Here is a 144,179-nt window from a genome sequence, read left to right as displayed (position 1 = left end):
AAGAAAAGAAATACCGGCATAAGATGAAAGTCCTGTGGCTTCTCCACTCCCCTCTGAGGACGAGGCTATTCTCCTACCCCAAATCCAAATGATATGGGATTTAAGAAATTAGCAGTGGCTACAAAAGGGCACCTGACATCCATCCCCAGGTGGACTCTACCTATAGTGGACTCCTTGATCTGCCTCTGTGCCCTTTTGAGCAGAGAATACAAGGAATTAGTTGTGGGAAGAGGCTGGCTGAGGAAAGGGGCAGCCTTGTAGTGGTCTGCCTTCCCACCTATAGGTGTACCTGCTCTGGGCCAAATGGACACCATGGAAGTTAGCCAGGCTTAAGCTGTGAGGCCAGAGGGCTGCCCACTGGGCAATAAACGCATTGTCATTTGATGCCAGCCATACAGAGGACATGGCCAGCCAAGGAGGAAACACAGCCCTCTCATACAGAAGACGTGTGCCCCTTCCTCCATTCTTCCTCCCAAACCTGGGGAAAAGAGGAGCCCCAGGAGAGGGAAGGAAAGTAGGTACAGGAATCAAGGAGGTGAAGGCACTGCGCAATTCTGGCAGTAGATACAATGCCACCACCACTGGCTGCTGCCACCACTGCAGACGGACACTGATGGGGCTGTGACCACCAACAGATTCTAACCATCCCTTCATTTCTGTCTCCTCTATTGATTCTATCCCGTCGCTCCTAGTAGAACATCTGCGTGGCTCAAGGAAACCAGAATATGCCACCCCAAAATATACCTCTTTGATATAAAAAAAAAATATTTAAAGCTGAAGGCGGTTGAGCAGCAGCAAATGCAAGACAAGCTCGCTCTGTCCTCCCCCTTTTCTGCCTAAAAGCAGGACATAAATTCTGCTTTTACTGGAGAAAAAATCTGTCAGCCCAGAGACCCCACCAGAGGAACCTGCAAACAAACCTTACTCGTTAGTTCCCTCCCAGATATTTACCTTCCCACTGTTTGCAGCCCTTCCCACAGTTTTAGCTCTTGGAAGCCTAAAATCACTTTCCTCTGTTCCTCTGTCTTGTCACTTCTCCGCAAATGTACTGTTCTTTGTTGAAGACTCTATGTAAGCCAGAATTCTAAGCCACCAACTGAGTTACTCTTTATAAAAGATACGCGCTGCACACGTTAGTCAACTGTTTGCCTCTTGTTAATCCATCTCTTTTTAAAGAGCCCCAGCTGAAAACCTAAGAGTCCTGCCCCCCACATATGGCCAAGCCAGGTTATGTGAGCCCTGCCCTGGTTCCAGGGGTGGACAGGGGGAAGACAGGCTGCAGTTACGTTCACTGGGGTTCCCTCTGCTTTGGAAGGATGAATATCTACCACACCGTTGTTTTTGAGAACCTACTCTGCGTCTTTAAAGAGGTTAAATGGCTTACTCTGGCACTGCGAGGTGGAGCAGGAACTCAGACTCATGTCTCAGCCGACTCCAAAGCCTGTGGCCCTAATTACAGTGAGAACTACTTCCCCATGTGAGCAATTACTTGCCTTCTTGCCAGGATGAAATGGGAGGGAGTGAAGGGAGTGACTGTCTCCAAGGTCACTGTCAACCATGGGCTCCTTAAGAAAGTATTTCGTATCAAGTCCCAGGATCCTCACTCTCATTTTAGGTGTTTCTTCCAGCTTTCCTCACCTCCTATTTTCCCTGCAAGCAGCCAGTTCCTAATCAAACCAGGTAGTGGTTTGACCCTCCAGGTCAATGTTTCTCAGAACAGCTGAGCCTCATCTGGGACCTCATCAGAGATGCCAAATCTCAGACCCCACAGCCAGACCTACTTCAACAGCAACTGGGGGTGGGGTAGCAATCTTCGCTTTAACAAGCCCTCCACATGATTCTGATGGAGGCTTAAATTGGAGAACCACTGCTATAGGTCTCACAGCTCTTCTGGATGCGGTACCTTCTCAATGTGGGTCCCCGCATTGGAGCAGCCATTTGTCTTCCTCTCATTAAACCCCACTCCTCTCTCAGACAGCCACTAACCTGCTTCACGAAGCACCCCCAGCCTGCGCACGGGAAACCTCTACCCTAAAAAGGCTGTATGAATTTGTTCTCACCTATAAAGTCTATGTCAAGCCACAAAACCGTCAGAGATTTAAAGCAAACATTCCGCTAAAGAAAATGTGCGCGTGTGTACAATACTGAATTTTGACAATCAAAGGTGGGATAGATGCCATGATATACCTTGAATTATGAGGCCATGGAGAAAAACCATGTGTTTTCTATATAGCACGGAAGACATTAGCAGTGCTTGACAAATATTTTTTAAATGCTCATCTACTTATTAGAATAGTTGAATCCTGACTATATTGTTGGGTAACTGCCTATCATAGGCTTTCCATGGGTACAGATTTCACTCACATTACAATGAAATCCATGGAAAGGTGAGATGATAAAAAACAGAATGAAATTTTTATAGCTTTCTATAAATGCAGATTCATACCCCTAGGCAAAGCTTCACACAGTTCTTTTTTACCAAAGCAAAATGAGACTCCTCAGTTTCCATGGATTTATGATTCTCGTGAGTCTTGAGAAAAACATTCCAGTATTCTTCCCCAATGAAATTTTACTTCATAATACCTCAAAAAATGACTTTTTTCCTACTTCTAAATAGCTTGCACACATCTTTTGGTAGGTTAATTTCTTTATTAATAACATTTAATTGTTCTTATTACTGAAACTATATATATTCACTGTAAGAATGAGAGATTAATTTCCTTAAGTCAGTATTTTGTGTTTTTCTTTTCTTTTTATAATTCAGTTTTACAATTAGTAGAATTTATCAGGTGATGGAACAATTCTAGAGAGATTAATGCGAGAAAGCAATCTTGGATTCTCTTTCTCTAATGCCAGAATGGCAACCTCTATCCTTAATTTTTTAAGATGCTGGTTACCAATATTTAATAAAATGCTCACTGTATTTCAGTGAAAGTTTATGGTCAAATTAAGTAAAATATAGTTATTTAATATGCATTTAATATCTCCCTGCATAATAGAGTCACATTTTTGTCCAAACTTAAGTCAGTGAGAACAAAACCACCTGCCCCTCCACCACTTTTCCAAGGACTGAAGTCTGTTTCATGGATGATCCTCCTGAGACAATCTAAGAGCAAGGAAAGAGAGAGGGTGCAGAAGATTTAGTGTCTAGTCATGAGTGATCCAGTGTAGCTACATGATAACTCCTCCCTGCTGTTCACCACTTATATTACTGCAATCTATCTTTGATACAAAGAGAGCATCACCCCACTCCCTATGTTAGCACTAAATAGACTAGAAATTCAAATTAGATAAGAACAGGGTTAAACTATTAAGTTTCTCATAGGTAATTTTTTACATTTGTGATAAAAAAATGTGTGATGTATTAGGTCCCATAATCTAGATATATCTAAACATTCTTTGCTAGACATAACATGTTATTATTGATTCAAAGGTAATAATTCATTAGATCACAACTGTAACAACAAAACTTCCAAAAAATAAACATAAAATAATTAAGCCTAATACTCACGGAGGGGAATGTATTTTCGAATCTTTATTTTTTAGCAAACGCAGAGCTTCTGCAGCAAAAAGCCTAAAGCAAAACCAACTCCACCAGATAAGGGGGCTGGCAACTGTAGCCCCCCAAAGGGCTACAGAGAGCAGCTCAGGCTGAAGGGTTTCATTGCTTCATTGCTTCATTGCTCTGAGGTCACACCAGGAGCACAGTTGAGTGGCTTTTCAGTAAACTCCATAGCTCTTGGTGGACATTATAGGTGACGAAAAGAGAGTTAGTCTAAAATATAGCTGAGGTGGTAAACAGGAATCAGGACTCTTATGGAAAATAAAGAGTGCTCCATTTCTGCTACCTGATACAGCAGGCAGATCTTAATAATTCCCACTTTCTGATGTTAACGCCTTTGTGAAATCTCTTCCTCTTGAGTGTAAGACCTATGACTTGCTCCTAACCTATTATATATAGCAAAGGTGATGGGCTCTCACTGCCATGATCATGTTATATGTTTCCATCTTAGCAAACAGAGAGATTCTCTTGCTGGCCTCAAAGAAGCAAGCAGCCACGTTGGAAACCAGCTATGAAGAAAGTCACATGGCTGATAACTGCAGGTGGTCTCTAGAACCCAAGAGGGCCTCCAGGCAAGAGCCACTGAGAAGCAGGGGTCTTCAGTCATTCAGCCACACGACATGAATTCTACCAACAACTTGAATGAGTTTGGAGCAGATTCTTCCCAGTCAAGCCTCCAGCTGAGAGTACAGGCTGGCCAACACCCTGACTGCAGCCTTGTGAGGGCCCTGAGCGGAGGGCCCAGCTAACCTGTGCACAGCTTCCTCACCCACAGTAACTGTGAGATAATACATGTGTGTTAGTTTAAGCCACTGAGTTTGTGGTAACTTGTTACACAGTGTAGAAAACTGATACACTGAGTCAACGTGGAATCTTTCTACTTTGAATCAACCAAGTTGAGCTGACCTCCTTCCCTCATTTATTCGTAATGATCCCAACCCTCACTAAAGGGGGCCTGGTACTTAATCTCTGTGAGGTTTGCTTCAGAGAGGTCTCAAGTTTTAAGGGAACAACCACAGATACTTCTTTTTTTTCTTTTTTTTTTGCCACTGAACTGTATACTTAACTCTTTTTTCTATTTTTACATTTTTCACTCAATATTTTTTCAATTTTTTATTAGAGTATAATTGCTTTACAATGTTGTGTTAGTTTCTGCTGTACAGTGAAATGAATCAGCTCTCTGTATACATATATCCCCTCCCTCTTGGACCTCCCTCCCCCCAATCCCACCCATCTAGGTCATCACAGCATCCCAGGGCATCCCTGTGAGTGTGCTCAGTTCCCTGGGGTGTCCCAGCACACAGGTTAAGAACTGTGGTGTTAACACATACCTAAACCTCTTCCTTTCTCTTACATCAAGCTACTTCTAGCCTCTTCAATAGCTTCTCTGGCTTCCTTTCTAGAATTTCTCCTCCCCGATTTCTTTTCTGAGTAGCCCCAGATTGCCTCAATAAGGCATAAATATATATACAACTATGCATCCCATAGTAATACAATCATTCAGAGGCTTTTATTCTGGTGAATAACTCATTTCCTTTGTCCTCTAGGTTCTTTAAAGGATTTAACTCCTTTTGAATATTTTAAACACCAAACTGAACATAACATAATTAACAAATTAAAACACATCTTCTCACAACACCTGTAAACGATGGGAAGTTCAAGGAATAGTCTCTGTTCCCACAAAAATAATTCTGTTTATTGTGGAAGCCAGTAATCCCTTCTGCTAGCATTTTGTTCTTAGTACCTTAAGGCTTAACTGTTCAATTGTTTTTAAAATCGTATTAACAGTCTGAATCATCACAAACTGTTTTTTAAAGGGCAAAGTAACATTTTAGCCCATTATGGGAATTTCCAATGACTATGACAAAAACCAATACTTTTATTCTAATGAAAATTAGTCATTAGCTTTCAGAGAAGGAAAGACTAGAAAGCACATTCTCATTGTGAGAATCAATCGTGCACCTCAATTTCTCCAAATCTCCAGTCACCTTCTGACTGCTCACGTGACACAGAGTCAGCTAGCAGCAGGAGGGATGCTGTCATAGCCCATTACCAACACCACACACACAGTGAAACAGAGCCGGCTGCAGCCTGGCATTCCATCCCTCAAAGTGAGAATCAAATCAAATTGAATTTGCTTTATGCCGAGGTAAAATAATACAGTAAGTCTCTGGCCGCCCCCTCTCCTCCAAAATAAAAAGGTCAGGATTTCTTATCAATGACTTTAACTAAACCTCTGCTTATCTACATTCTTAGCTAATTATAAAATTAGAGATCCCACCCCTGCCACCACCAACCCTGGGGCCCGTCTTCTATGGTGACATAGCGCCATCTAGTGCTAATATCATCTTAGGGGTATTTAAAAGCACACGGATACGGGGCTCCTAAAAAGCAATGGTAAAATAAAAATCAACAAATATTCACTGAGCAGTAACCTACTATGTAGGTATCATGTGCTGGTTTTTTCTTCACGACTCTGCAAAAGCTTTCAGAGGCTTGAGTCGCCCTAAGTTTTGTGGAAATGGTTTCTATTGTGGTAGGAGGGAAAAAAGATGCTCTGCTGGAAGTTTTGCAGAGGATTCAATCAACATTAACTGTAAGCGTGGAGGTGGCCATCAGGCTGCTCAGCTTGAGCAGATCCCTGATTACATTTGTTGCACCTCTTCCCAGAAAAATATGTGGCTACTTAGCATTTATATTGCACTTTCCATCTCCAAACCACTCTACAGAACTTCTCTGATTAATTCCCCCAGCGCCCTGGCAAAGTAGTTATTACTCTATACTATTAGCTTCTTTATGAAAGCTTTTGATGGCCATTTCCACTGCGTGTTAGTGAACTGCATTTGCCAAAGAGAATTTCTCCAAAGACTCATGTCCAGAATCAAAGAACAATTACCTCCTGAAACCTTAATATTTCCCCTTTTTTTTTCAGGGGAAAAAAAACCTTATAATTAAGGAGTGAACATATTGTCCCTTTCCCATTCAAGATAAGACTGTCAGAATAAAGGAAAGCATTATATCATCAATGTGAGACTTCTCCCTAATCTCCCATCACTGCTACCACGCCAGAGACCTTTCCTCTAAAACAATAACATCGTTGTGTCCTAAAATAAAGAAAACCCAGGAGACAACAGGAGGACTTTATAAATTAGTATTCCGTGATAAATTAAAAACCTGACCTTTTTAATCTAAATTCTAAGCATCTGTCACTCTTAATCACATTTCATAAACCAGCTATTCCTTACATTTCAATTAGTGGTATAATATAGTGCCAAAAAAATGGTTAAGAAGTTGTCTTTTAATTAGTAAGTCCACTACCCAGAAGTTCAGGACCTGCAGGCCAAACTTGCCTTGGTTAATGTTCCCTAGCTGGTGACAGGGCCCTACAACTGGGATGGTGACCTTCGGGGTTATAAGCTCAGTGCCAACTCTGACCTCTGACCTGGGCCCCAGAGTGGGTTGGAATGGCAGTGACCCCACAGTTCCGTCCACTGCCCGGCACCCAGTCTGCTTCGTATCCATAGGCAGTTGGAGACCCCCCTGTCTCTGACCTGCTCTGACACTCGCCCGACTGCGCTGCTGCAATGAACTCAACCCGACCCCTGGTGCATTCGTCGAGACCAGGTGCAGTTCCAGCAGTGCAAGGTCATAAAGGTGAGCGTCACCTGCACACTCAGCCCTTATAGACTCCCTGGGGACAGAGGCCAACAGGTGGGTGACTCAGACAATCCTGGGCTGCCGCCAAGATGACATGGACCCTGCAGCACTGACCATGGGCCAGGCCCGTGGGGCCTCGTCCCAGCTCCGTGGAGGGAGGGCTGCTGCCAGAGGTGCCCGTGTCCATATGCAGAGCCCGAGGAGGTCAGAGCTTGTCCACCTGGCACAGAGGAGGTAGAGGGATAGGAGGAGGAAGAGGAGAAGATGCAGGAGGAGGAGGAGGAGGAGGTCAAGACGGTTGGCAGTAGAGGCAGAGGATAGAGGGCTCCAGGAGGAGAGATGGACAGAGGAGGGTGGAGGGAGGATGAGGAGGTCAAGGGGGAAGAGGAGGAGGAGAGGCAGGGGAATAGGAGAGTCAGGAAGAGGAGAAAAGATGAAGGGAGTTGGAGGAGTGGGAGAGGCCAGAGCTGGGAGTAAGATGAGGAGCACATGATGGAGGAAGATGGGGAGATGGAGGAGGATGACCAGGGGATGGAGCAGGCGGGGCAGGTGGATGGAAGAAAGAGGTGGAGGGAGGTGGAGGAGGAGATGGAGATGGGGGGAAGGTTGCGGACCAGGGCATCCAGGCCAGCCCAGAGCAGCCGTATCGGCATCAGGTTGAGGGTCCATGGAAAGGCTGTATCCAAGTGAGCCCCTGGCTTGGCAATCAGACCCAGAGAACCTCTCAGAAGCTGGGTGAGGCCTGCCATGGGGAAATGGCTTCAAACTACCAAGGCTTCGGGCTGGCATAGGAAGCCTCCTGGCACTGCTAACAAGCAGGGGGAGGGGAGGTGGGAAGGCCGGTCAGGGTTTGGGGACCAGCTGGTCCTGAGGGTCCGGTGTCAGGGCCTGGCACCTGCCAGGCTACAACTGCCTCTGGTCACCTTCCCCTGCCTGGTGACAGGACCCTCCCCTTGGGCACCTGACCTTCGGGGTTACGGGCTCAGTGCTGACCCTGACCTCTGACCCAGGCCCCGTTGTGGCTTGGAATGGCAGCGACCCCACAGTTCCCTCCGCTGCTGGGCACCCACTCTGCCTCATATCTGTAAGTGTTTGGAGGCCCTCGTGGGCTCTGACCTGCTTTGATGTTCGCCTGCCCTGTTCCGTCTCTCCTGCCCCATCCCTGGGTGCATTTCCGTCGAAGAGGCTCAGCTCCACCAGCGAGAGGTCGTATAGGTGAGCATCACCTCGTCTCTTTTGGCCACGTTTGGGACAGAGGCCACCAGGTGTTCACTCCATCCTTCCTGGGACACGGGAGAGGTGACACTGAGCTCCCAGTACTGAAGGACAGCCAGGCCCGTGCAGCCCCCTCCTGGCTCCATGGCGGAGAGGGCTGCTGCCAGAGGTGCCCGTGTCCATGTGAGGAGCCCAAGGTCAGAGCTTAGCTACCTGGCGCAGGGGAGCTGGAGGGAAGAGAAAGGATGCAGGAGGAGGGGGAGGAGCGGATGGATGGAAGATGCAGGGAATAGATGGATCCAGGAGGAAAGTGGACGCAGGAGGATGGAGGGAGGAGAAGGAGGTGAGACAGGGAAAGGACGAGGAGCAGGAAAGGTAAATGGCAGAGGAGGAGGTGGAGGACAGCATGAAGGAGGAGTGGGGGGAGAAGGAAGCGTGGTTGAGGTGGAAGGAGTAGGTCTGGGAGCGGGGCAAACGTGGAGAATGGAGGAGTAGGAGGGTGGAGGCGAGGGGCTGGCCGAGGACAGTGTAGCAGCCGAGGGAGGAGGAGGTAGGATGGAGCAGTGATGGAAGATGACAGTAGAGGGGAGGACGCAGGGGATGAGGTGTGTGGATGGAGGAGGGAGAGCAGCAGAACAGAGGAGAGTCGGGGGAGGACGTCAGAGCGTCGGCAACGCCAGAGCCCAGTGCTCACTCCAAGCCCTGTGCTTGTGTCCTGGGTCCTAGAGGTGTCCTGTCCATCCGGCCCCAGATCAGAGAGACTGGCCACATGCAGACGTTTGGCCTGTGGGCTGGGGTGGGGACACAGGGCCTCACTCGGTGCAGCGCTTTGTCCCCAGTACTCTCGATGAGTCACCAGCTCCACGCACACCACCTGTGTTCCCTATGGGTTGGGCCTTCTGTGCCTGTCCAGGAACAAGTGCGTCCCTCTGTGTCAACGGGGGAAATGAGGCCCTTCCCCCTTTGCCTTGTTCAGAACTGTGGACCGAGAGATGGTCTCAGCAGCACAGAGGTTGCCTGACGTCAAATATGTCATCCTTTTCCCAAACCAACGCATTCCTGATCAGCTGGTGTGTTGTCTGAGCTGATTCACCAGCCAGAATCAGCTGCGAGTTAAGTCGAATGGAGTAGGTATGAGCATCTTGTCCTAGAGGCCCCTGGTCCCCAATCCCTGCTCTGCCTCCCGAGTGGGGCCATTCCGGGTGGGTGAGTGGTCCTGGGAAGAGCCTAGTGGGCATGAGCCCGGCGCCACCCTTGGCCGGGAGCACCCCTGGCAGTAGTTTAATCTACGTGCAGTTTCTCAGCTGCCACCTTCAGGGTCTCCTAGGTCTGAGACGGTGGGGAATCTGGCTTAGAGAGCTCTTTTTCTTAAACTCACACATCATCAAATTTAGCTGTTAAAGTATACCATTCAGTGGTTTTTAGAGTATTTACAGAGTTGTGCAACCATCACCACTGTGTCCATATCTCACCACCTCGTAACAAAGTCTCTTATTCATCAGCAGATACCCACCGCCCCTTCCCCAGCCCTGGGGACCAATGATCCAGTTTCTGTCTTGGATCTGGCGATGCTGGACATTTCAGATCAATGGAATCATACAGTATGCGGTCTCTTGTGTCCTATTTCTTTCCCTGAGCATCATTTCCATCTGTGTTGTAGCCCAGATCATTATTTCCTGCCCGCGGTACAGGAGGGTTCCAATCTCTCCGCATCCTCGTGTTATTGGTAATAGCCATTCCATGGGCGAGAAAGTGGTGTGTCCTGTGTTCTTGATCTGCATCTCCCTGATGGCTGGTGAGGTTGGGCAGCTTCTCCTACACCTGTTGGCCTTATTCTCTAAGGCTGGATAGACTTTGGAGAAAGGCCTATTCATGTCCTTTGCCCATTTTCTAATTGGGCTGCTTCTTTTTATTGTTGAGTTAGGAGTTTTTATATATTCTGTATAGTAGGCCCCTTATCAGATAGGTGATTCACAAATATTTTTATTGTGTGGGCTATCTTTTCATTTTCTTGATGGTGTCATTTGAAGCACAGAAGTTTTTCACTTTGATAAAGTCCAGTTTATCAATTTTTTTCTGTTGCTCGTACTTTTTTTTTTTTTGGCCACGCCACAGGACATTTGGAATCTTAGTTTCCCCACCAGGGGTTCGAACCAGTGCCCCCTGCCGTGGAAGCGCAGAGTCCTAACCACCAGAGCGCCAGGGAAGTCCCCTGTTGCTCGTACTTCTGATGCCTGAGCAAAATGTAATTTCCGGAAGCTGCAGGAGCCCCTCCCCAACCAGCAGCTGCCCCCTCCTTTCCTCAACGCCCGAGGCCAGGAGCACGCCCCGCTGCGCTGTGGCTCAGCACTTCACTTGGGCCTCCTGGCCCCCTTCTTGTTCCTTGTCATCTCGTTGTGACAGGATTTCCCAGGCGGCTGGGAGAGGGGAGTGTGGAAGTGGAAGTGTTAGGAAGTGTGGGTGCAAACCATGACCAGCCAACTGGGATGCCACCCGCCTAGGTGGCACAGTTTTCTCCCCCTCTGATCAGACAGACCAGAGAGCTGCCAAAAGGGAGCCAACTTCAACTTGCTGGTTCCCTGAAGCTCTTTAGTGCACTGGGATATATGGACTTTTTTGTCTTGTAGCATCGGACATGGAGAAGCGGGACACCCTGCTGGCCTTGGAACGAGCTCAAATAACATCAAAATACGAGCAGGTGAGTCCCCGGCAGAGATCGGAGACACTGAGAGCAGATGCAGCCCAGGAAAGTGAGGCCCGGCGGGGATCAGAGCCAGGCAGAACAGGTAAGGCCCAAGTGGGTATCGTCACCAGTCAGAGCAGGAACATCCCCCAAGCAGGACTCACAGCAGCCCAGTTGAGGATCGTGGCCCCCAGGAGCAGGTATGTCCCAGGAGGAATCAGAGTCAAGGACGAGCAAGGGAGGTCCAGGCCGGGATCACAGTCATCAGGAGCAGGTGAGGCCCAGGTGGGGAATGACAGCCAGCACAGCCAGCAGGAGCAGGTATGTCCCTGGTGAGGTCATAGCCAAGCAGGAGCAGGTGAGGCCCAGGTGGGTCCCATCGCCAGGTATGTGTAGGTACAGCCCAGTGGGAAGCATAGGCAGCAGGAGCAGTTATGTTCCAGGCGGGGATCACAGCCAAGGCTGAGCAGGCAGAGCCTGGGAGGATGTCCTCACCAGGAGGGCAGGTATGCCCGGGTCGGGGTCACAGCAAGCGGGACCAGGTGACCCAGGCAGGATCCTAGCCAGGTGCCAGCAGGGGAGGCCCAGGCAGCTCCCACTCAGGCAGGCGGGTCTGGTGCTGAGCCCCTGGGACACAGGGCAGGGGAGCCATCCCGCCCCTCCTTTCCCCACATCTCTGGCCCTGGTTGCGCCCTCACCACGGGCCCCCTCTGGGTTTCAGGGACTCCAGGCAAGGGCTCCAGTGGATCCAGGGGAAGACGCTGACCTCTCACTGTACAAAGTCACCGACAGCCTAGGTTAGTCATTGGCATCCCCTTCCTTCCCACCTGGGGGCAGGTTTCCATTTGCAGAAAGACCTCTCTGGAGGTGGAACCCATCACTCCAGCTCAGAGCCTCGACCCCTGGTGGCCACAGCGGGTCAGGGTCTGCACCGGGCTGGAGCTGAGAGGACTCAGGGAGGCGGCAGGGGCAGGGCTGGGCGCCGGTCCAGGCCTGGACCTCAGCCGCGAGGCCTCCATGCCCAGCCCTGGCCTCTGCCTCCCGGGGTCAGAGAGAGGCCTCAGCCTGGTCAGCAGGCTCCGCAGAGCGTGGCCACAGCGTGAGGGGCGCCTGGGCCACAGGTCTCTGAGGATCCGGTGGGCCCAGCCAAGCAGCCATGTGGGGACGGTCCCGGAGGGTAGTGCAAGGTGTGGCCTCAGGCGTTGTAGGGATGGACAGGGGGAGAGGGCAGGCAGGACCCGGCCTCAGAAGCTCACAGGAAGGTGACAGAGGCAGGAGAGTTTGCAGCAGAACACGACCTGACCCCTCAGCCTGGGAGGAGACTCGGGGGAGAAGGCCAGGCCCGGCCACAGTGTGGGGAGAGAGGAGGAGACGCGCTGTACCTGCATGGAGCTGGCCCGGGGCGGGCTGAGGGTGCTGGGCTCCTGGAGGGCGGCGTCCTCTCTGCAGGAGGGCGGCCTCGAACAGGGCGAGGCCCTGGGCAGCAACTCACCCGAGACACCTGAGCCAGGGCCTCCGCTCTCCGGCAGGGCAGGGCCTGGGAGGACACGGAGAAGAGTGGGCGACCAGCATCGGTAGGAGGAGGGGCACCTCCTGGGGGCTGCTGTGGGCACGCAGCCCACCCCTGAGAGCCGGCACCCTCCTGGGGTCAGCCCCCCCACCTCCGGAGTCTCCTGGGCTGAGACCTGGGGGTTGATGGGGGCGGGGGGGGGGGGGGCCTTCCAGGCACCTGGCCCAGTGCAGGTCCTCACACTCTGCTTCTCTTGCCTTCCAGTCAGGAGGCGCTTCCTAGCCTCAGCACCCAGGGCCTCAGCGTCGGCGGCCTCAGCACCCACTCAGCGAGGGTAAGAGCCCATCCGTGCTGTACTGGCAGGAGGAGGTCATGGGCGCAGCTGCGGTTCCACACCCATCAGGGCCACCCTAGGAAGCTGGCAGCAGGGCCAACACCACCATTTCCCATTTCCCAGCAGAAAAAGCCCAGGATGTTGGGCAAGCCGACAAGTGGGTGAAGATGGTGTGGAACTGGAGTAAATACCAGGGCAGTGAGAGGTAGAAGGCTGAGCATCCTGACCCTGAAAAGCGCTGGCCTGGGTGCCCCACAAGGCCTGGGGAGAATCCGATGCCAGGGCCGCAGCCAGCCCAGCCCAGGACCCGCAGGAAGGGAGCAGCTGGGGCCACGGTCCGCTCTTAGTTTGGAGAGACCAGGCCCAGGTCTAGGCAGACCCAGCTCCTCCCGAGCATCTTCCAGATGCTTCTCGCTGCGTCTCCTCCTCGGAGCCCTCCCCACCTGCCTCAGGGCTGGCTTCTCTCCCGTAGATGCAGTGGCGGGTCTACAAAGGAATCCCCCCACAGGTTCGAGGTCAGGTATGGTCTCTCCTGTTGGATGTGGAGAAGGTGAAAGCGGAGACAAAGGGAAATACCACGTACAGCCTGTCCACCTGCTCGGGGGCAGCACTGACAGGCCAGGCCATCAGAAGCTTGGGGGGAGGCCTGCACCTCGGGGACCCCTTGCCCATCCCCAGTGCTTTCCTGGCACCTCCCAGGCTCACAGCCCCCAGGTCTGCCTGGCAGGAAGGCCCTGCACAATCCCCCCTGCTGCCCATCCCGTCTGGCCCAGTGCAGACACTGGATCCAGAGATGGATAGATGCCACCTGGAATCAAAATAAGCCCTCCCAGACAGCTGAGGGGGAGAGGGGCAGAGTCACAGAGCAAGGGATAGAAACCAAGGGGGAAAGAGCAAGGAGACACCCACAGAAACCATGAAAGGAGAAGGCAAAGCCAAACCAGATGAAGGACAGGCCCTAGTTGAGTAGAATGACTGAATCAGGACAAGAAACAGGTCTTTTCCCATCACCCCAGAGAGGTCCCTGCACCCGGCCTGTTCCCCCCGCTCAGCCCCGCCTCTCCACCGAGGGTACCCCCAGGTCACATGGCCCAGGGAGGCTGCTCTGTGTGCCCAGACTGAGTAGGAGCAGCGGGGGAAATGCAGCAGGAGTGGGTGTGACGCTGCTGGTCACGCTTCTACAAGCAGCCCGAAGACACTAACCTAAGAGGCTAAGAATGTGAACACCCACTGATAATTGTGGGACCACACCCAGCATCAAGCTCAGTCCCAAAGCTCTTAAAGGGACCCCGAAAACCAGGCAGATACATACAGAGATCAAGATAATATGCGGAGGTCAAGAATGTCCCTCTGTATGAACAAAAAAAGCTCTGAAACTGGAAACATGCTTGTCTGTTAGGCCTACGGGGAACGCCAAGGATACTTTTCGCCTTCTTAACCACGGGTCCGAGAGGGGGTTGTCAGGGCCCTGGAGCTCTGCACTCCTCCTGGGCTGTTTCAGCGTCAGGGTGATGGGAGCCCGAGCCCCCCGTTCCCCGGGGCCCTGAGTCTGGCTGGTGCCAGATTCACGCTTGGGAAACGAGGAGCGGGTGACTATCAGAGGCGAAGGCAGTGAGCCCTCGCCCCGCCTCGCCTGTTCCCGCCTGTTCGCCGTGCCACTCCGGCCGGTGTCAGGGAACAGAGGCCCAGCCGCCCTCCCCTTCCCGCCCCCCCCCCCGCACCTGGGAGCAGCCTGGGGGGAAGCTCAGGGCCGTCGGGCCCTGTCATCCTGGAAGGCCCCATGCTGGGGGCGGAGGAGGGGTCCAGCTGGCCTGGATGATGCCTTCTTAACTGGCAGGGGTCTGGGCCTTGCACGTGGGCGTCACTCGTGACCCGCCCTGGCTTCAGAAAGAAGCAAAATGAACCTTCTACAGAAACATCTCACGTTCTGCGGGCCGCCCAGCGCCCGCTCTCTCGCGGTACTTGTGGCTGTCGGTACGGGTTCTGCCTGACACTGGCCCCGCCCACAGGGAATGAAGGAGGAGGCCCAGCTGTACGCCCCGGCTATAAGACAGACAGAGCTGGAGGTGACCCACGCTTTCTGAAATCACATCATGTTCCGGCAGCGCTACGGCATCAAGTGGGTTCCCAGGGCCCCCCGGGGCGAGGGCAAGGCCGTGGACCTGGGGTGGCGGGATGCCCGACCCCTGGCCTGGCTGAGCTGGCTGAGCTTTGAGGGGGCGCTAGTGGGGACGTGAGGAGCAATGGCAGAGGTGTGGGCACAGGGCAGGGGGCGGGAGGCCAAGGGGAGAGTGGGAGCCGGCCAGACAGGCTCAACGGGCCCCAGAGGGCCCCGTGGGAGTGGAGGGGCGCCAGGCAGCAGAGAGGCTGGACCGGAGCCCAGATGGACTGCATGCGGGTGAGAGGGGTCAAAATGACGCCCCATCTTGATGTTTTTAGTTATATATTTCTGCTCTTTTAGACCATTTCCATCATTTATAAAAATAAAGTGTGACGAACCCCCAAATTCCATCACCCAGGTCCAACACTAAGGACCCTGTCCTGTCCCATCTCCTGCGTTCACCACACACTTGACCAGCACAAATGTTTGGCAGGGAACCCAAGACGTCTGGCCTCACCCCGTCCCTAGGCTCTCAGTATGCATTTTAAAAACAGGGATTCTTGGGACTTCCCTGGTGGTCCAGTGGTTAAGACTCAGCACTGTCACTGCCGAGGGCCCAGGGTTCAATCCCTGGTCGAGGAACTAAGATCCCGCAAGCCATGTGATGTGGCAAAAAAAACAAAAAAACAGGGATTCTTTTCTTACACGTGATCTGGACCCCGTTGCTACACATGAAGCATTTACTGTAATCCCCTAATACACAGCCAGGGAGTGGCTCTCCCAATACCTCACTGCTTTCTGAACAACCTGTTCCAACCCAGGTAACTGGGTGTGGGGTGAAAAGCCTGACTGCCCAGGAGACGGTGTGGGCGGGCAGGAGAACAGGTTCTGCCAACAGATTCGGGGCACCCATGATAAGCCAGCAGGTCAAGCTCACTCTGGACCAAGAGATGCTCATCAGAGCCCCGACCCGAGAGAGAAGAGGGGTCTGGCCACGGCGGTGCTGAGATCAGCAAGGCCGACGTGGACTGTGCTGCCCAAGTGGTCGCCCCGGACCCTTCACTCTCCTCTCACAATGAGATGTCTCTACCAAGGGGGCTCCATGGGCCCCGAAGTGGGGTGGCCCCATGTCTGCCTTGGCCAGGAGAGTATGTCTGTGTCTCTGCTGACCTCCAAGGCCAGGCCCAGGGCGAGTCAAACGCCACTGGCCCTCGGCACATCCATCACCTCACGGCCACCAGTCTGCAGGCCTCACGGAGAGAGCAGCCTAGGGTGTGAGGGATGAGCCTGGTGGGCCCCGACGTGCCCGCCACCCCTGCCCATCTACAGACCTGGGGACAAAATCTGGGAGGTTTCGTGTAATGGACCAGATGGTAAATATTTTAGACTTCAGGCCCAGCCACTGTTGTCCAAGAATGCAGCCTACTGGATACACATATGAGTGGATATGGCCGTGTCCCAACTTGTGACTCTATCTTAAACCTCTGGCTTGTTTGCAGGGTGGGGGGACTTGCTTGTGGCATTAGAAAACCAGACGGTCAGGATGGGGGAAGGGCATGGACACTGGGGAAGAGGCCAGCCAGGTGAGAGAGAGGACACCTATGAGAGAAAGAACTGACAAGTACAACTGAATCTAAATGTAAAACTTTCATTCTGCAAAAGACACTGTTAAGAGAATGAAAAAGAACACTACAGAGTGGGAGAAAAGATTTGCCAATTGTGTATCTACTAAAGGACTCACGTGGAATCAGATGCAAAGCGCTGGCGAGGACGTGGAGCATCAGGAACTCTCGTCCGGCACTGGTGGGGATGCATACGGTGCAGCCACTGTGGGAGACAGCTTGGCGGTTTCTTACAAAACTGCACATACTCGCACCGTGTGCTCAGCAGTCATGCTCCTTCGTATTTACCCAAAGGAGTGGAAAATTTGCATCCACATAAAACCTGCATGCAACCTTCACTGCTTTGTTCATGATCGTTAAAAACTGGAAGCAACCAAGATGATCTTCAGCGAGGGAGTGGATAAACCCGCGGAATTCCATGAATTGGACTACGATTCAGGGACACAAAGGAACAAGCTATTGCTTCACTCAAGAGCATGGATGAGTCTTAGACGCATTTTGCTAAGTGAAAGAATACAGACCCATGTGTGATTCCATTCATAGGACGTTCTGGAAAAGGCACAGCCCCAGGAGGATAAGGACCAGCAGCTGCCGGGGCTGATGGGCTGGGAGCTTGAGCTGGAGCGCAGATGCGGCGGCCCCTGCTGTGGGTGAAAACCCACGGGGCTGTACATCCCAGAGACCGAACTGGTGTGCAAACTGCAAAAATAAAGAAAATAACTCGTCGAACTGTATACCTGGGATATTTGCATTTCGTTGCATGTAGACTTTACTCCTGAAAAATGTTTAACACTGAGGTGCCCTGAAGACTTCACTGCTTTTTTGGCTTATTTCTTAAACACACCTGTTTTGTCGTGAGGGTTTGACAGACAACATGAAACTAAGATCCTCAGCATGAAACAAGCACCGCTGTGTCCCCTTCCCCAGGCAGCAAGCCCTGTTCCACGTGCTGGCGGCCTACTCCATGTACGACACTGTGAGCGTACCCACGCTCAGGCCCTGCCCCTTCCAGGGGGTCTTCACGCTGGTCAGTACGCAGGCGCACAGGGTCACAGAGATGATGCAGGGGGCTCCCCAGTCTCAGACTGAGACGGAAAGCCTGGGGTGCAGACCTCTGCTTTTCAGGACAGAAACGGCCCCTGACTCCTGGGTTGCGCGAGCCCTGCTCTTGGCGGGGCTGCCGGGTGCTGGCCTCAGAAGAAAGTTTTTGTAACAAGTTAGCTCGAGGCCTAATAAGCATCGCTGTGGTCATGAAACTTGAGTTTTGATCCTGAAGATGCCACATTATTAATCGGAAACTTAGCAGGGATGGACGTTCCCAGTAACCCAGATGCCTGTGGGCCCCCACGGAGGTAGCTCCCACCCCACCTGCTCTTTCCAGAACATTCCCTCCAGGAACACCAGCTGAGAGGACCCCATGGGCTGCCCACAGTGGGGTCTTGGGCCAGTCTCCTGGCCTTGTGCCCTCCGAGGCCCGCACGGGCCACAGTCAGACCCCCTGCCTGCTCTCACGGCAGGACCTCCAGACCATGCTGGTCCCCATCGCCCTGCATGCCTCGTCTGAGAAAAGGGACCTGAGGACGGCACCCAGAGCCTCAAGCACGGAGCTCTCCCAGCCCGGAGGGCATCTCAGGTGGCCCCCTCCAGGGCGGTGTGAGCTCGGCCGGGCGGGAGCCCGTCTAGGAGATGAGGTGGGAGTGTGGTGAGGGGGCAGAGGAGGCCTCCATGCGCGTCTGGCTCTTGCAGGAGGTGGGCACTGCCAGGGCATGAAGCAGGTTGTGGCCGTCCTGCTGATGTTCCTGAGCGAGGAGGACACCTTCTGGGCGCTGGTCCAGCTGATGACTGACGAGAAGCACGCCGCACATGGTAGGTGCCTGATGTGGACCGCTGGGCGTGCCTCAGGGCCAGGGGTCTCCCCGCAGAGTTCCCCTGGCAGCAGGGCCGGCGGGGACCCCAGCCCAGTCCATCTCCCCATCAGCGAAGGGCCCTGGCTCCCCACACTGCCCTCTGGGTCCTGGAGCCACGGCCCTCAGTCCCGGCTACCTCTAGACAACTCTCCCTTCCCTGCTGGTCCTTCTGCCTCATGCCTGCCACCCCCCAGCACCCTCCGAGCCCATGGCCAGGCAAAGCCCCGCAGCACCCCCTCCTGTGCCCCCAGCCTGGCTGCCAAGCCCAGGAGACGGCCAGGCACAGCCCAGTCACCCACCCCGTGGGCCGCACGCCCTGCCCCTTACTACCGTGACCCCCATCCCACACTGTGGCCGCTCTGGGGAGGGTGAGTGCCAGGACCGGATGGCCGCCCGGCCCTCAGCCCAGGGCGCCAGCTGAGCTGGGCCTCCAGGAGCGGGGCCTCTGCCCCGGCTGCCCCGGCCTCACAGGCTGTCCTGCCGGGAAGGGCATGTCCAGCCAGGGCTCGGGAGGGCCCCGCACGCTGGGGTCACTGCCGGGGACACCTGCAGTACTCGACCCACCCTGGGCATGGCTCTGACTTGTGGGGGTCCGGAGGCTCCTCAGGCTTCTTCATCCCGGGGTTCCCCAAACTGCTGAGATTCCAGTCCCATCACGAGCACGTTCTAGGCAGTGCCCTCCCCCAGCGGAAGCGACACCTGGTGAGTGGAAGTGTCGTCCCCCACCACAGAGGCGCTGTCCCACGGCCCCTTCGGGGGCCTGGCCCCCCTGCAGGCTTCATTCTCCTCCTGGGGGGCCAGGGGCGAGCTCGGGCTGAGCAGGCCCACGGGCAGCACATCCCCCCGGCCCCTGGGGGCGGCTGCACAGGGCCCTGAAACAGGGAGGAAGCCAGCCGAGCAGGAGCATCTTCGTCCAGGAGCCACGACCCCACCGGGATGAGCCCACCCAGAGGGGGAGCCGTAGGGCTTTGTCTGATGCAGCCTGGGGGGTTTGTAGGGACCAGAGGCAGATGCGGGGTGGGGGGGGTTCTTAGCCTGTGCTGGGACCCCCACTGCGCCCTGCTCAAGCTGCCCCTCCTGTGCCTACTGTCCCCACAGACCCCCTTTTTGCTCACCCTGAAGCTCTGGGACGCCTACCTCCTAGAGGGCGAGCGTGTGCTCACGGCCATGGCGTACACGGTCCTCAAGGTGCACAAAAGTAAGTGGGCCTGAGCGTGGAGCACGCAGGCTGCGGCGGAGGGAGGGCCAGCCGGTACGCAAGCTGGGCAGCCTGCCCTCCGGGGAGCGCCCTTTGCTATGGCCCTGCCCGTGGCTCTCCCGGGCACAGCTGGACCCCCAGGTTTGGCACACAGTGGAACACAGCCGCAGCCCATGGGAGGCGCCCCAGGGTGCGGGGGGCTGAGCCTTCCCAGTGGGGCCCCCGCTGTCCTGACAGAATCCGCAGCCCTAGAACGCTTCCTGAAGCTGCCCCTGGAAGGCCTGCAGGAGTTCCTGCAGGACACGCTGTCCCGGGCCTGGGCCCTGGAGGATGACACAGTGCCCAGGCAGCTGCAGGCCTCAGTGGCTGAGCTATACAGGACGCAGTGTGACCTGCTCCCCCGCAGGTGGGCTCAGCTGCGGTCTCCTCCCGAGTCACCCCCTGGGGCGGTGAGCAGTGGGGTGAGCCCCGGGCCTTCCTCCTCCCCCCATCCATCTGCTCTTCTGCTCTAACACTCGGCCGGCCAGGCCAGGGCTGGGCATCAGGCAGCCACCACACCAGAGGCAGCCATCTGACCTCGGGCAGATGCCAGAGGTCAACGGCCTGGACGGCTGCTCTCAGTGTTGGGCTGGGGCGGCCACGCAGGGCCCCACGGGCCCAGCCTGCGCAGGCTGAACGGCCTGGTGGAGAAGCTGACCCAGTCTGTTCATTTCCAGCGAAACCTGAGGAGTTCCCCACGAGGCCCCTGGGCCTCTCCCTACCCCTCCCCGCATCAGGATGCTCCCTGGAGAGGACGGACTGGCCCTCCCTGGCCCACCTGCCCAGCACAAGTAGCCCGGACCCTCACCCGGCCCGGCCGTCCGGAAGGCCAAGGAGCAGCAGCAGCATGAGGGGACCATGGGCACAGGCCTCCCTCTGGGGGCCTCGGAGGCTCCACGTCTGGCCTGCCCGCCCCCAGCCCAGGACAGCCCTCAGGATCGGCTGCGGCCACGGCGATGGAATTCCCTCCCAAACCTCCCAGTGAACCATGAGGCCACAGGCAAGTGGCCCCCGGACATCAGCTTTGAGCCGGAAGGCTGGGTCCCTTCCCCTGCAGCACCTGGCTGGGCCTCCCCCAGGGCCGCACAACAGGCCTGGCCCTGCAACCCCACTGAGGCCCCTGCCACTGGCTCTGCCCAGCCTGCTGAAGGCAGCGCCGCCGGGCCCAGGACGCCTCTCCTGCCCTGTGGCACCTGCAGCCAGCGCCCCTTCCAGGGCAGTGACCAGCACGGCCACGACGGAGTCAGGGCAGTGCCCCAAGAGCTGCCCCAAGGCCCCGCACGTCCCCACGACCCCCTGACCTCTACATCCACAGGGAAGATGGACGCTCAGGGGCCTCCAGAAGACAAGGTGACTGTGAGCACAGTGACCCCGAGGCCCCGGGAAGCCAGCGACGCGCCCTGCTGCTTCATGCTGGCCTTCCTGGAGGACGGTGCGCCCCTCGCACAGCACAAGTCCCTGACCCGGAAGGGCCTGGCCTGGCCTGAATTTGGGCCCCGGGAGGGCGGGGCGCCGTGAGCCTCCCCCAAGCCAGGATGATGACTAAAGGGGCTGCCCTGGCCAGTCCCGAATTCTGGCCCAAGGCAAGGCGAGCCTTCTCGGAGCTGTATATGGCCAGCTGGGGCCTGCACGTGCCCCACAAGGCCACTGCGGTGACCTGAGGTGGCTCTGGGAGCAACAGGCCACCTCCACCGAGGGGGTGGCAGGGGCAGGTGTGCCAACTGCACCCCCGTACACATAAGGAGGCAGGGCTGGCCAGATGCCGGAGCCCACGCAGCCACCTGGGCCCCGCGAGGCAGAGCGGAGAGCGCTGCTGGGCAGGCTGGACCCAACAGGCTGCATCCCTTCCCCTGCCAAAGTCAGTTACTGCCTTTCAGGGTCCCCAAAACTCAGGAAATACAACCCCACCCGGAGGCCAAATGAGCTCCCCGCCTCCCAGCCATTCCTTACGAAGGCCTCCCTCCCAGGGGAAGGGACAGCCTTTGGTCTCAATTTCCCCCCTTGCTGGTTAAAGGTTAATAAAGTTTCATGTGTTAAGTGCTAGACTGGCGGGTTCTTGCAGCACACAGAAGTCTCCGCAGGACGCCCCCGGGGCCCCCAGAGGCAGAGGGGCCGCCGGCTGGACGAAGCTGAGGTTCCCACATGCCTCCTGGGGGGCCACACACACCGCAGCCTCCCAGCCTCAGACAAACACAGGGGTCAAGACCATCAGATAATTTACTGCGATTCAGCCTATGCCCAGCGGGCCAGGATGGGGCTGGAGGAGAGTGACAGCTGGGGGCCGGTGGCGTCAGTTCACGACAGTCTGTGCAAAGCGTCCCGGAAAGCCCGTGGTCACTGTGTCCACCAACCTGGGCTGGCTGGGCTCCAGTGGCCCTTCCTTCCTTCCCTGCCTCCTTCCCCCGAGTCCGCCTCCTCCCGCTTCACATCCCACATCCGGCACCTCCACGTCCCGCCTCGGTCAGGAGAGCAGGCACCTGCAGCTCAGGCAGCCCAGGCTACCCTCATCCGGCAGGCTCAGCTTGCATGCCTTGTGTTGCGGGATCTTGCGCCCCAGCATGTAGAAGGCATCCGCCACGCCCTAGAGAGAGGGAGCCAGCTCGGGGGGACCACTGCCCCGGCCTCAAGCAGAACCCCAGTCCCTTCCCCACCCCGCCCTGCAAATGGGGATCTGGGCCCTGCTCGTCTCGGGCCCCAGGGCCACTCCGTTGGGAGACCTGTCCTCAGCAGCTCCCCCACGGCCCACTGACACCTGCGAGGTGCTCTGGGGGCACAGAGGCTGCAGCTCCAGGGTCACTGCTCCGGCCTGGCTCAGGGCAGCTCTCTCCTGGGACCTCCACCTCCCCCAGGAGCTGTGTCGGCCCAGACCCAGGCCCTGGCCTCCCTCGCTGCTCTGCCGTCTAGGGAGACTTACAGCACGAGGGGCTGCCAGGTCACGGAGGTCCCAGAGAGTCCCAGATAGTCCCGGAGCTGGAGCCAGAGCGTCTGCCCTGCATCGAGGGAGAGGGGGCAGTGAGCTCTCTGCTCACTCAGCACGGCCAGAGCAGGCAGGGCACCCCCGCTGAGCCCCCTGGGCCAGCCTGCCCTCTGGGCCCAGATATCCAGGTATAGGGGGGGCAGGCAGAATGGTGGCCCAGCCGCTCACCTGTGGCACCTCCAGCCCAGAGGTGGGAGGGGGGTCCTGCCTCCAGCTGCACTTATGACTGCGTGAGAGCAGCAGGGAGCCGGCCCCCCGAAGGCAGGGCTGACAGCTGAGAGCATCTCCCAAGCACTCACCTGAATTAGAAGCAGCTGGGTAGGCGAAAAGGCTGAACTGGAGGTTCCGCGGGCTGGGGTTACCAGCACCCCCATGAGAAAAGGGGGTGCCACAGTGGCAGGCACAGGCCGGTGGCAGCCGACAACCGGGTCCAGGGCCCCCCGCCACTGGGCATGCTGGTGCGCTTGACAAGTATTCACTGAGCACCTATCGCACGCCAGATGCTGCTCCAGGCACAGGGTGACCGGCAGGCAGAAAGAACGCCTGCCCTGGCAGGCTCGGGCTACGCTTCAGGGAGAAAAGCCACATAAAGGGGAAATAAAGAGAAACCCATGGGGCCCCAACACCAGAAGAACTTTGGAGAACGTAAGGCAGGTGAGGAGGTGGGCAGGTGGGGTACCAAGGCTCCAGGAAGCAGAAGCTGATCATGGGAAAAGACCCAAAGGATGTGTGGGAACAAGGGGACAGGCGAGAAGGGAAAAGGGCCTGGGTGGGGTCAAGGGCCCTGGCAGGGGTGGCCCCAATTTGCGATGCTTAAAGAAGGGGTCCCATTGCGGGGACAGTGGGCAGTGACTTCCTAAACCCCAGTGTCACCTAGTGTGTGTGATGGCCCCCAGGGGGCCCGAGCTCTTCGGAGGGGTCCTTGGAGGGTGGGAGATGCCACCTAGCGCCATGGTCACAGGTGGGTCTCCGCTCCGGGGCACACAGCCTACTTGTGGGGCCCTGGAAGACAAGGGCCCGGGACACGGAGCCGGAGGGGCTGACCTGGGCGAGGTAGAGCGGACCAGCCGCTGCCCGCAGCCCCCGCCGCCACGCCCCGCCCCGCCTGCCGCTCCTGAGGACAAACTAGAGGCCAACTCCTGGACTGGCCTGGAAAGCTGAAGGGATTAAAGCTAATTAAGACTAAACCTTAACAACTGGAAAATGTTCCCTTACGGCCAAGTGCCTTTTGGCTCTGAGAGACAAGCACAAGCGCGCCCAGGCTCCAGGCTCTGTGGTCCTCCGTTTACTGAGCACTTCCAGCGGCGGCCCTGCGGGGCTGCAGCTGAGGTTGGGGAGCTGTGGTCCCTTCCAGGGCCGGCAGGCAGGGTGTGGATTCGGATCCGCGGTCCTCCCCACTCAGCCCCACTGCGCACCGTGAGGGCCTACTAGGTGCCAGGTGCTTTCTGGTGCTTTCTGATTTTGCTAACAACCCCGAGCAGATTGTGCTCCTGTTTACAGAGAAGGAATCTGAGGTGTGGAGAAGGCACTTCACCTATTTCAGGTCAGTCCCAGAGCTACTGAGTGTGAAAGCTGAGATTCAAACACTTCTTTATCATTAACTGTAGTCACCATGCTGTACCTTACTTTCCCCTGACTGCTTTTATAACAGGAAGTTTGTACCTTTTGGCCCACTTCACCCATTTTTACCCAACCTCCAACGCCTGGCCCCTGGCCACTAATCTGTTCTCTATACCTATGAGCTAGACTTTTTTCCTTTATTTTTTAAGATTCCACATATAAGTGAGATTGTATGCTATTTGTCTTTCTCTGACTTATTTCCTTAGCATAATACCCCCAAGGTCCACCCATGTTGTCGCAAATGGCAAGATTTCCTATTTTTTAAATGGCTGAATTATATTCCATTATATGTATGTATGTATATATATATATGTATGTGTGTATATATATGTACGTGTGTGTATATATATATATATGGCACATCTTCTTTATCCATTCTTCTATCGATGAGCACTTAGTTTGCTTCCATATCTTGGCTCTCGTAAATAATGCTGCAATGAACATAGGGGTACATGTATCTTTTCAAATTAGTGTTTTCCTTTTCTTCATGTAAATACCCAGAAGTGAACTGGTAGTAGTAATCCACCCAGTAGTTTTAATTAGACCTTTTTGCCAAATTTTCAGTCTTTCAGACTTTGCTCCCTCACTTCCAACTTCCCTGAGATGGCCACTGTCTAGATAAGAGGGACTTACTATGCCCTCCTGGCAGCAGCAAGGAGGGGTCCCCAGACCACCATGGCATCCTCTGAATCCAGTGATCCCTGCTGCTGAGTGGCTGGATTGCCTGACCCCAAAGGCGCAACTGTAACCATCACAGACCAGTTCAAACTGGCCCTATCATATCAATAACAGAACATCAAAGTTATCTTGCAGGGGCACTGAGTCTAAACTGTGAGTCATGTAACTGGAACATGTGCAGAAGAGGATATTTTGACCTGAAATAACACCTGGCACCAAAGTTTTTCCCCACCGTGGAATCAAAGGACTGGGACACGGCCAGAACTTGAAAGCCAGAACTTCTTCACAAGAAGGGTCCATTGTTCAGGAAGATCTGGTGTTAAAGCCCTTTTTCAGACCTTACCATAAATGGTCTTGTTTAAAGTCGTTCCGATCAAAATCTGTCCTGCCAGTGCTTCCTCAGACCTACCCATCCTTCCCTAACTCGTAAAAGTTTGACCAAACCCCAGATCAGGGAGATGGATTTGCTCCTGCCTCCTGTCTCCTTGCTGGTGGACCTCACCATAAAGCTCTTTCTCTTCTCAAAAGCCAGTGCCATGGTATCGGCTTCTATGTGCATCAGGCAGCAAGTCCTTGCTTCCTAACACAACTGGCCATGTCTGGCTGTTTGGAGGTGATGCGAGAACATCCATCTCTAGGCCTGTGGTCCCAACTGTTTGTCCCCAGTCTAGATGGCCCCACAGATGGTAACCTCGATGTTCTTACTCCGGGCCTCCACCAGGTCCCATCACAGATGGCACCTCCATATCTCCTCCTTGGGGCAAAAAGGAATTCCTGCATCACTTGCTCATGACTCCAAGTCCATAGGAAACCAGAAGGGCTACTACAGGCCTGTTCATTTCCACCACTGCTGCTGGGACACCATCTGTACTTTCCATGTTAGTAGTGGCCAGCTGCAAGGTTGCTTTTAAATCTTGCAGTGTCCCATAGCATAACTGAGAAGGTTTATTAGTAGAACTAGTATCTTGGGCTCCCACATACCTGTCTGGATAGTTCTGTAATCCTTGATGCCTGACCTCCTTGGTTTCCCTTCTCCCCTAAGCCTTATAGAGGGGACAGAGGGACCTCAGACTTTCTTCCTCTTTGTCAATACTTCTAGTCCTTTTTCACAACAAACATAAAAGTTCACAATATTTGTTCAGTACACTGGAGTAAACTGGAGGAGATTTGGGGACATCTATATGTGGTCTGCTGAAAAAAAATCATTACATTGTAATTATGATAAATAAAAAGACAAGAATCAAGAAAGTTATTAAATTTTGAATTTGTATAAAATACACAAATATTTTCCAGTCTTTTAAGAGAAACCTGAACGTGACTCTAAATGCATAAATTTTATGTCAGCTTGTATCCCTAAAATAGGCACAAGTAATTTCTGAGCAAGTTTTTCATGATGAGCTCTTCAAATTCAGAAAGTTGACATTGATGAGAAAGTTTAGTCTCACAAAGGTGTGATAAATTTAAAACCATTTTTTGCATCAAATATTTTGCAACCACTCAAAATTTGGGGCTTGTATAAAAGTTCAAAAACTTACAATAGTAGAAATAATGACATTTAAAGAATCGACTAGCTGTTTCTTTCCTTTCATGGATAAATGTAATACTGAAATCTTGGGTGATTATGGAAAAGCACCTCAAGTGCAATCAAACTTTTTCCCACGTCAAGTATTTAAACTAATGGTAAAGTTAATTTGCAGAAGGCACATGCATTGTTAGAGCAGTCACTCCACCTACAGCTTGGGCACCATAAAAGGGTGCATCTGCTGTACCTGGGCAAAAATATGTCATATATGGAAAAACAGCCATAACTGGGTCTACCAGGAGCCTGCACCAGGCCTCCCAACCTCTGAACTCTGACCACAGGCCCTCAGGTGATACCCATGCTCCCCAGCACCTAGAAGATGAGGTCCCCCACACCCCTGCAATCCCCTGCAGCATCAGAGCCCATGTGTCCACAATGGGCAGCAACACATCTGCTCGATCTACTGGCTGATGAAGTCCACGCTCAAGTGCAGGGCATCTCCTAAGACAAGCATAGGGAGAGTGCCTGATTCCATTTTGCTCAAGTCACAGACAAAATTGTTCATGTCTAGAAGCCACGAGCCAGGAGCCACAGCTACTAGCCAAGGGAAATGGCTACCTCAGATCATGCCAAGCTTTCCTGAAAACTAAGAGTCAGGAGATACCTCTAACCCACTGGCAGTACACAGGTTGGGAAGCCCAGTTCTGCCTTATTCTTGATTCCTACTTGGACATCAAGCCTAGATAACAAAAGGGGCAGGGGAATCCTTTAAACACTTTAGCAGAATCCTATCATCTGAAGCCTCTGGGTTCTTTTCTCAGCCTGATAAAGGAATTCAGAAATCAGTCCTACTTTTAAGAAAAAACTTGGCTTCCAAGCTTATTGTCTTGCTGCTAAATCCTATTTTGAATTTCATAGGCTAAATATTAACACTTGCCTTTCATCTGCATTTCAACTTTAAGAATTCTAGTGTCTTTGCTCCCAGGGAAGTTGTATGCTTTGGCTGACGATGGAGAAAATCAAGTACATAGAAGTAAAAAAGAGAAAAGCTCGTTACTATTTTTCCATACACTGACCCTAATACAAGGACATCCGATGCCTCCTAATAAGTAGCCTCAACCTAACTCTCCAGCTTCACCTCTCCCTATTCTGCTCCACGCAGCAATGTCGCAATCTAGACAACACAGAATTTCTTGAACAGATACCATGCATTCCCCTTTGCTCATGCTATTCATTCTGCTTGGAAAGTCTTCCCTTCCTGTCTCCAGCATTAAAAAAATCTATCCTTTTCCTTCAAGATCCATCTTTTGCTGAGTCTCTCACCACATTTGCTCATTGATAAACTTGATGCATCTTTCTCCTCTGAACCCCTACAGCATTCTGCAATCTTTTCTGCACCTCTCCTACTTTACCTTGTGCCAGAGTGAGTTGTACAGGTTTCTGCCCCTCATGCTAACCTACGAGCTCCCTGAGAATAGTGATGATGTCCTGTTACTTTTGTGTCTACTCAGCACTCACAGACTCAGGTTTGAAATGATTAGGGTAGCAGTATTGAATAGAAGTAGGTTTAGCTATGTATAAAGAAAAAATAATAGTAGCTTAAACACAATGGGTGTATTCTCTCACCTAAGAGCTTCCAGGTATAGGACTGTTTGTCTGGGGTTAGGCAATCTAGGGCTGGGATCAGGTTCCTCTTAGTTTCCTGCTCTGCCATCCTCAGAATGTGACTTACATGCTCAAGGACACCTTGTGGCCCCTTCAGGTGTCATACATGAATTATAGGCAGCCAAAGGGAGAAAACAGAAAAAAGAACACAAAGGGCACACTGATGTCTCAAAAAATAAAATCTTTTTAAAAATAAGGAAAACAAGCCTCCCCACCAGTATGACACACACACACACACACACACACACACAAACACACACACACACAGACACACACACACACACACACAATACCTGAAAGAAAGAGAAGTCACAATTTGTGCCCAGTTTTTCAGGGGGTGAAGAGACACAGAGGGACTGCCACAGGCAACCCAGGGGAACAAAGTGTTCAAATCCTTTGGTACTTCTAAGTCAGGATAGGAAACACATAGAAGACCATTTGCAGCACAGTTTTCCACACACAGAGGAGGCTCCCTCAGCTGCCTGAGCAGTCAGAAGGGAGGCAAGAGAGTCAGAGACTAGTGACCATCCCCAATAACTGCCTCTGCCCTCTCTCAGCTGAAAGAACCCACCATAATTTGAGGGATGTGACAATAGATAAAATCTGAACCTTGCTTCCTAAATGAAGTCCTAGAAATTACCAACATGCTGAAGTGGTGGAGCAGAAATAGTGACCAGACAGAGGGCACTTCAGACAACCCCACTGAGTTCTCATGGCCCAGTGTGGCTTGGAAGAGCATCGAAAATTCTCCTTCTACCAGACTCTAGGGAGGTTCAGTGTACCAGAGAAAGCCCAAGGACCTGAAGAAGCTTGGAACTGAGTCAGATTGAGGGAACACAGAATAGAATGAAAAGAAATGAGAACAGTTTAAGGGACCTATGGAACAACATCAAGCATACCAACATTCACATTATAGGGATCCCAGAAGGAGGAGAGAGAGAAAAAGTTTTGAAAATGTATTTGATGGAAGTATGGCTAAAAACTTCCCAAACCTGAAGAAGCAAACAGATATCCAGGTATAGAAAGCACAGAGGGTCTCAAACAAGATGAACCCAGAAAGACCCATGTCAAGATATATTATAATTAAAATGGCAAAATATAAAGATAAGAAGAGATTTCTAAAAGCAGCAAGAGTTTAAAAAAAAGGACTCATATACAAGGGAACCCCCATAAGGCTATCAGCTGATTTTTCTACAAAAACTTTGCAGGGCAGAAAGGAGTAGCATGATATGTTTACAGTGCTGAAAGGAAAAAGCCTGAAACCTAAGACACTCTACCCAGCAAGATTATCATTTAGAATTAAAGGAGAGATACAGAATTGCTCAGGCAAGCAAAATCTAAAAGAGTTCCTCAAAACTAAACTGACCCTAAAAGAAATGTTGAAAGGCCTTCTCTAAGTGGACAAGAAAAGGCTGTAACAAGAAGTAAGAACCGGAGATTAACCAAGATGGCGGAGTAGAAGGACGTGCTCTCACTCCCTCTTGCGAGAGCACCAGAATCACAACTGGCTGCTGGACAATCATCGACAGGAAGACACTGGAACTCACCAAGGAGGATACCCCACGTCCAAGGACAGAGGAGAAGCCACAGTGAGACGGTAGGAGGGGCGCAATCAGAGTACAATCAAATCCCATAACTGCTGGGTGGGTGACTCACAGACTGGCGAACACTTATACCACAGAAGTCCACCCACTGGAGTGAAGCTTCTGAGCCCCACGTCAGGCTTCCCAACCTGGGGGTCCGGCAACGGGAGGAGGAATTCCTAGAGAATCAGACTTTGAAGCCTAGTGGGAATTGATTGCAGGACTTTGACAGGACTGGGGGAAACAGAGAGCCCACTCTTGGAGGGCACACACAAAGTAGTGTGCGCATCGGGACCCAGGGGAAGGAGCAGTGACCCTGGGGGAGACTGAACCAGACCTACCTGCTGGTGTTGGGGGGTCTCCTGCAGAGGCGGGAGGTGGCTCTGTTTCACCGTGGGGACAAGGACACTGGCAGCGGAGGTTCTGGGAAGTGCTCCTTGGCATGAGCCCTCCCAGAGTCTGCCATTAACCCCATCAAAGAGCCCAGGTAGGCTCCAGTGTTGAGTTGCCTCAGGCAAAACAACTAACGGGGGTGGGGGGGAACCCAGCCCCACCCATCAACAGTCAAGTGGATTAAAGTGGATTAGAGCTCTGTCCGCCACAGCAACAGTCAGCTCTACCCACCACCAGAGCCTCCCATCAAGCCTCTTAGATAGCCTCAACCACCAGAGGGCAAACAGCAGAAGCAAGAAAAACTACAATCCTGCACCCTGTGGACCAAAACCCACAGTTACAGAAAGATAGACAAGATGAAAAGGCAGAGGGCTACATATCAGATGAAGGAACAAGAAAAAACCCCAGGAAAACAACTAAATGAAGTGGAGGTAGGCAACCTTCCAGAAAAAGAATTCAGAATAATGATAGTGAAGATGATCCAGGACCTCGGAATAAGAATGGAGGCAAAGATTGAGCAGATGCAAGAAATGATTAACAAAGACCTAGAAGAATTAAAGAACAAACAAACAGAGATGACCAATACAATAACTGAAATGAAAACTACACTAGAAGGAATCAATAGCAGAATAACTGAGGCAGAAGAACGGATAAGTGACCTGGAAGACAGAATGGTGGAATTCACTGCTGCGGAACAGACTAAAGAAAAAAGAATGAAAAGAAATGACGACAGCCTAAGAGACCTCTGGGACAACATTAAACGCAACAACATTCGCATTATAGGGGTCCCAGAAGGAGAAGAGAGAGAGAAAGGGCCAGAGAAAATATTTGAAGAGATTATAGTCGAAAACTTCCCTAACATGGGAAAGGAAATAGCCACCCAAGTCCAGGAAGTGCAGAGAGTCCCATACAGGATAAACCCAAGGAGAAACACGCCGAGACACATAGTAATCAAAATGGCAAAAATTAAAGACAAAGAAAAATTATTGAAAGCAGCAAGGGAAAAATGACAAATAACATACAAGGGAACTCCCATAAGGTTAACAGCTGATTTCTCAGCAGAAACTCTACAAGCCAGAAGGGAGTGGCATGATATACTTAAAGTGATGAAAGGGAAGAACCTACAACCAAGATTACTCTACCCAGCAAGGATCTCATTTAGATTTGATGGAGAAATCAAAAGCTTTACAGACAAGCAAAAGCTAAGAGAATTCAGCACCACCAAACCAGCTCTACAACAAATGCTAAAGGAACTTCTCTAAGTGGGAAACACAAGAGAAGAAAAGGACCTACAAAAACAAACCCAAAACAATTAAGAAAATGGTCATAGGAACATACATATCGATAATTACCTTACACGTGAATGGATTAAATGCTCCAACCAAAAGACACAGGCTTGCTGAATGGATACAAAAACAAGACCCATATATATGCTGTCTACAAGAGACCCGCTTTAGACCTAGGGACACATACAGACTGAAAGTGAGGGGATGGAAAAAGATATTCCATGCAAATGGAAATCAAAAGAAAGCTGGAGTAGCTATACTCATATCAGATAAAATAGACTTTAAAGTAAAGAATGTTACAAGAGACAAAGAAGGACACTACATAATGATCAAGGGATCAATCCAAGAAGAAGATATAACAATTATAAATATATATGCACCCAACATAGGAGCACCTCAATACATAAGGCAACTGCTAACAGCCATAAAAGAGGAAATTGACAGTAACACAATAATAGTGGGGGACTTTAACACCTCACTTACACCAATGGACAGATCATCCAAAATGAAAATAAATAAGGAAACAGAAGCTTTAAATGACACAATAGACCAGATAGATTTAATTGCTATTTATAGGACATTCCATCCAAAAACAGCAGATTACACGGTCTTCTCAAGTGCGCACGGAACATTCTCCAGGATAGATCACATCTTGGGTCACAAATCAAGCCTCAGTAAATTTAAGAAAATTGAAATCATATCAAGCATCTTTTCTGACCACAATGCTATGAGATTAGAAATGAATTACAGGGAAAAAAACGTAAAAAAGACAAACACATGGAGACTAAACAATACGTTACTAAATAACCAAGAGATCACTGAAGAAATCAAAGAAGAAATCAAAAAATACCTAGAGACAAATGACAATGAAAACACGACAACCCAAAACCTATGGGATGCAGCAAAAGCAGTTCTAAGAGGGAAGTTTATAGCTATACAAGCCTACCTAAAGAAACAAGAAAAATCTCAAGTAAACAATCTAAACTTACACCTAAAGAAACTAGAGAAAGAAGAACAAACAAAACCCAAAGTTAGCAGAAGGAAAGAAATCATAAAGATCAGAGCAGAAATAAATGAAATAGAAACAAAGAAAACAATAGCAAAGATCAATAAAACTAAAATCTGGTTCTTTGAGAAGATAAACAAAATCGATAAGCCATTAGCCAGACTCATCAAGAAACAGAGGGAGAGGACTCAAATCAATAAAATCAGAAATGAAAAAGGAGAAGTTACAACAGACACCACAGAAAAACAAAGCATCCTAAGAGACTACTACAAGCAACTTTATGCCAATAAAATGGACAACCTGGAAGAAATGGACAAATTCTTAGAAAGGTATAACCTTCCAAGACTGACCCAGGAAGAAACAGAAAATATGAACAGACCAATCACAAGCAATGAAATTGAAACTGTGATTAAAAATCTTCCAACAAACAAAAGTCCAGGACCAGATGGCTTCACAGGTGAATTCTATCAAACATTTAGAGAAGAGCTAACACCTATCCTTCTCAAACTCTTCCAAAAAATTGCAGAGGAAGGAACACTCCCAAACTCATTCTACGAGGCCACCATCACCCTGATACCAAAACCGGACAAAGACACTACAAAGAAAGAAAATTACAGACCGATATCACTGATGAATATAGATGCAAAAATCCTCAACAAAATACTGGCAAACAGAATCCAACAACACATTAAAAGGATCATACACCACGATCAAGTGGGATTTATCCCAGGGATGCAAGGATTCTTCAATATACGCAAATCAATCAATGTGATACACCATATTAACAAATTGAAGAAGAAAAACCATATGATCATCTCAATAGATGCAGAAAAAGCTTTTGACAAAATTCAACACCCATTTATGATAAAAACTCTCCAGAAAGTGGGCATAGAGGGAACCTACCTCAACATAATAAAGGCCATATATGACAAACCCACAGCAAACATCATTCTCCATGGTGAAAAACTGAAAGCATTTCCTCTAAGATCAGGAACGAGACAAGGATGTCCACTCTCACCACTATTATTCAACATAGTTCTGGAAGTCTTAGCCACGGCAATCAGAGAAGAAAAAGAAATAAAAGGAATACAAATTGGAAAAGAAGAAGTAAAACTGTCACTGTTTGCGGATGACATGATATTATACATAGAGAATCCTAAAACTGCCACCAGAAAACTGCTAGAGCTAATTAATGAATATGGTAAAGTTGCAGGATACAAAATTAATGCACAGAAATCTCCTGCATTCCTATAAACCAATGATGAAAAATCTGAAAGAGAAATTATGGAAACACTCCCATTTACCATTGCAACAAAAAGAATAAAATACCTAGGAATAAACCTACCTAGGGAGACAAAAGACCTGTATGCAGAAAACTATAAGACACTGATGAAAGAAATTAAAGATGATACCAACAGATGGAGAGATATACCATGTTCTTGGATTGGAAGAATCAACATTGTGAAAATGACTATACTACCCAAAGCAATCTACAGATTCAACGCAATCCCTATCAAATTACCAATGGCATTTTTTACGGAGCTAGAACAAATCATCTTAAAATTTGTATGGAGACACAAAAGACCCCGAATAGCCAAAGCAGTCTTGAGGGAAAAAAACGGAGCTGGAGGAATCAGACTCCCTGACTTCAGACTATACTACAAAGCTACAGTAATCAAGACAATATGGTACTGGCACAAAAACAGAAACATAGATCAATGGAACAAGATAGAAAGCCCAGAGATTAACCCACGCACCTATGGTCAACTAATCTATGACAAAGGAGGCAAAGATATACAATGGAGAAAAGACAGTCTCTTCAATAAGTGGTGCTGGGAAAACTGGACAGCTACATGTAAAAGAATGAAATTAGAATACTCCCTAACACCATACACAAAAATAAACTCAAAATGGATTCGAGACCTATATCTAAGACTGGACACTATAAAACTCTTAGAGGAAAACATAGGAAGAACACTCTTTGACATAAATCACAGCAAGATCTTTTTTGATCCACCTCCTAGAGTAATGGAAATAAAAACAAAAATAAACAAATGGGACCTAATGAAACTTCAAAGCTTTTGCACAGCAAAGGAAACCATAAACAAGACGAAAAGGCAACCCTCAGAATGGGAGAAAATATTTGCAAACGAATCAACGGACAAAGGATTAATCTCCAAAATATATAAACAGCTCATTCAGCTCAATATTAAAGAAACAAACACCCCAATCCAAAAATGGGCAGAAGACCTAAATAGACATTTCTCCAAAGAAGACATACAGACGGCCACGAAGCACATGAAAAGATGCTCAACATCACTAATTATTAGAGAAATGCAAATCAAAACTACAATGAGGTATCACCTCACACCAGTTAGAATGGGCATCATCAGAAAATCTACAAACAACAAATGCTGGAGAGGGTGTGGAGAAAAGGGAACCCTCTTGCACTGTTGGTGGGAATGTAAATTGATACAGCCACTATGGAGAACAATATGGAGGTTCCTTAAAAAACTAAACATAGAATTACCATATGACCCAGCAATCCCACTACTGGGCATATACCCAGAGAAAACCGTAATTCAAGAAGACACATGCACCCGAATGTTCATTGCAGCACTATTTACAATAGCCAGGTCATGGAAGCAACCTAAATGCCCATCAACAGACGAATGGATAAAGATGTGGTACATATATACAATGGAATATTACTCAGCCATAAAAAGGAACGAAATTGAGTCATTTGTTGAGACGTGGATGGATCTAGAGACTGTCATACAGAGTGAAGTAAGTCAGAAAGAGAAAAACAAATATCGTATATTAACGCATGTATGTGGAACCTAGAAAAATGGTACAGATGAGCCAGTTTGCAGGGCAGAGGTTGAGACACAGATGTAGGGAACGGACATATGGACACCAAGGGGGGAAAACTGCGGTGGGGTGGGGATGGTGGTGTGCTGAATTGGGCGATTGGGATTGACATGTATACACTGATGTGTATAAAATTGATGCCTAATAAGAACCTGCAGTATAAAAAAACAAACAAACAAAACAACTAATACTAAACTTTCATTGGGTTATTTGTATGGAAATATGTTAATATAAATGTTTCAGACATTACATGAAATTTCTAAAAATCTTATATGTTCTGGTATAATGTTATAAGTCATAATCCTAGTTATTACCTTAAAATGTATATCTCAGAAATAACTAATTTTCTTGTCAACTGCATTATTATGAACTTTCATCAAATTTTTAACTGTGGTCACTTTTAAGTCTTTTGTCATTTACAGACAGTTCTGTGTGTACTCTGATGCTTTTGCAAATATGTTCCTATAAAAGGGTTTCATCTTTAAGAAATTCATGGAAAAGACTCTGACAAGTACAGGTTTCTGGTAACTGACTGTACTGCTGAACTGAATGAATAAGCATTTTCAGAACTCTAATGAAAAACTGATGAACTCATAAAAGTGCTAACAAAAGATCAAGATGAAAAAAAAAAATTTAATTACATGGGACTGAGTGAACTGATGAGGATGAGTATAATTTTTGTGACTTTCTGTCTGAATTAAAAAAAAAAAAAATCCAACAAGGACTCAGAGGCAAAGAATATACAAATCAATTTTCACTGCAAAGTAAAGGAGCTGTTACAGTGGAGGATTACTGGACTGAATGTCAATATTATGACATAGTATGAGTATGTTTCATGTTTGGTAATTGCAATCATTGTTGCTTTTGTTGTGGTCATCCATGTACAATGCTTGGTGTCAGTCTATTTATCTCTTGTAAAAATAAAATACAGTGTGTGTGTGTGAAAAGAAAAAAAAAAAGAACCTGCAGTATAAAAAAACAAACAAAAAAAAACAACTAATACTAAACTTTCTTTGGGTTATTTGTATGGAAATATGTTAATATAAATGTTTTAGACATTACATGAAATTTCTAAAAATCTTATATGCTCTGGTATAATGTTATAAGTCATAATTCTAGTTATTACTTTAAAATGTATATCTCAGAAATAACTAAATTTCCTTGTCAATTGCATTATTATGAACTTTCATCAAAACTTTAACTGTGGTCAGTTTTAAGTCTTTTGTCATTTACAGACAGTTCTGGGTGTACTCTGATGCTTTTGCAAAAATGTTCCTATAAAAGGGTTTCATCTTCAAGGAATTCATGGAAAAGACTCTGGCAAGTACAGGTTTCTGGTAACTGACTATACTGCTGAACTGAATGAATAAGCATTTTCAGAACTCTAATGGAAAACTGATGAATTCATAAAAGTGCTAACAAAAGATCAAGATAAAAAAATTAATTACATGGGACTGAGTGAACTGATGAGGATGAGTATAATTTTTGTGACTTTCTGTTTGAATATAAAAAAAAAATCCCACGAGGACTCAGAGGCAAAAAATATACAAATCAATTTTCACTGCAAAGTAAAGGAGCTGTTACAGTGGAGGATTACTGGACTGAATGTCAATATTATGACACAGTATGAGTGTGTTTCGTGTTTGGTAATTGCAATCATTGTTGCTTTTGTTGTGGTCATCCATTTACAATGCTTGGTGTCAGTTTATCTCTTGTAAAAATAAAATACAGTGTGTGTGTGTGTGTGTGTGTGTGTGTGTGTGTGAAAAAAAAGAAAAAAAGAGCCTAGCACAGTATTCTGTACACATTAAGTACTCAATAAACGTGGAGGTCACGAGCAAAAAAAAAAAAAAAAAAAAAAAAAAAAGAAGTAAGAACCCATAGGAAAGGAAAAATCCCACTAGTAAAGGCAAATATATAGTAAAGGCTGTGGATCAACCACTTAAATCAGTGAGTATGAAGATTAAAAGACAAAAAAGTATAAAATCAACTGTAACTACAATAAATAGTAAAAGGATAGATATGAAGATGTAAAATATGATATCAAAAACACAAAATGTCAGGGAGGGGAATAAATCATGTAGATCTTTTAGAATATATTTGAACTTAAGTGACTATCAGTTTTTTTAAAAGTAGACATAATTATAGGTCAATATATATGAACCCCAAGGTAACCACAAACCAAAAACCTACAACAGATATACAAAAACTAGAGAGAAAGTAACACAAGCACATCACTAAAGAAAATTATCAAACCACAAGGGAAGAAACTAAAAGAGGAAGGAAAGAACAGAGAAGAACTACAAAAACAACCAGAAAACAAGTAGTAAAATGGCAATAAGTACATACCTAGCAATAATTACTTTAAATGCCAATGGACTAAATGCTTCAATCAAAAGATATGGGGTGATTGATTGGATTTAAAAAAAAAAAAAGACCCATCTATATGCTGCTTACAAGAGACTAACTTCAAAGCTAAGGACACAAAAAGACTGAAAGTGAGGAGGTAGAAAAAGATATTTCATGCAAATGGAAATGACAAGAAAGCATGTAGTGACACTCATATCAGGCAAAGTAGACTTTAAAACAAAGTCTATAACAAACAATAAAGAAGGACATTTTATAATGATAAAGGGATCAATACAACAAGAGGATATAACATACATTAACATATATACACCCAATATAGGAGCACCTAAATATATAAAGCAAATATTTACAGACATAAAGGGAGAAATTGACAATAACATAATAATAGTAGGAGATTTTAACACCCCACTTACATCATTGGACCAATCACCCGGTAGAAAATCAATAAGGAAACAGTGGTCTTAAATGATATAATAGACCAGTTGGACTTAATTGATACTTAGAGGACATTCCATCCAACAGAATACACATTCTTTTCAAGTGCACGTGGAATGTTCTCCAGGATAGACCACATGTTAGGCCACAAAACAAGTCTCAACAAATTTAAGAGAACAGAAATTATAGGGGGCTTCCCTGGTGGCTCAATGGTTAAGAATCCGCCTGCTAATGCAGGGGACATGGGTTTGAGCCCTGGTCCAGGAAGATCCCACATGCCATGGAGCAACTAAGCCCGTGCGCCACAACAATTGAAGCCCACACATCTAGAGCCCGGGCTCCGCAACAAGAGAAGCCACCACAAGGAGAAGCCTGTGCACTGCAACAAAGAGTAGCCCCTGCTCGCTGCAACTAGAGAAAGCCCACATGTAGCAACAAAGACCCAATGCAGCCAAAATTAATTAATTAATTAATAATAAATAAATTTATCTTAAAAAAGGAAATTATATCAAGCATTTTTTCAGACCATATCAGTATGAAACCAGAAATCAATTACAGGAAGAAAAATGGGAAAAACACAACACAAACACGTGGAGAGTAAACAACATGCTACTAAAAGACCCGTGGGTCAAAAATAAATCAAAGACGAAATCAGAAAATACTTTGAAACAGATAAAAATGGAAACACAGGGCTTCCCTGGTGGTGCAGTGGTTGAGGGTCTGCCTGCTAATGCAGGGGACACGGGTTCGAGCCCTGGTCTGGGAGGATCCCACATGCCGCGGAGCAACTGGGCCCGTGAGCCACAATTACTGAGCCTGCGCGTCTGGAGCCTGTGCCCCGCAACGGGAGGGGCCGCGATAGTGAGGCTTGCGCACCGCGATGAAGAGTGGCCCCCGCACCACGATGAAGAGTGGCCCCCACTTGCCGCAACTAGAGAAAGCCCTCGCACGAAACGAAGACCCAACACAGCTATAAATAAATAAATAAATAAATAAATAGAGTAGCTATTAATTTAAAAAAAAAAAAAAAAGGAAACACAACTTTCCAAAACCTATGCAGTGCAGCAAAACCAGATTTAAGAGGGAACTTCATAGCAATATAGGCCTACCTGTACACTAGTACACTAGTACACAGCTGGAGGCAATGTAAATTGGTGCAGCCACTATGGCAAATAGTATGGTGGTTCCTCAAAAAACTAAAAATAGAAATACCACATGATCCAGCAGCTCCACTACTGGGTATATATCTGAAGAAAACAAAAAACACTAATTCAAAAAGATACATGCACCCCAATGTTCATAGCAACATTATTTACAACAGCCAAGATATGGAAGTAACCTAAGTGTCCATTAACAGATGAATGGATAAAGAAGAAGTGGTTTGTACACACACACACACACACACACACACACACACACAGTGGAATATTACTTAGCCATAAAAACTGAAATTCTGCCATTTGCAAACATGGATGGGCTTAGAGGATATTATGCTTTGCAAAATAAATCAGACAGAGAAAGACAAATACTCTATGTTTTCACTTATCGGAGGAATCTAAAAAATAAAACGAATGAAAATAATAAAATAGAAAGAGATTCACAAATATAGAAAATAAACTAGTGGTTACCAGTGGGGATAGGGTAGAAGGAAGGGACAAGATTAGGATAGGGAATTAAGAGATATAAACAACTGTGTATGAAATAAACAAGCAACAAGGAGCTATTGTGCAGCACAGGAAATATAGTCATTCTGCAATAATTTTAAATGGAATATAATCTATAAAAATATTATATCACTATATTGTATACCTAAAACATATATTATAATAAATTAATTATACTTCAATCAATCAATCAATCAATAAAAAATGATTTGCAAAAATATTTTAAAATGCTACTCTTCTCACTAAACTGTTTGCTTTGGAAATTTTAGCTATTTTTCATAAATATGTGTTGTTTATATTTAAATGCAATGGGTTTGTTGTTGTTTTAAAAAAATTTCTAACATGGTAAATATCAATTGATATAACCAACATAAACAAAAGCTCTTTGGAAGTTTCAGTAATGTTTAAGGTCATGTAGAGAGTTTTTGAAACCAAAGAGTTTGAGAATCAGTGCCCTGGAGAATTGAACCTGAAAGACTCCAGATTTGGGGACATCTTGAACAGCAGAAGGCAAAGATAAGGCATGAAACAAGGAAAGGATTAAGAGACTACGTACTGATCTATAAAACCTTTCTAACCCTTACTCCCATTGAGCACCCAGGAATCTAGGAACAAGGATTATACCACCTCACCCCAGGCAAAAGATAGGAGAATTCTATTCTGGAGAAACTAACCGGCTAAGGGGAAAGTCTAATAAATGACTCCATACTCCCTGGATCATCCTACAGTGAAGTCACCAAACGACAGGCCCTGGCCATGCACACAGCCAAACCATCTTGTTAATGTCTCATTTAAAGATGAATGGACAGCCCAGGATCACCAACCATTTGGGGGAAGCTTCTAATGTGAAAGATAAGACCAAAACAAGCAAACAAGACAAGAGAAAGGCAATGAAGCAAAAGAAAACTTCAAAAGAAAATTATCATTGCCATCCTAAGTAATTGACATTACTTCAGGAAACAAGGAAGGAATACTTAAAGTAACAGAAGACTTGGAAATTAAAAACAACATAGCCAAAATTAAAAAGATCAGTGGAGGTTTGGAAAACCTAGTTGAGGAAAGGTCCTAGAAAACAGAGCAAAAATATGAAAAGATGGGAACTAGGAGAGAAAAGGCAATTAAAGGACTGGTGAAACCAAGTCCAGTCCATTAACTAGTATTAACTTTTGATTTTAAAGCTTTTGTTTTCTCTTCCTTTTCTTCTTACCCCTCTGACTTCTAGCTCACACTTGCGCAGTAATAATTAACCAGTACCGGATGCCTTAAAAATGTAAGCTGTGATAACATCACTGACGCACAAATCTAAGTTGTTTCCCAGGGCAAGATGACCTTTGCAGATTATGTTAACTCAGACCACCAGGTCACGGACCACAGACCAGAGACACATAAACCGCAGACATCCTGCCTCCTTGTAACTATGATTAAGAAATGTCACAAGATGATTAACCACAAGCTCCCGTTTCTTTCTCCTTTAAAAATCCCTAGCTTGACGACCAAGCTGGAGTGGATCCGAGACTTGTCTCCCACTTCCTTGCTTGGTGCCCTGCAATAAAATCCTTACTTTGTTGCAAACTCTGTCAGTTGGGCTTTCTGCGCTGCAGGCACATGAACCCTTTGCTTGGTTTCACTGGTTTAGAATGTGCAGCATCTGACTTAAAGTAGTTTCACTAAAAAAGGAGAAGAAAACTAAAACACAAGAGAGGAAATTATTAAAGAAATAATTCAAAAAATTTCCCAGAGCTAAATGACATGAATTTCCATATAGAATGGGCTCACCCAAGTATAAGCCTCCAGAGAGGAAAAATGTCATATTCAAAGGATGGGGAATCAAATCTTCGTCATAACTTCACAGGAACACTGGAAGCTCGATGACAAATGACACTTCAAAATATTAAGGAGACTATTATTCAGCCATAAAAAAGAAGGAAATCCTGCCATTTTCAAGAACATGGATGGACTTTGAGGGCATTATGCTAAGGGAAATAAGTCAGACAGAGAAAGGCAAATCTCACTTATATGTGGAATCTTTAAAATCAAACAAAAACAAACAAAACTCATGTCCAAAAACCAGTTTTTAAATACCATTTGATGAAGACCAGCAAGACTGAAATACAAGTATTCTACTTATAAGAATAAATTACAATGAATCAGAACCCCTAATCATTAACAGTTAGCTTTGAGATGGAATCATACATTCAGGAACATCAGCACATATCTATATACAAGTATTCTTCACACTAGCCTAAGCCGATCAGGGATTAGCATCTCACCCGATAACTGCAATGAAGCACCAGGAGAGGTTTGCTGATACTTCTGAGACAGAGGCAGTTGCAGCTGTGAGGACATAAATCTTCAGCTACTCCTATCTGCCCCCAAAGGACTGAGTTTGTCTGAGAATGGAGCCCAAGTGGAAGGGACAGAGCTGGTGGATATAAAGAAATTCTGTCCCATTTTCATTATTTAATCCCCTAAGTAAGCCACTGAGCATTCCACTAGCACCTCTCAGTCAATCATCTATTTACCAGTTTGGAGGAGGCCAGTTGGACTTTCTGTCCCAAATGAAAAATTCCTAAATGATACAAATATAAAAGATATTTGAGGCAGAGGAGGTTTTGCTTTAGCTAACGATGGTCTGCCAAGCTGTAACTCCAGCCCAGCTCCCCACAATGGGGACATTTGAACCTGAATTACAAAGCTGCCCTGTGGCTATGATTCATGTGTAGCAACAAGCTAGCATTCATCAACTGCATCCCTCATTTTAGCATCTGTTCTCCTACTACAGCAGCATTAGGTAATGTATTTGTTTCCTAGAGCTGCCATAACAAATCACCAAAAACTTAGTGTCTTAAAACAATGGAAATTTATCCTCTCATAGTTCTGGAGGCCAGAAATCCAAAATCAAAACGTTGGCAGGCCACACTCCATCCAGAGGCTCTAGGGGAACTTCCTTTCCTTGCCTCTCCCAGCTTCCGGTGACCACTGGCATTCCTGGGATTGTGGGCACATCATTGCAATCTCTGCCTCCATGGTCACATGGCCTTCTCCCCTTCTCTCTATCTAATCTCCCTCTGCCTACCTCTCATAAGGTCACTTGTCGTTGAATTTAGGGACCACCCAGATAATCCAAGATGATCTCCTCACTCAAGATCCTTAATTTAATTTCACTTGAAAAGACCCTTTTTTCCAAATAAGGTAACATAGGACATGGACATATGTTTTGGGGAGCCATCACTGAGCACACTACAGGTCACTAATGTCTTTAAAACCTGTCACAGATCACGAAGCATCTTCTTGAGGAAATACTCTTTGACATGGTGGTTCCCAGACTCTGCTTACACACTAGAATCACATGGGAAACTCCTAATGCCCTGCTGACACCCCATGCCAACTAAATTGCAATATTGGAGAATAAGAACCAGGCATCAGTAGTTTTTAAAGATGCCCCAGGTCATTCCAGTGGGCAACAAAATTTGGGAACCATTACTTTCATAGCAGTTCTTTGTTTCTATATATTTTCAGTAATCTTCAAGTTCAAAACTCTCCAGTTTACTTTTTCTGTTTGTTTATTAAAACTCTTAAACTTTTCCCTTGTGGTATCTGTTATTAAAATGAAGTCATTTTATAAAAATAAGACAAAAGTATATCTTACCGGATATATGGTTATATTTTCCCATTGATTGTGCTCTGAGATCTTAGGACCTGTTCTCACCCTAGAGATCCACAAATTTGCCAGTCTTTGCCTCAGTATACATATCTTTGCCAAAGGCAAAAGCAAATTGCTTTGGATGTAATTCCTTCGAGTAGATCCTTGTACCCACTGGAATTACATATCATTTTCAAAGAATTGCTCTAAAATGAATGATTAAACATTTAGAGCTTTTAGGTCTATGAAGTATTAACCTCAGAAAAGAAATGAAGAGATCGAGTTTTGAAGGAACCTTGATATGGGTATGGAAAAGAGATGTTCATATTTCTTATATTTTAAAGAAATGGTTTGTAATATTTTCAAATGAGATCCATGATCTTAGAATCTTAGGGCATGGCATTGGTCCTGAGACATAGTGCTTTCAGGAAGATGCTAAGTTTATCTTTACAAAGAGAAGTTCAACTTGAGCCACACATGTAGTTAAACTAGCTCTTAGATATTGAAACCATGAGCCATCTTTCCATTTTTCTTATTAACTTTTTATCAAATTTGCCAACATTCCAGTGAAATATTTTATGTAAAAATATTTCCCAGTATATATCTCTCCTCACACTAAATCTTAAAGCTCTCCACAAGGATACAGCCAAAAGTTATTACATAATCCAAAAGCCCAGAACAGATGAGAACATAGCTTATACTTACTAAAAGAAGGAGTTTATACATATTTTATATCCATTTCATATTACTGCAAGTGATTTTTTTCCCATAATATAAGTTTGACCCCTGGAATAAGCTATTTATCAACATGGCTAATTTTAATATGTATTTACTAGATTAATAAGACTCTTTTTACTTTATACACTAATATTTGCTAAAGACTTTAGTAAATCCCAGATACTATACTCTCTGTCTTCCAAGATCTTTTAGCCAGAAGACACAGGAGGATGCAGATTAAAATCTTCCAAGATCTTATAGCCTGAAGACTCAGGAGGACACAGATCAAAATCATCAAGAGCAAATATTTATCAAATGCCTACTTTATGAAATGTGTTTTTCTAAGAATGAGATACCAAGAGGTTTGATGCCATTTCTGGGCTGGAGAGATTTGCTTGGCCTTAGTTGAAGACTAGGACTTGGACAAGGAGAGCTGCTAAGCAAGATAATCAGTTGGAGGAAAGGACCACTGATACGAAAGTACTTGTTGTGGTAGCAGATATCTGGTCATTGTTTACCCAGCATCCTTTTTTCCTTTTCAGGTAATTGCAACCCAACTTTCTTTTGGATATCTATTCTTCTTTCATTCTCAGTCAGCCACAGTTTACAGATCCTGACAGAAGACACAAAACTCCTGGATCAGAGTCAAAACACTTGGTTACTCACAGCAATAGCAGTTGCCAGAGTATTTGCATTTTCTTGTGTCAGTTACCTGAGCCCTGGTTCCCAGAAGGCAATGCAAAGAGAGTGAAGGGACACCCGTACACACAGAGGGGTGTGTTGCAAGAACCCAAGCTTTTACAAGGATGGTAAGCATGCCTCCCATTTGTTCCAGAGGGAGACACCGTCTCTGTTTTCCAAGGCTGTTTGCTATATAAATGTGAACAAAGAAGAACAAAGAGTGTTGCTCACCACCTGGTTTTGCTAGGGTTAAGTTGTAACCCACTGCTGATCCACAGTGCACTCTAACAGGAAACTGAGACAATAACAGGGTGAGGCCCTCTGCTTTGGACAAGCAGTCCCCTTAGATAGTTAGATGTATATCTCAGGCAGAATTTTAATGACCCCAGATTCTTGCATCTTCCCATACACAGAAAAGCACTAAAATCATTCACTTGAGATATCTGTTCTTTGTGATTACCAGTAATCCTTTGCCAAGATGTATGCTTGACTGTATGTATTCCCTAGCCAAAAATCAGATATAAACTGGTTTCTCCCCTACCTTTTCAGAGCAGTTTCCTCAGAGCTGAGTGATTGTCTGTTGGGCTATAGTCTTCAGCAAGACCCTGAATAAAACTTAAACTCACAACTCTTAAACTGTGTGTTTTCCTTTAGGTTGACACAGACATCATTGAAAACAAAACAAAGTCACTCAGTGCCTCTGCTCACAAGACATGCAGAAATGCACGAAACACAAGGAGAATTGTCTGCCAATGGGTACAGTTTTTGTTTTTCAGTTCATTCTTCCCAGGAAGTATACTGAGTATGCAACCACTCAGTTAAAAACTGCTGGTCATCTGGAGTTTGTTCCTTAATTCGCCATCGAAAAGTAAGGACGAGAATATCCACATTGGATGCTGTACTTAACCATGCCTCAGAAATGCATAGAAGCCTTGCTGAGAAATTTTGTCCAAGACAACAATCCCCAAACTTTAACTCTTGGGAGAGGGCTTTGGATGTCACAGTGATAGACAGTACACAGCAATTTTAAGAAATCATCTGTTTTTTACTCGAGTATAAAGAACAGTGTCTTGCTGCATTTTGGTAAATAATCTAGTTCATTTGCCAGGTCACTTTCAAACTATCTCATTTTAAAGATTAGTATGCAACATGAAAGTAAAAATAGCATTTTCCTGATTCCTTTTTTTCTGAAAAACTAACAAAGAAAAACATTTGTGTCTGAGAGTGGTGGTTTTATTACAAATAAAAGGAATTTCTGCACAGTGTGGGCAAAAACTGAAGGAACCCATCTCCTTTAAGAAATTATGCCAGGGGGCTTCCCTGGTGGCGCAGTGGTTGAGAATCTGCCTGCCAATGCAGGGGACACGGGTTCGAGCCCTGGTCTGGGAAGATCCCACATGCCGCGGAGCAACTAGGCCCGTGAGCCACAACTACTGAGCCTGCGCGTCTGGAGCCTGTGCTCCGCAACAAGAGAGGCCACGACAGAGAGAGGCCCGCGCACCGCGATGAAGAGTGGCCCCCGCTCGCCGCAGCTAGAGAAAGCCCTCGCACAGAAACGAAGACCCAACACAACCAAAAATTAATTAATTAATTAATTTTTTTAAAAAAAGAAATTATGCCAGTGAATTTTTTCAAAGATTTAGAAAAGTTCATGAGTAAGAAATGCAAAATAAGTTATAGGGAACACTTAAATATTAAAGGAAATAATACCTAACCATGAAATGACCTCTAATGTGACATTAAAAATATACATACTTAATAAAATAGATAACTAGTGAGAACAGACTGTATACACAGGGTGCTCTACTCAGTGCTCTGTGGTGACCTAAATGGGAAGGAAATCCAAGGAAGAGGGGATATATGTATATGTATAGCTGATTCACTTTGCTGTACAGCAGAAACTAACACAACATTGTAAATCAACTGTACTCTAATAAAAATAAATAAATAAAATATACATACTAAGCTAATTCATAACTGGTTTATTGTCTTATGATCTTATTCTGATTTCTGAAAGTGGCATTTAATGTGATGAAACACAATGGAATTCTTGTTAATGAACTATCCATATCATAGTCTTTTTCTGCTCTTTTCTAACCAGGTGAAATAATGATTCGCCATTTCAACTAAAGAATCTGTAGATTTAGAATAAAGCTGCTGCCAAATATATAGACTCAGGACACTCAAAATGCATCCCTAACAAGACCCCTTTGATTTATTTACTCTCAAGTTTGTTTTCACACAAGGCAATAGATAGTCCACATTTTTAATGAAAGTGAATGTTTATGAGCACTTATTAAATATTACACATATTAACCCATGTGTCTGAAAGCCACTCTCTGAAGACATTTGATTCTTCCCATCTTCAGATGAGGCCACTGATGCAACTTGGCCAAGCTCCAGTGCAGGGAATGGTGGAGCCTGGATTCGAGCCCAGAGCCTGTGCTCTCACCTCTACACCCACTGGCCTTAGGAACAGTAGCTAGTTTTCCCTACTTAGTGGATAGCAGTCAGAATCAGCCCCCAAGGTATATAGCATTTCCTCAGTACATTTCTAGAATTTAAAAATATCAAAAGGGTTTTCTCATCTTAATTTGTTGTGTCTGTCATTTGTCATACTATGTAGTTTGTTTTAAGAGTTTTATTGATTTATTAGAGCTGTAAATTTCTCACCCTTTGCTCAGATGGGCAGAGGAAATGTACATTTTTAAAATCTTGCCTATAACTCTTCTGATAAGTGCTCACAAGCACCCACCACCTAGTAGCAGGAGGAAGACATTTACATTTCAGTCCAATCTAGTAATCTGTCTGTCTGAGAACATACTTTGAAGTAACTCATTGATCCCTCCTGGGATCATACAGGAGATACAGCCAGACTTCCACTGGGAACTCCCAGGCTGGGACCAAGGCCAGGCTTTCAGAAATTCTCCCTTCTACCACCCCTGCCCTCAGATGGGGTGCATGCTCATGGCAGTGGACAAAGGGATCTAATGATCTGAGTGGTAACTTCTTGCTTCTCTGACCTCTATGTCAACCACCCTAGTCAGACTGGTCACTTATCCCTCTGACAGCATTTACAGCACAAATCCGTGCCTGGTGTAATTTGTGGTTTGGTCTCTTTGGCTTGTTCTGGGTCTAGCATTACTCATTGGCTTACTTGGCTTACTTGGAAGTATGTGTGTCTCTTGTATGATCCCGGCCACCGGCTCTGCCTTGCAGCCTTCGGCTACATGGTAACTTCCCCCCACACTCCCCCACTCCAACCTAGAGCAAAGTCCTCATCTAAACCCTTAGCAGGGACTTCCCTGGCCGTCCAGTGGTTAGGACCCTGCGCTTCCACTGCAGGGGGTGCGTGGATTCGATCCCTGGTCAGGGTACTAAGATCCTGCATGCCGTGCAGTGCGGCCAAAAAATAAAAAATAATTGATCTTTCTCTTGATTAATAATAGGTATATATAAATCTTTACTACTGAGATAAAATTACAAGAAATAATTACATTAATGCCAGAAAGTGCTCTTCATCTTATTTTCATCATTTAGCAACAGTTTGCTTTAGGTATCATTTCATTTCCGAGGCATTTTTACAATGGTTACTGTCTATATTTTACAGTGTATTCAGTTGGTGTGGATATTCATGGATGAGAAATTATCTCCACAGTTTCTCCCAGTATCAGCAACAACAATAGCAAGCCAGAAGCAAATGCCTAAGATCTTAACTCTTCTGAAGACAGAAAAATGAATACAAGGCACCAAAGAGAAGCAGCATGATCAACAGTCACTAACCATCAGGGAAATGCAAATCAAAACTACAAGGAGATATCACCTCATGCTGTCAGAATGGCTGGTGCCAAAAAGACAACAAACAACAAATGTTGGCAAGGATGTGGAGAAAAGGGAGCCATAGCACACTGCTGTTGGGAACGCAATTGGTGCGACCACTATGGAAAACAGTATGGAGATTCCTCAAAAACTTTAAAATAGAACTATCTTATGATCCAGCAATTCCACTTCTGGGTATTTATCCAAAGAAAATGAAAACACTAATTCAAAAAGATACACACCCCCCTATATTCATTGTAGCAGTATTCACAAAAGCCAAGGTATGGAAGAAACCTAAGTGCCCATCAATAGATGAATGGATAAAGAAGATGTGCTCCTGTAACTATAGGTAGAAAATGTACAAAAATCCTTAAATTTATGTAAGTTCCCTGTCACATGTGAGCCCATAGCCCAAAGAAAATCTCTGTAGGGAAGTATTGATAGACGTAGCCTTCCCCCTTCCACTTTTCCTGCTGGGCTTTTACTCAGAATTAGCACTTTCCTATGTTTCAGCTTCACTCTTCTAACCACACAGAGAAGTCGCCATAATTGTTCCCTTCCATCACTGCTGCCTCATTCTCTCAGCAAAGTGTGGGGGAGTAAAATAAACAGAGTTCTCAGGACTTCCCTGGTGGTGCAGTGGTTAAGAATCTGCCTGCCAATGCAGGGGACACGGGTTTGATCCCTGGTCCGGGAAGATCCCACATGCCGTGGAGCAACTAAGCCTGTGTGCCACAACTACTGGGCCTGCGCTCTAGAGTCCGCGAGCCACAACTACTGAGCCCTCGTGCCACAACTACTGAAGCCCGCGTGCCTAGAGCCCGTGCTCCGCAACAAGAGAAGCCACCGCAGTGAGAAGCCTGCACACCACAACGAAGAGTAGCCCCACTCGCCGCAACTAGAGAAAGCCTGCGCGCAGCAACAAAGACCCAATGCAGCCAAAAATAAACAAATTAAAAAAAAAATAAGGCCACATCTCGATATAATTTAACAAGTGTTTTAAGAAAAAAAAATACTTAAGTAAACGGAGCTCTCATTTCCTGACAAAGCCTGGAGGCAGGCCCACGTCAGGGACTGTTGGGCACTTGAACCTAAGCTACCTCCTGAAACACTGAAAACTAAGTCAAGAAGACCAGTTAGGAAAGTCAAACCAAGCAACATTTTCAAAAGCTGATTGGCAACACACTAATCTGAGAAAGATTTTGTCATCAGAAAAAAATTTTTAACTAGCATTAATTTACAGGTTCTGTGCTTCAGACTACCAGGCTGTGCCCAGTTTTTCTACTCAAACACTTGAGAATATCCTCCTTTCTCTCACGCTGGGACACTCTTCAAGGATGGAAAGGTTAACCCAAATAAGAATACACAATGCTCCAACCCCAAATTGTAGATGTGTAGTTTTTCACAGTAAAAACACTAAGCTCCCAAACAGACATCTGTGCTCTCACATTCATAGCAGCATTATTCACAATAGCCAAAAGTTGGAAGCAAACCAAGCATCCACTGATGGATGGATGAACAAATTATGGTATGTATGTATGTGTATATATATATAAAATGAAATATTATTCAACCTTAAAAATGAAGGAAATTGTGACACATGCTACAACATGAATGCACCTTAAAGACATGAAATAGGCCATCCACAAAAAGGCAAATATTGGTATGATTCCACTTCTATGAAGTATCCAGAATAGTCAAATTCATAGAGACAGAAAGCAGAATGGTGGTTGCCAGGGACTGCGGAAAAGAAAGAATGGGGAGTCATTATTTAATGGGTACAGAGTTTCAATTTGGGATGAGGAAAAGTTCTGGAGATGCATAGTGGTGATAGTTGCACAGTACTATGAATGTACCTAGTGCCACTGAACTGTACACTGAAAAATTGTTAAAATGGAAAATTTCATGTGGGATATACATTTTACCACAAAGTAAACACACATGCGCGCATGCATGCGTGCGTACGCCCATGCGTGCCTACACCCGTGCGTGCACACACACACACACACACACACAAAGCTGAGTCCTTGCTCTGAATACAAAAAGTTCCTCAGCCATACTCCTATACTTGCTCTGTACTACTTAGGAACTGATTTTCTTTTTAGAAAAGTTGAGGCATACTTTCAGCAGTTGCAAACCCCCTTCTTCTGTCTCGAGGTCATGCTTTATGACCATGCGCGTTGGCAGCCTGATCCTCATCCTGGATTGGAGGAGGCAGAGGAGGACCCCAGGACCTCAGCTTGTCCAGCTAAAGCATCTCATTCCACTTGTGCTACCTCCCTGTCTTCCCCAGATGACGGATTCCATTCTTGGTGCCAGCTGAACTTGGTGAACTCCTTGCCCCCTCAGAAAACATCCTGACTGTGAGATGGTATCACGTGGACATGCGTTAAAGATTCTGAACAAGTTGAAACTTTACAGTGTGAAGCAGGGAGGGAGGAGAGCCAAGATCTCCAACGCTCATCCCAGCTCCTGACTGAGGAAGGGAAGTAAAGGGTCCTGATCATGAAGTTAGAGACTCCTCTAGGTCTCCCTTCAACACCTGTCCTTGCACCAGACCACATGAATGCCTTCAGGCTTGGACTCTGACCTGTCCTGGAAGTATTATATCACCTCTGGGCTCAAATGCCTTTCCACATGAGTTGGAGTAAGGGTTAAAAACTGAGGCAGTAAGTCCTCTTACCTGCAGCCTTGAGAAAGGGCTTTCTATCTGGAATTGGAACAGAAATACATGTTGAGGTCCAGTCATCCAGAAAGCCCCACATACCTGATCTTCATTCTGGCCCCTCTGTCAACATATCATCTGAATGAAGGACTCAGAGTTAAGTTTCAGAGATGCACTTCTCCAATGTCATAAAATATTATTGCATGCATCCTTATATCTGGTTATTCTTTCTTAAGGGTTTTATAAGCAGCTTGTAAATTTCAAAAGAAGTTAGGGGATGCAAACTTCTTAGCTGAATCAATGTAACAAATGGACTTCTTGACAAGGGTAGGTCAGTCCTGGTGTCTTTGTAGAGTTTGTATGTTTCAAATATGTCTTCATTGTTCGAGTGCTCACAGTGACAAGGTCTCAGACCTGAGACCTGTTGCAGGAGATTCAAGGAAAGAGGTAAAAACAACACAATCTGAACTGGAATAGAAAAGCATCTGAGATTGATTCAGCTCAGTCTTGAATTAAACCTCTGAATTAAAGCTCTGAATTTCCTCTAAGCATTTGGCAGCAATTTCACCCACAAATGGCTTGCAGTATCACTTAATTTCCTATTGGAACTTTGGGGGAAATAATGATGCTACCAATAAAGTGAAATAATACATGTGCAAGCACCTAACTCAGTGCCTAGTAACATGTCAGTGCTTCGTTGAATTTGAAAAACAATAATAACTTCTTTTATTAAACCAGTTGTAAAACATTTTTCTATACTTTATAGCAGTGTTGAATGGGGATGATCATTTGTCGGCTGGTTGCTTCATCTGCTTCAAAGTGTTCAGCCTGTAAGAGTGGATCAGTCTCAAATAGATATGACTCCTGGATGTGGGAGGGAAGGCATGCACAGGGCTCCTTCACCCGACCAGCAGAAAGTAAACTTAGAGGATTCGATTCAACTCCCTTTCCTCAACTCCAAAAATGGTAATGCTTCAGAAATGGGACAAGTCTAAGTCTGGGCAACAGGATGAAAAAAATTATATGAATCCACTCTCCCTCCTCCCCAGTCCAATCCAAAATAGAATTAAAAATGCTAAAAAGTACAGTAGACCCCATGGAATCACAACCAACTTGTATTACTGACTTAGGGAGAGAGCTTCAGCCTCCTTTCACATCATTTGCACTCTGAGTGCCATCCCAAGTGAAAGAAAATTGACAGAGCAAGGCACCTTTATTGATAAAGGCTTGTTTTTTCAAAAGATTAAACCTTAAATGACAGAGCTTGGTTTATGAGTGCTAAATGGAAAAAGATTCCCAAACAGATGTTGAATTCCTCCCTATTCACAACTTGCTCAGCTTTATGACATGCTTCATGTGTTCCCTGAACTGCTTGAAAGTTTTTATTTTTAATTTAGTCTTTTTCCTTTGAAACAGGCTTCATTTACTGTGTGCTTTTGGCATTATTTATTTTTCTAAATTTTATTTTCTAAAACACTGTGGTCCTAGATTCTACTCTACCCTGGAGCCCATTTTTATGTTTTAAAACTGATTAGGTGGTTTATTTCATTTGTTTGCTTCTGTTTCTTGATTTTATGTTTAGTAGAAATAAAGCATCATGTTAGGGTATGCCTGATGAGATAAGCTGGTGTCCTCTTATTATTCACATTCTTACTTCAGAAGCCTCTAGAACTACTCTAGAGAATGTGCAAGCAGAGAAGAGAGAAACTGCAATGAAGTCATCACTTGTGCAGGATCTGCTGAGGAGACAGAGATGTCTGAATGTGTTCAGAACTTCTCTCCTGATCACCAGAAGCACACTTATTTTCTAGGGTAAGACGTCTTTTTTTATCCCATAACTGTGTTCTCACCTTCTTAGAACCATTTTAAGAAGAGACTGGAGCCTCGATGAACGGCTCTGAGTTTGTGTTAGAGCATACCTTCAACACTCGAGAAGTTACAACTCTGCCTTAGCCTTCACTTTCTGCTTGCCCATGGCCTCAAAGGCAGCCAGAGGGGAGAAAATGAGGCCCTCTCAGGCCTTTCCTGGATATGCTCTCAGTCCCACACATGCACATGGCATTCTAGATTACCAGAAATAAATTAGAGTTTTTCAAAACCCCCTATACATCTTTCCTTTCCCAGATTTTCCTCTAAAGTTTCTGGCTAGGCTTGTTTGCCCCAACTGGCGTTGGAGCTTCAGGCAGCTGAGATGTTAAAGAATTGCTGCTTATTGTTCTCGACAAATGGGGGACAGAGCATTTCCCAACAGATCAAGTTCCTGAGTCAGGTCAAGTCATAACAATGCCAGTCATCTCACTAATTGTATTTTGTTTGAAATATACATAAGTATGCTATTTATGTTAAAATGTAACTAGTAATTTTTCAATGAAGTAATACAATTATTTTTTAATCTTTTTTTCAGTTTTAATATCAATTGCATTAAATATTGATAGACATAATCCACAGAACAGTATCTCTTTAGAGTCCTCAATGATTTTTAAGAATGCAAAGGAGTTCTGAGATCAAAAAGTTTTAGAACAAACAGTTTAGCTAAAAATAAAATTCTAAGTCTAAAGGACTTTTCCTTTAACATTTTGAAGACACTACTTCATTATGTTCTTGCATTCCATGTCATTGAAGAGAAGTTCAGCATTAAATTTACTCTTACCCTTGTACTGTTATGACTTATCTGTTCTTTCTTTCTAGAAGCTTTTAGAATTTTCTCTGGTTCTTATTTGTTCTTAAAGTTTATGATAGTATGTCTAGGTATAGGTATCTTCTTATCTATCCTATTTTATACTGAGTGAATTCTTTCCACTTTCTCTCATTCTGGAAAATTCTCAGTCAGTCATTATTTCTTAAAATATTTACTTCTCTGCTTATTTTTTTCTCTCCTTTGGGGCCTCCTATTTTTATACAGACGTTAACACAGTTCCTTCTACTATTGATACCTCTTGTCTTTCTGTTTATATTTCTTACCCTTTTATCTTTTCCTAACCAGTGTGAGCTCCTCAAAGTAATCATATTGAGTTTTAATTCATTCTTTGTTATTTATGAGTTCCCATTTTATTCAGTTATTTTATTTGTTTATTGTGAAACATAGCAAACATAAAAGAATGTGCATAAAACATAAACACCTAGCTTAACAAATTATTATAGAGTGAATACTCATCCAATCACCATCAAGGCTGACTCATGTGCAGTTACACAGAGACACACACTAAGGTCCCCATGGTTGATCTAATGTCACTGTCTTGAGATTTTTAATAATCTTTAAAACAAGGGACTCCACTTTGCATTTTTTTCATTTTGCAATGGCTCTGCAAATTATGTAGCCCATCCTGATCACCATCCATGTCAAGAAACAAAAAAATTGCCACACTTCAGAAGCCCCCAACCTGTCCCTTCCCAATTACAATCCCTTCCCTCCCCACAAAGATAATATCTATCCTGACTGTTATGGTAACCACTTCATTGCTTTTCTTATAGTTTAATCACCTACATATGATCCTGAATACTGTAGTTTAGTTTTTCCTGCCTTATGAATGTCTCACGTTGTTGCTCATCAATAAGATGGAGTATACAGAAGCTACTAAAATTTAATTATGAAAGTCACAGGGAATGGAAATAGGGAATTCCTTGTTCCTGACAAGATGGCTAATTATCACAGGCTCTTACTTCCTCCTCCAACTCAACTCTGAAGATAACACATAGAAAAGAGCCGTGAATGACGCCAAGGCATTAATGTAAAAAGAAGGGGGGGAAAGGCTACAATGTCCCAGGTAGCATGCTGCAATAGTGCACCTAGTAGATAGGGTTCCTGCACAAAGACTGAAAAAATGATCACACAAGGTATATGTCTGATAAATGTTCAAGGAAAAATACCTGGTGCAATAAAAGCACATAGTGGGGATCTGACCAAGCCTGAAATATCTGAGAAGGCTCCAGGAGTAACTTTTGCTCTGAAATCTGAAGATGTGGACTGAGGTGAGCCCTGCTGTGGGAAGGAGCACATCTCAGATGAAGGATTTTAAGACAGTGTGCAGCAAGTGAAGAGGAGGTGTCAGAAAAACCTGGACAGGCAAGCAGGGGCCAGATCAAACAGACTTTTATGACAACAGCAAAGATTTGAAATAGGTCAGTGATGTAATCCAACTTGGTTTTAAAGGGCCACTTGAGTTGCAGAAAGTGGATTGGAATGGAAAAATGGAAGTGAAGAGACCAATTAGATGGCTACTGAAGTACTCCAGGTAAAATGTGAGGATGGCTTGTCCAGGGCAGTGACAATGAAGATGGAGAGAAACAGATGGATTTGAAAGATATTAAGAAGTAAATGATCAGTTGTGGTTGTAGAAGGTGAGGCAGAGGGATGTATCCAGATTAAGAATAACCCCTAGCTCCTGGCGCATGCATCTGAATGAACTGGGGTGCCATTTGCTGAGTTAGGAAATAAAAAATGAGGAACACCTGGAGGGGGGTGTGGAGTGGGGGAAGGGGGCATCCAAATAGCGAAATTGGTAGTTTTAGACATGGTGATTTGTGTCCTTGGAGACATCCAGTGAAAATAGTGAGTAGGAGGCAGTGTGGACCTTAAGCCTTTCACATGGCCTCTGATCACACTTGGAAGTTTATCATAGAAAAAAAAAAAAAAAAGACAGAAAAAGGCACCAAAACAATATTCTTTTCATGTACCTATCTTACTCCTTTCTCCATTTTCCAAGGAAATTAATGAAGCCAGAGGTATGATTCTTACTAGGACAGCCTCAGTCTCAAGCCATGACTCTATCTGAAGGGCACTATAACTTATAATCTCTGATAAACAAAGATTCCTGATCCCTGGACATTAAGTAATAATAATAATTATAATAAAATATTTAATGCAAAACAACTTGAGGAAGCTCTTTAAAAAGCATTGTATACATTCTGAGCTCTTATTATTGGGTGCCTACAATTGTATTGAACATTGGGTAACTTATTGAGAATGATTATGAGACTATACACAGAGATCTTCCTTACTAAAGGAGAGGGATTATGTAGAAGAATACGACTTTGTACAGCAACAATTTTTCAAAGACAATATAAGCATCACTTTTCCTTAAAAGGCTGCAGATGTATTCTGTATGAATTTAATACTTAAGCACTAATCATTAACAACAATTCAGGAGTTCCCATAATATCACTATTCTAATAAAGCAAGATAACTTCCATAGCATCAGTGATCAGTGTTTAAATGAAGAAGACTTATTTTATCATCAAAAGTGGTGGGAGGTAATCAATCTAATATGCCAGTATGTTAGCCAAGGTCAAATCACCCTTCAAACTTTTCTTTTGTTCTAATTGCATGTCCCTTATAGACGCATGTGTTTCTGACTTGCTGCTTCTGATTCTCCTTTCCTGATACATTAAATTCCCTTAGTATCAATTATTAATTTATTAATTATCACCAAGTAAAAATTTGTTAAAAATGCCCAGAGGATATGTACTGTAGGTTCACAGCTGTAGATCCAGCAGAGCTTATGAATTCATTGTCAGTGAATTAGGAGATTTCCATATGCTCAGAGGCCATTATTTGAACGAAAAATAAAATTTCTAATTATTCCCATCCATAAAATGTCCAGCAGAATGCTATGCTATGCTAATTTTAAGAATATAGAGTAATGTAACAGGTGTCATGGGTGGCCTACCACCTAGGAGGGACAAAATCCTTCAGTGAAGGAAGTTTTCTTTTTGGCATTATCATATTTCATTACTTATGAGCTCTTACCACTGAATTAGCAACAACAGTATACTACTAGGATGCCCTCTCTGTCCCAGACTCTGAACCAGGTGTTTTCTGTGAAATACTGCTTAATCCTTACAACAAGCTTATGAGGTATATATTATCTGCATTTTACAAAGACAAAACCTGAACACATTGGGAAACTTGCCCTAAGTCACACAGATAAGTAAAGACAGAGCCATAAATTAATACCTTGCCTTTGGACTACAGAATCTCTATAGGAAACAATGGTAAGGAACAACTGGTAACCTGTGTATATTAGAAATCCTAGAAATAGAAAAAGAAAACACCCAATAACAAAGATTTTCAATATGATTTTCACCTCCAGTCAACTCTTGATCATCTCAGGATACAGAAAACAGAAATTACCTAAACGATAGAAATCATAGGAAAATCTTCAAATTTGCTTCACCAGTTCCTTTTCTTACTTAGTGTAAAAAAGCGTTCGGGTTGCAGAGAACTAATGCCACAAAGATCTAACATTAATTATAGGGAAACAATAAATCAAACAGAATTAAACTATGCGTGTTAGAAAATGATTTCAGAAATTTTTCATTTTTCCTCTTTCTCCATGTCCAAACCAGGAATCAGACATTTCCTCAAGATATAATAGCACTGACTAGTACCACATTTTCACCATTAATTTATTTCTTGATCATTTTATTGTCAAATCTACTTGCTTTAGAATATCTCTGCCACAACCTCCATTTTCCCTTTTTGGAATTTTTGGTTTTTTATTTTTTATTTTTTTTGCCTTTCCATAGAAACCTAGGCTTAATATAAAACTTAATATAAAACTCACTAACTCTCTATTGCATAAACATTGTTTCTGTAAGGTAATCTCTTAGGATCCTGGTCATTCTGAAAATTATCCTAGTCTGGGAGCAAATCTTAAACAATAAAGACTGTGTAGGTACATGGTCCCTTTTAACATCATCTCCCTTGTTTTTGGGAATAGAAACGTGCTGCAGTCAAGGTCCTCCCTATTTCTCCTTGATCCACCCATAGGATTAATCCTTACTGCATCAAGTTAAAGGTTACTAGTGGGGCTCTTTTTAATCCACTAATTTACATTTTGAAATCTGCCCCTTTCCCAATATCAGAGGATATAGGAGTCAGCTCTGAGCATCCCTTTTCAATTTAGTTCAAATGATGTTATATCTAGAAGATATTCTTTCATATGTGATGTGGAATTTAGCTGTTTCCTAGCTTCCTCTATATTTGATTCTTTTTGTTCATTTCTGTGGCTTCAGGGAGAGGAATAAGGCAAACCTACTTTTATTTTACCATCCTTCCAGAAACTTATCTAATTTGAATATTTAAATACCGTATCAAATATTCATCAAAATATTGATTAAATAATGCATATTTAAATGGATAGAGGTATATTCTATGGAATTTTTTTTAAAAAAAACAAAAATGCAAACATCTAAAGCCTCTTCTGATATTCATTGTTGAGAGTACTTACCCAAGCTTTGTTCAAAATGTGAACCTTTGACACAGGCATGAGAAATCACATCACTCACTCCCTTACTAACCACTGGCTTAATAGGAGTCTTGGTCTTCTCTACATTACACTAGGACCCTATAAGAACACAGAGATAACAGGGGGGTAACTACTTAACCTGTACATACTATAGATACGTATCGACTAACTGGCATGGTGATTAGGTAGGTAACTTTGTTTGAACTATGAGCAGGAACCACAAATGATGGTTTGCACATGATTCAGGAAGAAATAACTTAAAGAGCAGCAGCAATACTTTTTAAGAGTATGAATTGCATGGTTAGGCACTACTTATTAACAGTGCCTGGACCACAATATGAACTTGCCCCAAAACCACTTGGCCTGGGTCACCAGACTACCCCATAACTCTTGTCACAATGGACTACTTATTCCTTTATATGTTGCACAAAAGTGCCTTTCCCCACAAAAGTCTCTACCTGAACATTTCCGATTCTGCCTGCCAATTTTACCCATTGCAATGTCCAATGTAAATGCTTTCTCTTCCATGAAGCCTTTATCATTGTTTTCTCCAGTCAAAATTAACCTTTCCCTACTTTGCATTTCTATTTTTCCATCTGCCCTTTACCCTCATTCATTAATTATTATTCAGCATCTACTATATGCCAAGCACTATTCTAAGGATTATGGATACAGTACTTTAAAGGGCACAATTATTGCTCTGTGAGCTCATATTCAAGTGGATGATACAAAGTAACAAACAAAAATAACTGAATTTCAAGTACAGTTTGGTGCTATAAAGAAAAATTAAACTAGGTAAAGAGTTAGATGAATAGAATGACCGTATGGAAAGGGTTGGGGAAGACCCCTCTGACTAAGTGACATTTGAGCAGAGACCCACGTAGTGAGGGAGTGATCATGGTAAAATGAGGGAAGAGCCTCCCAAGCAAAGAGAACAGGTGCAAAGGCCCCACAGCAGGAATTAAATGCTTAGCATACTTAAGGAACAGCAGGAAGGCTAGCGTGGCCTAGAATGTTGGGGAGGGGGACAGTGGAAGGAGACAAAGTTTAGAAAGATAGAGGCCAGGTCAAGTACAGCCTTGTAGGCAGTAATAAGTACTTTAGTAACAAAGACTGCATCTCCAACTGCACCAGACATCTCATCATCCTTTTCTTTGGTGAACTCTCACCCTCCCCTATAGGGTTCTGTTAAATCTCCGTCACAACACGTTGCCAGTTCCCCTGCTGCAAAGTACATGACCCAGGTCAGGTCCAGCACTATCCCCTCTCATCCAGTCCCCAGAGAGTAGATGGTCATGTGACTCAAGCAAGGTCAAAAGTTTTAACAATTGCATTGCTACCTTGTGCCAGGGGCTATCTGCATTCCTTTTACCACCAGTGATGAGAGTCCTCATTGTCAACCAAATGGTGCATAATCCAGATCCAACATCTTCTGCCAGCATCTACATTTTTGGATCACTCCTGGCACCAAATGTCACAGGTTGGACCTGGACCCAACTCTGAGAAGAATTATGGCATGTAGGAGTGTCCTTGTGATAAATACCTGAAAAGGGGAAGCAAAGAAGCAGAGTTGGGCAGAGGGAGAAGATGAGCCTCAATGCAATCTCAGTGGAGGTCTCAGCCCTCTCTACAGAAAGTCTTGAAGCTGGAATGACCCTTCAGAGTTGTCTCAAGTTGGGACAAGAGGCCTAAACATTTATACCCCAAACATCAGTCAGTCACTGGGGATGGGCCACTCTGGAAAGCAGGCATGGCTTGGGCAAGGCAGTTCTCTTCAACTGAGGCAGTACCCACAAGGGGCTGACATCTGAGGACTTTCTGCCAGCAGCCCACCCAGAAAGGGGACCTGTTTCCTTCCTAAACAGGTATCTGGGTAACATACCAGGGTGCCTACATAGAAACTATGACTAGCAGTAAATAATGGATTTTTATGATAGTGTTTTAAAACACACATACAAATACATACACAATAAAAAATGTCAATGTTCAACTATTATGTTAATGCCTAAAAAGTTTCAGCTATAAAGCCCTCAATTCAGCCTAGAGGGTTGTGATGAGGATAATACATAATGAGAAACTGAAGTGCCTCATGTTGTCAGGGAGGGGAAAATTTCCCCTTACCCCTCTTGGTTCTTTTGGCTGGTCTAATAATTAAGCTGACACAAGGCAGATTAACAGGAGGAAAAAAAAAAAACATTTAATTTTATATTTAGGGTGGTCCCATAGATATAGGATTCATAAAAGTGACAAAAGCAGGCAGCTTTTACACCTTTTAGACAAAGAAACAGTAAATTCGTGAAGAAATGACAAGACAAAGGGGTTTGGGCTTTGAGTAGTAAATTAGTAAAGAAGTAACAAGGTTTGTTTATACAGTCTTCTTGGCCCTGAATTCCCTGTCTCTAGTGATAAGGATGTCTCTCTCCCTCTTGGTACAGTGATGGTACCTTTCACATGGGAGATTTATTTCCTGCTTTCAGGGGGACAAATGGAGATCAAAGTATCCTTCTTGCACCAGCTGTGTCTTAAATAACTTTAATTCAAAATGATTAATATGCCAAAGGGCATATTTTGAGGCAGCATGGCCTAAGCCTCATCAATGCCATACCTGGCACTCAGTAAATGTTTTCAAACTAAATCTAATAAAACTTGACCATTAATGCTCCAATTTGAAAATTCACATATAAATCCATCATCACAAACAGATGTTAATAAGGAATCTCATACTACAGAAATTCAGTAAAGTTTCATTGAACAGGTCAGGGTTTTGACTGAAAACAGATGGAAAGATTGAAGAGATTTTTATGAAGTGCCTATTTACAAAGGAGTCAAGGTTAAGGAAAAACAACAAGGGGGAATGAAGTACCCAGTGACTGGCAAGAGCAGGAGGCTACTACCACCCCTAGACCAGATGGAGCAAAGGAAGGAACAAGAAGTCGCTGGAAACCAGAAAGTCCCAGCTGTAGGAGAGAGCTATCTGACAGGAGCTGTGGCTTTTAGCAGAGGATCAATGACAGAGAACCTGCCCAGTGACCTAGCAGACAGATGTAGGGAAATAAATTCTCAGCTCTCTATCTCCTCACCTTCCCATTTCTCGCTGTTGCCTTCCATTGGCCAAGCCCAACAAGAAGTCAGAGGACATAAAAGCCAGTATCCTGGGCACAAAGGAGAGTGATCTGTAGAGTAAAGGACTATCCATCATAGCAACCTTCACAATTGCTTACTAAAATTTAAGACACAACATTGAGTTTTAGATATAGTTAGGTATGTTTATCAGTGTAAATGAAAAGATTATTCTTTTAAAGGACACTTTATTGACACAATATTATTAGCCTCAGTGGAAAGAGGTATGAACAGTGAGCACTTTAGTTCCTGTCTTGGCTAGAGTGTGGCTGAGGATATTACCAAAGTCAGAAAGGACTGGAGGAAAAAGAGAACAAGGAAGTAGAGGGGAAAACAGCACATCTTTTGGAGATATAGGCACTTCAAGAATTTTGGTGGGAAAAGGGGAATTCCCTGGCAGTCCAGTGGTTAGGACTTGGTGCTTTCACTGCCCTGAACCCGGGTTCCATCCCCGGTTGGGGAATTATTTAGATCTTGCAAGCTACACAGTCTTGGCAAAAAAAAAAGAATTTTGGAGAAAGAAATATGGAAGGGTTATACTCTAGAGAGGTGGGTCCTGAGCACACGCCATGGCTCTTCTTCATGCCTTTGTTTAGTGGTCCGTACACAAGGGCAGCTGCAGAGAATCTGTATAGCCACTTTGCCCGAGTGATCTCCCCATTTGACTTGGGTTTTCTCTCTCTTCATGTCTGAGGACTCCAAACACCAGTATTTATAATATGTTCTTTATGTGTCATCAATACTCCATATCCACACATTTATAGTGTTACCTTTGGCTGTGGAGAGAACATAAAGCACATAACTGCAAGGTACGTGAAGGGGGTAGGGAAGGTTAGTTACAAGGAAGGCTCTGGGCAAGCTCCCTCCTTAAACAAAGCCTCTCAGCGTTACTAGGACCCCTTCTGCCTCAGGGGAGAAGGACCGGCTTTTAAGTCATGATTGTAACTGAAATATAGAAATGTCTCAGAGCCAAAGAATCCAAGTCCACAACCAGTATCACCCTAGTCCCTCAGCAGCCAGAGGCATATCCTTAAAGTATGTTATGACTGAAGAAGAGCCCCAGCTCCAAGTGTTCCTCCCCATCAGGGCATCCTTTTGACTTTTCCAAAGTCCTGTTTTCAGTCAAAGCTCTCCCTTAACCTTTGGGCATTAGGTTCTTCATCTGTTAAAAAAAAAAATCATGCACTTTGTGATTTCTTAAATTCCTTCCAACGCTAAAATGTTCTTGAGAACGTGCCATTTAAATCACTGCACTTTTTCATTCACGTCTGTAAAGTTCACAATTGAAGTTTGAAAGCACCATGCAACACCACCATCTAGTGGAAAAAAAGGAAATAATACTAGGGATAATTAATACAAACAAAATGAAATTTCACAAGGAGAAAGTAATTATGTAGAACATTCCAGGTAGTATTTCTTTTTTTTTGTTTTAATTAATTTATTTATTTTTGGCTGCATTGGGTCTTCGTTGCTGTGCACGGGCTTTAGTTGCAGAGAGAGGGGGCTACTCTTAATTGCGGTTGGGCAGGCTTCTCATTGCCGTGGCTTCTCTTGTTGCGGAGCACAGGCTCTAGAGCGCAGGCTCAGTAGTTGTGGCGCACGGGCTTAGTTGCTCCGCGGCATGTGGGATCTTCCCGGACCAAGGGCTCTAACCGGTGTCCCCTGCATTGGCAGGCGGATTCTTAACCACTGTGCTACCAGGGAAGCGCCTGTATTTCTTAACTTTTTATACATTGTGGGCCTCTTGGAGGTTCCCCCCAAAATGAAAAAGTCATATATACCTAAATTCTGCATACAATTTCAGGAAACATATGGCCCTGTCCGGGCCTCTGCAATTATGCATGGGCCACAGTTTAAGAACCTCCACTGTTTACATTATTTCAACCATTGGGAAAATAAAAAATGATACTATAATCATCAGGAATCAGTAGATGCTATAACAGATCTATGTCTCCCTTAAAAAAAAAAATCTAACCATAATTCAAACCTCTTTGTTCTTGGAAGGGATACATCATTGTATTAGGGTGGTTGGGAGGCAGGGTCCCACCTTCCATGGCAGAAGAGGCCAGATGCTTCTGCTTCCTACTCTTTGACAGGAAGGTTACCCACTTGGCCCATCATTTGCTCCCACCAATTTTGATTCTTGAGAGGGTGGGGGAAAGATACAGGGGAGACTGGAAAAGTCATTGAAGAAAGAAGTGGGAATCTAGCATTGTCAGTGTCCAGTGGCAGCAAAGCCAGTGGTAAGATCCTGGACTGAGCTTTCCTTGGCTCAAACTCCATCTACCCACTCCCCTGCCCATTTCCATATCTTTAATCCCATCAGTTCTCTAAACTGTTTTGACATCTTTCCAATAAATTCCTTTACGGCTTAAGTCAGAATGTGTGGCTTACAATTAAGTTACACCCAACTTTTTGATTGATACACACACCAAATTCTTAGGGGTGACCCAAAAGTTAACCTTCATTCAATACAACATATTTTATCATTTACTTACCAGCACTTCTACTTAAAACAAAAGACAAAACTAAAATTTCCAGAAGCCACATCTCTAAAGATGATCAAGTATTGACAGTGCATTACAGCAGTATAGGCCAGTCTTGTATGCACACTTCTCTTAACTGATGACCCTATGTTTTGCTGTTTATACAAGAAGTCATTTCTTATTTTGTTATTTTCCCGTATGTTTCACACCAGAATTTGTTTAGTACAATCTCAAATACACTTTGGAACAAAATAAAGGATTCTATATATTTACATATTCACATAAGTGTTCCTGATGGTTAACTAGGATGAATTAAGAGTAGATGAAACATGTTCTGAGAAAAATTAATTGTAACTATAGAATCGTTTTTTAAGAAACTGCCACACGAAAGGGAAAGAACCACCAACAGGTTTGTGTGTGTTTTTCAAACCCAAACAGAATAGGCCTAATTTTTAAAAAGATTATTTTCCTGATATAAAAATAAAATTTTTTGTTCACTAAACTTATTGTGATAATCACTTCAAGATGTATGTAAGTCAAATCATTATGCTGTACACCTTAAACTTATACAGTGCTATAGGTCGATTACATCTCAATAAAACTGGAACAATAAATAAATAAAATTTAAAAAATTTATGCAGGTATAGCTAAGACCATTTCCATATCATTCTGTTTAAGGAACTATATCCTCCACTTGTAGCTAAGTATACCTTGAAATACACAGTAGAATTGTTCATACCCTCTCATCTAGTAATACTACTCCTGGGTATCTGTCCTAATGAAATTATTTAAAATAAGAAAATATTTGCACTAATACTATTCACAATAGGGAAAAATAAATGAAATGATTTTATTCTAAAAAATGAAATGTATTGAATATTATATAGCCATTACTATGAATGAATCAGAAGTCTGCAATACCATGGGGGAAAATCATCATATATTTTTAAGTGAAAATAAATAAAATATTATACTGTACTATAAAAGAGACTAGGTAAAATTCATATTCAATAATGACTTTTTCTCACTGCTATTTTCTTTATTGATCTTAGTAATTTCTTAGCAAATATTTATTAAATGCATACTAAACACTGGGCAAGAAACTCAGCATATAAAATTGAAAGATTCCCCACCTCCAAGGAATGTCTGTGGACAGAGAAGAAGAAGGCAGACATGAAAATAATGAATCATAAAGCAATTAAAGTATCTGATAATTACTATAATTAAAATATGCAAAACAGGAAAAATTATGTCAATACCTAGGACTGGAATGTGGTAAGTGTATGTTTAACTTTTTAAGAAAATGCCTAACTATTTTCTAAAGTGGTTGTTATCATTTTACATTGGACGGAGAAATCCAATTTCTCCCTGTCCTTGCCAACATTTGCATGGCCAGTCTTTATCAGTTTAGCCATTCTACTAGATACATAATCGTATCTCCTTGCGGTTTTAACTTCCTAATGACTAATGGTATTGTGCATCTTTTTCATGTGCTTATTTGCCTTCTCTGTATCTTCTTTGGTGAACTACCTGTTGAAACTGCCCAATTTCTAAATTGGGTTGTTTTTCCTATTATAGAGTTTGGAGAATTTAAGTGTTCTGGATACCAGTCCTTTATTAAATGTATGTCTTCCAAATGCTTTCTCGTGGTCTACAGCATGTGTTTTCATTCTCTTAATAGTGTCTTTTAAAGAAGAGAAGTTTTAAATTTTGATGAAGCCAAATTTATCCTTTTGTTCTTTTAGAGAGAGTGGATCTAAAAATTCTGGAAAACCAAGAAAGATTTTCTCCTGTTTTCTTCTACAAGTTCTATAGTTTTAGCTCTTATATTTTAAACTTATGATCCATTAGGAGTTAATTTTTATATATTATGTGAAGTATGGATCTAAGCTCATTATTTGTATATGGACACCCAATTGTTCCATCACATTTATTGAAAGGGGTATACTTTCTCCACCATATTGCCTTTGTGCCCTTGTTTTTATTTATTTATTTATTTAAACATCTTTATTGGAGTATAATTGCTTCACAATGGTGTGTTAGTTTCTGCTTTATAACAAAGTGATTCAACTATACATATACATACATCTCCATATCTCTTCCATCTTGCATTTCCCTCCCACCCGCCCTATCCCACCCCTCTAGGTGGTCACAAAGCACCGAGCTGATCTCCCTGTGCTATGCGGCTGCTTCCCACTATCTATCTATTTTACATTTGGTAGTATATATAAGTCCATGCCACTCTCTCACTTCGTCCCAGCTTACCTTTCCCCCTCCCAGTGTCCTCAAGTCCATTCTCTACGTCTGCATATTTATTCCTGTCCTGCCCCTGGGTTCATCAGAACTTTTTTTTTTTTTTTTTACATTCCATATATATGTGTCAGCATATAGTATTTGTTTTTCTCTTTCTGACTTACTTCACTCTGTATGACAGACTCTAGGTCCATCCACCTCACTACAAATAACTCAATTTCATTTCTTTTTATGGCTCAGTAATATTCCATCGTGTATATGTGCCACATCTTCTTTATCCATTCATCTGTCGATGGACACTTAGGTCGCTTCCATGTCCTGGCTATTGTAAATAGAGCTGCAATGAACATTGTGGTACATGACTCTTTTTGAATTATGGTTTTCTCAGGGTAGATGCCCGGTAGTGGGATGGCTGGGTCATATGGTAGTTATATATTTAGTTTTTAAGGAACCTCCATACTGTTCTCCATAGTGGCTGTATCAATTTACATTCCCACTGACAGTGCAAGAGGGTTCCCTTTTCTCCACACCCTCTCCAGCATTTATTGTTTCTAGATTTTTTGATGATGGCCATTCTGACTGGTGTGAGGTGATATCTCATTGTAGTTTTGATTTGCATTTCTCTAATGATTAGTGATGTTGAGCATTCTTTCATGTGTTTGTTGGCAATCTGTATATCTTCTTTGGAGAAATGTCTGTTTAGATCTTCTGCCCATTTTTGGATTCGGTTGTTTGGTTTTTTGATATTGAGCTGCATGAGGTGCTTGTAAATTTTGGAGATTAATCCTTTGTCAGTTGCTTCATTTGCAAATATTTTCTCCCATTCTGAAGGTTCTCTTTTTGTCTTGTTTATGGTTTCCTTTGCTGTGCAAAAGCTTTTAAGTTTCATTAGGTCCCATTTGTTTATTTTTGTTTTTATTTGCATTTCTCTAGGAGGTGGGTCAAAAAGGGTCTTGCTGTGATTTATGTCAGAGAATGTTCTGCCTATGTTTTCCTGTAAGAGTTTTATAGTGTCTGGATTTACATTTAGGTTTTTAATCCATTTTGAGTTTATTTTTGTGTATTGTGTTAGGGAATGTTCTAATTTCATTCTTTGACATGCAGCTGTCCAGTTTTCCCAGCACCACTTATTGAAGAGGCTGTCTTTTCTCCATTGTATATTCTTGCCTCCTTTATCAAAAATAAGGTGACCATATGTGCGTGGGTTTAATTCTGGGCTTTCCATCCTGTTCCATTGATCTATATTTGTTTTTGTGCCAGTACCATACTGTCTTGATTACTGCAGCTTTGTAGTATAGTCTGAAATCAGGGAGCCAGATTCCTCCAGCTCCGTTTTTCTTTCTCAAGACTGCTTTGGCTATTCAGGGTCTTTTGTGTTTCCTTACAAATTGTGAAATTTTTGTTCTCATTCTGTGAAAAATGCCATTGGTAGTTTGATAGGGATTGCATTGAATCTGTAGATTGCTCTGGGTAGTAGAGTCATTTCACAGTGTTGATTCTTCCAGTCCAAGGACATGGTATATCGTCATCTGTTTGTATCATCTTTAATTTCTTTCATCAGTGTTTTATAGTTTTCTGCATACAGGTCTTTTGTCTCCCTAGGTAGGTTTATTCCTAGGTGTTTTATTCTTTTTGTTGCAGTGGTAAATGGGAGTGTTTCCTTCATTTCTCTTTCAGATTTTTCATCATTAGTGTATAGGAATGCAAGAGATTTCTGTGCATTAATTTTATATTCTGCTCCTATACCAGATTCTTGGTTAGCTCTAGTAATTTTCTGGTAGCATCTTTAGGATTCTCTACGTATAGTATCATGTCATCTGCAAACAGTGACAGCTTTACTTCTTCTTTTCTGATTTGGATTCCTTTTATTTCTTTTTCTTTTCTGATTGCTGTGGCTAAAACTTCCAAAACTATGTTGAATAATAGTGGTGAGAGTGGACAACCTTGTCTTGTTCCTGATCTTAGAGGAAACAGTTTCAGTTTTTCACCCTTGAGAACGATGTTGGCTGTGGGTTTGTCATATATGGCCTTTATTATATTGATGTAAGTTCCCTGTATGCCTACTTTCTGGAGGGTTTTTATCATAATTGGGTGTTGAATTTTGTTGAAAGCTTTTTCTGCATCTATTGAGATGATCATATGGTTTTTCTCCTTTAATTTGTTAATATGGTGTATCACAATGATTGATTTGCATATATTGAAGAATCCTTGCATTCCTGGAATAAACCCCACTTGATCATGGCGTGTGATCCTTTTAATGTGCTGTTGGATTCTGTTCGCTAGTATTTTGTTGAGGATTTTGCATCTATGTTCATCAGTGATATCGGCCTGTAGTTATCTTTCTTTGTGACATCTTTGTCTGGTTTTTGTATCAGGGTGATGGTGGCCTCATAGGATGAGTTTGGGAGTGTTCTTCCCTCTGTTATATTTTGGAAGAGTTTGAGAAGGATAGGTCTTAGCCCTTCTCTAAATGTTTGATAGAATTCACCTGTGAAGCCACCTGATCCTGGGCTTTTGTTTGTTGGAAGATTTTTAATCACCGTCTCAATTTCAGTGCCTGTGATTGGTCTGTTTATATTTTCCATTTCTTCCTGGTTCAGTCTCAGACGTTGTGCTTTTCTAAGCATTTGTCTATTTCTTCCAGGTTGTCCATTTTATTGGCATAGAGTTGCTTGTAGTAATCTCTCATGATCCTTTGTATTTCTGCAGTGTCAGTTGTTACTTCTCCTTTTTCATTTCTAATTCTATTGATTTGAGTCTTCTCCCTTTTATCCTTGATGAGTCTGGCTAATGGTTTATCAATTTTGTTTATCTTCTCAAAGAACCATCTTTTAGTTTTACTGATCTTTGTGATTGTTTCCTTCACTTCTTCTTCATTTATTTCTGTTCTGATCTTTATGGTTTCTTTCCTTCTGCTAACTTTGGGGATTTTTGTTCGTCTTTCTCTAATTGCTTTGGGTGTAAGGTTAGGTTGTTTATTTGAGATGTTTCTTGTTTCTTGAGGTAGGATTGTATTGCTATAAACTTCCCTCTTAGGACTGCATTTGCTACATCCCATAGGTTTTGGGGCATCGTGTTTTTATTGTCATTTGTTTCTAGGTATTTTTTGATTTCCTCTTCGATTTCTTCAGTGATCTCTTGGTTATTAAGTAGTGTATTGTTTAGCCTCCATGTGTTTGTATTTTTTACAGATTTTTTCCTGTAATTGATATCTAGTCTCATAGCTTATGGTCAGAAAAGATACTTGATATGATTTTAATTTTCTTATATTTACCAAGGCTTGATTTGTGACCCAAGATGTGATCTATCCTGGAGAATGTTCCATGAGCACTTGAGAAGAAAGTGTATTCTGTTGTTTCTGGATGGAATGTCCTATACATAACAATTAAGTCCATCTTGTTTAATGTATCATTTAAAGCTTGTGTTTCCTTATTTATTTTCATTTTGGATGATCTGTCCATTGGTAAAAGTGGGGTGTTAAAGTCCCCTACTATGATGGTGTTACTGTTGATTTCCCCTTTTATGGCTGTTAGCATTTGCCTTATGTATTGAGGTGCTCCTATGTTGGCTGCATAAATATTTACAATGGTTATATCTTCTTCTTAGATTGACCCCTTGATCATTATGTAGTGTCCTTCTTTGTCTCTTGTGATAGTCTTTATTTTAAAGTCTATTTTGTTTGATATGAGAATTGCTACTCCAGTTTTCTTTTGATTTCCATTTGCATGGAATATCTTTTTCCATCCCCTCACTTTCAGTCTGTATGTGTCCCTAGGTCTGAAGTGGGTCTCGTGTAGACAGCAAATATATGGGTCTTGTTTTTGTATCCATTCAGCCAGTCTCTGTCTTTTGGTTGGAGCATTTAATCCATTTACATTTAAGATAATTATTGATATGTATGTTCCTATTACCATTTTCTTAATTGTTTTGGGTTTGTTATTGTAGGTCTTTTCCTTCTCTTGTGTTTCCTGCCTATAGAAGTTCCTTTAGCATTTGTTGGAAAGCTGGTTTGTGGGTGGTGAATTCTCTTAGCTTTTGCTTGTCTGTAAAGGTTTTAATTTCTCCATCAAATCTGAATGAGATCCTTGCTGGGTAATCTTGGTTGTACATTTTTCCCTTTCATCACTTTAAATATGTCCTGCCACTCCCTTCTGGCTTGCAGAGTTTCTGCTGAAAGATCAGCTGTTAACCTTATGGGGTTCCCTTGTATGTTATTTGTTGTTTTTCCCTTGCTGCTTTTTAATATTTTTTCTTTGTGTTTAATTTTTGATAGTTTGATTAATATGTGTCTTGTCGTGTTTCTCCTTGGATTTATCCTGTATGGGACTCTCTGTGCTTCCTGGACTTGATTGATCATTTCCTTTCCCATATTAGAGAAGTTTCCAACTATAATCTCATCAAATGTTTTCTCAGTCCCTTTCTTTTTCTCTTCTTCTCCTGGGATCCCTATGATTTGAATGTTGGTGCCTTTAATGTTGTCCCAGAGGTCTCTGAGACTGTCCTCAATTCTTTTCATTCTTTTTTCTTTATTCTGCTCTGCAGTAGTTATTTCCACTATTTTATCTTCTAGGTCACTTATCCGTTCTTCTGCCTCAGTTATTCTGCTATTAATTCCTTCTAGAGAATTTTTAATTTCATTTATTGTGCTGTTCATCATTGTTTGTTTGTTCTTTAGTTCTTCTAGGTCCTTGTTAAATGTTTCTTGTACTTTCTCCATTCTATTTCCAAGATTTTGTATCTTCTTTATTATCATTTCTCTGAATTCTTTTTCTGGTGTACTGCCTATTTCTTCTTCATTTGTTTGGTCTGGTGGGTTTTTACCTTGCTCCTTCATCTGCTGTGTGCTTCTCTGTCTTGTCATATTGCTTAACTTACTGTGTTTGGGGTCTCCTTTTTGCAGGTTGCATGTTCATAGTTCCTGTTGTTTTTGGTGTCTGCCCCCAGTGGCTTAGGTTGACTCAGTGGGTTGCATAGGCTTCCTGGTGGAGGGGACTAGTGCCTGGGTTCTGGTGGATGAGGCTGGATCTTGTCTTTCTGGTGGGCAGGACCACGTCCAGTGGTGTGTTTTGGGGTGTCTGTGACCTTACTATTTTAGGCAGCCTCTCTGTTAATGGGTGGGGTTGTGTTCTTGTCTTGCTAGTTGTTTGGCATAGGGTGTCCAGCACTGTAGCTTGCTGGTCATTGAGTGCAGCTGGGTTTTAGCATTGAGATGGAGATCTCTGAGAGAGCTTTCACCATTTGGTATTACATGGAGCCGGGAGGTCTTTGGTGGACCAATGTCCTGAACTCAGCTCTCCCACCTCAGAGGCACAGGCCTGACACCCAGCTGAAGCACCAAGACCCTGTCAGTCCCACGGCTTCATTTCTATAGATTAGGGCTTTCCAGCTGGTAGAATTATAGATGTCCCTCAAGATATTCAGTCCTCTTATCCTTTGGGAAGGCCAAGCAAGTAGCTTGATCCTGGGCTCCTCAAATTTGGGCTGGCTTAAAGGCAGGCAGGCTGGAGATGTTGTGCCGCAATGCGTCTCCTCTGGACAGTGGTTCTCCAAGTGTGATCCCCAGACCAGCAGCCTCAGCCTGCCTCCCCTGCGCATTTCTGTGCCCTTGTTTTTTTAAAAAAATCAGTTATCCCTAGATGTTGGGTTTACTTCTAGACTCTCTATTATGTTCCATTGATCTACCTGTCTATCCGTATGCCAATATCAAGCTGTTTTATGTACAATAGTTTTTTATGAATCTTGAAATCAGGTACTGTGAGTCCTCTAAAGTTGTTCCTTTTCAGAGTTGTTTTGGCTACTCTAGATCCTTTGCAATCCACATGAATTTTGTCAATATCTACAAAAAAGGCTTATGGGATTTTGACTGAGATTTTGTTAAATTAAGAGTCTGAAGAGATCTGACATCTTAACAATACTGAGTCTTCCAACCCATGAACAAGTTTAAGTCGCAATTTGTTTTTTTAAGTCTTCTTTCTCTCAGCAATATTTTGTACTTTTCAGAGTATAAGTTTTTCCACATCTCTTGTCAGTTATTCCTAGGTATTTGATATTTTTAATGTTACTATAAACGGTATTTCTTTTAATATAGAATTGTATAGAAATACACTTTTTAAAAACTGACCCTGTATCCTGCAACCTCGTTAAACACACTAATTAGTTCTAGTAGCTTTTGGTAGTAGATAGCTAATAATTTTGCCTTCCCCAGAATGCTTATGCTGGTAATATTACTTTGATATCCCTTTAGAGAGTCATTTCTCTTCTATTCTTGGTCCATGTGTTTGGGGTGAATATTTGACACAGATTTGGCCAATTAGCATAGTGATTGGTAAAGAGATAAGCACATGACCAACTGATCCAATGAGAGTCAATCCTGGAGCTTATGAGGAAACTAGTGAGACAACGTTGCTTTTTCTAGCTGGTTTAAAGTAGGACATTACTCATTTCTAATTTAAGTCCATTGTGGTTAGAGAACATACTTTGTATGACCGGAAACATTTTTAAATTTATTGAGATTTCTCAAAAATAGAATTATCATATGATCCAGCAATCCCACTTCTGGATATATTCAAGAGAACTGAAATCAGGATCTCAAAGAGACATGTGCACTCTGTGTTTACTGTAGTATTATTCACAATAGCCAAGATACAGAAACAACCTAAATGTCTATCAACAGATGAATGGATAAAGAAAATGTGGTACATACCTACAATGAAATATTATCTAGCCTTGAAAAGGAAGGAAACCCTGCCAAACACAACACCATGAATGAACCTGGAGAACATTATGCTAAGTAAAATAAACCAGTTACAGGAGGACAAATACTGCATCATTCACTTTATGAGGTATTTAAAGTAGTCAAAATCATAGAGACCGAGAATACAATAATGGTTGCCAGGGACTAGGGGGAGTGGGAAATGGAGATGAATAAGTTCTAGAAATCTGCTGTACAACACTGCGCCTATAGTTAACATTATTGTATTGTACACTTAAAAATTTGGTGAGGGTAGACCTCATGTTAAATGCTCTTACCACAAGAAAAAATAAATTAATAAATAAATGTATTGAGATTTGTGTCGTGGTCTATCATGATATTCTGTGTGCACTTGAAAAGAGTGTATATTCTGCTGCTGTTGGGTGGTCAGTTCTATAAATGTTAATTAGGTCAATTTGGTTGATAGTGTTCTTCAAGTCTACAATATATTTGCTGATTTTTTGCTTACTTTTTCTATCAACTATTGAGAGAGAGGTATTGAAATCTGACAATATTGTGAACTTATCTTTTCAGTTCTATCAACTTTCACTTAAGTACTTTGAAGCTCCTTTAATTAGGTGCCTAAATATTTAGGATGTCAATTGATCCTTTTATTATTACTAACTGCCTGTCTTCATCCCTGCCTTTATAGTCATTGCTCTGAATTCTACTGCCATTCTAGTTTTTTGTTCGTTTGTTTGTTTACTAATAGTAGCATGGTATAACTTCTCCCATTTTTTAAAACTTTTAACCGATTTGTTTTCATATTTAAAGTACATTTCTTGTAGACATCATGTAATTGAGTCTTGATTTTTTTTATCCAGTCTGACAAGCTCTCCCTTTTAACTGGGATTTTTAGACATTAATATGATTATTGCTTTTGTTAGGTTTGAGTCTATGATCTCATTATTTGTTTTCTATTTATTTTGTTTGTTTCCATTTGTTATTTCCATTTGTTCTTTCTTTTTTCCTCTTTTCTGCCTTCGTTTGAATTTTTACAAGTCTGGCTAGTGAGAACAGATACTACTACTGGCCCTTCATAAGCACCAGTCACTATTCCCTTTAATCCTTTCAGATGGTTCTTTTCCTGACCCCAGGCAGTTTCTGTGCATGCATGACCTGATCGGCACTCTGATGAGTATTCCAGGGAGACCGACAGATCTCTGGGGTTTGCCTGCTATGCAGATCTACCCTCTCTGCTCTTCTGTTCTATGAACTCTAGCTGCTTTGGTTTCCCCACTCTAACCTCTGTCTCTTCAACTCAGAAACCTTCAAGTTCTGCTTCAGTTCCCCTCCCTATGCCACAGCCTGGAAACCCTCTGAGGCAGTAAGCTTGGGCAATTGTAGGACTCACCTTGTTTGTTTCCTATGTCTCAGGGATTACTGTCCTTCACCTGATGTCCAGTGTCTTGAAAACTGCAGCTTCATATATTTTGTCTTTTTTTTTTAATGTTGTTTCAGGAAAGAAAGTAAATACAGTCCATGTTACTCCCCATCTTGGTTAGAAGTGCAAGTCCTCACTACCCAATTTTTAAAAATTACTCTAAAACACCAATAATCGAGACTTCAGTATTGGTGAAGGACAGATATATAAATCAATGGGACATAATAGAGAGTCCAGAAATAGAGCCAAAGAAATAGGCAAACTGATTTTTGTCAAAGGTGCAAAGACAATTCAATAAAGGTAAAGTCTTCAACAATGGTGTTGAAACCACTGGACATTCATATGCATTAAAAATAAACCTCAACCTAAATATCACAACTTGTACAAATATTAACCCAAAATGGATCATGAATCTAAATATAAGACATATAACTCCAGAACTTTTAGAAGGAAACATAGGAGAAAATCTTCATGACTAAGGATTAGGCAAAAGACTTCTTAGATATGACACCTAAATCATGATTCATAAAAGAAAAAAAACTGATGTTTTTTTAAAAAAATTTAAAAATACAAAAAATACTGTTAAGAGAATTAAAAGCTACAGAGAGAGAAAAAAAATTTTTTAATCACATATCTGACAAAGAACTTGTATTCCAAAAACATAATGAAATCCCCAAACTCAACAGTAAGAAAACAAATGATTTAATTTTTAAATGGTCAAAACACTTGGACAGGCACTTCACCAAAGATGGAGGGTGACTGCTAGAGGCTGAATGTTTGTGTGCCCCCAAAATTCTTATGTCGAAATTCTAATGTCCAATGTGATGATATTAGGAATCTTTCTGGGACCTTTGGCAGGTGATTAGGTGATGAGGGCTGAGCCCTTATGAATGAGATTAGTGCCTTTATAATCCCCTTCTACCATGTGAAGACACAGCAAGAAGTCAGCAATCTGCAAGCAGGAAGAGGGCTTGCACCCAAACTCAACCATGTTGGCACCTTGATCTTGGCCTTCCAGCCTCCAGAACTATGAGAAATACATTTTGGTTGTTTACAAGCCAAACAGTTTGTAGTATTTTGTTATAGCAGCCTAAAGAGACTAAGAGAGCACATGAAAAGATGGTCAACATTAATAGCCATTAGAGACATACAACTTAAAACGATGATAAGATACTATCACACACCTAATAGAATGATGAAAATAAAATATACTAGGAACAGTAAGTACTGTCAAGTATGTGGAGCAACCAGGTACTCTAAGACATCGCTGGTAGGAATGCAAAATGATATAGCCACTCTGGAAAACAGTTTGGCAGTTTCTTATAAAATAAAACATACACTTACCATATGATCCAGCAATCCCAGGCCTAGGTATTTACTCAAGAAATGGAAACATATTTCCACACAAAATACTGTACACAAATGTTTAGCTGTTTTACTTATAATCACACACACACACACACACAAAATGGAAAACAATCTAAATATCCTTTGACAAGTAAATGGTTAAAAACAAAATGTGGCACATTCTTTACAATGGAATACTACTCACGATAAAAAAGAAATGAACTTTGACATACACAACTTGGATCACTCTTAAAGGCATTATGATGAGTGAAAGAAACCAGACCCAAAAGGTTACATACTGTATGATTTATTTAAATGATATTCTCAAAAGGAGAAAACTAGAAATGTCAAAGAACAGACCAATGGCTGGCAGGTGTTAAGGGTACATAACTACAAAGGGATAGCATGACGGAGTTTTGGAGGTGAGGGAACTGTACCTTGACTGTGGTGGAAGTTACATAAATCTGTACATGTGTTAAAATTCATAGAGCTATACATCTAAGAAAAATTTGATTTTACTGTTTGTTAATTCTACAAATAAATGTTTTTAAAAACTTACAGTAAACCTAACACTAAATGATGACACAACTAGTTGGCCAAACAGATATTCTGAGAAGAGTAGGCAGAGTGAACAGCTAAAACTAGTCTCTGATGCTGGAAGGTGCCTGGTATATTCAGGGAATAGTGAGGAGGTCAATGTGGCTAAAGTGGAATGAGCAGAGGAGGAGAGTAGAGTAGAGAAGTTCAGAGATGTAATGGGTGACCAGATCATAAAAGGTGCTTATACCATTATAAGGACTTTGGCTTTGAGCGAAATGGGGAGCCGCTGAAGGGTTTTGAGCAACAGAGAAATATGAACTGATTTAATGTTTTTAAAGGACTACTGATTTCTGTGTTGAAAACAGATTGGTGGCAAGAGGAACAGGAGAAAAGGGAAGACATCTTAGGAATGATGGTGGCTCAGTCCAGAGTAGTTGTGACACATGTGGTGAGAAACAGCTGGAGTCTAGATATATTTTGAAGGTGAAGCCAAGAAAATTTTCTGATGGATTAGTTTGAGAGAAATAAAGGAATCATGGATGACTCCAAGTTTTCTGGCCTGAACAACCAAAAGAATGAAACTGGCATCAATTGAAGATAGGACAGCTTTAAGTGGAATAGATTGTGGGGAAGAACTGTAGTTCAATTTTGAATATACAGAATTTGACATTTTATTACACAGCCAAGTAGAAGTTCATTTTTGGCTAGAAAGACCATGATGCATCCAGTGGCCTTGGCCATACTGACTGCACTGTGTGGTCCTCTGGGTAGAGAGGAATCATGGAGAATTCAGGAGCACAGTGAGGATCTGTGCTACGGGAAGCTCACTCGGACTGAGAGGTGTGGTCACTTGTGAATTACGTGTCCAGTTTTTCACCCTGGTGTTGATTCAGGGGTGAAGTTCATTTGATTTATTCCTCAACACTTTCTCTGTCTCAGGATATAAGATTTTAAATGGTGAAGAATGAGTCTCTGAGGACAAATTCTTAAATGAACATGTCTTTTCTTGAAGTACTCATTTGAGGTTATTCTTTCCTTATTGTCTATCTTTGCTGTAATGGGTAGAGTGAAGCTGGGTTGTTCAGTGGATGCAATAATTAAGTACCATAATGCAGTGTCCTGAGAACAGAAGGTGGATGGCTACATATTCTATTAATAAGCAAAGGATTTTATATTAAAAACACATCTTGGGATTTTCCCCATTCCCCTATCGTAATAAGGCAATTTTTTTCAAGGGGGAGGTATTGATATGAGGTCATCACCTTCTATTGCAATTTAGTATTCTTCAAAGTGTATGAAATTCATTAATATCTCAAGGGGTATTGTTGATCGTTGTTACCTTAGTCCTATTATATAGTGTCAGAAATAACAAAATTTAAATGATTTAACAGAATGTCATTTAATAAGTATGTTTAAAGTTCATCTCTTCCAAAAAACAGCATTTTAATTACATTCAAATTGTGTTTATCTTAAATATCAACAAACTCATCATTTACATACAGGGATATATATTAGAAAACAGATGAAAATTAAAACAAGTTCTATTTTTTAGAAGTTCTTACTTCCAAATTAGGACACTGTGAACTGCTAAATATGTACCTAAACAAAATGTCTCCATTATCAGAAAACCACAACTTGCTCTAATAGGAAAAGAACTGTAATATGCATGTAGTGGAACATAATTCACATAGGCTCAATTTACAGGTATGTTTCAAAGTATAAAACAAACAAAAATCCAGTACCTACATATACAGGCAAAAGTCACAGCCGACATTTTAAACTAATGCACCAACATATAATGCTTTCCCAGAGAAAGTAGAAGAGTTCCCAAGATTTTATGTTGACCCATGATTTTTCACTTCTTTGTTCTCAAATATAGAAGCAGAGGACTTAGAGTTTTCTTTTTGTCTTTAAATCAGATTCATGTTGGTTTTTTGTTACATGGCAATGACCCAACTGCATCATGAGAAGTGCTATCAAACCTGGTCTATTTAGAACTCAGTAACCAAGACATTTCTTTGATTTCTCCCTGAACCTCCATTTCCCTTCAGAAAGTGTCTAAGGAAACTTCATAGACAATTGTGGTAAAAGAGAGCAAACCAAATAATTCTGAGATGGCAAAGAAATATATGACAGTTGGCACTAACATGGGTTTACAAAAAGTTACTCTCCATTTATTAAACCACAAATGCAAAAAAAGAGAAATCTTACCTGGAAACATAAGTAGAATAAAAAGTACTAGAAAACAAATAGAAGGCATTTAGAATTGTGGTGTTTGGAAGCTTCAGTTTGGAAGACATAGAGAAACCAAGTTACCACTAACTGTTAAGAGCATTTCTTTTCAACTTGTATAACCTGCTTAAATTTTTAACTTGTCTAAATCAAGTTTCTCTAGCCAAAACAAAGAGATCATAATCACTGTTTTTATATCAGAGATGTGTGACGATTGTAATGTAGGAGAAAGGAAGGTTTAGGACACATCAGGTTAAAAGAGGTAGCACCAGGAATAAAACTAAGCACTTAATCTGATCTGATCAAAGTCAGGGAAGAATTCTGCCTTTCTTCAGTTTTTACTGCATTTCATAGTTGCAGAAAAAGAACATTCTTTCTTTTTTTTTTTTTCTTTAATGTGCCTCAGGTTAAAAATGGCACAATGAAGAGTCTTTAATCAGCACACCCTATTTTTAAAAGGGACATTTTTAGATTTTGGTCATTTGCTTTCCTTGCTTGTTTTTTAATGATAAATCTTTAGAGTTGACTCTTCTAAAATGTTGCTCAGATGGACAGATATAGTCAGACCTTTCTTAAAAGTAAACAATTTACTCTGCATTAAAAAAAAATCACCAATAAGAGTTCTAAGTCAGTGTTTCAAACAAATGAAATGTTTAACTTCAAATTAAGTATGTTTAACTGCTATTGTGTTAAATAATGAAACTACTCTATTTCATTCAATTATAAACATATTAATAAACATATAATCATTCCCTATGATCACTATAAAAATTAAATTATCCTTTTCTCTTTTATATGAAGATGGTGGTTCTAAAGCAACACTTTCAACCAGAAAAGCCCATTCAGAATAACACACAACCCCATCTCAGTTTTTGGAAGTCAGTGCATTCAGTGGTTATAAGTAGGCATGATGTTCTTCTGAAGCTAAGAAGTCTGGAAGGGTTAAAAAAAAAAAAAAAAAAAGAAGAAGAGGAAGAAAAAGAAGAAAAAAAGAAAAGATAAATAATCTGAAAGATATCCTTAACGATCACAAATACTGCCAGTACTCAAAGTCAAGTATGGTATTACCTGAATGTCAAGCAGTTGTGGTTTTTTCTCCCAATGAAAGGCGTTCCCATAACTGGAGCAACTGTTCACCAACCTGAGGTTCTAGTTCCTAGATAAACCAAAAGTCAGAATAAACATAAAAAGGACTAGACTGAATTTTTTATCATCAAAACCTATACTGATAAAAATGTAAGAAAATCAACTCAAATTCCATGTTTCTACAAGAACATGCTAAAATCCTATGTTCTGCATTGCTCTAATTCTTTTCATTAAGATTCAGAGTTGACGTCCAGATTTCCAAGATTGTAGTTAACCTGCAAATATTGCAACTATCTGTGACAAAATGGTGAGAAATTTCCAGGGAGTTCTTCTGCAATTTTTTCTATCTGGAAATAATGAATTTTGTTTTCATGGAGATTTAGCAAAAGCACTCAGCTTAAACTTCCAAAGGTTTATGGTGAAACTTAGCATATTAGATGTTTGGGGTATTTTTCTCAAGAAACTATCTTGGATGACTATAAGGAATGTGATTTATTTCAAAATCATTATTATAGAATAAAAATGAAAATATTTTTATATAATTGAAAAGAACATTTATAGTCCCCTTGTGACATCATGTGCACTTAAAAAGAACCTTAACACTTTTCATATGGTGATTTGAACTGAGTCACACTTGTTCAAATAAAGTATTAGATGTGACCTTAGGCAAGACTAGATAGATTCTCTGAATCTGTTTTCTCCTATAAAATATTTGGCTAATAACTCATTTTAGGCCTAAGAATTGAACTACCTCATATAAAGAAGCTAGCACAGCAGTCAATATATCAACATATGTGAATTCTCATCACCTTAACTAGTTTAGAATACATATCAGCAGCATCATGAAGGCAAAGCAAAGCATAATAGAAATAAAACAAGCCACAAAAATATAAAAAGGTTATTATTTATGTTATATCATTAGTTAAAGCCATAAAGAACTTAGATACTGTTGTTATCCTTAGACTTTAGTGAAATTACTTCAGAATTACACTAGGTTTTGATCATATCTTTAGTTAAACAGGAACCTCCAAGAATTGACTTATGAAAGATTTTACATATGCAATGACAGAGAGAAGTCAAATTTACAAAATGTTAAAAAAAACAATGAGCTCTGTCAGGCACATTTGAAAGTAGGCTTTTAACTAGCTCTTTTACAAATCTGAACCATTATCTCCCCATGTGCACATAGAATATACAATTTGTATTCTTGCATTTGCTCCTCAAACAAATCACTGAATAACAGCCAAACAAAACAAAAAGAAGAGTGGAAGAAAAATATTAAATGCCATTGTATACCTGCCCATCTCTGCTTATCTGGACTTTCTTGTTGTCATTCCAAGGATTGAGTAAATGGTGTGCAAACTGAAAGGGAAGACTTTCTTTTCGTATCCACTCCACCTTAAACACTCCTCCTAGTCCAGCTGAACCCCAGTCCTGACTCTTCTCCCTTCCTATCTCAGAAGACATTCTAGAAAATCCCTGTGGGTAAAATGAGGGGAAACAGTGAAGGTGAGGATAACATTAAGACTCTGAATTCAATTTATCTGAGAAACTCTGAGTTGTTTTTTTTTTTATTTTAAGGTAAAAATGTAATATAAAAATAATAGATATATAACAAAAATCCAGAAAACCACTCATTGTTTTTTATAAAAAGATGAATTAGCAAATTTTAGAGGAAAGACCAATTCCAGCCTTCTAATATAATTTCAAATACAAACAGATATTTTCTAAATAATATATCATAGTTCTAAACCCACATTTATTCCATTATAAATGGATACAATCTAACTTCTAGGTTTTTAGTTCCAAAAATGATAATAGTATCAAATAATAAATTCATTATTTTATAAATTCAGATATACATCAAGTAAAGATGGGTTAAGAAACACACTCAGTTTCCTGACAGTCAAAACTAACCTCTTTGGCCTATTTAAAATAAACATTTTATCAAAAAGTCACGCTTCTCATTACTTTTAATCCACCTGAGAAACAGTAAATCTAAAGTTGTCTCAGAAGGAAAAATTGTTTATCTGGAAAGGCTCTGGTAAAACAAGGCAAAAGCAAAGGGATCCATATACATCATTCCTTTGAAGAGGTGCAATATATTCCTCATCCTCCGTCAAGCACAATGCATTCTTGCATTCCAATGCAATAAAAAGCCAGCTTCTTTATAACCTCCATGATTTAAATGATCTAATCTGCAGACATAACAATGCCCTTTTACTGCTTCAGGATGGCTCACCTGGAAATGTCCAGATCCTTGAACAGAAAATACCAAGTAAACCATGCTGCTTTCCCAAAAGGCGCGGTTTAGCTTCTGCTCATTACTAGGGGTTGTAGACCAGATACCCTTCTGTTGAGAAATTTCAAGGTTTCTCAGATTGCTACTCTTCATTATGAAGTATCGAATAGGCATGTTTGGTCTTGGTGAAGGAGATTTTGAGCCCTAAAAAAGAAAGTATAAATTCTTGAAAGGTAATCTGACCTTTCAAAATCAATAGACTCCATTAAACATCTTCATAAATAGATAAACCAAAATATTTTACCAAATAGTCAACAAATGCAAATAGCTCTATCATGCCTGAAAACCTACACAAGGCTCAATCAAAATGAGGTTAAAGAGCCAAAACCAAGTACTCATTTTCAGAGTATTCAAAATCCCTTATCAAGAAAGGATCCTGGTTTGCCAACTTTGATTTACACTCCAAATGTACTTTCAGAAAATATTTTAATAAACTTGCAAAGTCTGAAAACAAAACAAAAATTGCTCCAGCTTACTGCCTGGATACAGTTTCCAGGCGACAATGCAGGAAGTGAAACACAAACAGAATCCAATGGTCTCACTGAATTGCAGACATAGACCTTAGAGTTTAGAGGCCAAGGTAACTAGATTTTCCATGGCAGTGTACTATATAGAAGGAAGCTTCATAGGAAGAGAACTCCCGGGGAACTGCAGAAGGGGTTCCCACAAGTTTTTGGCTAAGTAGTGACCTGCACTTAGGTAAGAAAAAATGACCTGAGGCCAGGAAAGATCCAAAGCAAAATAGTTCTTAGAGCTCACACATGGTTGGGAATATTTCATCTTATTCCAGACAGAAGAGAAAGAACTTGTAAATACATAGTGCATTAGCCCACAGAAGGATCATACCTTAGTAATGGAACTAAATTAGTACCAGAATAAAAACTGCCCTGGATCCACCCTAACGCTGCTTAAAAGCAAATCCCGAAAGGATTACACTGATTGCAACTAACTTAACTGTGTATCAGAAAAATGTCTAACACTATTTAAAGAAATACAACAAAAATCTAGCAGCCAAACAAAATTTTAAGGAATGCAAACAACAGGAGAATATGACACACAACCAGAAAAAAATTAATCAACAGGAACAGAGTGAGATCTGACAGATGATGAAATTAGGAGATAAGAATTTAAAGCAGTTATCCTAAATCTATGTGCTATGTTCAAGAAGGTGGAGGAAACATAAATGTGATGAGTGGGGAAATAGAAGGTATTTTTTTAAAGACCCAAAGGAAGTTCTGGAGATGAAAATATAATATTTGAAGTAAAAATACACTAAAAAGAATGCACATAAGATTAGACACTACAAATAAAAAAATCAGTGAATTTAAAGATGTAGCAATAGAAATGATCTCAAATGAAGCAAAGAGACAAAAACAACTGAAAAAAATGAAGAGAATATCAGTGACCCGTGGAACAATATCAAGTAGTCTTACGTTTGTATATCTAGAGTTCCAGAGAAGAAGGGGGAGAGGTGAGATATAAAAAATACATGAAAAATAATGGTGTTAAATTTCCCAAAATTGATGGAAACTATAAATATACAGATTAAAGAAGAAATATAAAGAGAACCAGACCGAATCATATCAAAATCAAATTGCTGAAAACCAGTGAGAAAAAGAAAATCTTAAAAGCAGCTAGGGAAAAAAAGACAAATTATGTATTGAGAAAGAAAGATAAGAATGATAGTAGACATCCCATGAGAAACTATGTAAACAAAAGCTAGAAGAATTCATTTCCTGCAGATCTGTACTTAAAGAAATGTTAAAAGAAGGTTTTCAGCCAGAAGAATATGATCCAAGACAGAAATTCGTGTCAGCACAAAAGAATAAAAAGCACAGGAAACTGTAAATATTGAGTAAATATAAAGGACATTTTCCTGACTTTTGATAAAAAGATAATTGACTATGTAAGTAAAAAACAATACATTGTGGCATTTATAACATATGTTGAAAAAAAATGTATGAAACCAATAACATAAGGATTGAAGGGTAAAATAAAAGTACACTGTTGCAAGGTTCTCAAACTGTAACTGAAAGGGCATAATACTGATTCAAGATACATCAGGGTAAGGTACAAATGACTAACTAGTGAATTCTATCAAACATTTAAGGAAGAAATAATACCAAATCTATACATCTCTTCCAAAAAATTGAAGTGGAAGGAACACTTCCCAACTAATCTTTAAGAGGACAGCATTACTCTGAAACCAAAACCACCCAAAGATAACACAAGAAAAGATAACTAGAGAATAATATCCCTCATATACAAAGATCCCTCATTTAACAAAATTTTTGATTGAACAAAAACAAATCTAGCAATATTTTAAAAGGATAATACATTATGACCAAGAGAGGTATAAACATTAGAAAATCAATCAATGAAATCCATTATATTAACAGACCAAAAAAAAAAAAAGAATTGTGTTATCATTTCAATAGATGTAAAAAAAAAAGAGCACTGAGTATAATTCAATGCTTATTCCTAACAAACCTTCTTAGCAAATTAGATCCAAAAGAAAACATCCCACTAAATGGTGAAAGACTTAAGGCTTACCTTCTAAGGTCAAGACAAAGAGGAGGGCTCTCAACATCTTTATTAAATATTTTATTGGAGGTTCTAGCCATAGATATAAGGCAAGAAAAGAAATAAACGGCGTTCACTTTGGAAAGGAAAAAAGTAAAACTACCTTTATTAACAGCATGATTATCCATGTAGAAAATCCTGAGAAATCTACATAAAAAGCTAATAGAATTAATAAGTGAAGTAAGGTCATAGGATATAGGATAAATATACAAAAATCAAATGTATTTCTATATGCTACCAATGAACTGAAACTTTAAATTTTAAAAAAACAACAGCATCAAAAAGATAAAATATTTAGGAGTAACTGTAACAAAAAAACTGTAATATATGAACTCTGAAATTTACAAAACACTGTTGAGAGAAATTAAAGAATATCTAAATAAATGCAGATATGCTTATGGATTGGAAGACTAAAAATTGCTAATTGTAGATTTTCAAGTTGACCTATAGATTTAATGCAATTCCACTCAAAATACCAAAAAAATTTTCTGTAGAAATTGACAAGCTTCTTCTAAGTTTATACAAAAGCACAAAGATTGTAGAAGAGCCCAAAACAATTTTGCAAAAGAAGAACAAAGTCGGAGAAAAATCATTAACTGATTTCAAGACTTACTATGAAGCTATTACATAATCAAGTCACTGTAGCACTGGCAAAGGAGAAGTATGCAGATCAATGAAATAGAATAGAGTCCAATAAGTAGAAAACATATTTATGGTCAATTGATTCTTGACAAAGGTGCCAAGGTAATTCAATGAAACAAAGATCTTTTCAACAGATGGTTCTGGAACAACTGTATAGGCAAACACCAAAAAATTATCATTCACCCACCCATATAATAAACAAAAATTAACTTGAAATTAATTAATTCAAGGTATATGAAATAGATCATATACCTATCAATACATGTAAAAGTTCCAACTGTAAAATCTCTAGAAGAAAGCACAGGAGGAAATCTTGGGTTAGGCAAGGACTTCTTGGGACACCAAAAATATGAACCCTAATACAAAAAACAGATGAAACCAAAATAGAAAAAAATAGATTAAATGGATTTCCATCAATATTTGTTCTTTAAAAGACAACTGAATCACTTTGCTGTACACCTGAAACTGATACAATATTGTAAATCAACTATACTCCAACATATAATAAAAATTAAATTAAAAATATAAAAAATAAAATAAAGTAAATAAGCAACAAGGATACATTGTACAGCACAGGGAAATACAGCCATTATTTTGTAACAACTTTAAGTGGAGTATGATCTATAAAAATATTGAATCACTATGTTGTACACCTAAAACTAATATACTATTGTAAATCAAGCATACCTCAATAAAAAATAAAAAAACACTCATAAATAAATAAATAAAGTGATGGGTTACATGAGAAAAAAAAAAAAGACACCATTAAGAAAATGTAAATGTAAGCACAGACTATTAGAAAAAATATTCAAAACATAAAATTAAGACTTGTATCCAGAATACTAAGAAACTCTTACAACTAAATAAAAAAAGACAACCAATAAACAATGTAAAGAGGTTAACAAAATATGAACAGATATTTCACCAAAGAAGATTCAGAAATGGCAAAAAAGCACATGAAATTATGCTCAACATCCTTAGTCATTGGGGAAATGCAAATTAAAACTACAGTGGAGTATCACTATATACCCACGAGAATGGCTAAAATTAAGAGACTAGTAATGTTAAGTATTGTTAAGAATACTGAACAAATGGAATTCTCATAGATTATTGAAGGGAATAGAAAATAGTACAGATATTTCGGAAAACAGTTGAGTAGTTTCTTGTAAAGTTACACTTACCATACAACCCAACAAACCTACTCCTGGGTATGTACCCAAGATTAGAAAACATATCTATACATAAAGATTTGTACCTGAATATTATTCATAATAGTCAAAAAGTAGAAATGATCCAAATGTCCATCAATGGTAAACAGATAAACATACTGTGGTATATCCATACAATGGAATACTACTCAGCAATAAAAAGTAATAAACTAATAATACACTCAATAATACAGATGAATTTCAAAAGTGAAATAGCCGGTAATAAAGATCTATATACATTCCATTACAGGAAGTTCCAAAAAAAAAAACTCTCAGAACAAAGAGCAGTTTAGTGGTTGCCAGAATCCAGCGGTGATGGGCATGTTCTCTACATGACTATAGTACAGTTATATGATTGTATACATTTGTCAAAATTCACTCAATTGTACAGTTTAAATTGGTGAATTTTATTGTGTAAATTATGCCTTAATAAAGGCACTTTAAAATTAAAAACAAAAAACAAAAAAATCTTTAAACCTAAGAATGCAAATCTTTAAAAACATTTCTTTTCCTCTTATTTAACAAGAGTATTTCAGCAGACATTTTCACCAGAACCACATCATATAGCTAACGAACACTAATCAAATACTCAGGTACTAACAATGCAGGAAAGTAAAAGTAAACATATTCTAAACATTTGAAATCATTCGTATTACAAATTTTTTAAAAGATACATAGTTCTCAATTCTTTATCAACATTTCCTATCTTCCTAACCCCATCCAGTCTTGTATTTTTTAATATAACCATTGAATTGGAGAGATTAAGAATTGAAAGAAACTATTGTTCTTAATTCTGAAGGTATAAACCAAAATTAATTTAAGAAAATCTTCTTGTCATTTGTTTTTAACAAAAAAAGGTTCTAAAGATACAGAAAGGAAATCATGAACTGCCTAGCTACATGCCATCAGTGAATGACCTATTAGGTTTAAAACACCCCAAGATGATAATAACCCAAAATACTTGGCAAGCAGGAAAAAACTAAAAAATTTACTCAGTTTGTCAGCTTCTATTTATATCTAGAACAGAGACCATGATTAATAACTTAAAAACAGAATTATTTTATAATTTTGTTTAAATATGTAACATCAGATTTGCTACAAATCCTTGATACTCTACCTTTCCTGAGGATGGAGGAGAAGGACTAGCACAAGAACTTGGATAACTATTGCTGTCTGTAGATTTCACAGAAGACTGATCTGACCTGTCATCAGTGCTTCGTTTAGGATGTAAAATTCCTCTATCTTTGTACTTCTGAGGTGGGTGCAGTGCTGGAGATGGAGATTCCATCAATACTCTTGAGTGAAAATGAGGAAGCAAAGATCAGTTATACATAAGTTCATAATACAAAGCAGAGTCCATTTCAAACCAAAGTTCCAATGACACTTTGATTTATGGAATAGTATTTAAAAAGGCAATTTCATTCTTCAATTACATTTAGATGAAGGAGTTGTACTATTACGATATACTTACAAAAACAGCATTCAAAACAATACAAAAATACATTTAAAACAACCTACAAAAATCTTTAACTTAATATTAAATACCCAAGTATTATTCCCTTACAAAACTCCTAATCTCTTTTAATGTCAGTCTAGGAGAAGTCCTTAACAATTATAATGTCTTATATTGACATTTAATGTCTTTTAACATTATAAAATTAATTAAATATATCTGTGCTAATGGCCTTTACTAGAATATCACTGACTCCACTTCCGTTCCACTTTCATATATTATCGTAAAGCCAAATACAATAGATTTCAAAAGCATACTAAAAATTACAGTATGGTAAAGTGGAAATAAGACTGGACTAGAGTCAGAAGATTTTTAGGACAGTACTAAATTTACAACTAACGAGGGCAGGTGATCCTGGGCAAGTCTTAATTTATCTGAGCTTTAATTTCCTTAACTGTTAGATAAAGGGATTAAACTAGATAAATGCTAAGATTCTTCTGTTTTAAAATTCTATCAATAAATGCAGCAAAAACGGCAGTCAGGAATTTTATAATTTTTTAAAAAGTATACATCTTAGTGGAACAACCAGACATTATAAAAAAAGACATTAAGTGCTTCCTAAAGTAGTGCAATATAAAGTTCATAGCACTACCTATAAAATATTCTTGCCAAAACACTGGATCTAATCAAGCCCTGAGAGCTAACCACCAGTTTCCATGAAATACATAGGGTATAGCAATAAAAAGAGACAAATACAGAATGTGGTACATCTAATACCACTGACCTCGTTCCCTAAAAAAAGTCAACAGAGGAACTAACTGCTCTAGATCACAAGAGATTCAAGAAACAAGACACGCTAATACAATGCATGAGTCCTCCCTAGATGTTGTTTCAAATAAATCTATAGTTTGAGAATTGGGGAAATGATTATTTTATCGGGACTGATAATTGGATTTTGATTATGTAGGAAAAATGCCTCTATTTTTAAGAGATGCATATTTAAATACGGAAGGGTAAAATGACATGATGTGTGAGATTGATTTTTGAAATATGTAAACAGAAAAAGGAAGCAAGAAAAAAATAATTGGGGTAGATAAAGCAAATAGGTGAAAATCTTGGTAAACTACTGAATCTGAAATATGGAATTCACCATGACATATTTACTTTGCTATGTTTAACAATATTTATAATAAATAAACAAAACAAAAAAGGCCAAGTCATCAATAGTACATAAACTTCCACTGAGTCTTGCAATTATAATTATTCTGCCTTCAAAACAAGTTAGAATAGCTTATCCCCACAATTTGCTTCTTTCAATAAGTATCTTAGATCCAATACTATTTCGTCCACAAATAAATAAAATAGCTAAAGCCTAAAAATATTAACAAAAATATATAATGAATAAACATCTGAATAATTAATAACAACTTGATAAATGTAAAAAACCAACTTTTCAGGGTTTTTTTCCTCTCGTGAATTGACGTTCAATGAATTATCAAGTTACACCTCTAAAATTCCATCATTCTTTCCCTGGTACTTTATTTACCTGAAAATTAGGTAACAGAACTTAACTGAGTATAATACCTTATTAAAATAAAAATGATGTTTTCAATAGAACTAAATGTCTACTTTTGTGGTTTTCAATTTGATCTTTGACTCTGTGCTCTATTCTAAGCTTTTCTCTCATACTTGGCTTCCCCCCCAAGATTTCATGCATGTAGAAACAAAGCATTCGTGTAAACCCTTCCAACCTAAATTTTTATTTAAGAGGAACAAAGAGTTCTGATAACTCATTTATATCTCATTTTTCTTATAGAAAAGATATGTTTATCCTCTGTAAATGAGCAAGTCATTATTTAGAAAATGACAACAAAAAAATTGGTTTAATTTTAAGTTGTGATGAGGGCAACTTCTATTTTTAAATAGCTTCTTAAACTTTTAAAAAATAGTTTCAATAAAATGCTTTTATTAAAAGAAATTATCTAATCTATATCTTGCCACGTTAGCGTGAAAACTCTAACTATAAATCCCTTTTCTCCAAGAAGTAATCCTAGAAAGATTATGACTTCTCCAGTCAAAAATAAATCTTCCTAAGAGTCCTCATTCTATTCCTCACCAAGCTACATCAATTCCAGGCCTTATCTATTAATGCTACCACAAGTCTAAAAGCAGATGAAATTCTGTATCTCATTGTTCAACAGACAAGAGAATGAAGAATGCAAGGCTACAACTTGTAAGGAAAGGAAAATGGTAGACACTGGTATCACAGGTGGAAAAATGAATTTATAAGATAATCAGTTTCTAAAGCATAACTAATATTACACTTTATAATTCTGATTTTCTTCTTCTGTATTTCCGAATTTTATTAAATGAGTATGTATTACTTTTATAAAGAAAAAAAACGAAGGTTTTTTTTCCTAAAAATGTATGTGTGTAGTATGTGTGTATGTATATAGACACATATGTGTGCAAAAAGTCTCTGTGAATATAACAGGTTTTTTACAGATTAGTCTATAAATAACTCTACCACATAATTTCTATGCAAATGTATTCACACATTCTAAACAATCATTGTTCAAGTAAACATTTAGAACAATCTTTTTAAAAAGTGAGGCGTGTCTAAGTAGAAAATGTGTTTTTTACTATTTTCCTTTCACTTGGCAGTGTCTACATCAGAGAAAAAGGTTCAGGGACGCATATTATGAGAAGGTTTTCTAAGCAACTGGTTGAATTATTCCTAAAATGCAATATATGAAGAACTTGGAAACCACCATGTATTATTCCTTTTTAACTGAAGTATTAACTGATAACATGCCTTTATGCTTCATTCAAATAAGTAAAATCTGATCAAAAGAAGGCAGGTACTATATACTCCATCTGATCCTTGAAAAACAATAAGCACTACATATCTTTTATGTTTCCATTGTTCCTATTTTCAGGTTTTTAACAATGAAATCATATTCTTACCACAGGGACTATCTACCATACTGCCAAAACTAGCATTCCAAGCAAGAATTTTGTCTCTGTTATCAATTCTAACCTGGTTTAAAAAAAAAAAATTTAACTGATATAAAGAAATTTAAATTTGATTCTAACAAATATTTTTACAACCAGAAACATTTCTGAGTCATGACCAACAATTCATTATAACCACTATTATACCACCAAATACATTTTTGGATAAATAATATAAGAGCTCTCATTATTATTACTAATCATATAATAAACAAAAAATCACATCTAATTGCCAAATGCTAGAAAGGATAAAAGAATTTAGCTAAACTAAACAATTTTGCCAAGACAGTAAATTTATTTACTTTTTTAATATATGTATGCCTCCCCTCAATAAAATGTAAACTCTCTGAAGAAAGAGATTTTGTCTGTCTTACACATTGCCATATCCCTCACACTAAGAACAAACAACAGGCATTCAATGTGTCCCTGTATGAACGAATGAATAAAGTATTTTTCTGTAGGAATACTAGTCAGTGTTATTAATATCTAGGTAAGGCTTGTGGGGAGGCTGTTCTTCTAAATGGCCACAGCCAACACTTCTCGTTGTGAGGTATCTAGGAAAGATATGGCTTGACATATATCAACTAAAATACATAATAAAAAATGTTGCTATCTTTTTCTCAGACCCTAAATTTGTAAATTCTGGAAATTAAACGTTTTAAGCTTTTCCTGACAAAAACTTTCCCTGTTAAATAACTCAAGACCCCAGGAGTTTGAAATCCTTAATATTATCTAACACTTGAAAGAATTATCTTTTGAAAGTAAGAAACTCTTCCCATTTTATTGCGACCTTTTTGTGTATCTTAGATTATAAGAAAGTAATTTTTAAATATTATAAAAGCATGTGATTCTATGATAAATAACTATTTTCCTAGAGAAAATATCTCGTTTTGATAAAATGTTACAAATTTACCTTTCTGCAGTAGTAGACTCAGCAGAAAATTCAGTATCTGCTGAAATTTTCCTACTATTATTTGACCTCCAAGATGATGCCAAAGGAAGTTCTTCTGAAGACATAGGCCTTGGCCTTTGGCCAATCCCAGATGGTTGTTGTAAACCTGCAGACTGTTCTTCAGTGCTTAAAACAGCTATAATTGCTCTTATGGTAGCTTCATCAACTTGAGACCAAGGTTTGGATGGAGCTCTCATTCGGCGTAAAAATAAGCTATGCCACTTCTGTCTAAGCTGCAGCAATAAACTGGCTGCCTATAATAAAATGGTTTCTTCAGTTCAAATAGATACAAGCAAAATATCTATCACACTTGCAGGACAACGATTTGTTTATTAGTTAAGGTCTGAAACTGTTTCCAAAGAACACGTTTCACATTTCATATCATTTACTATCAATTTCAGCCTTTTTGTTGCATGAAAGAAATAAAATTTCTTATTTACCATTTTGAGGCACTAGAGACCCAAAATCAAATGAAACAGCCCAATGAGAGAGAAAGTAAACAATGTGTGGTAGAGTGTGATTAATACTGGAAAAGTAACAGCAGGGTAAATAAAGAAAAATACATTTAGTTCCATTCATACTTTATTTTACTGCCAAACGATGATGTCCATAAGGCAGCTGAATTCATAGGTCCAGAGAAAAGCCTAAGCTAGAGATACAGATAAGATGTACCTGGAAGTTATCAATGCATAAATGGTTACTAAATCTACACACAGAGGTAAGGTCCTTAGAGATTGTGCAGAGACAGAAGAACAGAGTAAAGAACAGACTACTAGAGAACATCTAACATTTAAGGCACAAACACATACAGAAGAGTTAGTGAAAGAACCTAAGAAGGAATGACCTCTCTAGATAGAAGAAGAATCAGGAAAGAGTAATGTCATAGAAACTAGTGTCAAAGAAGTTGCGACAGGGGTGAGGAAGAAAAATGGGAAAGGGCAGAATCAATAAAAAGAAGGGTATGGACAATAGCTAAATATGAGAGAAAGGTCAAATTTATCAAGGACAGCAGGCTGGCTTTGACAACCTGGAGGAGACAATATTGACCTTGGCAAGCACAGTTTCAGTGAAGTGAAAGATCGATGGGAATGGAAATGAGACTGCAGTAGGTTGAAGTGATAAATGAATGTATGGCAAAAAAGTAAACCTAGCCAGTATCGACTTTTAACAGTTGATACCGTCCCAAAAAAGGATATAGAATGATCTTTAAAAGTAAAGATGGAATTAAGGGAAGGCTTTATCAAGAAAAATTTTAATTTGAAAAAAAACATTCATCTTTCCTACTCCAGAGAAATATGAAAAGAGAAAACAGGATGAACTCACATCTTTCCCTTATAAACAGAGTTTATAAAATAAAAGGATTTCTTGTGTACCCAATACTCAATATTTTCTTATATACACAAAAATATTCAAATATTACCATGCTCAAATACTTAGCCACACCTAGATTTTTCAAATCCTCTACAGAGAATAAACCCCAATATGGCAGAGAATGTATGAAAACTGAAAAACAAGCTGTATTCTCTCATACTAAGGGCTCAATTTTAAAGATATAATTTTCATCACACTGTGTATCACTTCATACAATTGAATAAAAGAAATCTATCACATTACTAAAAAGCAACTTACCTCTGGCTCTAGTTTGAAATTGAGCCACTCATCAAGTTTTAAAGCTGCCAAATTAGCAGTAGTTCTGTCTTCCATTTCACTATCACTACTGTCATTAGGAATACCATCTGCTGTTCACACATATTGAAAGGAAAAAAATTTCACTTTTACTATCTTATATCACAGACAAAAAAGTAAGTCAATATAGATACTCTACATTTACACAAATCCTCCTGATATACTAACAATTTGTGTGGGGAGTTCTCCAAACACAACAGGTCACAAATTAAAACTCAGTATCTAGCCATTGTTTATTTCTCTACTCAAATTCTAAATATCAGAATTTTTCAAATTTTGTCAAGAACCCTCTTCTTTTTAATATCATTTACAAGCTGATGATTTCCAAATTTGTATTGCTAGTCCAAACTTTTTCCCTGAGCTCCAGATATGGATAATAAATCCACTGACTCCAAAAGAAAAAATCTTACTTAGGATTCCGTAGCCATCTCAAATTTAACATGTCTAAGAGGACCCCTGACTTCTCCCCTACACAACCTGCTCCTCCCAGTTTTCTGAATCTCAAATAAGTGGCACCAATTATTCAACAAGCTGCCACAGCCAAAAACCCAAAAGTTAATGATTCCTCCCTTTCACTCACCACCCACATTCAATCCAGCCGTTACTAGTACATCCAAAATAATTTTAAATCTACTTCTTTTCATATCAGATGCCACCACTGTAGTTCTGAGCCATCATTATCTATCATAAGACCACTGCAAAAGCCTCCTACTTGCCTCTTCTCTTCCGTTCTTGCTCCTTCAAGCAATCCATTCTCACAGCCAAAATGATTTTTTTGAACATAAATCACACCATGTTACTCCCTTCTTAAAACCCTTGCATTTCCCTTACAAGTCCATGCCTTTCTTTCAACCTTAGATCATCCCACTTTCACCTTGATCACTGTGGTCCCAATCATACAACCTTTCTGTCTGTTCCTATATCATTTCCTAGTGCAGAATCTTGGTCCTCGCCATCTTCTTCTACCTAGAGCATATTTCTGCATCTTCACATGGCTGATTTCTTCTCATACTTTAGAGCTCAGCTTAAATCTCATCTCCTCAGAGCAACTTGTCTAAGGTCTCTTTCTAAAGTAGGTCACTCTTAAGGAGACCCTCTTCATTTTCTTCAAAGTACCATGCATGTTATTTACTTTTTTGCTATATGTCAACACCCACTACCATGTAAACTCCTGAAGACAGAAATACTTTGTATATCTTGTTTTCTGTTATATCCTCAATTCCTAGCACAATAACTGACATGTAATAGTTGCCCAATAAATATCTGCTGAATCACCAAATAGCAAAAAATTGGAAACAATCAAGATGTCCGACTATAAAGGAACATTTCAAATGCATTATGTCACTATAATGTGATAGAATATTTTCCAGCCATTAATATGAAATATTAAAAATGTTTTTTATATTTTGTGAAATGAAAATAGCAGAATATAAACAGTATGGGTAAAATAACCTAAAATATGTAAACATACAGAAAAAATTGTACAATATTAAAAAGGGTTTGCATAAGGGTAGTGGGATTTTTTTTTATGGGTATCATTTCCTTATTACTTCTTTTTTTCTTTTTAACATCTTTATTGGAGTATAATTGCTTTACATTGTTGTGTTAGTTTCTGCTGTATAACAAAGTGAATCAGCTATATGTATACATATATCCCCATATCCCCTCCATCTTGCGTCTCCCTCCCACCCTTCCTATCCACCCCTCTAGGTGGTCACAAAGCAAGGAGCTGATTTCCCTGTGCTACGCGGCTGCTTCCCACTAGCTATCTATTTTATATTTGGTAGTTAATCAATTACCTGTTTTTTATGTTAAACTATCATTTAAATTCAAGTGGAAGAAAAAAACAGACTATCAACAAGATTAATCAAAAATGCACAAATGAATATCAAGTTACCTTAGAAATCAATTTCAAGAACAGTGGTACACTTCAGTAATTTTTAATTAGTCTTAATACATCAAAAGGGAGCTACTACCACATAAATTTTTATAATTTCAAAATTTGTTTGGTTTAATAAGAAGAAAAAATTTTATTTCAAATAGATTTGTATTTCCTTCAATAATATATTTACCTCGAAAAGATGAAGGTTCCTGAAGAGCATTACTTGCCAACCTAGCTGGTCCACAAAATATCAATACAGTGACAGGTGTCACTGCTGAACAACATCTAATATTAGCTATTCTATGAGCTCTGGTCATTTCATCATAAATAAGCCAATCTGTGGGCAGTGCCTGAATTGCTGCAGCTTGACCATTAGCTGGAGGAATCTATTAGGAAAATAAATTTTAAAAATGTTTAGTAAATTTATCACTTAATTTACTGGTAATACTTTTAAAATATACGAAGTCCCTCAGCAAAATAGATGTTGTATATTAGTACCCAAACAAAAATTAAAGCAAGTCCTTGCTCATGTAGTTTGTACAAAAGTCCTCATTACTTAACACATTACCTCTTCCAACTTTAAGACTCAACCAAAATATTGTTCCAGTGTTGAATTATACATACATAACTAATTAATTTCTTAAAGCAGGTTGGCATTGGGAGCATTTTTTTATTGATCTTCAACTATCTAAATTAGATTAGTTACACCTCAAGGCCTAAGAGCATTCAAAAAGTTTTACCTTTTTATATTGAGGTTGACTGAGAACTGAAGTGGGATGAAATCGTACTTTTTTCTCCTTTGGCCCTGTCAATACTACATTCTCTCTGTCCACATGGACTAAATGAGGATACATGCCTGCAACCAATGCAGCTTTAACGACAGCCCAGTTCTCAGAATTTGTGTTAACATCTCGAATGTCACCACCACCTCGTGCTCTCACAAAACCTAGAAAGAGGAAAGAAACCACACCAACTTTTTCTATTGCACAAAATATACTTTTAAATTTGGGTTTTTAACAAAAAATTGTATAATCCATACAAGTTTAATGATTCAAATGCCACAATAATTCATAAAATCTCCTCTGAAAAGTTTAAAATATAGAGTCAATGTTCTAAGAAAGTTTAAGTTTGCTTAGGCTAAAGTAAGCAGAAGATTCATTGAGGAGTTAGGGACTTCAAAAACAAATACATATTCTTGCAATAAAGTTCTTCATAGCTGCTATCAGAAACATACTAAAATCATAGCTGAAAACCTAAACTATTCTGCTGAATGGTATTAATAACATCTTGGTTGTGACAGAAACTAATCCTGGAAGTGAAGTCAAGTAAATATAAAGTATTCTTGCTTGAATTTCAAAAGTCCTTCATATTTCCCCATATTTGAGACAACTCTAAATCCTCTGGTTCATTCCTTATATTACTTTGGCACTTCAGCTATTCCATATATCCAGGCTCAGGTACTTTTCTTCTGTTTCCTCAATGTACTATGCCACTCAAAAAAAAATTCAAAGGAGCAATTCTAAAATGAAATAGCAAAACTGGCGTTCTCTTTAAAAAAAAAAATCAAGTGCCTTCAAGTGATTACTAGTTGTTTTATGTTCCAAAAATATAAAGGCCAGCTTTCATATCAATCTACTTAAATTTTTGTAATTTCTCTTTCATAGAGCTAAATATTTATTAATAGTGATAAAATATAACAAGTACAATCTCTAAATTGATTTTTGCCAACAAATATATTATAAATTGCTCATTGCCAACAGTATCAAAAAGCATTCATATATTTCTCAACTATAGCTTCTACAATATCATTTTTTTAATCAACAAACAAAAGCTGAGGTCATGCAGAAGTCTACAAAGCAGTTCATGAACATAAGATATACAACATGATAATGTCATAAAAATAATATAAGATGGCATTAGTTAACACTAGAAATACTATAAGGTCTAGGCAACTCTCAGTAGTTTAAATAGGTTCCTTGGAGGAAAACTTTACCTGATGCTCTAAGTTGACCAAGCAACTGAGTTCTCATGCCTATGATTATTTCCATAGTAGCTTGTGAAAGAAAATTCTTTTCACAAAAGGCTCGCTCCCACCCATCACTTCGAGCTTTCTGCCATGCCTATAAAAATATAATTACATAACAAGATACATTTCTTAGGAAGCAAAGTAACTGAAAATCACTACAATAACCACTCAAGGTCAATTCTCCTTTTTCTAATTATTTTATAAAATCTAAGACTATGAAAAACAAACAAAAACAAACTCATAGATACAGAGACCAGATTAATGGTTGCAAGAGGCAGGGGCTTAGAGGAGTGAGGAGGGTGGATGAAATAAGTGAAGGGGATCAAAAGGTACAAACTTTGAGCTATAAAATAAATAAGTCCTGGGGATGTAATATATAGTATGGTGACTATGGTTTAAAACGCTGTACTGTATACTGGAAAGTTGCTAAGAGAGTAATTTTTTTTCGTTTTTCAACATCAACATTTATTTTTTTAATTAATTTTTATTGGAGTACAGTTGATTTACAATGTTGTTAGTTACTGTTGCAGAGCAAAATGAATCACTTATACATATACACATATCCACTTTTTTAGATTCTTTTCCCCTATAGGTCATTACAGAGTACTGAGTAGAGTTCCCTGTGCTATACAGTAGGTTCTTATTAGTTATCTATTTTATATATAGTAGTGTGTATATGTCAATCCCAATCTCCCAATTTATCCCTCCCCTCCCTCTTTCCCCCTTGGTAACCATGAGTTTGTTTTCTACATCTGTGACTCTATTTCTGTTTTGTAAAAAGTTCATTTGAGAGAAATATTTTTTTTTTTTGGCTCCACCGAGCAGCACGTAGGATCTTAGTTCTCCAATGAGGGATTGCACCTGTACCCCCTGCACTGGAAGCGTGAAGTCTTAACCACTGGATCACCAGGGAAGTTCCTGAGAGTAATTTGTTTAATAAATATTTTTATTGAGACATAATTGACATATAACATTAGTTTCAGGTGCATAACATAATGATTCAATATTCGTTTGTATTGTGAAATCATCACAACTCTAGTTAACAGACTAGAGAGTAGACCTTAAAAGTTCTCATCACAAGAAAAATTTTTTTAACTATGTGTGGTGATGGATGTTGACTTATTGTGGTGATCATTTCACAATATATATAAATACTGTCATTAGGCTGTACACCTAAAACTAATAGAATGTTATATGTCAATAACATCTAATTTTTTAGAATAATTTTAAAATAAAATCTAAGACTTTATGACCAAATAGAATTTATCATTTTTAATTTATACTCAAATGCTATGAAAGCAACTGAGTTTATAAAATCCCAATGAAAACAAAGCATCAGGTAACCTAAATACCTAGCTATGTAAAAATATTTACCTTTACAAATGTGCCTGCTAAGTTTCCTCCACTGAAGTATGGGAGATTTTCAATTAAGCCGTCATAATACCATTTATATCTAAGAAACCTGCCACTCCAGGCCTCTAAAAATAATCTTTATATCACCCTCCTAATCTGTCTGAGAATGGAAAGTGGGATTCCTAGAAATCACCTATATGTAGTATAATGGAGCTCTCTTTGAAAATGAGTTCTCTTGCTTTGGAATATAACTGAAAGACAAAAGCAGTAATTTACCTTCTCTGTTTTTGAAGGAGCTGGGGAAAAAACAAAGAATAGATAGGAATTCTACTCCAAATCTCCCCCCAGTTATAATCACTCAACTGATCTACTATAATATATGGTATCTAATAGACCAAATTAATAGCAATGCATCAACCACTATTCAATAATGCCCACAAAAGACCTTACAATTATTTTTTTAACTGTATATATTGGAAAAATCCTGTATGCCTGGAAAAGAGTACTTTCTGCAAAAACACAATTTTTTAATATACAGATACAGCCTACATTCAAGAGAATTGAAGGATAAATAACATGTCTACCTTTTCAAGAAATAACATATTCTTCCCCCACATAGCTGAATTTCTAAATTATACATCATTTCCTTTACTCAGGCTCACACTATCCTTATCTTTTCTTTCCCATTTATCACTTTCCTCAATTTTTCACTATTATTATCTTAAAATTTTTAAGTGATTTTTAGATTTTGCTTTATAAAATTAAATTCTTAACATAGTGTCTTGAGCACACAAGAAAGGAATGCACTCTAAAAAATCAATAAATGGATATTAAATTCAAGATAATTTTCTTCTAAGTTTTGTTCTATATACTTTGAATAATATACAATGTTTCTTAACTAAAATTTTAGAGCATTCCTAAACAAGATATGATTAAAGATAAGGAATTTGGGTTTATAAAAAAGAAATATACATATAAGTATAAATAAAAATAAAAATATACATATACATAGTTCTACAAGGAGAAAACTGAGAAAATGAAAGAAAAAAGTAGAGAAAAACATGATAATTTTAACATATTAACAGTTTAGGAAGGTATTTTTCTGAGCAATTAATAAAATGTGACTTTATAATAAAACAAAATTAACAGAATCATATCTATTTTTTAATTTGTTACACTTACCCTAGAAATGTGTTTAACCAGCAACACTTCAAAAATAAAATGACAATAATAGTACCTGGAATGCTCTGAGAAGTGCCATGTGGTCACTGAAAGTCCCTGCAGTGAAACGTTTCCTACAAAGCATAGCTGCACGTTTTTGAGAGGCCTGCGTTGGCAGGACAAAAGGATCTCGATAGGCTAGTGTGCAGGCAATTGTAAGGATGGGGTCCAGACACTTTAACACCACAGCACACAGGACCATTTTACCAAGATGTGGTTCTACTGGCAAGTCAGCCAAATGATATCCAAGTTCAGTGAGATCTTCCCATGCATCCATTGCATCTATTGTCTAAATAAAAGTATATAAAATAGAACTTGACATGACCAAAAACTGTTTAATGAAACCACATACTTAAAAATCCATAAGTAAGATACAAGAACATAAATTTTCTTTTGCTACTGTACCTCATAAAAAATATATTTTGCTTCAAATATATTACATAAAAATGAACTATACCTACTGTGTTACTATAATTACCACGAGAGTATTATTCAAAATACATAATATGAAGATAATTTTTTTAGGTACAAAATTAGTTAAGACATCTTCTCAATTGGTTTAAATTTCAGGTAAAATGAAACTATTAAGACACCAACCTTAAGCATGTGCACAGCATTTCTTACAATTAAAGCTGGTGGAGGTTCAGGAGCTTTCATAAGGAAATCAGCAATAGGACAATTAACTGGGGCTAAGAGCTTGGTATGTAAACAAAGTTCCTGTAAATAAGAACAGCAAATAATTTTGAAATACTGACACTTATAATTGATATTTACTTTTTAAAAAATCCTGGGAACTATAGTTTCCCAACACAGACTAGTAGAGTCTCTGACTAAAATGAACAGCAGAGGGAACAATGTCTTTCTATGAAAGATGGGCTCATACTTTAGTGTGAGAATTTTAATAACCATCCTCCATCAACTGCGGGCAATGTCTCCTCACACAGTTCTTATATATAACAATAACAGTCACTCTCCAAAAATCTTTTTTTTCCCTTTATATTACATTCTAGAATCTTTTATCCATTCAACAAATATTTAAGTGCTTGCTAGATGCCAGGCACCACGTATCAAGTTGGAGAAAAAGAAGAGGATAGGCAGACACTGCCCCCATGGATTTTCACTGTGTGTGAAAAACAGAATAATTATATAATTAACTACTTAATTACAACTGGGATAAGTGCTATGAAGGATACAGGGAACTAAAGACGTAAACACAAGTTCAAGAAAGAGTAGGAGGAGGCAGCCATGGGAAGTCAAAGACAATTTCTCTGAGGAAATGACACTTAAATTAAGATGTACAGATTAATTAGGAGTTAAACAGAAAAGGAATAAGGGGGCGGTTTCAATGGAGAGGGGTTAGCACATATGAAGGCCCTAAGATAGAAAGAAACAAAATGTGCTTCAGAAATTGAAACTACTGGTATGAGCAGAGAGAAGAGGAAAGGCAAGAATTAAAAAATTAAAACTGGAGACACAAGCAGGAGAGACAATTTAGGCTTTTGTTAAGAACTTTGCATTTTATCCTAAGAAGAATAGAAAATGGCACACAGGCATGGAGAAGTGGGAAGTCATCCAGGTACCTGGATGCCAAAAATATGACCCAGTGTCTCTTTAAGGTTTGGAAGCCAGCATCTAGCTCAGCACACCAGAGAATCAAATTAATGCACTTCTGATAGTTTTCCCTAGAAAGTACATAGTGTTTGGCTGTTCCATGAAGTCAGAAAACCAAAAGGAAAACCATTCATACAGGCCAGGAAATCTCAGTGAACTCAATTCCAAAACTACCAAGGTAAGCTCAGCATCTTAAACTGAGATTTTGGTATTATCTTTTGTACTTTAAATGATTTGTTTTCTACTTCTCATTGAGGATTTAAAAGGTGAACACTCATGTGGTTGACAGACTCCTAGAATGTTATATTAAAAAAACAATATATCTATAAACCATACTAAAATTCAAATGCACTCAAGTAATTCTTTTAAATTTTGGAGGCTTTTGAGTTAAATTTTCTTATACAGAAAAAAATATTAGTTATATATAACCACGCTCCATAATATATATTTTATAATTTTATTTTATAAATTGATTTTTTAAAAGCCCAATCAGTATAAGTTGAAATGGTCCCTCTCCTCCCTCACCCACAAAGAATAGCCTTTTAGATAGAGTTAAGTAAATTTGCACCTGTAATGGCATTCTCAAAAGTTCTGGAGTCTGAAATTCCAACATATTCTGGAATCGAAGTCTACTGAACAGCCGGAAACAAATTCCAGGTCTGCATCGCCCTGCCCTTAAAATTAAAACACAAAATTTAGGTTCAAACAAGGAATAAAGACTATAATAAGGAAACTGTAAAAGCAATATGATTTAGGAGACAGAACAATGAACCAGTATCAGGACATCTGAGTCTGAACCTCTACTCTGATACTGATCCCCTAACCTTTGAAAAGGTACTTCACATTTGTGGGACTCAATTATTTCATTTATAAAGTGAGATTCATGAATGACAAGTAATACTACCTGACAAGTAATACTTCTAAGACAATGGTAAAAATTTACATACTATATATATATATACACACACACACAAATAAAAGTGAGTAAAAAATAAGGCATGAATAAATATATGGTAATTTAAATTGAATCGATTTTACAGAGCTGATACTAAGCACTGTGTTTATTAGGCCCACTAAACACAGAGTTGTGGAAGTTATGCATTACACAACTCTAAGGGAGTGTCATTTACCCCACGGTCATAGAGACTTGCATAATTTTCTGGAAAGCACTAGAAATACATCTTGAGGAAAAGCACTTTTAATTTCATCCAAAGTCCCTGTATCAGCTAATAGCAAGGCTGAATATGCCAAGTGACAGAGACACAGAAATATCCCTACGTATCCTCACAAAGCTCATAATCCAAAGAGACAAACCTAACTATAACACAGTGTGATACAAGTTAGAAAATCTGACATTGTTGGACCATTCCTTCCTTCAACAAATATTTCCCTCACTACATACCCATTAGCTTTCCCACCTATCCAGCCTCCTCTGAAAGATTTCTATCCTTCCCAGTCCTTAAATGTTGATGTTCCTCTGAGGTCAGACCTTAGCCCTCTGCTCTCCTTATTCTGCTCTCTCTCAAGTGATATTAATAATCCTAACTTCAAATTCCATCCATCTAGGTCTTCTTATCCTAATTCTAGACCTGTATTTCAGAAGGCTCTTAGCTCCACTTGGATTTTCCACAGTCAACTCAAACAACACAACCAAAAATTAATTCTCCCCACATAACCACGCTTCACATTTTCCCCAATAATAGCACCACCATCCACAAAATTTTCGTAGAAACCTGTAAGACATCCTTCATTCCACTCTATTACTTACCCCCCACCCCCTGGACATACAATCACCAATATTACTCTCCTGAATATCTCTTGAATTAGTTACTCACAGGCACACCTCAGAGATATTTCAGGTTCGGTTCCAGAATATGGCAATAAAGCAAACATTGCAATAAAGTGAATCACAAGAATGTTTTGGTTTCCTAGTACACAGAAAAGTTATGTTTACACTATACTGGAGTACATTAAGCGTGCAATAGAATTATGTCTAAATAAACAATGTGCATACCTTAATTTTAAAAATACTTTATTATTAAAAAACGCTAGCCATCATTTGAGACTTCTAAGTCACAGCCTCTTTGCTGGTGGAGAGTCATGCCTCAGTGTTGATGGCTGCTGACTGACCAGCTGAACGCTGCAGGCTGTGGCAATTTGTTAAAATAAGACAATAATGAAGTTTACCACATCAACGGCCTCTTCCTTTCATAAACTATTTCCCTGAAGCATGCCATGCTGTTGGATGGATAGCATTTTACCCACAGAACTTCTTTCAAAATCAGAGTCAATTCTCTCAAACCCTGCTGCTGCTTTATCAACTAAGTTTATGTAATATAATCCTTTGTTGTCATTTCAACAATCTTTACAGCATCTTGACCAGGAGTAGATTCTATCTGAAGAAACCACTTTCTTTGCTCATCCATAAAAAGCAACTCCTCATCTGTTAAAGTTTCATCATGTGATTGCAGCAATTTAGTCACATCTTCAGGCTCTGCTTCTAATTCTAGTTCTCCTGCTATTTCCACCACATCTGCAGTTACTTCCTCCCTCAAAGTTATCCATGAGGGTTGGAGTCAACTTCTTCCAAACTCCTGTTAATGTTGATATTTTGACGTCTCCCCATGAATCACAAATGTTCCTAATGGCATCTAGAGTGGTGAATCCTTTCTAGAAGGTTTTCAATTTACTTTGCCCAGATCCATCAGAGGAATCACTATTTATGGCAATTATAACCTTACAAAATGTATTTCTTAACGAATAAGACTTGAAAGCTGAAGTTACTCTTTGATCTATGGGCTGAAGAATGAATGTTGTGTTAGCAGGCAAGAAAACAATATTAATCTCGTTGCGCATCTCCATTAGAGTTCTTGGGTGACCAGGTGCATTGTCAATGAGCAGTAGTATTTTGAAAGGAGTCACTTTTTCTGAGCAGCAGACCTCAACAGTGGGCTTAAAATAGTCAGTAAACCATGTTGTAAACAAATGTGCTGTCATCCAGGCTTTGTTGTTCCATTTATAAAGCATAGGCAGAGTAAATTTAACATAATTCTTAAGGACCTTAGGACTTTTAAAATGGTCAATGAGCACTGGCTTCAACTTCAAGTCACCACTTGCATTAGCCCCTAACAAGAGAGTCAGCCTGCCCTAGGTGGCATTTTCTTCCAAGAAATGGCTGTTTTCCAAGGAAAATCTGTTTAGTGTAGCCACCCTCATTACCTTAGCTAAATCTTCTGGATAACTTGCTGCAGCTTCTACATCAGCACTTGCTACTTCACCTCCACTTTTATGTTATGGAGTTGGCTTCTGTCCTTAAACCCCATGGAACAACCTCTGCTAGCTTCAAACTTTTCTTCTGCAGCTTCCTCACCTCTCTTAGCCTTCACAGAATTGAAGAGAGTTAGAACCTTGCTCTGGATTAGGCTTTGGCTTGAGGGAATGTTGTGATCTTCTTTCCAGACCACTAAAACTTTCTCCACATCAGCAATAAGGCTGTTTCGATTTCTTATCATTCATGTGTTCAATGGAGTAGTACTTTTTATTTCATTCAAGAACTTTTCCTCCACATTCACAACCTGGTTAACTGGTGCTAAGAGGACTAGCTTTCAGCCTGTCCTACTTTTTGACATCCCCTCCTCACTAAGCTTATTCACTTCTAGCTTTTGATTTAAAGTGAGAGAAGTGCCACTCTTCCTTTTACTTGAACACTTAGGTGCCATTGTAGGGTTATTAATTGGCCTAATTTCAGTACTGTGTCTCAGGAAATAGGGAAGCCCAAGAAGAAGGAGAGAGATGGGGAATGGCTGATTGGTGGAGCAGTCAGAACACACACAATATTTATGGATTAAGTTTGCCTTCTTATACGAGCACAGTTCGTGGTACCCCAAAACAATTACAATAATAACATCAAAGACCACTGATCAGAGATCACCATAACAAATATAATAATAATGAAAAAGTTTGAAATATTTCAAGAATTACCAAAATGTGACACAGAGACAAGAAATGAGCCATGCTGTTGGAAAAATAGTGCTGATAGACTTGGGGTGCACAAGATTGCCATAAACCTTCAATTTGTAAAAAATTCAGTATCTGAGACGTGCAGTAAGGGGAGGTATGCCTATATTTCTCTTTACTTCAACCACCACTATAATAATTCAGGCTACTCTCATCTCTCCCTTATTGTAAATGACAGGATTAATGAAAAGAGTCTCCTACTGGGGTCCTCCTACCATCATTTTTGTCTCTACCTATTCATTCCTCAAAAAGGTGAAAGAATACTATAACCATGTTATTAAGAAGAAAGAGAAGAGAGAGAAAATACAAAATGGTCCTAAAGGACCAGTCTGCAACTTACCTCTTTCCACTCATTTTTCATTATTCTCCTCTAAACTAAACTCCATCCAAACAACTTTCTTTGTCACTCTTGCCTTTAGGCCTCTGTGAATGTTTTCCCTCTGCCAGAAATGCCTTCCCAAATTACCTATTTAATCATATTTGTCTCAGATTCTATCTTAACTCCTCTAGAAGCATTATCCAGTTACAGTGCAGATCACATAGTATTAAAATTGCTTAATTTATTGGATTCCAAGATGGACTGCAACATTTCCCCATCTCAAACTTTACCCATCAGACCATAGTTTATTCATCATTGCATCCCTAACACTTGCACAGTGAAGGCTGCCAAAAAACATCTGTTGAAAAAGATGACAAAGAAAATTTCTATAATTTCTGATTTTTATCCCTGATAATATACTATTAACATGGTGTAAGTCCAGCTCAATGTGCCAATCCACACTTGTCATAAGAAGACAACTGACACAATAACAACAACAAATAATAACAACAAAGAGCATTCTATGAAGTTAAAAAGTACAGAAATCAATGTATCCACCGTCTTCAGTAGGCAGCACTCTTAAAGTCAGTATCTGATGTTTTCTTGTTAGTTAAAATGCAAGAAAAATCAGTCAAATAATTACTGAAAAATATGACTCTTTTTAATCTTGCCTTTTTAAAAATGAAAAAGTAATGCAAGTATGTGCTAAAGTAAATAACCGAAATACAAAAAATACAAAAAATATAAAATAAAAATTAAGTCTCCTTCCTCCAAGAGCCCCACAAATCCTCCTTCTGAGAGTCAACAATCATTGTTTTGTAATGGTTATCTCAGCCTTGACAACATATGTGTGTCTAAATATACATGCAAACATACACATGCACAGATATTTTTTAGAACAAGAAAATACTAGATACATGTTTTATACCTTACTTTTTTCAACTAATATGAGTTTCTGAAAACTCATTCCATATAAAACACATACATCTATATATTTCCCTTTAACAGTTACTTAGTATGACATTGTGTGGCAATAATATAATTTGCTTAATCACTTCACTACTTATGGATACTACAGTGTTCCTAGACTTTTCACTACTACAAATAATACTGCAAAAAACATTCGTAAACATACATCTTGGCACACATGTGCAAGTATACTCAGGATAAATTATGAGAAGTGGAATCCACTGCTAAAGGGGAGATCTGCATAAACAGTTTCAAATCATCATCTGAAGAAGTCACATCAATATACACTCCCATCAGCAAACTGTGAAAGCCTATTGGCCCATGCTTTTGTCAACTCTTGTTATGTGTGTTGTTAAAAATTTTCATTGATGCCATTCTGGTAAGTAAAAAATAGTACCTCATTAATTTGCATTTCTTTAGGTATATATGAGATATGTGAGGTTAATGTAGTGGTCTTTATTTAATTGATTTTCATGGAGCTTTTTTTGTATTGTACAGAAATTAGTCCTACATCTTACACTGCTTTTATTTTTGTTCTTTAAGTTTCTTATGTCTTCTGAGTGTAGATCATACTAGACAAAAATTTTTATTTTTAACATAACCTAAATTCGACTTTTAAAATAAGTATTAAAATGGTCTGCTTTGCAAAAATAATATAAAAATTAAGACTAACATGAAAGTTTTAACATTTTATAGAAAGTAGAATATACATTAAATATGTAATACATATGAAAATGTTTCCATTTTATAGGCAATTGAATCAATGTCCATTAAATATACATTACCTGCCTTTTCGCTGTATGGCACTAGCTTTGGAAATCCACACCATTTTTAACATTGTAACAAAATTCAGTGCATCAAAGGATTTCTGTAATATTTAAATCACCTTCATGTTAATACATAAAAGGTACTTAAGAAGAAATAGCAGAAAACATTATGAATATATTTTAGCACATCAAGTTTAATTCAAAGTCCCTTTTGATTAATTAGAACAGGGTACTGATTTAAAAAAAAAAAAAATCCAGATTTCTGGTCACAAACATTCTAAGGAAAAAGAATGAAAACTAAACTTAGAAGAGCTGTAAAACTTCCTCATTCTGTGCCTTGCTAAGCTATCTGTTTTTCTCTGCTACACTTGGATAATGGCAGTCAGTTCTCATAAGGCATCAAGATTGGAGAGAACTGATCTATTCCTTGAGGTCATTTTCTATCAGATTTACATCATTGTGGGTAATAGGAGTGACCAGGGAAAGACATTTTCTGAAATACTTTCCAGGAAGCTGATTGGAAGAATAACAATAATCACTAAAGTAATTCTATTCCCAACTGAATAATTTTTAACCCCTTCCATTTTACCTCCTGCTGAACTACTAATGCAGTTAGCCTAACCAGAATGTTACAAAAGAGTAAGTAAAAAAGAACCATTACTATCCCCATACTTTCACTTCTAAAGTGGAAAGTTACGTAGAGAAATATTTTAAAAGAATTCATTGCTAGAATATATACATCAATCATTCCGTGACTTTATACTTTCCTTTTCATAAAATAACTACATAGAGCAAATACAAATGTGTTCTCATAATTGTTTAATTATGGGATTTTTAGAAAATATGCTGCTTATTTTGTTTTTAATAAAATGTTATATTTAACAATTTTGTATATAAAATAACTTTTGGCACTACCATCACAGTTTACTTGATAAATAACACCTAAAGGTAATTAATATTTTCACATTAAAAATTATCATCTATATCCACTAGAACAGACATAATTTGCTTTCCCAACATGGATAGCATTGCTCTCCTTGAAAAATCAACTACCTCTATCACTTTCAATTATTTCAGTGAAAGGATCGACCAAAATTAAGGGTGCTGAGAATTGCTGGGCATTCCAACACTAAAAGGAAATAAATGCTGCCTTTTATTTATATCAGGAGTTGGCAGTAAATATTTTAGCCTTTGCAGAGGGGGTCTGTTGCAACTACTCAAATCTGCCACTGGAGTGTGAAATCAGCCACAGACAATGGGTAAAAAGTAGACATGGCAGTATTCCAACAAAATTTATTTTTACGAAAGCAGGTGATGGACCCAATTTTACTGCTAGCCATCATTTGCTGAAGCCTGGTTTTATGTTTGTTTTTTTTCTATCAGCATGATTCTCTTGAACTAAGTATCTTTTGAATACCTACTATATGTGGAGCACTGGAGATATAACAATGAACAAGAGGGACACGGTCCATGCCCATGAGTAGAAAGAAAACATACAAAATATGTAATCAAATTCCCACATTGACAAAATTTTCACTGTAACTAGCCAAATCCTTTATTTTATTCCTAATATTTAGTGAGCAGAGGCTAAATTTTTTGTGTAATTTGCTAAAATAACAAGACAGATCCTACAAACTGAATTGTTTAAGGTAGAATATTTACTTTAGTGAAACCAACATTTACTATGTTAAATTCATCCTAGAACCAGAAATTTTCCCATTAAAATGAATTCTGCTTATAAAAGCATTTATTGTTATGGAACTTAACCTTCGTCATTTAGGTAAAAATACAACTTATCCATACATACCTCTTTCACTTTACCAGAATCAATAACAAAGACAACGTCATTGACTGTGATGCTGGTTTCAGCAATATTGGTGGAAAGGATCTGCAATAGGATATTATGTCATCGTTAATATGAAAGCAAAACCAATGACTAATAAAATGGAAAAAAGAAGATTTTATGAAGCTTACTATTTTTCGAACACCTGCAGGTGGGTTTTTTAATACCTTCTTTTGATCGGACGTTTGTATATTTGAATGAAGCATAAAGACTTGGTATCTGTTGACAATTAAGAGAAAATATATTGTGGTACCTAACTGTTATTTAATGCAATAAATATAAAGCTTTAGCTTTTACCTATGAGTATTGTCAGCGAACCGCCTGTCATCAAACAGGATGCGATCCCTCAGACCAACAATTTCATCATATCCAGGCAGGAAAATCAATATTGCACCTTGAAGAAGAATGACTTTTTTTTAAACATTAAATCTCTTTGTAAAACCAGAATCAATCAAAACAACTAACTATAATGAACTACATCATGTGTTTTCAAGTACTGATAAACTCTAATACTTATAAGATGACACAAGAGATTATTTGTGCATTATTATCAATAAAATTGTATAAAAATTTGTACACACAAAAAATACTAAATTTAAGTCAAAGAATATATTTTTGCTTCATTTCTTTTAGACAATACTTATTTACCAGAATCACAACTATGGCAGATATTGTATAGAAGATGCATGATCAAATCCAAGTCTACTTTTTCATCATCAAAACTATGATGATAAGCTTTCAGGAGCTCTCTGTCTTCTGCACTGAGATCACTCCCATTTGTTTGAACCAAAGAACTTTCATCTAAATTTCCAAATTCCAATGAAGCACTAGAAAAGAAAAAAACAGACCAAGTCAAATTTCATTAAAAAGAGTAACCCTTAAAGGCCAATGATTCCCATTATGTCCATGTTCAAATTTTCAATATACTCTAAAGAGGGTAAGTGACAATTAATACTCTAACTATAATGTAATTCATATTTTGGTTTCAAGTATATTATTCAAAGTAAAATTTGGCAATAAGTGTTTTTAAAAAAACTCTATCTGAAGACATTTCTCCAAAGGAAATATACAAATAGCCAATAAGCACATGAAAATACGTTCAACATCATTAGTCATGAGAGAAATGAAATTCAAACCACGAGATACCACTTCACACCCACTAGGATGACTATAATAAAAAAGACAGATAATAATAAGTGTGAGAGAGGATGTGAAGAAATTGGAACCCTAATACACTGCTAGTGGGAACGTAAAATGGTGCAACCACTTTGGAAAACAATGTGGCAGTTCCTCGAAACTGTTAAACATAGTGTTACCATATGGCCCAGCAGTTAGACTCCTAGGTATACAGACAAGAAGAAATGAAAATATATGTCCACATAAAAACCTGTATACAAATGTTTATACCAGTACTATTCATAACATCCCAAAAGTGTAAACAACCTAAATGTTCATCAATTGATGAATGGATAGACAAACTGTGGTCTATCCATAGAATGGAATATTACTCAGTCATTAAAAATATGCTACAACATGTACAAACCTTGAAAACATTATGCTAAGTGAAAGAACCAATCACAGAAGATCACATATTATATGATTCCATTTATATGAAATGTCCAGAACAGATAAAGCTATAGCAATGGGAAGTAGATGAGTGGTTGCCTAGGGCTGCTAAAGTTGGGGGAAATTAGAAGTGACCTCTAATGAGCACAGATTTCTTTTTGGGGTGATGAAAATGTTCTCAAAATTGGCTGTGGTGATGACTGCATAACTCTTTGAACATACATACTAAAAAACACTGGATTATACACTTAAGTAGGTGAATTATATGGTATGTGAATTTTATCTCAATAAAACTTAAAAAAACACAAACTTTTGGTCATCATTTACATTTTCTTAATAGGTTGTTTCTAATTGTTCATTATTATGAACAATATTCTGGAGAATAGTTCATATATTAAAAAAAAAACACTCTACAGGTATCAGCTTAAAATGACTACTAATTCAGTTATCCTATACTAAAAGCAGGTTGATTATGCTATTTCCCGAAAGCCAAAATCAGTAGAAATTACTGAAATAACTCCCTTGCTTCTTCATCCTGTATGTGAAAATATAAAACTGCCATCACTAGTAATTATCAATATGATTTCTAGAAAGTTCAGTTCAGCCCAATCTTTCTTAAAGAGCTTAGCAGAAAAATAACATAAGATTGCTTTCAGGGACTTCCCTGGTGGCGTAGTGGTTAAGAATCTGCCTGCCAATGCAGGGGACACGGGTTCAAGCCCTGATCTGGGAAGATCCCACATGCCACAGAGCAACTAAGCCCGTGCACCACAACTACTGAGCCTGCACTCTAGAGCCCGTGAGCCACAACTACTGAGCACACGAGCCACAACTACTGAAGCCCACACGCCTATAGCCCATGCTCCGCAACAAAGATAAGCCACGGCAATGAGAAGCCCGTGCACCGCAACCAAGAGTAGCCCCCGCTCGCCACAACTAGAGAAAGCCCATGTGCAGCAACAAAGACCCAACGCAGCCAAAAATAAAAAATAATTTTTTTTAAAAAAAGACTGCTTTCAATAGGAAAAATATGAGACTTCTGCAACGTTATAATTGTAGTATTTAAAATTTTTAAATCCAATTTAAAACATTCCAAGTTTTTTGTTTTCTTATTTTTACCAGGTAAATTAAGGAGGTATTATGTTCTTTGTTTAATGCTATAAACTTTAGATATCAAGTATCAATAATGCAGCAAACATAATAAATTTAATTTAAATATTTGAAATTTATAGTTGATAACATCATGATCTGTGGAATAAAAAGAAAGCTGACTTAGCCAGGATAATTAAAATATTATCCAGATAACTGTTTTACATGGTAATCTGTAGTACCTATTCAGCTACACCTAACACCGTAACAATATCTGGAACATTCGAAGTGTTAGCATTAAAAGGATTGCAAGTTCTGGTGCTATTAATGAAATGATAATAAAACCCACCACACCAGAATTAGCATTTGGATCTGCCAAGACTTTGAGACTCTACATTATCATTTAATGAAATTAAAATGATAAAACTAATTTCATATTTCAAATGTTTACTTCATCTAATATCCGAGACTTCATCTATAGATTTAAATACAAAAACCCAAGTCAAATAAAACATTTTATATGTTCTTGAATAATAGATGTTTTAATATATTTTAACTTCATACTCTTATTATTTTTTTGACAGTCTTATAGGTTGAAAATAGATAAAAGCTATCAATGTACTATAAAATATATTTTCTTTAAATTTCTTCTAAATATCTTTTTTCTTTAAATGTCTAATCTAAAATCTATATAAATATCAAAATTTATCTAAAATAATTATCTAAAAGAAGAATTATAATAGTTTCATAGGATTTTGAAAGTATTGCCCTTTTTTTTTTTTTAAATCAAAGTAATACATGTACATAGTGTTAATAAACAAGGGTTTTATAGAAGTTATAACAAAAACCCCTCTCCACTCCTAGTCACACTGCCTAGGACCTTTTTCAATTCTTTTAGCCATTTCTTTTGGTATTTACTGACGTATTTCTAAGCAACATGCATCATCTGCTATTTATTGATTTAACAATTTAGTAATTATCTGTGAATCTCCAATTAATGAAAAATGAGGTCACCATCCCCATCCCCATATAGTTTCCACACACACAAACCCATACAATTTTGTTTTCTGTGTACTTAGCACTAATTCTTCCCAAAGTGTCCAACAAATTCATGAAATCTTTTTAATACAATCAAAACCATCAGGTAATCCTTTTTACCCCAGAGGGCCCTTCCTCCTGGAGCTCTCTGTCTTCTGTTTCTATGAGACTAGGCTTACTGGGCAGCTGCCATAGTAACAGCCCTGTGCACCAACATACTAAGCATTTCTTTCACTTATCTCCTGTGCTGGATCTACTGTGTTCTTCTCTGTTTTACTTCACTCCTCATTTTTGTAGAACACATTCTCTAACAGCTTCCTCATAAAAAAATACATAGGAAATAAATTTTCCTATCCTTTTTCTACTATTTTCTATTTTTTTGTCTTTTTTCCTACTTTGTCAGCAATTTTTTTCAACTTTATCTTGCAACCCTTCTGAATTACTTTTCTGCTATCATATTTTCATTTTCAAGGGCTCTTTCTTTTTTATTCATTCTTTCAAAAATAATCACGGAACATCTATATCCAGACACTGTCCCTGAACAAAGGAAACAAGGAGCTTACTAAATTCCACTGGAGAGAAGAGACAGACAATAAACCAATAAATACAGTAAATAAGTAAATTATATAGTTTATTAGAGGATGGTAGGTCCTATGGACAAAAGAAAAAGTAGAACAGGTTAAAGAGGATCAACTGTGCGGGGAGGCAGATTGCAATAGATAGGTAAATTTGGGTAGCCCTCATGAAGATGAAATTTGAACAAAGATTTGTGTTCTGTTCCTTTTTTTTTTTTTTTTAAGCACACTGTTTTCTGGTTCATGAATGTTATTTTCGATTACTATTTTTGAAGTTTTCTTCTGGTCACTGATGCTCAGTTTTATTCAACTTCTTGGGGTTTTTTGTTGTTACTGTTTATTTGATGTTTGAGTGCTTTTTCCACTCAAATGCCTGGTGATCAATCCTTGGCAGTTTGTTTATTTTTAAAGAGTAAAGCACAAAAACCTCCATGTGTACAAGTGGGGAAAATTGAGTTATCTGGTTTAAAGATGGTCATTTCATTGAAGGAATATCAAACCTCTTAAAGTTCTAAATCTTTTCTCTAGGCTTGGTCTGTTTTTCCAGGAAGGAATTCTCAAGTTTTCTGCCAAAGAACATAAGCTTCAAACAGGAAAAGGCGATAGGGACAGCAGGGGAAGGGACTGGATGGTATCTCAACTTTTAGTCTTTAAGTAGACTTTCACTTAAACCCCTTTTCTGTTTGATACCTTACTCCCACTCTCCCACTGTACCTGGTCACCCCAAGTCCAAACTCTAAATGGTTTAATTTTTCAATAAACTTCCCACATCCTGCTACAGTGGGAAAGAGATATCACCTGAGGGCAGGGGAGAAGGGAATCTGAAATTCCAAATATTCCTCATAGAGAATTTCAACTAACTCTGTTATTTTTTTAGCCCTTTCTTTCATTGTTTCATTCAGAAGTAGCTGAATGAGCCTCTAAGAAGTTCAAAGCTAAAATGAGGTTGTTTCTCATTGGCACTTCCCTCTTTAGGCACTCAGGCTTCAGCTTTCTTAGCTTTGCTAAGTCAAACATCAGTAATCCATTAGCCATATATCATCCAAAAACTTACTAACATCTTTCATCAGTTGCCATATCCTCTTCCATTCTCTCTGACTTTGTTAGTTTACACATTTTATATTCCTTCCTTACCATTTTAGTGAGGTTCTGGGGAAATGCAGAGAGACAAATACCATGTTTAACTGGAAATTCCCCTTCTTCTTTTTTAAGATAAAATAAAAAATAAGATAAATATTATAATACAGTGGATCTTACTAGCAACCTACAAAATAACTGAAAGCTGTTATTAGAAAAACTCCTTAGAACTACAAAAAAAAATCTGGATAAGAGACTATAAATAGCCTTCATTTGTCACATTCTATGATTTATATGGCTAAGTTTCTTAAAAAGGAGTCAGGATTAATTAAAAATAGTATAAAGTGTTACCTGTAAGATTCTAGAAGATCCACAATTTCCGTCTGCCCAAAGTGTTTAGCCCAATCTAAAGCCATCCTGCCAAAATTCAAAGATATCGAATTAAGAAAGAGAAATATTCTCAAAATTATAAAACTAGTTACTCAAATTTATTCATTCACCCATTAAAGTAGAGATGTATGAGCAATTATTACAAATAGCTTTTAATATAAAGACATATAAGAAATCAAAAAAGATATGTGTAGTTATACGAAGATATACAAAGAATGAATGCAATTTAAAATTACCAGCCATTTGATGCTTTAATATGAACATTGGCTCCCATACTAATTAACTGTTCTACTTGACTTGAAAAACCTCTTCCTGCAGCAACCATCAACGCTGTTGCACTGGTTTCACCATGTCTGTAATCCACTAAAAGAAGGAAAAGATACATAAATGTTAAATTTCCAAATTACTTTGGAAAATCATTTTAATTTTCTTGAATGTTAGGAGAATTAACCTGGGACTTGCTCCTTTACCTAAGTATATAACAGCATTGTATAACCTTTAACTCAGTTGATCCAAGAAGATCCGATACTGATGTGTCCTTAGTATAAGGAGGATGAAATAGGTACTATCAGTTGGAAGGCAGGAGAAGGAAAGATAGTTGTTAATTAAAACAGAAAAGGAAAGCTACTAACTTTGTAGAATCCTTAAGTAATCTTCCTAAATCTAGATATTGCCTTGACCAAATGACAAGATATAATTAAAGAAGAATTAAAAAGTTAATTTTCATCAGTATCTGGTAATGAATGCTTAAAAGGGCAAATGAAAAGTTCAAAATGATTTTTTGATGTCCTTTCGTTTTGCTTTTATTACCCCATCATGCCAGGTTCTTACTATCTTAGATGCTTAATGAGAATAACACTGGCAGGAAGTTTACTTCCCATAAAACCCCTCCATGAGAAAAAAATTAAACTTTTATTGAATTTAAATTCCTTCTTAGAATATATTTCAAGCAATGCAACATACTATAATTACTGAGAACTAATTTTAATAAATTACAAAATTACAAAATTTCAGAAAGAAATCACCACTGGAAAAAAACCTCTGTAGTAAAATTTAAATAATTACAAAAGGAAAATTTTAATTTTCCATATATACCCAATTATCCTCATTATTTAACAACCCTCTAAAACATGGTATCCGTTATTAATATAAGCCAACGGTTCTCAAGGTGGGGAGAGGGACCTATGGAGAGAATTACTTCAGGCTTTTTATTTCTGAAAACACAGATAGCCATGCCTTACTCCTAGATTAAGATTCAGTAGGTCTGGGATGGCCAGGAACATGCATTATTACAGAGATCTGCAAAGATTATGATTTGTACTCACTATATGCGAATTGCTGTTTCAACGGAATATTCAATTAGGGGTATGGATAAGTGTGGGAGTCTGAAAACATCCCAAAATTCTTTAATACTCTTCCCCTCAAGGGGTGGAGCCTAATTCCCTTCTCTTTGAGTGTGAGTTGGACTAAGTGACTCATTCTAGCAAATAGAATAAAGTGGAAAAGATGGTGCGCAACTTTGGAGACTAGGTCATGAAAGGTACCTATAGCTTCCTGCTTGCTTTTTCTTCTTCTCTTCTGAATCACACACTCTGGGAGAAGCCAGCTGCCACATTCTGGGAAGAATAAGGCAATGCTATGGAGAGGTCCAGATGGCAAAGAACTGAGGCCTTCAGCCAACAGCCAGAGACAAACTGAGGCCTCTAGCCAACAGCCATGTGAGTGAGCCTTCTTGGAAGCACATCCTCCAGCCCCAGTAAACCTTAAGATGACTGAACCCCTGCCAACAGCTTAACTACTACTCCATGAGTGACTAGGAACCAGAACCACTCAGTTAAGCCACTCCCAGTTTCCTGACTCTCAGAAACTATGTGAAATAATAGATGTTTTAGGTTGCTAAGTTTGGGAATCATTTGTTATGCAGCAATAGATGATTAGCATCCAGCGTTCCATAGAATGCCTAGTCTTACTAAACCAGCTAATTACTACCTGGTTATACAAGATCACAAAGGGAAATTGATATGATTAAAAAAAAAATCTACCAAGCCCAAGGCTTCCTGGATCACACGAAGTATTTTCAACTCTGGTGCCAATTAAGAGTTGAGATTTTAGAAGAGAAATAAAAACATGGGAAGTAAATTACTGCTCATAGAGATACCATAACATTTTAGTTTACTACATGCACATGGCCTAAGACATTAGAATACTGGGCTCTGGAAAATGTCTAATAAAACTATAAAGGAGAGGGACCTGGGTCCACAGGATGACCATTATCAAAGTAATAGTCTAGTACTCTCTAAAGAAATATCTAAGAAGAGGGTCAAAGATAATACAAAAATACTTTAAAATGTTTCATAAATATTTTAAAGCAACATGTCTCAGAGTTCAAATTTCCTAACTTATGGATAGAAACCTAAATGAAGTAGGCATTGGGCCATACGAGTATCTGTGGGGACTGCGTTCCAAGCACAGAAAACAACAAAAACAAAGGCCCAAAGATGGGAATGGGCCAGCATATATGAAGAGCAAGAAGACAAGAGTGGCTAAGGCACAGTGAACAAGGAAAAGAGTAGTAGAAAATGAGATAAAAAAGACTGTCAGAGACTAAATCAGGGAAAGAACTTTGATTTTTATTCAAAGTGTAATTGAAAGCCATGGGACAGCTGAGAGAAGAGAAGTGGCATGATCCAATTTCCTTTTCAAAAGGATCAATCTGATCGTTCTCTGGAGAACAGACTAGTAACATAAGAATAGAAGCAGTTAATAGGCCACTGTAATAGTCCAGGAAAGAAATGTTGGCTTTGACTAGGATGGCAGCAGTAGAGGAAGTAAAACATGTGAGATTCGGGACTTATTTAAAAGGTAAAACTAACAAGATTTGCTAATGGATTATATGTGGGGTATGAGAGCAAAGTCAAAGATGATTTTATATTTTGTTGCCTTAGCAACTAGGTGAATGGTAGTACCCTAGAGTTAGATTCAGTGTGCCTGGGATGGCCAGGCATATGCATTTTTAAAGAGGTCTACAACTGATAATGATCACTAAGGGAACACTAAGGAAAAAGCAGGTTGAGAGGAAGGTAGAAAAACAGAGAATCAAGTTGTTTGGGGAATATCTAGTTTTATTCCCCTAACGGACTTCCAACCGGAGATGTCAAGTGGTGAGGTGTATTGAAGTGAGGGGGGAGTTCAGGATTGGAGACGTAAAATTAGGAGTCATTTTAAATAAGTATTTAAAGCTTCAACTAGATGAGATCCATCTAAGGAGTAAGTGTAAATAGAAGGTCTGAGGATTGAGGTCTGGGACATTCCATATTCAGAGGTCAAGAAAAAGAAAAAAATCCTGCCAAGGAAACCAAGACATACCAGCCAGGGAGATGAGAAGAAAATAAATAAAGTAGGGAATATCAGAAGTTAACTGAAGAACATGTTTCAAGAAAGGAGTGATCAAGTATAGTAATAATAATGTTGAGAAGTTCAAGTGAGGGGATAAACTACTTGACATCTAAATCCCTTCCAGTACTGACCTTTTATTATCATCATTCTACCTTTTGCCTAAAAGCCTTCAGGGTCCTAAAACTCACCCCTGATTGCCAATATCCATTATAACCAACTAACGAAATCAGAATAAATCATTAGCGAAAATATGTCATGTGACATAACGCAGGTACATGTGAATCAGAACTTGAACCTATATAACTAAAGGTATACTAAAATTTTCCATTTACTGAATGAATAATCTAGAGCAAAAGTTATTAACATTTTCCCCCTGTTTTGAAATAACAAATCTCTTTGAAAATCCAAGATATTCCAGGGGTAAGGGTGATGCATAGGGGGGAGTATATTTATGTCACAAATTTTATACACATAAAAATACTTTTGCATATAACTGTCATATATTCACAGACTCCATGAAACTATTCTGGAGACATTAGGTTAGGAGTCCCTGATTTAATACAATACTTATTTATTCTACTATGCTAATAAGAAGATCCTGATTTGTACATTTGAAATAAGTACTCCAAAAGAACAAAATATTGGTTGTGAACAAAAAGTGAATTTTGAATTTTATGAATTAAGCTATACTTCTATCATAATAAATAACTTCAAGGGTAATAAAAAGAAACTTAAATAAATTATACTTACCACTAACATTTTCAGTTAAAATAAGGTGAAAGACCTGAGCAAACGCATCAACATCTTTATGCAGCCATATGTCAGAAAGACAAGCATCCATTTCCTTTATTAACCATGGTTCAAGGCAATTCACATCTTTTTCTGTCTTTAAAAAGAAGCAAAGATTATAAATTACTTAACAGCTTAACCTTTGCTTGCAGAGAACATGAGATGGCCATAACCGCCACAAGAACTACTAACCATTCGGTATTACAGCAAAGGCTTTGACATAAAAGTTTCTCATCTCATCACAAACATAATCACTCACAATATTGTATCTTGTTTTTACATTCATCTTTTATCTGAGAATGAGCCTGTCAACAAAGGAGTATGATACAGTCACAATATTAACTGTGCTTCTGACAGAATGTTGCTAAATGTACCCATATATCAGTGGTCTTATGTCCCAACTGCACAACAGAGGAAACATCACCTGGAGCTTTTCAACACCGAAGCCACGTCCCACCCCAGAGCAAGCACTTCAAAATCTCTGGGATGGAGGCCAGATTCCATAGGACTTTAAAAATTCCTTAGGGGATGTTAATGTGCAGCCAGGCTTAAGAATCACTAATTAAGGGACTTCCGTGGTGGCACAGTGGTTAAGAATCAGCCTGCCAACGCAGGGGACACGGGTTCAAGCCCTGGTCTGGGAAGATCCTACATGCCGCGGAGCAACTAAGCCCATGCGCCACAACTACTGAGCCTGCGCTCTGGAGCCCGCGAGGCACAACAACTGAGCCCACATGCCACAACTACTGAAGCCCGCACGCCTAGAGCCTGTGTTCCACAACAAAGAGAAGCCACCACAATGAGAAGCCCGCGCACCACAAAACAAAGAGTAGCCCCCACTCGCCGCAACTAGAGAAAGCCCACACGCAGCAATGAAGACCCAACGCAGCCAAAAATAAACAAATAATTTAAAAAAAAATCACGAATTTAAATGGTCAAAATGCTGTTCACTGAACCAAATGGATGTTCCCTGCACTAAATAACAATTTTTAAACATTCTTTAAAAGTACACATTCTTTAAAACTATAGTTCATTTGGATGCATCAGAACTTTAAACACTGGGAGAAAACTGCAAGCATATCTGCATTATGTAGCTTCTCATGCTCAAAAGAGTTTAATTCTTTTTCTAAAAAGTGCATAGTCCCAGCCATCTCACTAATCACCAATGCTTTTTTAAGAATTCTAAACCAGAATCAAAGACCAGAAGGGACCTAGGAAATCCACTGGTTCCAGTTTTCAAACAGACTCCAAGGAATCCAAAGTAGCAGAAGCCCCACTTAGGGGTGGGGATGGAGAGTGATGGATGAGCAGGCAGGATTTCTACAAAATATTTCATTTGTAAAAGATATTGTGGCAAAATAGAAGGGAGAAAAGCAGAAGAGAAAAAGAAACTGAGGTCTATAGTGGGTAATTGATTTTACAGAGTCACATGGCTTTGTGGTAGAAACATCAGTCTTGATTACTTGCCCTAATACCAACAGGCTTTTCTCAGTTTTTTCCTAACTTAGCTTATCTTGCATTGCTTAGCTCATAGGTTCTTAAACTTTTGAGATGATAAAATATCTAGCAATAATAATGTATGTATATATACATAATATCTACAACTATTTTCTTCACAAAATTTATAGAAAATATTGAAATAATTTTAACTCAGAATGAAACAATAAAAGATGTTGCATTATTTGAAAAAATAAGTGTATAGAAAATTATTCTGAAAAATGTGTTGTAGTCTAAGATAAACTAAGGGAATTATGCCTTAATAATGTAATAAAAAATATAATCTCATAAAATGTTCTTTAAATTACACAATTTTCACTCAAAATAGCAGTGTGAAACCACTGAGGTCTTACCAACTGACTGAAGACGGCATCACCACCATCATCCAATAAATCATATTCTTCAGTCACATTTGGGACAGCTCTCTGTCTCTGAGATTCAGGCTTGAAAGTATTCTCTTGAGCTGAGTACCATTCTGTAAGTGTGGTTTGTTGTCTTTCCTCTAAATTAATTACCAAAGAAAATAAGTAGATAAATTCTTTGCTTTTTGAAATATATTTCTTTGTTTAAAAAAATTAAGTGAAACTGAAAATACCTAAAAGTTGGCCTTATTTTAAAGTTACTTTTTAAAAATATATTAATTAGGAACATTCAATAAAATGTGTTACGCTGAACCAAAAGGAGACATGAAACTGCTTTATAAAACCTCATCTATTCATCTACTAGTAGGAAGTTTACTTCTAAATAAGGACATAATTTAATGAACAGTATTTTAGCCATATAACAAATACTGTTTAAATCAATGACTAATATTCATATAGCACTTTGTAGAAAATCATTTATTGAATTTCTACCACCATGCTAGCTGTTTGAGACACAAGTTATATTCAATTTCCATCTTCAAAAGTTTTGAGAACCAGAAGTTTTATAATTTACGTATTAGTGATTCAGCACTGCACTGTGACACAGGCATTGCTAATTGCTTTTTTCAAGTGAAGAATCCAAAGAAGTTAAGATTATTTGTCCAAGGTTATACTAATTAAACAAAGGAATCAAAGCCTGAAGCCAAGTCTTCCATCATGAATAATGTAGTTAAAAGTAAGCAAAAGGAACTTAACCTTAATTCATAAGCTGAGATATAGTATAAATCATAAGAGATGTATTAATAGGCAAGTCATGTTAAATTCAAAGTACTGATGCAATTCATAACAATATCAAGATGTGAAAAACTCAACAATTATACCAAAGGTGAGCCTGTTATTACTCATATGCTACTCTTTTCACTCCCTCACCCACTCCCCACTCCCACTCTGTAACACATGCTGGGGACAGCCAGCTCAAATCTTCTGCCTCCTCAAAATAGTGGTTGAATATTTGGATACAGACACACTCAGCCTCCTCATCTCTGGCATCCCCTTTCAATTCCTCTCTATAGATTATAACTTCTGGACATAAACCAGAATGTAGAACATCCATATGGGACAGTATTCTAATATAATATTCTACAACTATACACAGAGAGAAACACTTTCAAGTGTCCTTGTATCTGCATAGTATAAGACTGGAGTACTCCAAAAAGTCAATATCAATAGTAATTTTCTTTTATATTTGTTTGATAAAAAGCTTACCTCGTTGTTTTTCCTTTTTGTATTTTAACATTTCTTTGTTTGTGTATCCAGTAGTTCTTAAAATGTCTTCCAGAAACATTTCTTTTACTTCAAATGGTCTTCCCTGTACTAAATAGGAATTTTTTTAAACAGTCAATTTGCATCTTAGAGATAATTCACATAAAAACATGAGATTCTCAAATTAATAAATCTAAGTATTAATCCAAGGCAATTCCATAGGTCAAGTGATCCTCATATTGTCCTTTAAATATAACTCTGATCTATATTTTAGACAACTGTTCATTTGCATGTTTTTTTCTAGTGTTTACTATTTACTTGATTGTTTGGCATCATGCTAGGCACTAGGAATATAAATGGTAAGCAGAAACAGAGTTCCTCCTGCTCTCTTGAAGCTTGAAGCTTGCAATCTAGCAGGGGAATCTGACACTAATCCAATAATCCAAAACATCAATGTAAAAATAAAGTTGTAAAAAGTCCTATGAGAGAGAAGTACAAGATACCATGACAGTACATAATAGGGGAATTTGAAGGAATCAAGAAAAGCATCCTCACTGAGAAAAATGAGAACCAAGAGAAGGGGGTAAACAAAATGACTAAGCTACGCAGAGAGGAAAGAGTATACTATGAAGAAAAAAACAGTACGTACAAAGCCCCTGTGGTGGGAAAGAGTATGATGTTCTCAAGGAACTAAAAGGCCAAGGGCAAGCTAGCTGGAACATGATGTGAAGAGGGGTGTGAAGAAGGGATTGTAGTTCAAGATGAGGCAGAAGAAATAGATAAGCCTTATTAAGGGTTTAGGTCTTTATTCTGAAGTAAAGGTTGTTCAAAGTTTCAAGCTCATAAGAGTATTTAACATCATCAAAATTCCACTTCAGAAATCTGGCTGAAAATTCCACGTTGGCTGCAACATGGGGAACGGATTTAAAAGAAAGCAGAGTGGATGAAACAGACCAAGCAGGAGCAATTACAACAGTTCAGGCTGAAGAGGACAATAACCTGAAAATGGAAGGAGACAGACAGACTCTAGATAGATGGGAAGTAAAATCCACAGAACTCAGCATTAGATTAGATATGGAAGAATGATAAGGAAGTGTCAACCACAGTTCTTGAAAGTCTGGCTTACAAAACTCAATGGATAATGTTGTCATTTTCTGAGGCTGACAAGGAAAGCTAAAAGAAAAACAGGTTGGCTTGTGGGAACTGGGGTTTGGTTTTAGACATGTCAAATGTTAGGTGCCAAAATGACCTTCAATTAGCAGATGCATAAATTTTATGTGCCTAACCACCCAGTAATATTATGAGCAAAAAGACTTACAGGTTTGTGACTTAGGTGATTAGGTCAATGGTATGATTAACCAAAACAGGCAACACAAGAGAAGCAGATTTTTTAGAAAGGATTAAGTATTCAGTTTGGGCGTATTAGAGGTGAACTGCTTATAAGCAACCGAGTCCAAAGCTCTGGAGAACAGTTTGAACTGGGAAATAAAGATTCAGGAGTCATCAGTGCAAGGGAAAGTAGAAGCCAAGGGCAAGAATGAGATCTTCCAGGAAAACTAGCTGTGCACCCCCAGTACCTAGCAGAGAACAGCATAGAGCAGGAAAGAGAGAAAAAGCAAAGAAATCAAAGGAGGAAGGGAAGGGAAAGGGGATGGGGAAGGGCGGGGAAGGGCAGGGAAGGGAAGGGAGGGGAAGGAGGAAAGGGAAGGGGAGGGAAGGGAGGAAGAGAAAAAAAAATGGATCATGAGAAAAATCCTCAAAAATATCAATATTTAAGCACCATGCAAAAGAAGAGAAGCCCACAGAGGAGACCAAGAAAGTACAGGCTGTAATACAGAATGAGACTTAGGAGGTAGTTCTGGCAAATAAATTATGGGATACGAGCATTTCACAAAAAAGGGTAACGATTATGAGAAATATATGGAAAATATAAGTAAGATTTTTATGTAAAATTAAATCAGTTTCAAAACAACACTGGTAAGAATGCACAAATGGATAGCCCCATAAACTGCAGAAATGTGAATCATTTCAGCCTTTTGAAAAAGTAAAATGGCAAAACCATCTTACTGTTAAAATTAAAAATAGATACATTCTTTTACTCAACAATTTCACTTTCAGGAATCTATCCTTAGAAATAAGAGCACCAATATATAAGAATATATGTAGAAGGATGCTCATAACAACGATGTTTATAGTAGGGGAAAGGGAGAATCCAGGACCAATCTAATGTCCAAATATTAAGAAATGGTTAAATAAATCATGGTACATTTATATTAGGAAATATAAAAGCAGCTTTTCAATATAATGAACTATATCTAGAGCTACTAAACTGGAGAACTGTTCATGATATACTGTCATATGAATAAAGTAAATTGCAAAACATTGTATATGGCATGTGCCCATTTATGTAAAAACCATTTTCTATAAACCCAATATATATGTATATATTTACATATGTTGTATGAGCATGGACAAGGTGAGACAGGATATACACTAGGCTTCAACATCAAGTAATCTCAGGGAAGAAAAGATATGAAATGAAAAGAAGACAGGTGATTGTGAACTTTTTCCCTGAATGTTTGTACTATTTCACTGAGGTAAACACATACAACTTTTTCAATTTTTGAGGAGGAAATTAATAATTTTTTTAAAGATTGGTGGAAAAACCAGATTTGATTAAAGGATAAGGACAAAAGTTAAGTGGCAACATATTTTTAAGTACATGGGAAGTAAACATGGGTGTATAGACTACTCTTTGAAAGAGTCTAGCAATAAAGGCAAAGCTATAGGACAGAATTTAACGGGGAATACAAAATAAAGCATATCTCCTTTTAAGACTAGAGAACTGGCTCACTACACAATACCAAAGAGTTGTAGATGGAAAAGGAGAGGATGAAAATATATAGAGATGACTGATTAAGCATATCTCAGAGAAAACATAAACGGATGCTCTATACATCAGAACATTCCCCAATTTCTATTATAATAAATAAAATCAAGCCAAAAAAGTATTCTTTCATAAAAATCCTAGAAGAAATCTGACAGTTTAACTTACTGTATGTCACTGGACAACTCCCAAAATATCTCATAAAAAGATTTACATCTAAGGCAGCACTAGAAAGAATTAGTTTCAAAGTTGGGTGCTTCTGCAACAAATCTCTTAACTTTGTAAGTAAAAAATCACTAAATCGATCCCTTTCATGTACTTCATCCTGCAGTAAACAAAAACAAAATCATGGAACAGTTAAAACATAAAAATAACTAAAGTCTTTAAAATTATGGAACTGCTGGGTTTCACACTAATTCAAGTTAAATATGGACACAGCCAATTAGTGAAAATTTTGTATTATGGACAATTTAGAAATAATCAGACATTAACGACCTACTATGGGTAACAAAACACTGCCCTTTTTCCCACAAAAACTACAACAAATGCTGAATTAGTGGAGTCTAATTTAATGTAATTTTAATAAATACAAAATCTATTTTAATATGCTTCTGTTAGCATCAGAACCAGGTGCGTCCTGTGGTTTGAATGCACAGAACTAATAAGTTTCCAAAAGCTGCTCTATCACAACCTTATAAAACTTAATCTAAGTTTTCTGACACAAACTGGATAAAAGCTTAGAATTCTTTAATAAGGTGGTAATTCATCTACTTATTTCATCAGCAGCTAGTTAATTTAGCAGCTTAACCATGAAGTTAAATGACTTTAAAGTATGCCTCTAAGATTTGGAAGAGAAATCAGATGACTAAGCACAGAGAAAAAAGAAAACTTTCACCATTCTGGAGAACTCTTAAAATACATGTGCCATTTTCATATATAAAAAGCACTTTTAAAAAACTATCTACTTATTTTATTCTCACTCATAAAACCTGATGGCAAGAATATCTTTATTTAATATAAAATATTTATTTCTAACAATTATGGACAATAAAAAGTAACTTGAGGGACTTCCATGGTGGTCCAGTGCTAAAGAATCCACCTTACAATGCAAGGGACACGGGTTCGATCCCTGGTCAGGGAACTAAGATCCCACATGCTGCAGGGCAACTAAGCCCACACGCCACAACTACTGAGCTCCTGTGCCTCAACTAGAGCCCACATGCTCTGGAACCCGCACGCCACAACTACAGAGTCCACATGCCCTGGAGCCTGCACGCCACAACTAGAGAAGAGAAAACCTGCAGGCCACAACTAGAGAGAAGCCTGCTCCACAACGAAAGATCCTGCATGTCTCAACGAAGATCCTGCGTACTGCAACTAAGACCCTAAGACCTGACACAGCCAAAAATAAATAAAATAAATAAATAAATAATAAATAAATCTTTAAAAATAAAAAATAAAAGTTAAAAAAAAAGTAACTTGATTAGAATAGCCTGTTTTAAAAAAATTGGTTCTCATTTATATCCTATTCTAAAAATTTAATTAGATATTTAAATTTAAATATTCTTACCACAATAACATGTGTCACAGTTGACAATGAACTATCTCCTGCCATCAGAGTACGAAGCAGTACCCCATTGGTGCAAAATGTCAGAAGTGTCTTTGGAGAAACCCTTTTTAAAAAATCAAAATAAATTTCACAATTACAAATCTTTTATGTAATTAAAACAAGGTCATATATTAAATGCTAGTGTCCTTTGTACTTTAATAAGTGTTACTAATATAACAGTGTACTAGTATATATGTTTTATTAGCAAAGTTATGTGAAATATGTATTTTATGCCTGATAATCTCACAAATTTATTATTACTAACAGCCTTTTATTAATTTAGTAATTATTTTGTTAAAGAACTTAAATAGATATTTTTTAAAGATCTTAAACATTTTTTACTTGGGGGAAAAAAGTATATCATAAATGAGATTAGCTTTTTGAATCACTATATCCAAATAACTGTGAGCAAAGAAATGGTACTACTTCTCAAGAAGGTACTACTAGCACTACTACTACTAATAATAATAATCAATTCATTCACTAACATTTACGGAGTGCTTACTATAAACTTCACATCAAACCTGTGCTCTAGATGCTTTCATTAGCTGCATTTTATAGATGAGGAAACTAAGACTCAAAGAGGTGAAATAACTTGCACTTTATCATGAAACTATGAAACAGGATTTCTATCTATGGCCCAAACTCTTTTTCAAGCTATTTATTTATTCAAAACCTCACTAAGTTTAGACATGAGCTCAATGTCCTATTATAAACTTACTTGGAGCAAAATGATCATCTACCTTTTCAACTAACACATGCTCTATATTTAGTGAAATATAAATATTTAGTCTTTTCTAAGAATGATAAAAAGCTACAGGTGGATTGTCTTTACCTGCTTTCTAAACGGATCTGGTACCCAATTGTCTGACCAATCCTTTCTCTTCTCTCTGCAGCAACTCTTTCAGCCACAGCAATAGCTGCTAATCGTCTTGGTTGAGTACAAAATATACGGCAGGGGATACCATTTTTAAAGCAATCATCTAAAAGGAACTGAGGAATCTGAAACAAATTTTAAAGTACTATAAGATAACATAATTGTATATCCAGAAAATCCATGTCAATCAACTGAAAAACCATCAGAACTAAAAAGAGTTATGTAACATGTCCAAACATAAAATAATCATAAAACCAACAACTTTCATGTAACTGTTAATAATCAGCTAAAAAACGTAATTTAAAAAGATCTTGTTCACAATAGAAACTAAAACTAAAACACTTAAAAACAAAATCATAAAGAAATAGTTAAGGTTTACATGAAAAAGATTATAAAACACTACTGAAAAACAATTATAAAACACTACTGAAAAACATAAAAGATGGGAATATACTAGAAAAATATGACATATTCCTGGATAGGAATAATCAGTATTACAAAAATGTCAATTCTCCCCAAGTTATCCTATAAAGTCAATAAAACAACAATCAAAATTCCATTGGACTTTTTTAAATAGTGAAAAATATAAAGAAACCAGAAATAGCCTAATACCAGGATTGCAGACACTTTTCTATAATTAAATTTAAACAGGTCAGAAAAATTTTAAATAAAAAGTAAAAGTCTTCCCCACCCATACCACTACCAATAGTCCTCTCCATGAAAGTAACTACTGTTAAGTTTCTTATAAACTCGTTTGGGGAAAAAAAAAGTTTATACAACTTAAATTATTTGTGTATATAAACAGGTTTTTATTCACACAAAGTCATTATTATACTTAATGTTTGTAATTTGCAGATGTCACTTAATAACATATCAGATCTACCTAATCCATTTTAATAGCTGCACATTCCATCTTATGGATGTGCTATAATTTAACAAATATGACTATACATTAAGTAATTTCCAGTTTGTTTAGGCTTGTTATTTTTGATGCTGTTGCTTACTATTATAAAGAATGCTGCAGTGAACATCTATCTTCACATACTTATGCAAAGACAAATATATGTGGAGTCAAAGAGCATATAAATTTAAATTTTCATAGAAAAATTATCAATCTGCCCTTCAAAACAATTTATACTTTTACCAACAGAGCAGAAGACGCTGTTTTCCCAACACCTATGCAAATGCTGGATTTCATCAATTTTTAAATTTCAGCCAATTTAATAGTTGAAAAATATAGTTATTGTTTTGATTTCATTTCTTTAACTATGAGTGAAAAGGACATCTTTTCATGCATGTCTTACCCTCCAGGATTTTTTAAACTTGACCAGTTCATCCGGAAGCATAAATGCAAACAAACTGCTAAGAAATATCTAAAAAGAGAAGCTAATAAAGAGGAATATTATGCTACATACTGTAAAACTACAAAATGCAAAAAGTGAGAACTTGGTGTAGGAACAGATAATTAAAAATACATAACAAAAATTCCAGAAATATACCCAGGTACTATAGAAATTTAGTATTTGATCAAAAGTAGTATCTCAATACATGCACCCCAATGTTCACAGCAGCAGTATTTACAACAGCCAAGACATGTAAGCAACCTAAGTGTCCATCCACAGATGAATGGATAAAGATGTGGTGGGTATATATATATATATATATATATATATATATACACACACACACACACACATATATATATACACACACACATACATACACACACACACATATGTACACAATGGAATATTACTCAGCCATAAAAAAAAAGAATGAAATGTTGTCATTTGCAGCAATATGGATGGACCTAGAGAATATCATACTAAGTAAGTCAGACAGAGAAAGACAAATATTATATGATATCACTTATATGTGGAATCTAAAAAATAATACAAATGGGTCTATTTACAAAACAGAAACAGACTCAAAGACATAGAAAACAAGCATAAGGTTACCAAAGGGAAAAGGGAAGGAGGGATAAGTTAGGAGTATGGGATCCATAGATACACACTACATAAAATAGATAAGCAACAAGGATGTACTATATAACACAGGGAACAATATTCGATATCTTGTAATAACCTATTATGAAAAATAATCTGAAAATAATTATATATATATATAAAACTGAATCACTTTGCTGTACACCTGAAACTAACACAATATTGTAAATCAACTACACTTCAATTTTTAAAAAGTAGTATCTTAAAATCGGGGGAAAGGATTATTAAATGAAAATTGTATTGGAACACTAGATACTAACATAAGGAAAAAAGTTAGATTCCTACTTGATATGACACAATAAATAAACTCCAGATGGATTTTTAAAACTACAAATATAAAAGTATTAGAATAAATATTTGTAGGAAAATGTTTTTTAATCTTGGGGTAGAAAATGATTTTCTGAGCATGGCATGAAGCCCTAAAAAAAGACTGACAGATTTGACTATTTATAAAAATGTAAAACTACTAATCTAGATACCATAAGCAAAGCTAAAAAAGCAACCAAAAAATTGGGAGAAATTGTTTTTAAGATATCTAACACATAACAGCCATGCATCCATAATGTACAAAGCACTATTAAAAATAAATCCAAAATGATTAAACCTAAAGAAAAATAAGATATAAATAAGTACCTCACAGAATATAAATAGATAATAAGCAAACGAAAAGATACTCAACTAAGAATCAGAGAAATGCAAATTAAAACATTATTTTTTGCATATCAGATTGATAAAGGTAAAAAAAAAATTATATCCATTGTTGCCTAAGTTTTAGAGAAATGGGAACTTTCAATACATTCAGTACTATTTTAATACGATAACTCTTTTTTGAATTAACAGACAGTAACTAGTTAATCTAGCTACTAAAATTTTAAATGCAATATTTTTGATCCAGCATTTCCACTTCTAGGAATTTATCCTATTAAAACATTCCCACAAATTAGAAAAGAAATATTAGGATGCAATATAATAAAGTAAGTACAGAGTAAGAATCCTGCTCTGCCACTTCCTAGTTATGTGAATTTGGGTAGATTAACATCTGTAAGTTTTAGTTTTTATTCCTCATCTGTAAAAAGAGATAATAACAAGCCTACATATCTTGGGTTAATAAGAGGTTTAATTAAGATAACTGTTGTAAAACTTCAGCACGCAGTAAACAGTCATTTATTTTATCACTGTTATTACAAAAATGCTCAGGAATGCTACTCAATTGTTTAAAAAATGAGGTCTATCGCTAGGTACTGACACAGAAAAATATCCAATATCTATTAAGTGAAAAAAGCAAGATCAAAGCGTATACATATTATCCCGTGTTTGTTTTAAAAATAATCTATATCAATACTGTAAAGAGAATAAAAATAAAACAAACAATCCCCCCAAAAAACCCAGAAACACATACTCCAAGTTTCTGACAATAAACCAGGGAAAGAGGAGGGGGCAAGAGAACTAGAAATCTTTCACTTTCCATAATATTTTCTATAATGTTTGAATTTTATATAATGAACATGAATAATGAATATGAACATTCAAAAGGCAAATAATTTCCTAATGCTACCAAAGGAAAGATGAAAATGGCTAACGATATTAACTTCAAACTATGTCATATTTGTATTTCATAGGACAGGAACATTAGTAATTTTACTTGAACTCCTTGAACAAGATACAATTATTTCTTAGGTTTAAACCCATTTAGATTAATAGTTTCTTTTGAAAAGCAAAGAGAATAATATTTAATTCCTAACTAAATTCTCCAGATCTTTTCATACCTAGTAAAATGATACACATAATTGTGAAAATAGACATCCATAATTCCAGTATGCAAATATCCTTAGGAAAAACACTCAAATAATTTAAATAAAACCATATTTGTTATATTTTATCAAAACTTTCATAATCTCTATTTGATATAATTAAAATGGCTACAATTAACATCTACTGGCAAAACTTTCTAATACTAAAACAATTATAACAATCTAAGACATCTGAACAGATTCTTTGGCATGACTCCATGGAATTTCACTTAATCATAACCATGTTGAAGAAAAATCTTATACATTGTCTTCATATAAAAATTTCATCACGTTTGTAATTAGTTTTATAGGCTCAAGTTTTAGGTATAAAGTTATACTTCTGTGAAAATGATTAAGTCCCACAAGTAAATAACTGGTAAATTTTAGAGTCAACCTCTCCTACCACCTTGCCTTATTTATTTGACTAACTTTATGAAACCAACCAATATAAGCATAGGAAATCTTAAGCAATTGTCAAAAGCAAATTTATTTGTCCATAAAAGAAAAGAAGAAAATGTAAAATTATACTCACTATTCTATCTGCACCTCAATCAAAAGCAAAGTAATTTTACTGTTTCAACATGCTAACATGTTAAAGAATATAAACAAGAAAAGGTCATATCATCGTACCATGCTTACTTCCAACCTTGTCAGCCTATGAGTGAAACTTCATAACAGTGAAGTACTATGATTCTAAACATCCAAGTCAAACATGTCATATTAATCTCACTTCATGTTAACTTTGTATTAACACTTCTTGTTGTTATCAATATTACTTTTAATTTAGCTGCTACGTAAAAACACTATGCTAGGCACTTCACAGACATTATCTCTAAACCCCACCTTGAATGGTAGCAATTGTTAGTACCATTTTATAAATGAGGACTCTGGCTTCAAGAGTTACAAGTCTAGCCTAAAATTTCACATTCAGTAAATGTGAGAGTTGGAATCTGAACTGAAGGTCAAAGTCCATTTTCCTTTCATGATACCAAATCACAACCTCACCTCTGTTTAAATAAAGCCCTTATGTACTAATTTAAAAATAAATATTTTTAAATATTACCTTTCTACAAATTCTCAAAATGTACTTCCAGTAATAATTTATTTCTGAAATAACCATTAAAATAAACAAAAGTTCCTTTTTCATTTTTTGTTAAAATACATGTAGTGTAAATTTGATATAAAACTACCACGAGATAAAATAATTTTTTCTTCTATAAACAACAAAGAAGAAACAAACCTGTGTAGTCTTTCCAGACCCAGTTTCTCCTACAATCAAAACTACTTTATTTTCCTTAATTATTTTAACAATTTCTTCTTGTTTCTCAAACACTGGCAGAGACTGCCTGAAAGAATCAAATTCAGATTCTCCTCTTTTCACTGGAATCTGAGGTATGCCATTGTTGAGTCGCCCACTTGTCTTGCTCATTTCCCGGTTTTCTTTGAAAATAAATAAGAGAACAAAAAAATTTATGATCAACAATAAAAAGAGTTAAAAAACAGAAATAAGTAATTTCTAATGTAATTCCTTTCAAGTGTTTCTTCCCTACTCAGTCTAAAGTTAAAAAGCAATGCCTCAGCTGTTGTACTGCCACACAATATTCTTAGAGAATATGTTACACATTTTTATATCAATTAGAAGGCAAATTTCCCAAAAGTATTTCTGGTGCACAATGTTTAAAAATGAACAAAAGTCAATCATTCAAAAATCATTAAAAATAAAACCCAATTCTGATATCCTAAAATAATTTTCAGGCTTGTTTCTATCAATTGTAACACAGAAAATTATAATTTTAGAGTAGGAAACAACGTATATTATACTTATAAATTCTGTTACATACAATATGAAAACACATTTGAAAAATAAAAAACCCTCTATGCTTAAAGTTAGCATGTAAGATTATGTGATCAAACAGAATAATATGTGTAAATATAAGGTCCTAATGCTTAACAAATCTCCTAATTGTGCATTTTAGCCAACATCTACATTTAAGCAGATAGGAATACAAAAGTCATGATGTGTTTATACTCTTCACATAACTCAAAATATTTTTATGTGCATGTATTTTTAAAACTCCTTGATAGCTAGCACCATGCATTTCCACATTCTGCAAATGTACTTCACCAATAGAAATTATGCAGATTCTTTCACTGGAGATAATAAAAGAAATAACTTTCTCATTAGAAAAGTTATTTTTCCAAATAGTAAAATTACTTCATTTTATAACCTAAATATATTTATTTATCTACCTTTGAGCAAGTTAATGTACTGAAGACTCTGTCCTGTCTCTTCCCAGAAGCTAAAGTCCCAATTCAAAATCCCACTCATTAGTGTGTCACGGCAGCATAACATAGGAAAGTTCAGATTTTGGAGTCACATCCCAGCTTTGTGGTTTACTGGCTGGTTGAGTGGCCTTGAACAAATTTAACTTCTCTGAGCCCCAGTTTCTTCACCTGTGAAATAGGGGAAATTCTTACCTTGCAAGGGTTGCTATGAGGCTCTATGTAGAGTTTAGTATACTGTCTAGCACACAATAAGTGCTCAATAAATGTTTAGCTATTACTGTAACACTTTACAAAAAACCCTGTCTAACTTAATGACATGCCTTAACACTGCATTTCATTCCAAAATCTTCACAACTCTTAATCATTTCTAACCAACTATTCAAATTGAGAAATCATATTTCATGTTAGTTTTTAAAAATAAATTTTAAGTGGAAAAAGAACAGTCAAGAAATAATAGGATAAACAAGGAAGCTCCCCAGAAAATACATACCAGCTTCAGCTGCAGACACATTTCCTCTTTCTGTTTTAGGCAGAAGTTCAGTACGCTCTTTATTGGTGACAGGAAATCTTTGAATTAGGCTCCTAACAGCATGTTTTGTATTATGAGTCAAATTACAGGTCATCATTGCATGAGCTGTTTCTGATCCATCTTTCTTCTTCACAGTTAGGTATCTACTTGCTCCCTTTCTGAATATTAATAAAAATCATTTATTTACTATATATAGTCAATTTGTTCACATATGATATATGGCTACTTAGAAAACATGTCTCAAGCAAAACTCTGAAAAAGATCAAAATGCTTTGGGATAAGATGCTGGAAATCCCAGAAAATTCAGTAAAGAGGAATTTAGTACTAAAGTGGCCACAAGACCATTTTCAATTAAAATTTCAAAATGCTGCAAATCCAATTTTAAATCAGCACAAAAAAAGGCTTACTTACCCTTAAGTGTTAAAGTTTGTCTTAGCAGGCTTCATGGTGGATGAAACATCACCAGTTAATACATGCTGGGAAACATATAGAGGGAGAAACTCAATTTGAACAACAGAATCTAAAATTGATAATGAAAACATTATGGTGGTCCAATTATAACAGTGGTCCAGACTAATATATCCCACTGAATGTTTCTCCAGTATGCCGGTAATGTCACACTCCCATGAAAACCTGTTAGGAAAGCCAAGTTTAGTGGCTGGACCAAAAAAACACAAATCAGCATTACTGATAAGTATTTTCAGATGTATACTGGGGAAAAAAAAAAAAAAAAGAAGTTTTTCAAAGCTTCTGACTCTAGCCTTCAATTATAAGGTAATGATGATTTATAACTGTTCTCAAGTTACCTGATGTAGGTATATTTACTTCTTTAAATGGTCCTAATTATGTCTTTGATGACTTCTGTAGCTTCAGGAGTACTAAGTACAATGTTATACACACAGGAAGTCCTCAAATGTATTTTGAATGATTTAATAATACATGTCTATAATCTAGTACAATGTAGTATTGTAAAGAGCCTGGGTTATGAAAGCACACAGACTTGGATTTGAATCCTATCTCTACCACCTACTAGCTGTGGGACCACAAGCAAATTATTTAATAGCTCTGAGCCTAAGATGATGATGATAATAATAATAATAATAATAATAATAATAATAATAATAATAATACCTGCCTCAAAGGACTCTTCATATGATTAAATAAGATAATGCATGTAAAGGGCAGTATCTGCTACAAAGTACACACTAAATAAATGAAAGCTATTATTATAATTATAGCCAGGAAAAAATATCATTTCTTGTACCAAAAAAAGTTACACAAAACATTTCATAAAATGTTTTGCCATTTGTTAATGCCACTATCATATTACAGAAATGAGCAACAAAGCCACAAATACAATGAAAATTATATATATAATTTTACTAATTCTAAATTAAATTTTAGAATTTTCCTAATTCCTAAATCTAATTTAAATACTTTCAACAATATCTTCACTATAGAGTGACATGAAACTGAAGATTAACCTATACAGCTTTAGCTATCTAAGTCTTCTAAGTGAGGCTTTCAATTTACCAAGATTTTTAATTTCTGGAAACTCCTCAATGAATTATACCCTTTCTATGCCATCATCTACTCCTGAACAAGTGCTTAGTGATGCTTAAATGATGGCATAAAGATGAACTTATTAAAATTTAACTGATCTAGAAATTTTAGTCATTTTCATGGTAAATCAGAATTATTGGATTCTAGAGATGTTCTCTGTAGTAGGTTCTTTTCCCATGGACCTTTCTGAAACTTCAGTACAGTCATGATAGACTCAATCATTCATTCCCCTTCTGTTCCATGTACTTCATAAAATTTTAACTATAGAAGGCCAGAAGTGTGCTGAAATGAGCGCTAGAGAAACAGTCAGGAGGCTTGTGTTCAGCTAGTAATAATCTTTCAATTAACTAGCTATGTGATCAAAAATAAATCATTTTCCTTCTCTGACACAGAATTTTAAAACCTCTAATATTTCTATCAGCTCCAAGATGCTTTAATTTTCTCAAAAATCATCTCAGGCAAGTTTTGCTATATTTCACCTTTAATTTTCTTTTATTCATTCATTCAATCATTCATCATATATTGAGTACCTACTGTATGCCAGGCACTATGCTAGAAGCTGTGATTACAAAGTTGAGGAAAATATACTCTTTCCTCAATAAGCTCACAACAAAAATAACGGGTCAGATTGAGACTTTCCTAACATAGGTTGCCTAATAATAATTCAGCATTAATCTATAACAATAACTCATACTAAGCAAGTGTGAGTACTTAGTCATTACCATTTACAATTTACTAAATTCAGTTTGAACCCAGATGGTGGGACAGAAAGAGAATATCAACTTGATAGTTTTTACGTTTTGGTAAAAAAATTCTACTATTAGTGCTATTAGGCTATTAGTGCTCATTCCTACCCCATTCAGCACCACAGTGACACTGATATATAATTTAAAAATTAGTGAAATTTTGGCAAAATATTCACCTCATTATTGTGTGGATGAAAACATTCAATACAGTAGAGTTGTCCCACTATGTAAACTAACACACTGAAATCTCCTCATCATGCTTTCATTCCAAGGTAACCAACACTGTAATTTGATGAACATCTAGTCGTTCCCTTTACACAGCAAAATTGACTAGAAACTACCTGCACAACATGGAAAAGATGCTAGATAAATGAACTCCACAAGAATTTTTAAAAATAATAACATGCAAGCCCTATATGCCATATTTAAGTATAAAAGTAAATGGACTAAAAATACAGATAAGAACATCATAACTTCTAACTTTCAAAGGGAAAAGTAATCATGCATGTTATAATGAAGTTATGACATTTCAATAGCTTCTTCTTTTTAAAGAAAAATGACGATATAACTAATCAAATTTGAGGCAATTTTAATATTAACAAATGTTTCATTTACACAGCATGTTACTGAATAATTTACCTCAAATACAACCATACACCTTGCTATTCCCCACTTTACAAACCTGAGAACAGTTTAAAAATCTGCTAAAGAGCCAAAATCTGAAATCACTGCTTAAAAAGCTCACAGCCGCCGAGGAGCTAATGCCTCTAAAAAGATAATACACATTTGTTTGATGTCTAGTATATACTTAATTTCATTTCCCTTTAATTTATACTTCCACTAAGCAGACAGATGCAAAGATCTAACTCCAAACCATTTTATCCTCAATACTGTAATACAAAATTACAAATTTATTAAAGTTTGAATCATACAAATTTGTGCTTTTTCACGATTACCTAGAAAATAATAAACCAAACGAGTTAATTTTGTCACTAAACACAATTATTTTCATGTGATGCTGTTTGTGGTAAATTTTTTTCTTTTTGTGACTTAATGGACAATAAGCAACTTAGAGATGAGCCTTATCCAATATCTCTGTCTTAACTCCTCGCAGTTCCTAAAACACTGCTATGAACTCACTGTGAAAAACAAAAATTAATTAGCTAAACATTAACTATGTTTGATTGCTGGCTCTGCCACCTGCTAGCTGTGTGATCTTGGGAAAACTATTTAATTCTCTAAGCTCGGATTGCCTCATCTGTTATACAGGCACCAGGTACTGAAAAAACAGAACCTACCATACAAGACTGTTGTGAGGATCAAATAATCTACTTAAAGCACGTAGCACAATGCCTGTTGCACAAGAGCACTTAATAAATGTTAGCTGCTGTTACTATTATTACTGCGCACTGTAGGGGTTTATTTAATGGATATCCAAAACTTCACTAACAGGGTTCATCACTTTTAACCCATTTTTCCTGTTTTAGCTAGGGGAAGAGAGGTGGAGTGCAGTATGCAATCTCCCATGGCAGGAGGTAAGGGAGGCAGTAACTCAGATCTGAAAGGGGGTCTTGTTGTAGGGTATAGCCTCCTGGTCAGGGTGAGTAGAATACCTGAATACCTATTAAGCAGCACCTTCAGCAATCACAGGATAAAAAACCTGTACTTGGAAAACCTGCTTTCATACACTTTATATTTTCTCTTTCCACAAGTTTTTAACAAAGTTCATCTTGTAAATTTCTTTTTGTCTAACTTGGACTAAGAAGAATAGGAAAGAATTTTGTTTTATTCATGAACAAATTAAAGACTCAAAAAAGTGTGCTCTTAGAACCAAAACACAGTGACATAGGTTGAGGAAAAACAGACAAATTACAAGGAGGTGAAATTTTGGGTATGGGAAAACTTGACTGGAATGTCTAAGAAAACGTTAGGATATAGTGAAGAACACAAAATGGGGGTGTTACTCCAACAAGAGTATTTTTACCAAAAGATGAGCAATTATAAAGAAAATAATCAATTCAAAGTAAATTCAACTCTCTAAGAGGAGATGAAAAACAAAATCCAACACATGTGGCTTCATTTTGAAAGAAAGGAGATATAAAAAAATTAAAAAGTGATCAGAAAAAAAAAAAACTGTAAATTATCACACAGTAAGTCTGGAATCTGTTTTTAAAAACCTTGTAAGAAACTCAAAATAAACTACGGGATCACAGAATCTTAACCAACACATAGAGATTAACTCCTTCATTTTTTACATTTAAGAAAACGGGCCTTTAAAGTTAAGGGACATGACCAAAGCTAAAGAACAAAGCAGTGAGAGACTGGGATTAGAATCCAGGTTTCTTGCCCTTTCCTCCACACCTCTCAAATAGGTATTATGGAATCATAATACCAGGCACAAAAAAAAAAAAAACAACCACACAACAGAAAGACTAACTTAACAATTATTAACTAACTTAACTATCCTAAATTAACAAAGTTAATTCTAGGAGGTTAAAAATAAAAGATCTTTACTCAAGAGTGAACAGAAAAACCCATACAAGTCAGGTACAAATTCTCATATAAATGAAAAGAAAGGATTTAAGAAATATATTCAAAGTGATTTAGTTCTTTATATATGTAAAAAGAAGGAAAGGCATTTGAAAATGACAAGGACCACTAGAAAAACATTGTACTAAGTTTGCTCAGAGATAAAAAGGGATTGGGAAAGAGCTAGGACATTTACTAAGAAGAGGATTTATGGAGCATTAGATATAGGGAGTAGGGATGAGATAATAGGTGGGGTTGCCTTGATTCCCTTAGCATCTCTTTCCTGTTTCCTTTCTGTCTCTTCAACGTTTCTTCATCCCCATTTTTTTGTCCTGATAACTTGCTCTCCCTTTCCCCCCCAAATTTTTTTTCCTCTCTGGACCATCCCTTAAAGGATCATGCTACTGAACAAAAGTAGAGGTAGTCTAGTCCAATGGACTGCTTTTCTAAGAGTAATTTCTAAAGGTCATTTCCAAGTTCACTGTTTAGAATTAAAAACCCATGTAACCACAGAAATGATGTAGCTGCAGAATAGTGCGTTTATAACAGATATTTTCTAGTGCAGGCCCATAATCTCTTATCTACTACCCTTAAATCCAAACAGCTCTGAAAAGTGGCAGACTTCTGTAAGTCTGCAGCAACTTCATTAGGCAGCAAAGCCTGGTTAAGTTAACATGAAGCTATTTATGATTTTTATTTTCCTTAGTGTGAATAGTCATACATTTTTCAGCAAGAAATATAACATACTGCTAATATACCCTATTGCCTTTCTGAAATCTGAAAATCTGCATCTCAAAACATATTTGGCCCAGGTGTTTTTGGATAAAGGATTGTGGCCCTGCACCTTATTTCTGTTTTCAAGTGCAATATTTTACCTATCCAGAGGACTATAATATGGGTGGAACCTTCCCAGGATGCCAACACTGGTTTTAGTGACGTTCAAAGTGCACATGCACCTAAGCTACATCCCTTGTCTCAGTCAGTAACTGTATCATCACTATGGTGGACATTCATATGCAAGACATTCCAACCTCAGCTACTTTCACCTTAGGACCTTCTATTTAGTTATTAATATATTCACTTAATTAAGGCTTTGTTTTCCCTCTTCTTAACCTAAAAACTGGAAACTGAAATTTCATCTTTTTTTCCCCCAATCTCAGTGGTTCTCAACCAGGAGCAATTTTGCTCCCAGGGAAGATTTTGGAAATGTCTAAAGGCATTTGTGCCTGTCACAACTGGGGGTGGAAGTGTTACTGGCATGTAGTGGGTAAAGGCTAGGTATGCTACTAAACATCCTACAATGCACAAAATAGCCCTCCCTAATAAAGAATTATCCAGTCCAAAACGTCAATAGCACCAATACTAAGAACTCTATATCAATCCCATCATTCTTATTCCCAAAATGAAATAACTCCACAGAATTTTAGAGCTCTTCAATATGGATGGCTCAAATGACCTTTCCCCACTATGGATAAGTGATCTTCAAAAAATATGTATGTTTCCTCCTGTTCAGTTTTATTTAATCAGTTCTAATCATCAGATTCGTGACTTGGTATGAAAAAAACAAGCATGTGTTCTAAAAGCATACCATTATAGTACAGTAGCATTAAAAGAGATAAGTTCTGTAAATAATTGTACTTATTACTTTTAGTCCAACCATTCTTCAAGAAAAAAGTTTTGGTTTCCATAAAAGAAGAGAATACCTTTCTCAATGCAATCAACTTCAACTTTTAAACCATTCTCTTTACATCTTAAAATTTACCTTCTTCTCCCACTCTCCCCCAATCAGGGAAAACAAAAAAAGGGGGATAGTAAGAAAAGCAAAGAGCTGAGTTTGGTACAGACATGAATCAGATCATCTACACACAATATAATTAAGGATGTGAATCTAACTAAAGCAGTAATAACTATTTAGTCAAAAACATTTCTCTTTTTTGGTAAATAATTTTTTCAATTAAGAAAACTTATCAGCTTACCCTTTACTTTTAGAAACCAAACCAAGAGACTGACTCAATCGATGAATAAAGGCTCTTTCCGTACTGGTCAAAGAAGAAGGAAATTCCATTTCTACACGGAAAAAAAACACAAAGCATCATTTGTGGATCGGCAATTTTCCTTCAAGGTACTTCAATACACATATATATTTATAAAATATGAAAAATCATATAAACATATAATCAAATTTATTATATTTTATGTGAAAAGTAGATACAAGCATTCCTAGGAGATACTGTGGGTTTGATTCCAGACCCTTGTAATAAAGCGAATATCGTAATAAAGCAAGTCATACAAATTTTTTTGGTTTCCAGGGCCTATGTTGGTTTGTTGGTTTCCAGGGCCTATGTTATGTTTACACTACACTGTAGCCTATTAAGTGTGCAATAGCATTATGTCTTAAACAACAACGTACACACGTTAATTTAAAAATCCTTTATTGATAAAAAATGCTAACCATCATCTGACAACATGGAGTTGCCACAAACCTTCTATTTGTAAAAAAATACAGTATTTGCAAAGCACAATAAAGTGAAGTGCAATAATGAGATATGCCTGCACTAATTAACCACTGAATGTCTACCAGAATTCTGATATTAATAACATTTAAACCTAAATGTGATAAAGGACCCTGATGTTCACCAAAGATTAGTCCTCTTACTTGTGCTGAAATCTTGAGCTCCTGAAGAACATATTTTACTATCTTAACTTACTTGCTTAACCAACAAAATGTTTATTTCCTTCAAGGATGAGGTATGCTCAAGTAATATGAATGCTCAGCATCAGATTCCATTGTCTTCGCCTTCAAAAACTGCACAGAATCCCTATTTCACTGTCTCAGACTGGATATGATGCTGTATATTTCTGGGGCTTCACCTCTGTTTAATGGAAGTTCAGAATCACTCTGTCCAGGTCCTTTTTTGGGAGGAGAGGGAAGGACTCTAAGCTTCCAGAATAAGGGGTCCTCTACTTAGAGCAGCAAATCGGAATGAGCTCTCAATATACTGTACTGATCACACAGGTCAGCTGCTGGTTCTGCATTGTGTGACCCAAGACAAGTAGCTTTGCAACCTTAAGAGGTATGGAAGACGTTTCGTCTAACTGAACGAGTTTCTTTTTTTTTTTTTAAGTGTTTAGAGGGATACTTCCGGGATGTAAACAAAGCACTACATACTGCCACTGCATTTATTCGTCTGATTTCCTTCTGCACCTCTACTTCCGAACTCAAATTAAACGTACCTCGATTAAGGCTACCACCACCTCCTTTAAAAAAAAAAAAAAAAAAAAAAAAAGTAGGGGCTTAACAATACCTAAAAGTTGTGGCAAAGCTACCGAAAGGCCTCTCCCTGGGGAAAGAAATGCCTCCTGCAGTTGAGCAACCTGATTTTCGTGCCTTCGGACGCCAGGCAAGTGCCCCGTAACCCGGCTGATCCGCAGGACGCCACGGGGCTCTTCACATCCCCGGGCAAGGCTCACAACTCTGGCCCCAGCCCCGCGCCCACCTCGCCCGGGCCCGGTGGACCGCCCCCGTCTCTCCTCCCTTCCGTGAGGCAGCCCCTTCCCACGAGGGGCCGGGCTTCCGGGAGGTGGGGCAGCCGGCGGGGTCCATGTCAGGAACCTCACCTCTCTGGTCCCCGTATCGGAAGCGCTCCAGAGCGATATTGACCGCGATCTTCACCTCCTCGTCTATACGAATGTCCTTCAGCCCCTTGGCCCGGCCGCCGCCCGCAAGGCCACACGGCGCCGGGCAGCTGCCGCCGCCCCTTCCAGGAGCCGACGGCCGCGGGGAGACGCTGCTCGGCCTGGACATGGCCCTGAGGAGATGTTCTCCTCGCGGTAGAGCGGCCAGGCCTGCTGGCTGACGGCCAACGACAAGGAAAGTGGGCCTCGGGGGCCTTTGCCGGGGCCAAACGGCTCCACAGGCTATCTGCGCTGGATCGGGCTCACCGGAAAACCCCCGTTGTCCACAACAGGCGATGAGGCGCCGGCGGCACTAGAGCCCCAGCCGGACGGAGAGCGCGGGCGTGATGACGTCACCGGGGCCGGCACCAGTGACGTCAGCGCGCAGGCTGTCTCTGGCGTCCTGGGCGGGGCATCCCGATCTCCAGCTCCCTGTCGAGCTGGTTCTCCCTGACGTCTCCTGTCCCCACGCAACCCCCACCCCCGTCCCGAGGGGCTCTCGTTCAACCACTTATTCAGTCGCTCGCTATTTGGTTAAATCATTAATTCATTCGGTAAGCATATGTGGGCTTCTACTATGTGCCCTAGATATACATTGGGGAACCAGACAGAAAGGGCTCCTGCCTTCGTGGAGTTTACATTCTAGTGGGGGTACAGTTGCCAGATTTAGTAAACAAAAATACAGGATGCCCAGTTTATTGGAATTTCAGATAAGGAACACAATTTCAGTATAGTTATTTCCCATGCAATATTTGGGAGCACACAGAGTAAAGAATTATTCGGTACCTGAATGCAAATTCAACTGAGTGGCCTTATTTTATCTGGCAACCCTATATGGGAATAACAGACAGTAAACAAAAAAATGATTAAAGGTAGTTGTAAGTGCTATGTGAGATGATGAAATAGGAAGATGCAACCCTTT

The 144,179-nt window shown here is 39.1% G+C and overlaps 1 protein-coding gene across 3 annotated transcripts; it reads right to left on the bottom strand.

The window, feature by feature from the left end:
- Positions 1-61,977: 61,977 nt before the first annotated feature.
- On the bottom strand, positions 61,978-143,582 carry YTHDC2 (YTH N6-methyladenosine RNA binding protein C2). Of its 3 annotated transcripts, none has more exons than XM_068535738.1 (30): positions 143,201-143,582; positions 141,559-141,649; positions 134,706-134,902; positions 133,170-133,369; positions 128,092-128,258; positions 127,218-127,320; positions 125,816-125,972; positions 122,764-122,871; positions 121,489-121,637; positions 119,600-119,735; positions 115,690-115,816; positions 115,415-115,480; positions 110,367-110,545; positions 110,016-110,112; positions 109,850-109,937; positions 109,683-109,763; positions 107,894-107,976; positions 102,372-102,477; positions 100,790-100,909; positions 100,209-100,481; positions 97,586-97,712; positions 96,333-96,538; positions 95,783-95,978; positions 93,654-93,763; positions 91,986-92,278; positions 87,722-87,899; positions 82,112-82,315; positions 81,166-81,348; positions 79,852-79,939; positions 61,978-62,566 (listed from the first exon to the last, which is right to left on the bottom strand). In XM_068535738.1, exons 1-29 carry the CDS (start codon positions 143,385-143,387, stop codon positions 79,859-79,861), a joined length of 4,293 nt encoding a protein of 1,430 aa, XP_068391839.1. In that variant the 5' UTR covers positions 143,388-143,582; the 3' UTR covers positions 61,978-62,566; positions 79,852-79,858. The 3 variants fall into 3 exon arrangements, with proteins under 3 accessions (XP_068391839.1, XP_068391838.1, XP_068391841.1); XM_068535737.1 differs by lacking the exon at positions 61,978-62,566 and adding an exon at positions 78,037-79,716; XM_068535740.1 differs by lacking the exon at positions 61,978-62,566 and adding an exon at positions 78,037-79,716 and having other exon boundaries at positions 93,654-93,760.
- Positions 143,583-144,179: the final 597 nt, after the last annotated feature.

The sequence above is a fragment of the Eschrichtius robustus genome, chromosome 2 (genome assembly GCF_028021215.1).
Source record: "Eschrichtius robustus isolate mEscRob2 chromosome 2, mEscRob2.pri, whole genome shotgun sequence".
In the NCBI taxonomy this organism is placed as follows: Eukaryota; Metazoa; Chordata; class Mammalia; order Artiodactyla; family Eschrichtiidae; genus Eschrichtius; species Eschrichtius robustus.
Note: the sequence above shows the minus strand (reverse complement) of the source record. Positions and strands in the feature narration are given on the sequence as shown.

Bases quoted from the DNA above. Each gene is read 5' to 3' on its own strand.
- YTHDC2 (XM_068535738.1), bottom strand. From the start codon at position 143,387: ATGTCCAGGCCGAGCAGCGTCTCCCCGCGGCCGTCGGCTCCTGGAAGG. The intron at 128,259-133,169 runs GTTTGTTTCTTC...AATTTGTTTCAG, and splicing joins GGTCTGGAAAGACTACACAG to ATTCCTCAGTTCCTTTTAGA. The intron at 97,713-100,208 runs GTACTATTATTG...ATATTTTTATAG, and splicing joins CACTTCTCAGAGCATTCCAG to GCATGGCAGAAAGCTCGAAG.